At 38.7% G+C, this 144,179-nt stretch overlaps 1 protein-coding gene across 1 annotated transcript; it reads left to right on the forward strand.

Moving 5' to 3' along the window:
- The first annotated feature begins 2,817 nt into the window (after nucleotides 1-2,817).
- Nucleotides 2,818-120,811, forward strand: LOC113544129 (leucine-rich repeat transmembrane neuronal protein 4). Its single transcript, XM_026942779.3, has 3 exons — nucleotides 2,818-3,579; nucleotides 6,645-8,206; nucleotides 110,285-120,811. Exons 1-3 carry the CDS (start codon nucleotides 3,546-3,548, stop codon nucleotides 110,591-110,593), a joined length of 1,905 nt encoding a protein of 634 aa, XP_026798580.1. The 5' UTR covers nucleotides 2,818-3,545; the 3' UTR covers nucleotides 110,594-120,811.
- The last annotated feature ends 23,368 nt before the right edge of the window (nucleotides 120,812-144,179 follow it).

The following is a 144,179-nucleotide window of genomic DNA, read 5'->3' on the forward strand; positions in this document are numbered from 1 at the left end:
CCTGTAATATGATTTCTTTTTTTTTTTCTTTTTTTTTTTTTTTTAGACAAAGGCTGTCTGTGCCATTTGCAGTTTATGCCAGGTAAACAGGGTAGGTCAAGGTTCTGCTCAAATGACCAGAAGGGTTTTTTTTTTTTTTTTAAATAAACCCTATCAACTCACAGAAATGGCCCTTGAGCAAAACGCATGGCTGACAACGATAAAATATAAATAATGCTAGGTTTATATTGACCTACTGTATTTCTACCAGATATTACAGTCCCCAATAACACAGCAATCCAAGTCACTTCTCTTCTTCTTGAAATTCAGTATTTTTAAATTATTGAAAGTTTAATTATATTAAATGAGATGCATGATTATATTAAATGTGTGCAGCCAAAACAGTAGATTCATCAAGGTTTCTTTTAAAGATACACAAGTGACCTTGGGATCCTGTGATTAAATGTCTTTTAAATGAATTCACAGGTCAAAGTTCACCTGAACTTTGCTTTCTAGCAATAATCGAAAACAATATGCAAACGAATGCAAATCCATTCAGATCCGCTGCATGCATTTGAATGAAAGTGAATGGAACTCGGTAGCTAAATGATCACGCTTTAGCCACTTTGAATTAAATGTCTGCTGAATGGGACATTTGGTTTCTGTCTGTTTCTGTAATAAACCACTATCTTCAGTTAGTGTTGTTTCTATTCAAATATTAGGGCTGCGTGACATGGAATAAACACCACGTTATATTGCAATCACACCAAAGTAGCGCTGAATTCTCAATTCTGATTGTTAATGTGTTGATTAATTCCCTGTAACAGCAGTAATTCCGCTGCAAATAAGCTAGCACTTTAATATTAACAGCTCATTCACAGGAACTTGTTTGGTGGACACTCCATATAAACAGATCTGAAAATGTGTATTTGTTGATATGATCAAATTTTCTGTAAGGAGACATTTATTTAGCATTTATGGAAAGAGTCTCCAGTATCAGTAGAGACTCCTTCCTGGAACGTCTTCAAGACAGAGGAGTTTATGCTTTAAACTTAAAGCATAAACTTTCACTTAACGTTGATGTTAGCTACCTCATCAGTGTTTCAGCTAGCTAATGTTAGATAGCCAGCGTTAATTTTTAGCCATTAACAAACTTGTAGTTTAGAGTTCGCTCATTAACTTTATATAAGACAACATTTTGTAATTGCAGTCGACCTTTAATGGGAAATATGGAAATATCTAATCAACAAATAGTTATAAACATTAATGTTAATAGATACATTGTTTACATGGTTACATGGATACAGGGTTTAATAACCATCTAATATCAAAATGAATTTTGTGTTAAACATTTAGTCATATATTTTGTATTTGAAATACAGATTGGAAATCGGTGTGAAAATCAGACGTTGATATCACTAGCACTACTCCTCATTCATCATGTTTTTGACTTTCCACTCTTTGACATTCTGAAGGTACAGTATTACAGTCATGCCCCTGTATTTATGTATGAGTTGTGTTAAAACGTGTGTCACCGCATGGTCACTAAGTCGCTAAACTGAAGTGAGTTAGCAGGAGTTCGCTGCCTGCTGTCAGTCAGTTGTGAGCGAGATTTATCAGCAATTTCATGAGCATCCAGTCTTATCAAGATAACTTGGTGTTTTGTAATGATTATCAAAATGACGATACACTGAAAATACATCAATAAATGAGAAAACCCCACTCATGAACCACTCAGGGTTTATTTCACATATTTAGCGAAAAAGTGACAGACTAGGCAAGCTCACACACTGAATGTCTATGGGTTATACTTCTGTGAGATTTTTCTATAATATGTAGAATAAAGTTTCCAACTATGTGTGTTGGATATGTAGTATAATTTACTGTGTCGTATTTGTCTATTTGTTTTTTATAGAAGCTGATAGACTTATAGAAGGTGATGGTCATGAAAGTCATGGTCTCGTCATGTCTAGTGTGTGTGGGAGACTAAATACCTAAAGAAAAAAAAACTATTTGGTTGTAATTTTATATCTAAGCACTTACAATAGATTTACAATCAAAATTCATTAAATATGTAGCTGTTGAAGTAAAACCATACTACTGGTTCATTGTGCTTAAAGTGGCAACTCAATTCGGGAAAAAAAAAAATTATGAAATTCTGTCGAATGTGATCCAATAAGTAAGAAAGAACATTTAAAAAAAACTGCGCAAGTATTTCATTATGTGCTTGTTAAAGTGTCCCTAAGTGGACTTGGGATTGTGGCACAGCAGGTAGTGTTGCTGCCTCACAGCTCCAGAGTTCCTGGTTTGATCCTGAGCTCAGGCTAATGTCTGTATGGAGTTTTGCATGTTCTTCCTGTCTCCACACGGGTTTTTTTCTGGGTTCTCTGGTTTCCTCCTACTTCATAAAAACATCCCAGTAGGTAGATTGGCAGCTCTAAAGTTCTCCTAGTGTGTGAATGAGTGTGAATGAGTGTGCATGGTGCGCTGTCTTGGATTGGTGTCATATCCAGGGTGCATTCCTGCATCACATCCAGTGTTCCCAGGATAGACTCCGGATCCTCCATGACCCTGACCAGGATAAAGTAGTTACTGAAGATGAATGAATATCTGCAGGTATTTCTAGGTAAAAGATACACACTAAATGTACAAGAGATGTACTCTTGAACCCAAGACCCCAGCACCATGGAACAGTACCCTTGTTTTCTGAGAATGCACCATGGTAACTAGTTGATCTTAAAATGGTTTCTTAAAATCCACCCTCATGAATATAATTATTGTTTTATGGCTTACAGAATTGGCAGTTGCTTTCAGTGGAGCTTGCTGTATATCATGTCCTTAACGGTTGGCCAGAAGAGGGCATTCAGATTCTGTCTGACAAAGTTACCGGAGCCGCATCTGCATTTCTGCCCGTTCACCGCGCGCGGGAGAAGAGGACAAACAGTCGCGCGGAGGAGGAAATCCTTTTCCTTTAACACCCCAAAGTCGTTGTTTTGTTTCCGAGTGGATCGTGATCCCCTGTCAAAAATGTCCGTGAGAAAATCTGGGGGGGATTTCCTTTAAAAAAAAATTACTAACTGTAAAATCGGCGGTGTCGCTCGTGCTGCCGGTGGAGCCGTTGCTTTGCGTCGCTTGCGCAATGTGCCACGACGCTCGCACGCGGATTGATGCCGGAACGTCTTGGAATTTAGCGTAAAGTTTTTGTTGGTGAGAGAAAAACAATAAGACTGATAACTTGGATGTGGAGTCTTTTGCGTCTTCGGATAAATGGAGTGTGTTTTTTCTTTTCTTTTTTTTTTTTTTTTTTTTGTGTGTGCCTTCGCGCGGACCTTGACGGAGACTCGGTATATTTAATGTGACGTTTTGTCGGAGCCGTTCTACGACATGCTGCATGGTCACGACGGGGGAACCGACACACGCGGATACCGGATATCTTCGACGCGCTCGTGCTGCGGCGGAGCTCTGATTGCGTCGCGGAACCGGCGGTGGCTGCTGCGCGCGACGGCTCCGGTTTGCGGGCTCGGGAAGACGCGTGCCATGCGGATGATTCGGGACGCAAGACGCATATGAAAAACCCCTACCGACTGTCGACACCGATGAGTAAGTTTGCTCTTAAACGCAAAGCAGTCTGAGTTGCATGCGCTTTTTATTTCTTGTTTTATTTCAGTCAGCACGCGGGGCTGCTCGTGATGTCTGTCGGTTTTTTGTCAAACCGAATTTCGTGGATGCTCCGATATGTGGCCTCGTTCCTTGCAGATAGTTTAGGGTTTCACCTTGCAAAGCCAAAATCTGCGAAAACACACCAAGTCGGGTGTCAAGAGCATTTCTTGAGCTTTGCAGAGGGTTAGAGGGTGTCTCGCGCTCAGATCTTGGAATTATGGAAGCGGGACAACCTGACGGAGCGCGAGCGCTCATGATGGAACGACTGGGATGTTTGATTTTGCTAAAAAAGGTCAAGATGAGACGAGATCAACATGTACCGAGTGTGTAGCGCTTTCATTTTCCTGCGTCAGTCGCGCAGACTTGGGGCTTTTCTTAATTTGATACTCGGTGCGCCCGTGGGTGTAGGTGTACTGTGAGTCTCTTTGTGTGTGTGTGTGTGTGTGTGTGTGTTGTGCGTTAGAGACTGTGGTGTATGCATGCGCCTGTGCGCGCGAGAACGCGTGCGCGCTCGCGCGTGTGTCTGTGTGGGTGGATGAGTGTCTGAGAGTGTGTGATGAAGGCGTTAAGAGCTTTAAACGCAACATTTTTTTCCCATGAGGCAATTCGTTATGCACTCGTTTCTGTCTTAAATTCATGCGTTAATTCTTGTTCTTTTGTTTGTTTTGTTTTTTTCTTTGATCTCTGCATCTTGGGTATTTTTATTCGCATTTAAAAGCTCAGTGTATGCACATAACCTGATGTAGGAAGATGCAGAAACGTGTTGCGCGGAAATCAGTGTGTGAGGGTTTGGTGCTCGAGCGTGTGCGGGATGCCAAGTCAACACTGAGGAGCTTATTGTGCAACATGTGCAACAAAATTCAGCTAGTTAGTGGTGATGTTGAAGAGCTTGATTGTGCCCCTCTTCAGTCCCCTGTCATATCCATTCCAGTGCATTATTGGCGTGTGATGATAATCAGTCCTGTGATTTATCATGATACTCAAGATGACCAAGATTCTAGTCATCACAAATCCTGTAATCCTTTCAGAAAGCTGCATAAAGCTGTCTTAAGATGGCTTGTTTCAAGGCAGCTTCAAATGCATCCTTCATGCTGAAGCGTTCCTGTAATTCTGCTCATTAAACTTTCTAGAAAAGGAAAAAAACAGACACAGCAGACAAAAGTTTTATCTATCTATCTATCTATCTATCTATCCATCTTACCATTTAGATATTTATTATTATTTTTTTTAAAATTTATTTTACTATGGTTTCATTTATTTATTTTCAAATTATGGCATGCCAGTATAACAAGTTCAACATATTTCGTTATAAATATAATACTGGCACATGACTAATGTCTATTCATTAAATGTAAATGGAAGGCCTTTATCACCCCAATTAAAATTAGCATTATGATTACGAAGCCCATTTCAGTTATCTTATAACACTTTTATATAGAACGGATTTAACCAAAGGCAAATACATTATTCATGCCGAAATACTTCATAATGTGTGCTGAATGGATACAGATATAAATAGGAAATATATATATATATATATATATATATATATATATATATATATATTTTTTTTTTTTTCCTCAGGGCATCTAGTTGAGACCAATGGTGTGCTTTGCTGTTAGGATCCTTCGGAATGCAACAAAATAGTTGCACTATTGGGAGGTTTTTACTTTCATGTGGGTGCGAGTGAGCGGTCGGATATGAAGCTGGCACAACAAACAAACACTAAAAACTAAATAATCTAAATTCGTTAGAAAATATTGCAAGCAGGCAAAAAAAAAAAAAAAAAAAAAAAAAACACAGTCCCATGTACATCTTTAGCTGAGACCAATTATGAACTGGAGTGATGTACCTGAGGTTGAGGAACAGTCAGAGCCAGAATTCGCAAACCTTCCAGTTTAGGCCACACCAATTTCTGTTTTAAATCTGAACACAGATACAAGTACACAGATATTGGCATACTAATCAGATACAGATACAAATATAGATAGTGGCATTGTGTTATACCCCTGTTGTATATATACATTGTGTATGAGCTGGGTCAAGATTTGCCATTAAACTAATTTTGTTGATTACACTGAATACCATTACTGTGTCATAGGGGGCAGTATACCTATACTATGTGTGGAAATGTACAAGAGTACATTCTCATTCAAACAGTCACTCTAATTACTGATATGGCATAAATGACTGCAGACAATATGCCTGGGAATAATCTGATTTTTCACTAGACATACACCCAGTACAAGGCTAATTGCATAATGAAGCACAGTGTCACCAGGATGTGGTGATCCATCCATTCCATTCATTTTCACCTATCCACATTATAAATTAATTGATATAATAAACTGATAACAGCTGAGGCCATGGATTAATGTTTTAATTCAATTTACTGTGTCCGAGAGTAACTCTCAGACCCATTCATGATTCTAGAAATTGGATAGAGATCTACTATCTACTAATACAAGTGCAATACTATTATACTGAGGTGAGAACAAAATGTGTGTGCTGCTTATGGATTTGAGCTTGTAAACAAGTGTTGAATCAGTTTTATTACTCAATTTATGCCTTATCTTATGTGAGAACAGGATCTAAATGTCTCATCTGTGTATGATAGCAATTCAGTTGCACAAATTCTGAAAGCATGGTAACAGAAGGTCCAGGCAAATGTAACTGATTTGGTTGGCTGCCACTCATTTTAGTAGTAATTGTGGTCTAATAGAGTGGCTCTGGCATGTCTTAAAAACCCTCTCCCTTCATGCTGCTGTGAGTTAAAATCCAGTTGTATTGTATGACTGGTTGGTCCTCACACAGCATTTGCCATTATTACAGATGAAAAATGAACAAAATAAGTTTTGACAGGGCTAATTCAAGCAATCAGCATTGTTAATTAGATCCTGTGTGTCCAGCGAATGAATATTTTGGTTCTAAGATGGAAAATTAACAGCAGTCCAAGAGAAAGATGAAGGCTTAACTTCTTTTTCTTTAACTCTGCTTTCTTTCAGGCTCTGCCATGCGACGGCGATGGTTTGTGGTGCTGCTGGTGCAGGCATGGCTCTCTGCAAGTTTTTCTAATGGTGAGCGGCCATGCCCACGGAGCTGCCGCTGTGATGGCAAGATTGTTTATTGCGAGTCCAGTGCATTCCGCGACGTGCCAAAAAACCTGTCTGGTGGCTGTCAGGGCTTGTCTCTGCGCTACAACAGCTTGGCAAGCTTGCGTGCTGGCCAGTTTGTTGGCCTCAACCAGCTCATTTGGCTCTATCTTGACCACAACTACATTGCAACCGTGGACGCTCGTGCCTTTCAAGGAATAAGGAGGCTCAAAGAGCTAATCCTGAGCTCCAACAAAATCACGCTCTTGCATAATACCACATTCCACCTGGTACCAAATCTGAGGAACCTTGACCTGTCCTACAACAAACTGCAGGCTCTGCAGCCAGGTCAGTTCCAAGGACTGCGCAAACTCATCAGTTTGCACATGCGCTCCAACTCCTTGAAGAATCTACCATCTCGCCTCTTTCAGGATTGCCGCAATCTTGAATTCCTCGACCTTGGCTATAATCGTCTGCGCAGCATCACACGTAATGCAATGTCAGGTCTTGTGAAGCTGACGGAACTCCATCTCGAGCATAATCAGTTCTCCAAAATCAACTTTTCCAACTTCCCCCGGCTTTACAACCTCCGCGCTCTTTACCTGCAGTGGAATCGCATCCGGACCATGAGCGAGGGACTTACATGGACCTGGAGTTCTCTACAGAAGTTGGACCTTTCAGGGAATGACCTACAGGAGCTGGAGCCAGAGGTCTACAAATGCATGCCGAACTTGCAGACACTTAATGTGGATTCCAACAAGCTGGTTAACGTCTCTCAGGAAGTTGTTTCGGCTTGGATATCCCTGACCATGATCAGCCTAGCTGGAAACATGTGGGACTGTGGACCTGCAGTCTGCCCCCTGGTAGCTTGGCTGAAAAACTTTCAAGGGAACAAGGAGACCCCCATGATTTGTGCCTCACCCAAAGAGGCTCAAGGCGAGAAAGTCTTGGATGCTGTGGAGGCAAGTGGTGTGTGCAAGGTCAGTCATGTTACTCCCTCATTTGCTAGTTCTACAACTACCCTTTCTGGTGCCCCTGCTCTGAATGCAGCCCTTCCCTTTGCGCCCACACTTCATTCCGGAGGTAGCAGAAGGGGCCAGGGCACATCCTTGCAACATCCCACCCCTTCAAGACCACCACAATCTGATGTCTCTCAACCCGAGCAAGATTTTGAGCCAGTGTCCTTCCACAAGATAGTGGCAGGGAGCGTTGCACTATTTTTATCCGTTGCAATGATTCTCCTTGTGATTTATGTGTCATGGAAGCGCTATCCGAGCAGTGTCAAGCAGCTGCAGGAAAACACTTCAGCTGCCCGCAAACGTCGGAAAAAGTCTAGGGAGACTGAACGTACGCTCAGCACCCCCTTGCAGGAGTATTATGTGGACTACAAACCTTCAAGCTCCGAGGCCACGGATGTTCTGGTCAATGGAACAGGGCCATGCACATACTCCATATCCGGTTCCAGAGAATGTGAGGTATGACTCTACACTTCTTGCTACTTCTGTAACCAAAACCTTTCCACTGTTTGGCAATGAAAAAAAGAGCTCAGTGTAAATTGCTTTTAGAAAAATGGTGCTGTGATTTTGGTTTTGTCATTTTGTCGATTCCATGTTGGAGGCTAGAAATATTTATAAGAGTAGAATGTCAAATACTTTTAAGGCTACTTGGCTCGGACTGCTTTTCATTGATTTCTGGCAAATGTGTGCGTTTTGATTTCAGTATGCTAAAGAATGTGATTTGTTGTATTTGTTCAGAGTCATTTTGAAAAATACTGCTGTATTTGCAATAAATATATGCTGTCACATCAGCAAATATGATCACATACACTGTTCGCCTGTACAAATTTACTATGTAAACCATTTTTTTTAATGTTGTGAGCTATGACAGACTTTGTACTTGTGCTGAAAAACACAAAATGTAGTCAATACAATGTCTACAGTGAGTTAAATAGTGGAGTATCATTGATACTAGAAAACAACTAGTTAACTATAAAACAACAATTACTATGAAGGAAGCTAGCTTTCATTCATTGTTTGCCTCACTAGCAGTTTTGTGTGAAATATTATTCCAGGAAGATTGGGTTATCATACATTTAGCGAAAGAATGTGATAAATGAATTTGACAACATATATTTTATAGCCAGCGTTACACTGTACAATTTTTATTCAAATTTTGCTGTCCCAGAGAAAAGAAATTCATATTTGGTCCTGAATTGAGATGCGACCAGTTTAGTCCCATTGTGACCAAAGACAGTCGACGACAAAGTTCAGAAATATTTTATCAAAATCTCAGAGTGTGAACGCTGCTACGACTTTTGTCTGAATGCCACCAATAGGATGTTCAACAGCTGTCTAACAGGACAGCTACAAATGCAGTAGTGGTAATGACGAAACTTAAATGCAATGCGCTAATTGACAGAAAATGGCTGACTGATGTGAGCAGAACATAGTCATTAAAAAAAAAATCACAGATCTATCGTTAGAGAATCTTCATCGTATAATCTGACATGGAGAACAATCTGTTATTGCAGTCTGTTAAAGAATTTGGCCAGGTTTTTTTTGGGTTCTTTTGGGTTTTTTGGGTTCTCATACCGTGTGACTATCTTAAAAGACTGCTGAAAAAGCGCAGTCTAAAATGTGAACGTATGTCCATTTGCACCAGTGTTATTAATTACTGAAATAAATAATTCAGGTATCATCTAACCCTCTACGGCTAGTCATGGATATGGATTTCAAACACTGTTTCTGTATATGCTTCAGTGACTGCTGGGTCTTCCTGTCCGTTTGATCTGTTCTTAATAAGGGTTTTAGATTGCTAGTGTAGTGATTGCATTACCAGAAAGGACAGTGCTTTCCTGTCTTTTTTTTTTTACACTAACAAGCTTCCTCAAGCAACGTGAGCCTTCTGATGATGTCTATAACAAGATCATCCTGCCCTCTCGTTTTCAGCAGCTTTTTAGCTGTTGCTGTTTCATCCATGCGCCAGAAAGATGTTTCTGATCCAGACCTTTGAATTTTTGTTGGAATCCTTTTTTTAATAAGCAGTTTCTTTGTAAATATTCTGTAAAGAATATTTGTAAAAATCCACATTTTAAAGATCCTTACTGAATGCACAATGCTTAATACAACAGAACACTTTATGTATGAAAATGAGTGGGTTTTTTTTTGGTCTGTATGTGTTTCCGAGACACCCCTTCATGGTATTATTTACGGTGATGGCATATTTTTGTATTCAACTGCACTAGCAGTGACTCCTCCCTCCCTCTGGGTCTTGGAAACCTGTCAGCTCCTTGCAGGGATGTTAGCATTAGCCGTAGCCAATCCTTCTGGCAATGCCATGACAGAGACACTTGGACACAAGAGTTGGTCTTGAACCTGAATGGTGCAGGGGGATAAGATGATAGACCGATAGACACGATGAGAGATCGGTAAACAGGTGAGGGAAATGGACTGACAGAAAGGGGAAGATGGTCAAGGCCACACAGAGCTCACAGCCATACAGAATGGCTTCTGGACAAACTCCTGTCTTATTCACTAAAACAAAAAAACCGTTTTCTCTTCAGAGGGCTCAGCAGTGTGTGGTAGACTCCCACAGATTAGGCTCATTTGCTTTGAGACTGATTCATCGAGACATTCTTCATAGCAGGTTTCCACATCTTATTTGGGTTTCATCTTGGAGCATCCTCAGGGCATTCATCTAGCAAGTTAGCTACATAAATGAGCTACATGAGATGTGAGGTTCAATTAGGTTAGCTAGTTAATTTTAACCATAGAATAATACCGCAAGCACCCTCTAAATCGGACAAATAATACAATAAGCAAATCACTTACATTTATAAAACATACTCCTTGCTTTGAGCTGAAAGTTTGGGCCACCATTTTTTCAGAATGCAATTTTGTTATCGTAAATGCAGTTATGGAATTGTCTACCTCAAGAACGATACATGCAATGATATACATTTTGGCCAAATCTTATTAAAGGTATGTCAGAGTGCATCTGGTTACCTACAGTGCTCTCCAGAATTACTGGCACCCTTCTCACAAATGACCAGAAAAGTGCTGTAAACACTAGTCAGGCAGGGGTCAATTGATCAGCCAAACAAATAAACAGATAAAAAAAAATAGTTTGCAGGAACCTGCACGAATCAGGTAAAAGACATATGCAGATAAAAACAGGATTAAGTACAATTAAGTGCCTTAAGAAGAAAAGTTTCAATTTTGGACACCTGAGCACATTACAATTGGCATCATGTGTTGTGGTCAGATGAAACTTTTTGGTCATGCACACCGTCAGCATCAGTGAAAGGGGAAAGGGAAAAGAACCTGATAGCCACCGTAATATATGACAGTGGATCAGTAATACTTTGGAGTTGGTGGTTCAGGAGGTTTTATGAAGATTGATGTACCGGGACATTTCAGCCCAAAACTTGGTTGCATCTGCCAGCATGTTCAGACTTGGCCATAGACAGATCTTTCACCAAGATACTGAGCCAATCGATTCAAAAACAGTTAAAGAAAAACAAAATCCGAGTTTTGCAATGATTTGAACCTTACAGAAAAGCTGAAAATATGCTTGCATGACCAAGAGTGTCAGACATTACAGAAAAAAAGACTCAGTGCTGAGCAGGCATCACCGACATTTATTGTAAGGGTCATGTTAATTATTATTATTATTATTATTATTATTAAAAAATGTACTTTTTTGTACTCAGTTACTGAATGTGCTTTTTTTCTTTTTTTTGTATCTATTTAATAATTTTGGCTCATTGTCATGAAGGTGCCAATAATTCTGAAGGACGCTGTATCCTTTCAGATATAAATATGATTACATGGATAGATGCTCACTGCCGTTTATGCCATGTTATCGCAGCAGCATGAAATTAGTCTTGCTAGATGCTTAGATTAAACCTAATCAGCCAATTGCTTAATCATGAATAGGTCATAATATAATGAGGGACATTTTCTGTGGTTCCATTTCCATTTTGTCTGTAAGTGCGAATTGTTTACTGCATCCTCTCACCATCTCCTGCGGCGGACATGATGTGGTTCGGCTGCTCGGTGGTGCAGCAGAGTCGAAGTCACCCGGTGATTGATGAGTCCTGTTCTCTCTCCCGAGATTCGGTATTCTGCTCACACACCTGACTTGCGGGTCTCTTCACATCACACTAACGAGCTAGATTCAAACATACGTTTCGGCTTGCTTTCGGCTTTTGTCTTGGAAACACGCATTCTCTTGATGCCTTTCTACCCTCGGCGTCTTATCACGAGTGACAAGAAACGCCAGATAAAGAGTGTTTAGGGAGAGGGAAAGAGAGAGAGAGCTTCCTCTGCCCTAACCTTGAGAGAAGCTCGCTTGGTGAAACAGGTGCTCAGTAAAAATTGAACATCCTTGGTTGTTAAATGTAATTCCAGGATACAATGTGGAGTGATTTGAAAAGCAAAGCAATAAAGATGTCCTTATTGATGGAACTGACAATGTCCACGGTTAGGATTTATTGCCCTGTGAATCTTACAAAGCTGCTTTGGGACCAGTAATGAGGTGTTTGTCATTTGATAGCCCTTGCAACAGGGCGGTCTTCAGTTTGGTCTGATCAGCAACTCTACAACTCTACATGTGTTAAAAGCACAGTGGAAAAGGATAATGAGGCAAACTTGTCAGAGAGATGAAGGGGGCTGGGTTGTCGGTTCCTGTCATGCAGGTCTACATCTTCACTCCCTCCAGCTGCAGGATCCTGTGCCTGCTCAGAGACTTCACATTCAGACCTTGAATTGTTAAAAAACATGAATTATGCATGATGAATAGCTGATTAGCCTGCAACGTGATGTGTCAGTATTTTACCTGTTGCCTCGGTTTGTCAAAACAGTCGCCTGGGGGGAAATGGGAAATCTACATCTGCTGAAAATAGCTTATTTGGAGAATAATATAATTTAGAAAATAATATATTAAAAAAAATAAAGTTAAGGAACAAATAGAATTTAATTAATAAAAACTCTGTTTACATATTTAGTCAACTCCAGATTTACTGGCAACCTTCAAGTGAATGGGCAAAATAAAATAAAATTTTTAAGTAAATAAATAGAAACCATGAGTTGTTGTTTCGGCTGCTCCCGTTAGGGGTCGCCACAGCGGATCATTGGGCCGCGTATTTTATTCGGCACAGTTTTTACTCCGGATGCCCTTCCTGACCCAACCTTCTCCAGTTTTATCTGGGCTTGGAAGTGTGCAACCCCAGTGGCTGGGGTCATTCCCTGGCCGGGAATCGAACCCAGGCCGTGGCGGAGAGAGCGCCATGGCCCAACCACTAGTCCTTCAGCGACCAAATAGAAACCATGAGTAATTGTTTGTAATTTATTTTAACTATTTTTATTTTATTAGTTCAATATTTTTTATTATTTTACAAACAATTAGAGAAACTATCGACCTTGGCTCTAACAAAAATTACTCTTATAAGAAGACATAATAGTATCATCAAACGTATTTATTTTGATAGCCTTAAGCAATATTAAAAAAATGCAAGTCATAATTTTTTATGCAAAAAGCAAAAAGTTGCTTTCAGTCTCCAGTGTCCAGGAACTCTCCTTTTGCATATGACCCTGACCTGTGTTCCTGGGGTAGAGGGGTGAGGTTGCACACGTCTTAATGTAAAATCTTAGTGTCAGGCATCACTGTGAAGGGACACACAAGTGGCAGATGGATGTTGATCTGCACAAGTCAGGTAATGGACATGAAAAATGCACTGTTAAAAATTGTTAAAAATACAAGAATTTAGTACTTAATCAGGGCAATAATAATAATAATAATAATAATAATAATAATAATAATAATAAAAGTTTCTAATGCTTGGGCAGTTGAAAATTGCCCATATTTGCATGCATGCGATAAAGTCGGCTGCCTTTGAGCTGTTTATAAAGGATAAACTCTGGTTTGGCATGATATTTTATATCTCTGTGCATTTTGTCTTTATTTTTATTCATTCATCTTAAGTAAGTGCTTTATCCTGGGTGAAGGTCAAAGTGGATCGGATGCCCATCCCAGGAACACCTGACGAAAGGTGGGAATACACCCTGGATGGGATGCCAGTCTGTTGTGAGGTGCCATTCACACAATCATTCAGTTTAGCCTAGCCAATCCACCTACCAGCATGTTTTTGTAAGGTGGGAGGAAACTGAAGAACTTGGAGAAAACCCACATGGACACAAGGAGACCGTGCAAAAGTCCACACAGGCAGTAACCCGAGATCAGGGTCGAACCAGGAACCCTGGCGCTATGAGGCAGCAATGCAGCCTAGTGCACTACCACGCTGTGCAGTTTCCCTTCAGTACGAATGTGAATCAGTTTAATTCTAAACATGATATTAAAGTTTTAGATCCAATGATTTATTTATTACATACATCCACATACAGAAATGTGGGGGAACCCCTATCAGCATGGTAGTGTGTGTTTACTGACTCAAACCCTCAAAAGGTTTTGAAGGCATTCAATATTTATTCTTCTTGCTTGTGAGCAATTAGGCCAGTACCATGGCTCTTTGATTGTGCTGTCCATTGTAGTCATGTTACATTTGCATTAAAGGCTTAACTCTTGAGTCCTTAATACATGCAGATTTTAGACTGCTCCATTTGCTTTGGGGGAAAGAAAAAAGAAAAAAATAATAATGATAACTTTGCTCCATTTTGACAAAAAGCCACCTAAATGAGAGATTAATCACCATTAGACCAGACTCTACATTTTTTTTATCAAATTGATGATTTTTGTAGCTTTGAGCCCTGTAAATAATGAAAATGGAGTAATCCTCTCAACAGGAGAAAGTAATTGTTGAAGATTAATATGTGTGCCACCAATCTGGTTATCAGGTCAGCAAAAAAAAAAAAAAAAAAATGTAGAAAAAACAAAGAGAAGATTAAGGACAGTTTTCCATATGCTTACTGACCGCAAAAGAGACTTGTTTTGCACCTGAGGATAATTCTGTAAGCTCCTAAACTGTGTCAAGTGTTTGAGAACAAACTACGAATGCAGGGATGCCACCTGGGTCTTTGTGATCTGCTGTGAAAAATGGATTTCATATGCATGCCATGTCTTTGTAAAGTGAGCGAAGGAAGATTTCATTATAAAGGTACTCCTGTACAGCTTGTATTTTATTACTGAAATATTGGAGCTGAAATAGCTCTTCACCCCTTCCCCGCTGCTGTGTGTTATAATGGAAAAAACGGTATTGAAGAAGACACAAAGGTGAATGCACAACAGAAACAGGAAAATGCACCCAAAACGAGGGGCAGGTGTGTTTTCTGCAGAGATGAAGGGTCAGTTGAGGAGTATAAGCCCCCATAAGTGTGGAAAGATATTTTTTACACTCGTTTTCAAAACAATTCCCATTCGCATGAACAGCGTTAACAGAAATATGAGCGCGCCGGCCAAGTAGGTGGTGGTGGTAGTACGTCATAAACGTTTATGTCAAACACCTCAAGAATAATAATGCTAAGAGCTGTGTATTGAGCGACATGTGACAAAACACTGACATGGCCAAAAAAAAAAAAGGAAAATGACGCACATGAGGGTTCAGATATGTGGAAAGACGATGAGGTGAATCTACTACTTAAGGTTACATGTGAATGCAAAATGTTTGGTTATATCTTATCCTGATGTTTCATTTGTAGTGAAATTTGTACCATGGAATTTGTAGTGAAATTTGTACCATGGAAATTTGTACCATGGAAATTTGTACCATGGAATGGTACAAATTCAGGTGCAGAAGGTATAATAACTTTGAAAACAGACCTCATCCAAAGTGCCATTTTGTATGGACAGGATGCAAAAACATGGAAAACCTGCATTTTCAAAAATATTCATATACATGTGGTCAGAGCCTAAGTAAAGAAAGAAAGTGTAAGAGGGAGTGAAAAGATAATCTGGATCATAAACCATGAAATGACAACAATTATCTTATCCTTGTCTGTCTGCCGGATCACAGCCACAGCTCAGCTATGATGAGTCCATGTCTCAAGCATGACATGGACCAGAAATTACAGTACAAGTAGGATCAAGCCTCAGAAAAAGAAAAAAAAAACCCTACTCCTTTATAGACTTTCACAAAACATAAGTTTTCATTTGGTATGTAGCTATGTTTAAACAAAGCAAGCTTCACAGTGATGTGATGTACCTCGATTCTGTAGCTATAGCACAAGCTACTCGTTCTGAATCCGAGCACCTGCTGCACTACATACATCGGTGCGCTCTGACTGATGGTGGCACGATTTTTACTACTCGGATTAATTAGTGTGTACAGATGACGGACAATCTTTTTGGAATCTGGAACATGCAGGTATGTGGAAACACTGACTGGTCCAGCACAAAGCCATTATATAACTATATGTTAGCCAGCCTCGAATAATATCTATTACATGCAATGTGAGGACATCTCATAACTGAAACACTGGCCTATGACTTGCTGACTTTTGGTCAAGGGAGCAAGCGTCATTGTATTCTCGTTCTTTTAGTCTGTATTAGCGCACTGTCGTAAAGCTAACTATCCTGTCATGTTATTATATTATGTTAGCTACCAATTTTTAGCCATCAATTAGATTTCCCAGGTACCCAAAACAAGAGACTGGGCAACACATTAGTGCTCTCACTTTACCCAGTGAGCTAGCTAATACATTTATGAATTTTCCACCCCTGGGCCCACAATACACTAATCACATGCCTAGACCTAGCCATATTTGGCCAGCTATATGGAAAAAAAAGAAGTCTTAATGGCAGTTATAAAGTTATAAGAGTGATATACCAAGTGATAAGCATGCTACTCAGTTAGACATCACATCATGATATTCAGCATGGAATATGATTATCATGGACACTTTAAATTATCATTAATACTGTCCAAATTTACAAAGGCTAAGACAGTGAGAGAGATGGAGCTGTCCTACCCAAGAGGCACACTCTATGTGATTTAGTGGCAATTGCACAATTTAATGTCTGTGCACCACATAATTTATTAAGATTATCATAAACTTGTGGCTAGAGAACAACACAAGGGCAGTGCAGGCAGCCACCCTGGAATGAGTTACTGCAAACGAGGAGGCAAGACAGCACTGAAAAATGTGACATCACTTCCTTTTACTGTTTTGTTGTTCTGTCCACCCACAGGACACAGCTGGTCAAAGCCTGACCTTCAGATATTTATCCACTTCTACCCACACAGTAAGAGCTGAAACACACTAAAAGCTTCATTTTCTAGCTTTTTTGTTAGCAGGCTGGTATATCCTCTAAGACTAGCATGTGTACTTTTTAAATCGGTTAGCTCATGTTTTCTGATTTGAGGCATTTCATAACAACAGCAAGAAGGCTTTTAGAACCCCTTAAAAACCCTCGTGCTCTGCATCCATTTGGAAGGTCTGAAAAATCTGAACCTGTGTATTATAGGATGGTTGTGCCAGCTTTGCCCACGCAAAAACAGGCATGTACTTGAGCACACTTGGGCGGTTATGTAATCGTAGCATTCCCTGCAATTTGAGAGCCAATCAGATGGACTCAATTCAACAGAACACAAGGCATACCTCTGGTAAGAGCCTTCAGCTTCAAATTAATTTATCCCATTTGATCATACAGACCCGAGCTCCAGATTGCATGTACATGTGTGTTTTGGGACCTGGTGGCCGTTTCAAGTGCTGCTCTCTATGGTGGACTCTTCCAAATTGAATGAAAGGGTCCTTAATTAGATTCACATGGATGGGTTATTTGAAAGCCTTTGGCAAATTCATGGTTTAACCAGTGCCTTTGCTTTTCATCCGACCAAAAGCAAAAGAGAATCTTCTTCTAATTCATTTTTGACCTTTTGTTCCATTTAGTCCATGCCTTCAATAGTCTTTCAGGAAAATTCTCAGATTTTGAAAGATCAAGAAAAGTCTGAGAAAATCTATTACTCACTCATGAAAGACTCTTCACATTACAACAATCCTGCAAACAATGCAGTGAACATTTTCTCTGGTGGAGGAAGCATAATGATTCACCTTATAATGACTGAACTTGGAAATATTTTGGTTCTACTTGGTATTTCTGTATGCCCATTGAGGGACAACACTTCAGAGATTACACAGAGTAGAAGGCAGGGAAACATTTCCCAGTAATTATGTAGGAAAAATGGAGGGTAAATGGGAAGGGGAGTGAAAGGAAGGTTTTTGAGTAGGAATGTAGGGGCTGCACATTGGCATGCTAGACAGTATTGACAGCTCCAGGGTCCACACTTCAATCCTGGGATTGGGTTACTTTTGTGAGTTTTCCAAGTTCCTCCCCATGTCCATGTGGCTTTCCTTCAGATTGTCCAGCTTCCCCCTACCTCCCAAAAACGTGCTGGTAGGTGGATTGGCTATGGTAAACTGAGGTGTTGAATATGTGTGTGTGTGTGGTGCCTTGCAATGAACTGGTATCCCATCTAGGTGTAGTCGCCAAAGTTCTGGGGATAGGCTCTGGTGACATTGCGATCCTGACCCAGCAGTTTCAGCCACACAGTTCACACTTCACACAAATTAATCATTCATCATTCACTCATCTTCAACACAAATGTTACCATACTAATCACCGTTCAAATCAGGTTGAATGAATACTAAGAATAAATAAATAAATACCGTTCAGCATTAAACCAAAGTTCTGATATTTTTGCCAACATTGATATTGACTTGAGTTCAGATCATGCGCTGTTGGGACTTGGGGGATGAGGTGGAGGCATCCAGGGTGGTTGGTAGTCCACACAATTTCAGAAGCACTTAGATAAATCACAGAGTGCCAATTGTTGCTGTAGACCACAGGTTCGTAGCACTGGTCCTGGAGTACCTTGGAGTGTATTCCCTGCTCTACCACTTCAACTCACAAAGGGCTATTAATTAGCTGAGTCCTTGAATAAGGTGTGTTGGGGACAGGTACTGTAAAACACTGTGATGTGCATAACAGTGGGTTCTTCGGGACCTAGGGCTGGGAACCTGTGGCCTAGGCAATTGTCTGGGCAGCCATGGAGCTGATCAACTAGCAATTAGCATGCAGTATGGGAAGCTGAATCTCAAAAACCTGGTTTGATGCCTGATTCCCTTTCAGCAAACAAGTACATTTAAAAATGGTCTATTCTTAATCCAATATTGTATCATAAACCATGATTAAACACTGAGTAATTATAATGACTTGGGCACTTATGTTGATATTTGCCTAGTGGAGGGTGCATAGTGCTGCTGGTTGGAGTTCACTGGGCATATGAGAGACTTTGTAATGAATTCAGCCTCCCTTAATGAGCATCCTCTCTATTGTGTGCTTTTCACTCTATAATGTCTCCCTCACTGTCTCCCTACACATTGCCTTCTCTTTATCTCAGTGTTTATTTTTGGCTTCCTCACTTGCACTTCCTCTCTGTCTTCTTCTTTTGTTGTCTACCTTTACTTTCATCCATGCTCTAAATCTCTTGCCTGCCCTCTTCTTCCATTTTCAGTCTTGTTCTCTCTCTCAGAATTATTTTTTTTGTGTCTAGTTCCTTCTCACAAACAACATCTCAGCAGCACTTTCTTTCTGTTTCTTTTCTATTTCATACCCTTTCTTTCCCGGTGTCTCTCTTCTGATCCCAAGTGGATGGCTGCTATATGCCACAAGGTGATAAACATGCTTTCTGAGTAGCAGCTGAGTAGTGCCAGAATATCAGAGTGTCATTGGTGGCACTGTGCATTGCTGACAGAGAGGAAGAAAACATGACAAAAAGCCTAGCTGTGGCTCGAGCTTTTTTTTCTGACCTGCTGCAGTCAAGATGGTCAAAGGACAGATGGTAAACATGTCTCTATGCCCATGGAGACTAGAATCGCGTCACAGCTTTATTGGGCTGGTCGCCCAGCACAAAGGCCTCTTGGTTGTGAAGTTTTATTTATCCAAGCACAATCTCAGGGAACTAATGGATTTGGGATGCCTTGAACTGGTCCGGAAAATGATGTTATCACCATTTTGCCCTTATAATAGCACAGTAACGTGTCTTATACTCATGACATAAAAACAGGCCATGGTGTGAAGTCTTGACAGTGTTGGTTTGGAAGCAATGAGATAGATAGACTATAGATATTGACTTTCCAATCCTGGTTCAATAATGCCACCACTGATCTGTACTGGAGTGGCATGGTGGTGCAGCTGGTACTGCACTCACAGCTCGAGGGTCCCGGTTCAATTCTGAGCTCGGATTACAGTCTGTGTGGAGTTTCTCATTTTCTCACATTTTCTCAGTGTCCACTTGGGTTTCCTCCAAGTACGCCAAACATTCCGTTAGTTAGGTTAGCTACTATAAATTGCCCATAGGTGTGAACGTGTGTTGAAATGGTGTCCCATCCAGGGTACATTCCTATCTCACACCCAGTGCTCCCTGGGATAGGCTCTGGATCCACAGCGACTCTGATTAAGATAAAGCACTTACTGAAGATGATGGAATGAATGATGCTGTCTACCATAGCATGACTGCAGATTAATGACTCAATTCTAACATACTTTATGCTATCTGTCTGTTCTAAAATAATATAAGTGGGTTTGTTTATGTTTTCTTTTTTGAATTAGCAACTAGTTCTTAGTATCTTCAATTGTTCCTCCTCATAGATAATGATCATAAATCAACGAAACCATATCCAGCTGTATGATGCTGGTTTAGAAGGAGCGCAACCTCTTTTTTCTCTCTTAACCTTTGTAGAATGAGATATTTTCAAGTGTCAAGGTTGTTTTCTCTCCCTGGAGAAGGAGAACATGGCTCATGCTGTATTTCTCTAATTTTTTCACATTCCTAGCTAACCTTTTTTTAAAAATCTGGATCTGCAAAATATAAATGAGATAGCAGGGTTAAAACCTCCCTTTCTTTGAAGTCAAAAATACATTAAATAACACTAAGGGTTTTGGCATGCACACTGTCTTATTTGCTTAAAATGGATTATTTTTGACATTTGTAGAAACTAGCACAACAGCACCACCAATGGTTGTAACTAAAAATACACTGAATGGGATAAAGTAGAGGCTGTGGCTGATTTCTTTCTAGCATAGACTGTAGATTCATGCATCACCATTATCAATCATGTCAAGTGATTACACTTGCTGAAGCGCCCCCTAGAGTTGAGTTGGTGTGCACCGGGGCTAATTTATTAAGCCCATTTGGCTGACACATAACACGTCATCAGCAGTGGTTGAAACTGGAAGTAAACAGACTGAGCAAGTATCATCCAATCAAAGTACAAACTATGCAAAAGGAAAAAAAAATTACAGAACAGAAAAATTAAATTCATGGCATGTTTACACACCTGAAACACTTAAAATAGCAATCGTAAATGGTATTACCTATCTGTCTTTCTGTCTGAGTGTGGTTTTTGTGCATATGTGTAATTGTTATAGGCTTGACCATAATGGTTTCATTATAATTACACAGAGTTACCCTGACATTCAGTATCATGACCAGGAGTCACTGCAGACAAGTGATAGCAGACAAGACATTAGGCTGTGTTTCATTTCACCACTTGTTGCACACACATGCACATGTACAATATAGATCTGGTGAAGGAAAATTGCTTTGTTACCGCCAAAGTGTATTCCATAAACGGAAAAGTAGTACGCAAGCAACTTCAGAAAAAAAGGAAAAGACAGAAAAAGAAATAATGAATAAAACAATGAATTGTAAACTGAAATGTTAATGTTTTCCCAAAGAGTTTGGTGTTCAATGAGCTGAAAACAGACAGACATTGTACCCAAACAGAAGGAGTGGAATGGTATGTCGGGCTGGTCTCTGAAGGTGATCTTTGCTTGGTGGTCATAATAAAATCCTGTCACATTCCACTTCATCGTCTGTGGTGTCTTGTCTTTCACCTTGGCCTGTCGGGATTTAAAGAACACGGACCAGAATCCCAGCTGGTGTCAGGCTCGTGAAATCATTCTGCAAATAATGACTGCACCTCTCATTCCCCAGTGGCAGGACAGCTCCATGCATGAGCGAATGGAGTGGCAAATTAGTCCTGATTTCTATTGTCAGTGCAAATCTTGGGTGCCTGTGTGACTCCAAATTAGCATGGACGAGCTTGTTAAAAGAGATATAATGCCCTCAAAAGCTTAATTGTCTGCAGCTGCTTTAGGCAGCATCTGACATCTTTATTCTTCAGCACTCATATTTGGGGAGTCATTCTCAAATTTAATTAAACATGCTCAGACTTAGTAAATCAGATCAGTGGTAAAACTCAGAGCATCATGCAAGTGAACTATTTAATGTTCCCAACCTCCTGTAATTCATATCCCTTTGAAAACTAAAGAAAATAACTTTTTGATGTGAATTTTTAGCTCAAATTGCTGCCTTGAGCCTGTTGCGCTCTACAGATGGCCTATTTTTCAGAGCTGAGGCTGGTTAATGCTCCTGTGGAAAGGCTGTGAAGCAGTAAACAGCCCCTTTACTACCAGCCCCAGTGGCTTTCCTAAATCAAATGATCCACTTGCGGCCTCCCTGGTTTGTACCCTCTGCCTCCCCCCAGAGCCCTGCAGCTCTCTAATGTCATTCTCCCACTGTGTTTTTTTTTTCTTTCCTGCATGACACTTCGAGCTCATTACTGGGTCTTCATATACAAGATGATCTGTTTCATTTTCCTTTTTCACAATACTTTCAGTCAGTGAGTGATGAGCATTGATATATATGATATTTACCATTTGGCAGTCCTTTGGGTACAAATGACTTAAGAATCTTTCATTCAAGTTCAGAGCTGAGCAGTGAAGTATAAATAAAGCTTTATAGGCCAGGCTAAAGGACTCTCTTTTAGATGTATGTTGTATGTCTATTCATTTTTCTTAGTCAGCCAATAGTTTACAAAAAAAGAAAAAAGAAGTAGACTACTCATCTTTTCCAAAGTTAAAACAAAAACGGATTCAGGGCATTGTTATTTTTATTTCATTAGTGCAGTTATATACTGATAAACAACAGCAACTAAGTGTCAATTAACCTTCAACTGACATACACAGGCTGCAAATTACATTTTGAACTTTATGCCACTTGCTTCATGGTTAACAATGAAAATAAATAAATTAGAGCAATACATTTGCAAAATAATAGTTCTGGGTCTTATATTACAATATTCAAGGACCAATTTTTAAAATGCATTTGTGTACATGAACCAGAGGCTTAGATTAAATCCTTGATTCTGGAACTGAGAGCGTGCAGCGTGGAAGCTCATGCCCATCAACGGAGCTCTGTTTATAGCTTAAAGAGTGACCACCCTTAATTAGAGAAAGCAGTGTGTTTTCCAGGCTGATAATGACCATGTCTTGAATTGCTATGTTCAACTCTGACCACGGTAGTGTCCAGAAATGAGTCTGGATCAGCCTCTGTCAACTGCCATAACTGGATTGGATGGTGATGTACAACCCACAGTTGTACAAGCACAGTTTCTCACGGCGCTAGTCATGACAGAATTCTGAATTCCTGAACAGACCTCTAAACTTCCTACAAAGTGATATCAAAGTAATAATGTTCCATTAAAGCAAAAGATTTAAAAAAAATTCCTAGCATAATCTTAAACAAAACCTTGTTGTTTTTTTCCACAGTCTGACTATTTAACTTCCCCACAATGGTGAATAGTGAATGTATTAGCTGATTAGTCTATGCAACCCTTAGTTTAAACTCACAACCTGGTCATTAGCACAGACTCTTAACCACTGCTTGCTCGCGGGTTGTGGGAAAGTTGTGTTGTTGATTCCGGCTGTAATTAATTCAGCAATTAAATCTCAGTGTGGCACAGATTTGCAGTACGCTTGAGCATCTTATAAATCCTGTTAAATCAGAGTTTATCACTGCTCCGGGATTGTATTATTCTCAAGGACCAGAAATCCATGTTTAGAATCATTTTCCTCAATCCCAAGAGAGGAGGCCAGATCTACAGATCGAGTTAGAGTAACATATCCAGAAAATAAGGGTAATTCCAGCTCTCTGCTGTATTCTCTCCGGTTCTCGACGATTTCTGGATCTCATTCTGGATCTGACTCTTTTGCTACCCTGTCAACCTTTTTCCTTCTTTTGTTCCCTCTCTTCTCAATCCACTTCACTCCGTCATACCTTCTTTCACTGCCTCACTCCCTTGTCCTTTATCTTGTATTTGAAAAGAAGATGAGAGGGCAACGCTAAAGTTCAGCAGCACTATCTTCAAAGTGTCAAATATCGGATCATCCAAGAAACACTCTCGAACTCGACATCAAAGCCATCCGTGATCTTTCCAGCACTTATCTTCCTGGCCTGCTGCTAACACGTACTTTTAGTTTCAGTCTTCTCTCCTCCATTCTTCATCTCTATCCCACCATATAAGACTGAACGGAGTACTAGATTCTATAATAATAAAACTCTTCAATGCCACTAAATTTGCACCTCTAAACATCATAACCATCATTTATACCACAGCGTTATGGAATTCTCAAATCTGATTGGTCCGAAGGTGATTAATTTTCTGTAACAGCAGCTCTGACAGTAGTTCCGGTTGTAATTTATATGATTATATAAATGTGCACATTTTAATATGCTATTGTTGTTGTTATATCTCATTTACAGGAATTTAACATTAAATGTAACAATAAACAAATAAAAAGTACATGTAGTTTATTCATTATTTAAAAATTGTAACTGTTGGCAAATTGCTGTGGTATAAGTGGAATAAAACACTTTGTGGCATGCTGTTATAGGAAAGTAATCAACTTCAGAGTGGTAATAGTAACTCCGCTTCATTACACCACCCTGCCATTGATTATTTTTCTATAACAACCCATCCCGGTATGTTTTATTCCTTACTCATTCAACACTACAATCAGAGATGTGAAGAGACATTAACGTGTAATAGTAGCAGCAGTATAACACAACACTAGAGCTATAAGCAATCAGTAAATAATCACATTTAAGCATTTAAATGCATTCGTAAATGGAGTGTGACTTGATCAAGAAAATATGGAAGCAGAATGTAACAGCAGACTCTGTAGGATGGAAGGCAAATGATAAAATTACACATTAGGGTCCATATTTAAGGCCTTGGTGCTAGCTGGCAATTCTCACATTATTCGTCTCATTAGTTTGGGCTTCATGCTCTGGTTGCCATGACTACACAGATTAATGCTGACAGCCTAAGTTTTGGGAGTTCTTATTCTATGGCTATCTCTGCCTTGCTTTATCTTTTTTTATTTGCTAAATTTGCTTCCATCCATCCATCCATCAATTTGTCCCTTTTTATTCCCTTCAAAATGCTCTCGCTGTATTTTTTTTTATATCTTCTGTAATCAAGGTCACTCTTGATTAGCTAGCAAGTAAATGAACATCAAAAATCACAGGGGGGAATCAAGTTGTAATCTGCATTCCTCCTCCTGGAGTGTGACCTTTGTTTCATTCTTTTCCAACATCTATTCAGACATGGGCTGCGCTAAAAGATGAGAGTTTGCAGGTGTTTCCATTGCATAGACTGTTATCCATTGCTCACTATGTTCCTGTGGGGGACTTAGATATAACTCCGGTTTGGGTTTTACAATCAGAATATTCTAGAAATTTTATACAATCAGTGGTGTGCAGATCCCTCAGCATGCTGTGCATTGTACCATGTTGACCGCTTAATTAAGGTCCATACTAGCTAATGTGCAAACATGGAGCCACATGCGACCTGTTTGGCTTTAATAGCTTTCAGAGCTCAATATTGCTGTGACTCTTAGACTAAACATGATAATGAGTACAGTTACTTGTAATGCCTGGTTTTGCTGGCTTGTAGTGCACTTGTCTAAATGGTTTATCGTCTACCTGTCTGTGTGCTATGAGTGAGCAATGAATCATGTCTGGCAGTTGATGGCCTCTTTTGCTCCCAGGCTGAAATCCCAGATCGGCCAATCTGTTGACTGCTCCAGCCTTTCGAACCCTCTGTGGATCCTGAGGTGTTCCATGCTGTAGTCTGTCTCCAACCATCTGTAAGATGAGCGCAAGACTGGCCTAGCTTGTGAATCACGCAGCACGTCATCGGCCATCGTTGAGCAGCCATTTGTCCAGTCTTTGCTAACACTGCAGCACAAGTTTGACCTGAACCTTTGCTCAGAGGTGACTCACTTCTTGCCATTTTTTGTGCTTAATGTTTAAGAACTGGCTCTATTTTGACTCAAGGTCATTGTGGAACGTTTCTACTACTCAGCTGTTTTCTGGATCCTGGCTTGCCAAGGAAGATTTGTTTTTATATTGAGTCATATCACAGCAAGCAGCTGTCTGCAATCTCTTTTCACTCCCCTACAGGGAGCAGTATTTTCTAAGTGATCACACCTGACAATGAAAGACGGCAGCAAGGAAGAAGTGGAAATGAGGTCCAGATCTCCAATTACGAGGCCACGATGTCCCAAATCATCTGCACCAGTCATGAAATGAGCTGATTCGATGAGCTCCTTGATCACGATGGAGCAGCAATGCATTTTATGAGTGCATTGATTCTCCCCCGTTACGGCTGGTGTTACAAAGTTCTCCCCAGTCTCCCTCAATTAGCTCTTTGCCTAGGAGCCCTGTCAATCCCCATCTGCTCCTGTGCCTGTCAGTGGCTCTCATCCACTGAGTGGGCAGAAAATCAAGAGAGAAAAAAGTGTGAGAGATCTCTGTTTGGAGCCACTGTGGCAGAAAACAAACATGGCTGAATTAGCAGTGTTTCCAAACTTGCACTGTGGGGATCGTTTTAGACTGATCCAGGAGGGCGTATTGTGTGGTTTATGAGGGGAAACCTTCTTACCCCTCACTCTTCTTCAGGCAATACATTTATCAATGCAAACACAAGGGCTTTTTTGAGCACTGAAGGCAATAGGGAGGCAGCTGCACTCATTGTGACAGGAGCTCCTACTTGAAGCCAGTGCCAATAGGCTGTTGTTTTTTTCCATTTCCTCGGGGTGAATTATTGTTGATAAGTTGCATTCAGAGAAGGAAATTGTTGCCGAATCCCTTGAGAGCTTGGCATATCCAGCTGGCACAACCATATGGACAGGGAAAGAAGGGACATGAGCTTCCTCCTAGGCCTCCATTTTGGTGCCTTTCTGCTCTTGACAGATTTAAGCGAGCCTCCATAGCAATCTGTCTGTCTTTCTGTGAAAGGCTCTTATTACACTGACTGGAGGATATCTTGGAAAGATGAAAAGAAAGATGGTATTCTCATTTCATAGGTATGGTCAAGTCTTCTTTTATCTACATTGAAAAAGTCTAAAAGGTTTTCAGAGCATGCATGGATGGACAAATTACTAGTCCGGGCACTAGTGTGCTGCTGATCTAACAGTCACCAGCAGTGTTTTTTTTTTCTTCACTCGTTTAACAACCTAAGAGAGACAAAAAAAAAAACTGATTTTTCCTACTGACTCACAAAAGAAAAATATTCATTGGATATGTTTGTAAAAATGTATACCCCATAATATATTATGTATTTCATATATTACTTGGTGACACAAAGCATCTCTAAAGATGTTGTGCATGCTACATTTTTTTCAAATCCCACCACCTGTTGAACTACACATGAGCACCGAGGCGTGGTCTGTATGTTGCTAGGAAATATTTTTATTATTAATTAGCATGAAAAGATGCTAAAAAATCTTTTCCGAATCAGGAATTTGAGGGAAACAGTGACTATACCGAGCATAATACAATCCAACACAGCACACAAACTGCTGTATAACTCTAATGCTAGCACAACATTCGGATTTAAACACTTCATGAAAATAAATACACTATTCAAACTCAAATAACGTCTTTACATACAACAAGAGAATGCCACAGCTCATATCCAAACTCCCCTTTTATCAAATGCTTCATTTCCAGAGGCATTGTCAGAAGAGAATAGAGAATATGACTTTATAGATTCACCCTCCCAGGGATTAAATTCCTTGCTTATTTTCTATACTCTCCATATTAATGCACATAATTAACTTGTCTTTTTAGCTTAGTTAAATGGGCCTCCGTGCAAGCATAACATGGGATTGGGCAAGCACATTGGAGCTTTCACTTGCCCAGTGGACAAGCTAATTTATTTATGATTCATCCATCCCTGTGGATGACTATTTTTAGGGTTGCTGATGTTGAATTTTGTAATTTCCACACTCTCTGTTTGCATTTCACAGCTAGGCCAAGCCTTTATTCCTGCTGTAATTACAAATTGCTGAATCAGCACTGAAACTCACTGGCTAAGACCCACTGGTGGTCAACTGGTGTACTAAATAAACTACTGTTACTTGTAGTTTAATTAACCCACTCGACTTTCACAATGTGATTCTGTTCAGTTCCATTGGTAAAAGTATTGAGTTCATTTTCTGGTCACAGCACAGCTTTCCAGAACCCCAAATCTAAACTTAAACTAGGGCAGTAGTGACACGGGAAAATACACACATCCTTAAAGTCATACGAAATCCTATCAGCCTGACAACTGGACTAAAGCAAAAACACAATTAATTCCCAGTACCCATGGTTTGACTTATTTCCCCACTACACACAACTGATTAGGCACCTACAGAAGCCGAACACAGAGCCATAGACCCATTAGATCATTTACTCAATGTGTATTAGGCATCGCTTGAATGATGTGATTGCTGGTGAAACCTCATTGCACCGATCTATTTGGAGGTCCTAATCTCCAGGGTTGGCCCAGAAAGACTTGGATCACTATTGGACTGAGCAGTGGCGTAGCCAGGAATAAATTTCCAGGGATGGAGAGGAGGAAATGTTCTAAATAAAAGTAAAAAAAAATGATATTGAATTTTGGTTGGATGCAAGGCAGTAGAAGTGATGGTGGGATTCAGAATTTTTCACTTAAAATTCAAGTGGTGAAATCAAGTGGTGTTTCAGAGTACTATTTTGTACCTGTCCTGTAGTGTTATGGACACCAACTGATAGTATATCTATAGAAATAGTTTTAGATATTCTCATTTTAATCATGTAATTTGTTGCTATTGGGAAAAGGAATGATATTTTTGATGACACATCGTGTACTCGAATTGTGTTCATCCAGGTAAATGCTTTCTACAATGTGTATGTCCTGTCCCAGGTGGCAGATTTTGCTCTAGAGTAGCAACCACAAATATGGTTTGTCAGTGATTTTGGCTTCCCACACACTATCCCATTTTCCAACCATCCTCTGGTTAAAAAAAAAAAATGGTTGGAGTGTATTCATTTAGATGAGGGTGGAATTTGTGCAAGTTATGTGACAGGCACTTTTCAAAGGAGTGTTTTCCCAACTTGAGACTGAAATGCTGAAATATCACTACCTCAGACTGATCACGAACGTGATTCTGTCTTTATATGCCATCATGGCTAACAACATTGCCATTTAAAATAACAATAACAGCATGGGTATCCCTGCCAGCCCCAGTCACGGGAGAAAACAAGCCAAGTTTATTCCGGTGAGTGTGAGTGACTCATTTGGTGGTCACAATGACCGTATGCTCACATTGACGGAGAAGCTGTGGGCGCTGATCTCTGTGGAGGTGTTCTCTTAGCCGTTTCTGACACTCTCAAATCTGATCCTCGTCACTCGAGCCTCTTGGTAAATCTCTTTGTTTGTGTCTCTACTCCCCCCAACAACCATCTCTACTTCATCCTTTCAGCCTTCCAGAGTTATAAATAAATCCCCACCACATTAACATTTGTGTCAGAGTAAAGCAGCAGCCTTCCCCGTGTGTTCAAACGACTGCCAGATCATTGTAGAAACCTGAAGATCCAGGATCCACTGAGGGAATGAATGCTTTTGCTCTTTACGGCACAGTTCACCAAAGCCATTATCCACAAGTCAGATGAAAACCCAGTTGAGAGGGAGAGTGTGTTTGTGCATGAGGAAAAGAAAGGTAGTCAGAATAAAAATGACGCCTGGCAATGGTTGTTTTTTCTTCTCCTTCTCCAGATGACATAAAATATGACAACACATTTTGGCAAAAGAATACTATTACTCTTCACATTCTTCTCTTTTTTATTTAATATGTAACTAAGACACGCTGTTTCTGAACACTAGACATGAATGTTCTAAGCAAAAACATTATTTGTTATAATGTGACACATTACAGTAATACATCCACTCAAAACACAGTGAATTCAACATACAAACTAGACAAAGCTCTAATTTCCTCCTTCAATAGGTTCCTTTTTGCTATTCATCTTTTGTTTCCTTCTCCATCTTTAATTACAATTTCCCTGACAGATATATGCTAACATTATTTTTATATGATCATAATTGCCTGTTCCTCATCTTAATTTTTGATATTACCATGATTCATTGCCATTTATAAGGACATCACACCATTCCCCAAATTCTTCATGTATATATCATAGTGAGATCTCACCTTACTCCACATCACCCCTACTCTACACCACTGCTTTCCCATTTTAAGACATTGACTGGTTTTCCTAGTTATCAGGTACTATTTAAGACAAATAGTAAGGATCAGTTTAAAATGCTTTGACAACAATACCACATATTTACTTGTTTCTGTTCTCAGTTTCCTTATCCCATTAGCTTTACCATACAATATAACTTGTATACTTGAAAATTTTATACTCGTAATCATCTTCTAGTTTTTCATCAGCATGTAGCACTTCCATTTAGGTGTGAGCTAGCAGGTCACATGTACCACTTGTTACTTTGCTTTACAATAGAATTTTTAATTCATAACAGCAAAATACTTATAGAGCAACATATTTATTGTAAATTGATCGTCAGATAATGACAGGTGCTTCATGTTGGCTTATTTGTATCACAATAAACTGTGGTTAGTGGTTAGTAACAGTGGTTCCGTTAACCTCTGAGTAATGTGAAAAACCTGAAGTTCTACTTGTGCGTGTGCTCACGCAAACCATGATCTACCACCGTCATTAAGACATCTTTCTCTAAAACCTTCAGGAACCCTGGCGGTTATTGGCACACCTCTTAATAAGGCCCATATAAAGGAGCTGCTCCTCATCAAGTGGCATATCACTGTAAGGGCAGGACACCTAGCCCATCTACAGGCCATGTTGATGATGTCCACCATCCAGTAGGCTAGCCTATATTTAGACAAAGGAGGCCCTTATGTCTTACCTCCATAGTAAATGAACAGTTGGTCTGAAGATTGGATGGCCTTCCGGTTGAAATAACACCATATTGTGCATACCGGGCACAGAAAGGAACATTCTGCAGGCTCACTGGCATTGAAGGATGCAAGGTCAAGGTCTGCTTCACAAAGTTGAGTGATATGAGAATCAAAATTGATATGAGAAACAGAATTAAAGGGGATCCAGCACAAGGAGAAGGTATCCTGCAGGGCCCAACAGGACATTAAAAAAGAAGTATTAAGCCTATGGGACCCTAGAGAGAAGCCATCGATGATGGATACCTAGAGATACCTACCACATACATCTTTGGTGTAGATAGGGACTTGCTTCATTTTAGCAGTCCCTGAGGGAAAGTCAGGCTCCTAGGTACTGGCCAATGGACCAGGACTATAAGTCCACTTAAGGGCATACAAGACCCAATGCATTTCCTGGGCTGCTATTGGAGTGTGAGGGGCCAGCCCCAGAGGCATAGGTGCCCTGGCTGTGGGTGCTAAATCTTACCATCCAAATGAGACAACAGATTTGCTCTGGGAGTAAGCATTGAGATTGTTTCCAACAAATATTTAAAGCAGCAGTGGTAAGGAAGGACTTGCCTGCAATTTAAATGTGGAAATCCAGTTGGTTTATAAGTTTTCAAGTCTGGAAGGACTGTAAATTGTCCTATTAGTTGTATCAGGTATGTTGAGAGCAGGGAAAATACTAAAATGTACAGGACATTTTAAAGGCTCTCCAGGATCAGGGTTGGAAATCTGGACTGTACAATGTGATAATCATGGGACAGGATAAAGGCATATAACCAGTGGTAGCAACCACCACTACCATATCAGGCAATGTGAAACCTTGGCGCTAGTGAAGTGGTCCACCTGCACCTCATCAGACACCACTCCCCTGGATCCTCCACAGTACTGTGCAGCCACGACAGATGAATTCCTATAAGTGAAGCCAATTATGGATGGGAGATTTTGTGCAAGGCAGGGAGAGCCACTCAACCTCGTTCCATCCTCATGGTTCAAATAGCTGACTCACAATTTGGAGCACATGGCAACATCTCAGAACCAGCAAGAAGATCTTCAAGGCCAGATAAGCTGATGTGTTCTGTCCCCAGTGACATCCCACAGCTACCTAGCCTGTAAGGAAGATATCCATGGTGATTATTAGAAGTTAATAACTAACACTTATTTAAAAAGCAAAAAGAAAATTAAAAAAATGTAACCGATGAGGCAGATTTCTATTACCCTGCATTTGTAAGTGTAGACGAGAGATATTATGCTGCCTTCTGAAAGATCAGCCTTTAACATGGGAGCTCTTTAACATGGAAGATTGCCCATATCGACGACGTTCTGCCTCCACTGAATCGACGACACTCTGCCTCCACTGTCTTCCATCTCAGTAAGCTCGTTTGGATTCACAGCCACAGTCCATTCTTCCTAAGCTGAACAAATCCTTCTTATTTCCCTGAAAATTGCCTGGAGTGAGTGAGTGGAGAAGTGCTGCTGCTGGATGGGAGATCTTATTTGTCTTTTCAATGTGGATATGAATAGTATTTTGTAAGAAGACTTACTAGAATAATTGTTTTTTTTTTAATTAAATTTATTTTTTTATTCCCTTTTAATAATTTTGCTCAGGTAGCTGTGTCATTACTGGGAATTGAAAAGGAGGCCATGACTCTGTATTTTCTCCATTCATATTCGGGGGCAGGTTTGGTTTTGTGTTCAGAAATGGAACTGCTTCCTTCTAAAATCAACATTTTCCTACGTTTTGTGTAAATTTCTATTCCCAAAGTATGTCTAGAAATAAACAGGCTCAAAACCCATCACAAACACAAGCGTTTGCACAGGACTGCATCCAAAACAGCATCTTTTTTTCTACCCAAAGCCTCTCAAAATGTCCTTGAGTGTGTATCACATGAGTTTGGAGCAACCTGGACCTGAGCAGTAGGAGGATGAAGTCCCTCTGTCTCAGCACGAGCTGGAATTGTAGTCGGGAATGTTTACACTGTATGTCTAAAAATGTACAAACAGAAATTCATAGCTGATTTTTTTGGGATAGAGAAGCTGTAGGGGTGCACTGTGTTTCAGCCAGGCTTCATGCCACCATGCTTCATGCTAGCTCTGAATCAGCTAGCTCTCATCAAGCCTGGTACTCACCAAGAAAAAAGCTTCTCTGGAGCTGAAGTTCATCGACTGGCCCACTGATTGACAGATATCAGCATTGATTGTTGCTGCATGTGGCCACTCTGGATTGCCAGGATATCTCCTGAAGCACAAGGCTAATTAAATGTGTGCTAACATGTCAATGACAGAAGCCACATGCCAGAGAACAAAGTATAGACCTGGGTGATGAACATGGTGTAGAACCGATAGCAAGTATCTGTAGATACAGAACAGAGGTAAATTGCTTTGTACTGTATACATAACCTATGAAGGAGCATAATTTATAGCTTATTATACATTCAGTATTTATACATTTATTATACATTCATAGTGTATTAAATTGATAACTCTGAGTGGTTAAAACTAAAAAGCTCCATAAGTATACAGAAAGAAACATGAACATTACATTCCTGGTCATGGACTTGGTGGAACCAATTACTGGATCATGGGAAAACTGGGTGTGAGGTGGAAATGGGATGCCAGTACAATGCAGTGCACCATGCACACACACATATACACTCAATATTGGCATTCTTTATTGTTCTAAATAACCATTATTACATAATTATACCACATTAGATTATTATTACTCTTACATGCCTATTAGTTTGTTTGTCGAGTCCAAATCGGAACAAATTAATAGTTTCAGTTCATTTGTTATTTCGAGTGATTTCACACTGCACATAAATAAATGAAAAAAAAAATAAATCACTCAGACGTTCTCTGACCAGAGTGTAATTGCTGTGTTCTCACCTGACTAAAGAATCGCACAGAGGAGGAGAACACACCAGGGTTCTGCTCAAATGGACTCAACACTGCATACCTGAAAGCAGCCTAAGATTTTCAAATAAGAGCTAATAAGAATCAGTAAATCTGAAAACCAAGAAAAACCAAATGGATTAAAAAAAATCAAAGATTTAATGTAAAAAAATGGGGGAAAAAAATCAAGATTAGAACCCACTATAAATTATTCATACAAAACTGATGATATTTTAATGCATTCATCATAATATTCTATGTTAAATATCGATTATGGGCACATCTTGAGTGGTAAAAATCTTCAAACCCACAGGCTTCAGCTAAATAAGACACTACAGCAGTGGTGCTTTGTGACCTCAGAGGAGACTGTAAAAAAAAAAACCTCACTTAGCTTGTATCAGTGTGTTTTATTTTCTTTTATTCAGTAATAATGTAGTTGAACATGCATGGTGAGTAATCTGAAGAGACTCTCAACTTAATAAATACATAAATGCTGGTAAAAAGATTAAAATAAAGAAAATCTACTAAAACATTAATGAAAGCAGTGGCATTTGTTTCCCAAAAAATATTACATTTACAAATATGTATGAAAAGTAAAAGACATTTTAAACACACATACAGTGTCCTTCACAACAACCTGAGAATAAACATGAATAACACCGCTACAGCCCTTTACAGCACTATAACTACACTTTACCTTGAAATATAATCATTAAAATACTTCAGAAATGATTTTTATCACATTAATGTTTGAGTTTATTTAACATCTCATAGTCGAAACATCCTTTTCCACAAGTCGTCCATTATAGTTTATGAAAAATGGACATGTTAGTTTCACTCAACACTGTGATCTGAACACACTCACCCCTATGGAAATCATCTGAATTTCCCAAAGATCATGGGAAGAAGAAAAGTTCTCTCATACTAGTTAACCACATTTTGTGTACTATGTCTGCTTAAAAAAAACAACCCTGGTACTCATTTAAAAGTCAAATGCAGCTTGTCAGCAAAGAAGTTCTTGTCATTACCCGAGATGTGTTCATGCATTTTTGAATGGTTAAATGCATGTTGTCTTAGATTAAATGTTAAAAATATATATTTTTTTAATAATTTAAATTTTAGAGTTGCAAGGGCTAAATGGCACTGCAATTATGGAATCACTGCTAACAACTAAGCGTTTAGAAACATGACACATATTAGTTTTGGTGACTTGTCATTCATTGCATGGGTCAAAACACAGGCAGGGAAGTACATAGAAGATTAATCCATGATTGGATAAACAGGCACAGAGTCAAGATCAGCACAAGTCAGATTGCTAAACAAGTTCCTGCCTTGCATGGAATAAACACAATAAAAACACAAAGAGACATGCAGGGTTTAAATACACAAACTAATGAACTGAAATGAGGTACAAAACAAAACTGACATGAGAAGATGAAGATATAGATGAGAGAGCATGACATTGAGCCAAAACTAGCATATGTTTTGGGGCTAACAGTTTGGCTAACTAGCACATAGAAGTCATATATAGACAATGTAAAGGCAGAATGTCTACGTAAACAAGACAGAACTATCAGAAATATCAACATTTCTCTCAGTTGTGTTGGTAAATTACTAAGAAAAGACTCAATTCCACTGCAGCCATGACTAAAAGACTAATTTCACTTAGCATGGGTTGCTAGCAAACTTCCACAGAATTTGTTATATTGAGGAATATTAACATTGCTTCACAACTAAGAGTTTTGAACTCCAAAGTGCTGATTAGGAGAACAGCGAACCCTTTACACAGAATATTCTTTTTAAAAAAATCATATTTGTAAGCAGCATTAAAAAAAAAGCAAAAAAAAAAAAAAAAGCTATTCAGCAGTCTATTCAAGACCGGTTATGGCAGGTTCTGACCGCTTTTGACTGGATCGAAGCATTCTAGATATTCTTACTTATAAAACACACATTTAAAACTATCCATATATAAAATAATGAAAAAACGTTATTTCAAAAGCTATTGTAATTAGAGGAAATAAATCTTTGGCGTTATGTAAAATCATTGGTTTTTCAGTCAGAGCTTTGTTCTGTGTGGCTAATGCCACTAATCTCTCATTAATGTCTAATCAGAGAATCGAGCTTGTGTTTCACACATTTACTGTGCCGGAGGTTGGGGTTGAATGATGATGGCCATGCTGAAAGCTAAGCATGCATTTTAAGTAAGACGAAATTAAATGGTTTATGTAAAAACTCTTTATGTTTACTCAGCACGCTAGCTGTGGTTTTCCCATCAGCTTCCCATAAACAGCAGATCAGCGTAGCTCTCAGTATGTGTCTGGGGTTTTATATCTGTTAAAGTATGGCTGGGTGATTTCAGCAACATATAGAAGTATAAGCTATTTTCATCATTATTTATGGATTAGATTTTACTAACGCACAATACAGAGAAGCTTGTTTAGTCATGAAGTTTCTTCACGAGTTCTAGGATATCCTATTTTCCAGAATACTATAATTCCTGGCAGGATGTAGATTTTGGACAGAGAAAAAATACCTTTGAAGGTATAAATCTGTGAAAACGACTGTTGTGGTCACGTAGAAGTCAGTCTTAATGTGACCCAAATACAAAAGTGTGGGGGGCTAAATTATACATGAACGTGTTCTGTTATCATCAGGGATTGAAAATCTTTTATTGAAAGAATTTTGGACTCATTTTTCTTTTATATTTCAAAGAACCCACCTGGCATGGACAGTTTTAATATAATTGAAAAGTAGGTTATTCACAAAAAGAAAAGAAGTGACGAAGAATAGAAGAATGGAAAGAAAACAAGGGGAAAAGAATTAACAGATGTCTCAACAAAATGCCTATATTTCAGTCAAAGGAAAGAAAAAAAAACATTTATCTGCTAGCATGATTACAGTCCAGCTTCCGTCCAGAACAATACAGAGAGTCGAACAGAGCCTCAGTAACTCTGAATGATTTAACAACAACACAGGAGGACAGACGGAACATAATTCTACACCATTCCACATAAAACACTCTGTTCTAGCACTATATACCTGTTAACGAAAGAAAGAAAGAAAGATAGAAAGAAAAGAAAGAAAGAAAGATGATTGGTTTCAAAATTATTGGCACCAAAGAAATATTTTTCAAACAGAAAACATTTTCTTAAATAAGTTAGACTGGTTTATTCGTACCCCCAAGTAAGAAAGAAAATGATAGAAGAGAAAGAAAGAAAGAATATAAACTGGTTTCAAAACTATTGGCACCCCAAAGAAAACAAACAAAAAGCAAAGCAAATTTAAAAAAAAAAAAAAAATTCAAATATAAAACATTTTTTAAATAGGTTAGACTGGTTTCACAATTATTGGCATGCCAAGAAAAGGAAGGTAGGAGGAAGGGTAGAAGGAAGGAAAGAAGAAAGAAAGAAAGAAAGAAAAAAGAGATGAAAGTAAATATACAAGAAGTGAAGAAGAAAGAAAGAACGAAAGAAAGAAAGAATTCTGAAAGATTTTCTGAAAGAACGTCATCCTTTGCGTGCGCACACACACAGACACAGACACACACACACACAGTGTTTGTTACCTTTGTAATAAAGAGTAAAGTTCATCAGGATTTAAATTAATTCTCACAACTCATTAAATAATGCTTCTGCTACAGATTGGAAAATGCTGTGTGTGTGTGTGTGTGTGTGTGTGTGTGTGAAATAGACCAGCACAGTGCATGACCTTCTGCTCTTTTTTAGTTATTGATCAGATGAAACAGCAGTGTTCATTACTGATATTAAGTAAAAATGACCCGATGTGCTGATAAACTGTAATCCATCATAATCATTAAGAAGCACAATATTGTTATCATAGACACGTTGATGTTTGTGGCCTGCTCAGTGATTCTGAGATAAAAGTCTGTCGTGTTTATAATGCACTCTAACACAGCTGTCCTCTGCATTATGTATTATAGACTGTTCTTTATTTAAAGCCAGCACTGTGTCCTTCTCGGCTGGTAAATAAAAGTCAAACACAGGATGTGCTGACGTAGCAAGAAGACATCAATACCATCATTTTTATAGACACCTGCAGAATTATTGGCACCTTTCATGAAATTAAAAAAAATAATAATACACACATATATTCTCTAGATAGATAGATTCAAGGATGGAAGACAGAAAGAACGAATATCTTTCCAGAACAAAAGTAAGTTTCTAAAAATTTTCTAAAACGATTTTTTTTAAAAAATAGGTTAAACTGGTTTCAAAACTATTTGCACCCCCAAGAAAGAAAGAAATAAAGAATAATTTTCCAACATGAAACTTTTCTTAATTGGTTTAAACCAGTTTTGAAATTATTGGCACCCCACAATTAACAGCACTGAGCCTCATCCAGAAATGTAGAAGTGCTACAGTTCATTTTTACTTTATAATCATATACTGTTCCTGTATTGACTCTGCACCAATAAACAAAGCCTGAACCCTGACTAAGATGTCATACATTGTCAGGACCATGATTTATGTTCTGTCTTTAAGAGTCTTGATCAAGGGCTCAATAGCAGTCCTGAGATTTGAACTCACAACCTTCCAGTTACTATGAGAACTCCAATAATTCCTGTCTAGACTTTAGAAATAAGGAAATAAACTGTTGTATTACCCCAAGGCCCCCAGGTTGTGACTCGTTGCTGCACCTCATTGGCCATGCTAGCACTTGTGGAACATCTTGTCTTTTTTGAGAGTTTAGGGCTTTAGCAAAGGGGCCAGCACAAGACAGGATGTAACTACATAAATAAGTGAATATATAAATAAATAAAGGGTGCTGAGATTTAGGGGGCAGCCTCTGACATGAGAGTCCTAATGAAACAAGCACAGCACGGCTCTGGAGCTCGAGCCCTGGACCCACAATTGACGAGCTGTCCACATTGGAGCGTAATTTAAAGACCTTCCCCGAGAGGGCCTGGCTGAGTTATAACTGCCTCCTCTCTCCCTGTCCTCATCACCATCTCTCCCTATTCTTCATTTCTACTCCTTAGACATCCTCAATCCCCTCAATCCCTGAGTCTCTTTCTCTCTGTCTGCTTCGGTCAAATCTGTCCCATCTGCTTTCCTCTCCCAGTTCACTCATCCATCTTAGATTGTTTTCCATCTGTATATTTTTCCACCCTCTACCTATCCTTCTTACATTCCTCTGCTGCTCTCTGTCACCTCCCTGTTCACCTTTCCTCTGCTCCATTTGTCTCTGACACTCCATCCCTCTATCTTTCCTCCTCGTCCTTCACCTGTCCATCTACTTTTCTCACTTTTACCACCCCATATGCACTCGCTGAAGAAAAACAGAAAAAAAGTCACTGTTATATGCAGGCTCTAGCATAAAAAAGAAAAAAGGAAAAAAAAGAAAAGAAAAGCAAGAAAGAAATGTTTGCAAGTGCACAGGTTACATAACAGTGTTACAGAACACAGCATTAGAGGAAACAGTTTTACAGGACACAGCGTTACAGGACAGAGTGTTACAGACTCACAGCGTTACAGGAAACAGTGTGACAGGACACAGCATTACAGGACCGAGTGTTACAGGCTCACAGCACTTCAGGATACAGTGTGACAGGTCACAGCGTTACAGGACAGAGTGTTACAGGCTCACAGCACTTCAGGATACAGTGTGACAGGTCACAGCGTTACAGGACAGAGTGTTACAGTGTTCAAGGACTCATCATTACAGGACAGTGTTACAAGACACAGCCTTATCTTCCTTGTTTGATTAATTCTCCCACTATGCTCACACCTAGGGCCTTAAATATCCTTTATTATCTTTTGTTTTTTATCTCTCAATTTCACCCTTTCATAAATAAGCAAGCAAATAAATAAATAAATAAATAAATGAATAAAGCAAGCAGCAAACAGCTTTAGGAGGGTCCTATGAGCTCTATAATAGCTCATAAATCTTTCAAAGCTTGTAATTAGTGACTGAACTCTCAGGCGCTGCCTTGTGGAGCTGGTTTTATGCGCTGGCACAAGCCACTTGTAAATGTTTTCCTGATCCGGCTCTATCCAGCAGCCTCTGATGGGCATTGTGGGAATATTGTTTGTTTATACATTTGTTTGGTGGGAATCTGATTAGGCAAAATGCTTCGGCCATAAATGGTTCACTTGCTGCATTTTTAGTTTGTTATGTGGAAGCTTTTGTGCCGTATTTTGGTTTTGTTCAGTTTTTTTTTCACATTTGGTACCATCTATGCATTTGTTCTGAGTGAAATGTGCTACTTTAGAGATGAGCTGGATTTAAAGACAGGCATGCAGAATGAGCAAGTGACAGAGGGGGAGAGAGAGAGAAAGAGAGAGAGAGATTGAGAAAGCACTTGAAGTGCACTATTCATGGAAACACTATAGTTTTCTTTCCACTCCAGGCAATAAAATTAAGCTCGACTTGTAGAAGGCCAGTAAATTATTAGCTGGATGAAATCCGTCACCAGGCAACGAGTAATGCAGATAGCTGGCCTTCTCTCTCTCTCTTCTATAATCTCGAGCTCCGTATTACAGAGATAAGAACCCTCGAGTGTCCCAACTCGTTTCTCAGTCGTGTTTTGTGCTTCTCCTTGAAGTGTGATGGAGAGCTTGTCACTGTGGAAAGTTCAGGATTGAGAGTGCAGGAGTCGGGGGGAGAGAGGGAGAGAGAGAGGGAGAGAGAGAGAGAGAGACTGTGTGAAGGAGGGTCAGAAATATGGAGGTGGACTTTAGAGTCACTCTGCTCTTCTCCTCTGAGAGATATAAATCACCTGGAAGAGGAATGGGTGTTACAGAGATTGTGTGTGTGTGTGTGTGTGTGTGAGTGTGTGTCTGTGTGTCTGTGTGTGTGTGTGTGTGTGTGCATGTTCACTAGAAATGTAACAATTCCCTGATTACAACAGCAACGGTACCAACGGTTATTATATGGCTGCACTGATTCAGAATGGCCAGTATCAGGTAAAAGTCAAGGGGCGTGGCCTCTGTGTCTGACAGGTCCAGTGAAGCAGGTGTGGTTTATGTACCTGCCAGATCCTGTACATCCTGAAGTGATGCCCCATGACATGTAATCCTAGTGCTGGAGGTGTGGCCTATGTGATTGTCAATCCTAGTGAAGGAGGTGTGGCCTTTATGAGTGTCACTAAAATTAATCCTAGTGAAGGAGGTGTGGCCTTTATGAGTGTCGCTAAAATTAATCCTAGTGATGGAGGTGTGGCCTCTGTGCTATTAGACCCAGTGAAGAAGGTGTGGTCTCTGCGCTGTCTTTACCTGTGAAGAAGGTGTGGTCTATTTGATTGTATGTCACAGTGAAGGAGGAGTGGCCATTGTGAGTGTCCGTCCCAGTCAAGGATGTGTGATCTCAGTGTTGTTAATCCATGTTTGGGAAGCATGTGCTCAAAGCTCAGATCATTTTAATCAGATTAAAATGTAACTATTTATAAAATCCTGAAGTATATTTCACCCCAATATGTCACAGAGAAGCAGCTCTGGGTCATATCTTTTTAAATAATGGGCTGATTTTAGTGTATTATGGATCTGGATGTGCAACATATTGTCTTAGAAGTAGGGAGTCGTGGTATTCACATGTGCCTTCAGACAGCTGTGTCATGTGTTCAGTCTTCTTTGTACTTAACTACAGCTCATTTGCATATCGCTCATAGCACGTTTTAGTATTGCAAATGAGACTGTAATAATGAATAGCTAATAATCACTGTACATCCTCAAAGCAGTGGAGGAGATTTATAGCTTAGGCTATGTGATCTCACATCTTTACAAATTAAATGGACAATTTGTGCTTGCACATATTTTTTAGCATTTGGATTAATTTATGCTTTAATGGAAAAGCTCACGGCTCATTCCAGAAATTAAAGAAACATTGAGATGCAATCGTGCTTTATGAGAACATCATACAAAATTGTGCTGTTACTGTGTGCAAATCCGAACACTTCATATCCATAGTAATGACGTTTAATGCCAACATGATATATAAGAAGCTTTAAGGGTCAGTATTTGATTATTCCTCTTGTATTCACTGACACTGGTGTTTAACCCCAAGTGAATCTCACAGCCTTATTTTCTGCTGAATAAAGGTTTTCTTAGAGGCTGTGGATTTGTCCTTTACAGGGAAAAGCTCTTATTCTATGTAACAGGACCAGAATCAGAGATTAAGGGCTGCTGTGTGTATTCTGCTTTGCCTACATATACCATGTGCAGTCGATTTCATTGGCGTATTGAGATGCAGAGGTGGAATTTAACTGAAATGAGGCCATGTGCTAAGCTAATCACCCTGTTTTATTTGGCAGGGATAGGACTTGATAGTAAACACAACACAGTGATTTCATTCAGATTTCATCATGTTCCTGTTCGGCAGATTGAGCGCTCTAATCAGGGAGTTTACAAAATCACTACGACATCTTTTTTTTAACGAATAGTTAATATTAAATACGTCTCTGATCTCGTTATATGAGGAATGATCTGAATCAGCTATATTCCCTTTATGCGGCATCAAACTAATCATAACTTAAAAGAATAAATATCCCAGAAGTTTGAAATCTGAAATCAACTGCACATGAAATATGTGGGCAAAGCAGAACAAGGGCTGTGCGGGAATTGTTTTATTTTTTGTAAAGAGATTGTGGGTTCAAAATGAAAAGTCCTACAGACTGACACCTTTCATCTGTAAATTAGTATTAGTGTTAGTTTTCGCAGGAAGTGCCATTAATTAGAGTGCCATTATACACACGGCATGTCCATGGTCTAGTATAAGAGTTAACTAATTTGACAATCAAAAGAAGATAGATATTTTATAGTTAAAGATTTTCTAGTTAAAGTGGACCCTAATTACAGAATACTTCACTTTCCCTAAAAGAAGTATACTGTTAAAAACCTAGAAGCTAGCACACACACACACACACACACACACACACATCTTTTTTGGAAAGCCGCCACCAACCCATCTTCAGAGGACAATTTGTACTTTGTATATAGATTGATGTATATAGTTAAGATACAATTCTAAGTACTATTAAGGAAAGAAAAGAAACAAAAGAAAAAAAAACAAAAAAAACAAGTAGAACTCGATGGCAACGGCATTGACAAAGGGATGCTTCTGCCTCCAACGAGTTTAGTCCTTCTTTTTACAAATTTGTCTGTCGGAAATGTCCTTAAAATATATTTCAAAAAGGAATGAAGCTATTGAAGAAAACATATTTCAGACTTTTGACCTTGCTCTGACCTTGACCCTCTTTGGATCGATTCCAAAATCTAATCTGTTCATCTGTTGGTTGCAAGCTTAATTCCATATAAATCCTACAAACATTCAACAACTCGTTCTTGAGATATCGTGTTAATGAGAATCCCGGACGTACAGACCGATGGCAGAAAATTGCAGATAGTCGGAAAACGGGCCACGAGTCCCTGAATGTGAAAGTGTAAGTAACATCTATGTATGACAAACAGGAAGGAAGGAAGCTATTGAGGAAAAAAACTCTTTTAGACCTGATCGTCTTTGAATCAATTAAAATCTAATCAGTTCATCTGCTGGATACAATGAAAATTCTATGTAAATCCTAGGGATCTTGAACATCTACACAGACACAGATGGTCAGACTGATGGACAACCAGAAAACATAATGCCTCCACCACCTAGCGGCAGAACGTAGAGAAAATATTCAAAACGAGAACCACAATACAACATAGAAGAAAATTCTAGGGATTGTTTGGTTTCTTTACTTTGCCCATTGCAGAAACCCTTATAGAAGTAGTATGTATTTAGATCCTGATATATAAATACAGCATACAGCCATATAAAGGCTTCTACAGACAGAACGTTTTTTGTGAAGCTATGAAAATAATTAGCAAAAGCCTTAGCAAAAATAAATAAAGTATTTAGATTATTCTGCATATTATTCATGATGACATTTTCGCCCACTTCTTATTATCAGGATTATCAGATTCCCTCAAAATCGGTTGCCTGATTTTGAATTACAATGTCCACACCAATCAGAGTCATACTGCTCACTCATAATGTCATGGAAGACAAAATATGCACGGCTATGTGTCCAAACAGGCACCACACAAATAAAACTGTGGGAAAAATAAAAGAGAATCCAAGGGGAAAAAAAGTTGACCCTGTTGCAGGCTACACACTCAGTAGGTTGAATGTTAATTAAGACCTGAGTGTGCTTCAGTGTTACTGGACCTCTAAGGAGCTCCTGTCCTGGTGACTTGGTTACATTTGGACACCGGTTTTACTTCATATTCCATTTAATTTAATTCTGAAACACCACCTGAGCTCAACTCGTGCACAAACGTCACACTTTTTATCTGAGAACTTGATGAGAAAGCTGTTTGCTCGGAATAGCCCGAAACTATCGGTTCCATTTGTTCTCATTGCTTTCCTAAATCATATTCTATTTCCTCCTCTGCAGCTGATCAATATCCGGGTTGATGAAATATTGGGATACGTGTCCCATGTTAGTGGATTACTCTGAAACAGAGTGTGCACTGCTGTACCTTTTAATTCTCTGCATTTCACACATGGAGGACTCTTTCATTACCATAATCTCCATCACGGCAAAGTTATGATTCCGGGGAAAATCCAAGCACCGGTGTGTGTTTTTCCTGCTTCTCCATTACTGTTGGAGTCGGAGAGCTAATTGCTTCTTGAAGTGTGCTCACAAAACCAGACAGCAATTTCGTAGTCTCCATTTTCAATTTTGACTCTTAATAAACCCTTCCAATAAGCTCATTCCAGTGTAATGGAACATTACAATTCTGTGGAAACTGCATGATAATTCAGCGTATACCACAGTGCTGTTGAATTCCGGATTCTGATTGGGTCAGAGGACGTTGATTCATTTTCTATAACAGCAGCTCTGACAGTACTGTCAGTTTATATTAATGCACTCATTGTAAGAGGTTATCGTTTCTGTACTAACAGCTCATTCACGGGGAATTCCACAGCCACATAAACGGATTAAAAAAACACGTGTAATCACTGATATGGTGAAATTTTCCATAAGGAGACATTCATTTAACATTTACGGAAGGAGTCTCCAATGCCAGCGCTTTGTAACAGGCAGAGGTAAAGCTGTAACTTTAGGTTTTCAGACATCTTTAGGACAGAGGAGTTTATGATTTGCATGATAAGCTGCATTTTTTTTTGTCATATTAACTTTAGAATGAAAAAAGAGAGGCCGGTGATGGAAAAATCTTTATAGCTGCTATAACGTAAGTGAGAATGGGAACAATATGCCTTTCTGTAAAGCTGCTTTGTGACAATATCCACTGTTAAAAGTGCTATAAAATAATATATAATATGTATATTTTTATGAACATATAATTAAATAAAATATAAAATAAAAATAAAATTGACTTATTTTGACTATAAATGGATAAAAAGTATGATGTGTCATTCATTAATAAATTTTTTAAAATTGTAATCGTTGGCAAATTGCTGTGCTATAAGAGGAGCAAATCACTTCAGGTTGTGCTGTTATTGAAAAATAATCAACTTCATGGTGGCAACAGTAACTACGCTCCACTCTGTTGCTAATTATTATTATTTTTTTTTATAATAGCATGCTCTGTCATGTTTGAATGCTTATAAATGGAATTTTTATCCAATTATCTATCTAGAAAACCACATGATTATGAATAAAATACAGTTAATTGCACAAGTGCTTACTGCAGCCATGTTTAGTTTCAGCTCTCTTTGTTCTTGCAGTTATTTCTGGTGGAAATTCAGTCTTGCAGCTCTTGTATCACTGTCAGCTCTAATAACAGCTCTGCGTTTGGATGGGATTCTGCCGCACTTGTGAGTCGCTTTGGATAAAAGTGTCTGCCAAATGGATAAATGTGAATAAATGGAATGCCTGATGGAGCAGGAGCGTTAAAATACACAACAAGCCGCTTTCGTTCAACACCTAAATGCAAAATCTGATCTGAATACCCTAGAAACAAATACACAGCTTTAGTGTGTTAGCCAGAATTGCACTAATATTTTCTTTTGTTTCGCTCTGACGGTAAGAGGGGAATATCCGTGAGCTCAGCATGTGGCAGCTCTAACCAGGAGCCGGGGTTTTAGTGCTGTCAGTATAACTTTCCAGAATTTTCAGCTCCTCTGTGAAACTGTAGTAGATACAGATGGGCTTTGCCGAACTCAAGATGTCTGAAATCAGACGTGCTAATGATTGCGCTGTTGTTCTTTTCCAGCGGCAACAATCTGAGATGTTTCGCCTGCTGTGCTCGCTGTGTAGGAGGCAGGAGAAACAGTCAATCTGCAAGGCTGTAATTTTCCAAACTTTCCCACTCCTGGCTCAGCAGAGATATGGTTAGATATAAAAAAATAATAAATAAATAAATAAATAAATAAATAAAACATGAACAAGAACAATGGAGGAGCCCTCTGGGAGGAGATGGTTGCAAGATTGAATGTTGTAAGTGGGAAAATGAAGGTGTGTGTTCACCGGCCGTAGGGAGCTAACGGGAGCATGTGGCAAAGATACCAACGGTTTGTGAGAAGATGTGAGAAACATTGATTAATGTTCAGAAGACAGCTAGTTGAAATTCATCTCACAGAGTGTGTACGAGACTCAGATGTGCTGAGCAGATGAGAGATATCAGACTGAAGCTTGGAGCCATGGTAGCCTTCAGGATAATGTTGCGGTTACTATGGATGCTCATTTTAATCAATTTAAAAAGTTGAGAATTGAGAGACGGTAGGATTCATGATACTTCATGTGTGCTGCGTTCAAGCGGACAGAGCATGTCCTCTCAGTTCCATGTTTATCCTATTGATCTTGTTCTTATTATCACAATGTGTCTGATATGGTTTAGTTCATTTGAAGGGAAACCTTCAGCAAGATGGCAGTGTGCGTAGATGCAGCTCTCCTAAAAAGTGTTATTTATGCTGCATTCAAGTTACCTCAGAAGCAGGAAGTCAGACCTTCAAACTGGGAAAACAAACATGGATGACTCTGTGTTCATCCTTTGCTAGCAACAAGCTAGCCAGCTAACTGTGATGAGTGATGCATATTTTAAACCTCAAAAGAGTGAAATGTATAGGCAATGTTATAGATTTAACAAGCGAATATGTCTGTATATTGGTTGACCTAAAGCAAATACTAGTATATACAGTGTAACTCATTTAAAGAGAAGATGCGCTGCTTTGTTTACTTCTGAGGCAGCATTGTTGATTTGATGTCACTTGCAGAACTCGGAGGAACTCGAGTAGGAATTCTGAGTTGAAGGGGCTGAGTTGTTTTTCCTGGTTGGAGGTCAGGAATTACAACCTATAGTCGAGTGTAGCAATAGTTTTGTGTTTTGTTTTTTTTCTAGTTCCTGTAATTTTGTTGTCCAAGACAATGACAATAAACTCTTGAATGGGACCCTGTCATGTTCTCTGTGCGGTTCTTTAGGCAGCAGGTGGTCTTGGTCAGCTTCCAAGTGAACTCTAGTGAGAAAGGAATTTGAATGACTTTGCTAAACTGAGCCAAAGTACAAAGCTGTAGCACTGCAGAAATACCATAATTTCCTGGATTTGAACCGATGAACAAAAAGAACGAAAACGAAAATAAACTCTGGATGATGATGTTCTTTCGGCTGCTCCCGTTCGGGGTCGCCACAGCAGATCATTGGTCCGCATGTTTGATTTGGCACAGGTTTTTAACGCCGGATGCCCTTTCTGATGCAACCCTCCCATTTTATCCGGGCTTGAGACCGGCACTGAGAGTACACTCCCAGTGGCTGGGTTAGAACATGGATGTGAGACGCAAAATGTTTTAAACTAGTTATTTATATAATTATCTAGTAACTTCTTCTGTGTTCTCTGTGCTTGGGTGGTTTTTGTGATACCATGTGATACCATTTTCGCTCTGATTCAGACTTGGTAAGCGGATCAATAGGTGTGAAAATGGCCTTAGAGAAATTATCTTAGAATGGCTTTGACCAAGTTACTGTTGTAACCCAGGAATTTCTTCCACCATTCAGTCTATATCATTTAAAAATATGCAGTTTTAGCAACTGAATTCAGCTTCAGGTCATCTCTCTCTGCGGCCATACCATTTTTATTTTCTCTTTACTTGCACAGGTGGGAGTTGTAAATGTATCATGATGGGATAAAAGCAGCCATTTTGCTAGTGTAGACTCTTGCATAATATGTAATTTACATCCCAATTATGCATTCCTAACGAGCTCTAAGGCACAGCACAGATAAAGCAGATGTAAGACAACATGGTATATGCTACTTCACACTTACTCACTTATTCATTCTACAGATGCTCTCATCCAAAGCAATTTACAAGTGATAAAATAATATTTTATATCAATAAATTAATATTTGAATGTAATATTAAAATGTAATATTTATATAAATTAAATATAATGTATATGATATTTCTGATGTCTTTTTTCCTACTTACAAATAAAAATATATGCTTTATATATATTTATATATTCATGCTTTAAACATTAATTTGCAGCACATACTTATTTTATTATGCAGTACATATGTATTTTATTTTAATTTACACAGTAACGCTATAGTAATATTCTCAAGCCTTCTAAGTAAGCTTTTTCTGTGTTTGTGCTCCTAACTTAAAGAAAGTTCTGGGAAAGAAATGAAGGCGTGACTAACAGACAAACAAAACACCCCCTTAAACATGGTATCCATGTTTTTTTTTCCTACTTTGAGCTTGAAAACAAACACCTCAAAAATGACGTAATTCAGACTTCCTACTTATACGTTAAGTCGAATGCAGCTGTCACGTCAGTTCCAGTTACGGCAATGAACTTGGCTTCCCAGAATAACTCACAGCCTCACAAAATGGCCTAACCGGACTCCCATTCCCAGCAGCCACCACCATTGCCTCTTTACACCATAGTATGCATACCTGTTTCCAGTTTCACCTTGATTAGTTTAGTTATGCACTGACGTTTCTGTGCTTCACTGCTAAGCTTCTGTTGTCCATTCTGTGCTTCTTGTCATTGTCTTGTTTTGCTCCCAGTTCTTGTTTTGTTTTATGAATCTCATTTTGACCAGGTTCGTCTTGTTTGTCTTTTATTTAAATGAAAGCACTTGCAGCTGCCTCTATTACTTTACAGCAGCATAGTCTCACATGCTGTATGAAGTGAATAACACTGATTATCTCATTACAATGGCACCTGTTAAGCATGGGATATATTAGACAGCAAGTGAACAGTCAGTTCTTGAAGTTGATGTGCTGGAAGCAGGAAAAATGAGCGAGTGTATGGATCGTAGCAACTTTGACAAGGGCCAAATCATCATGGCTAGATGACTAGATCAGAGCATCGACAAAACGGCAGGTCTTGTGTGATGTGCCCAGTATGAAGGTATACCTACCAAAAGTGGTCCAAGGAAGGACAACTGGTGAACTGGCAACAGGGTCATGGGCGCCCAAGGCTTCTTGATGCACGTGGGGAGCGAAGGCTAGCCCGTCTGGTCAGATCTGTAGTACAAATTGCTGAAAAAGTTAATGCTGGCTATGATAAAAAGGTGTCAGAACACACAGTGCATCGCAGCTTGCTGCGTATGGAGCTGCATAGCCACAGACCTGTCAGAGTGCCCATGCTGACCCCTGTCCACTACTGAAAGCACCTACAATGGGCACATGAGCATCAGAACTGGACCATGGAGCAATGGAAGAAGGTGGCCTGGTCTGCTAAATCATGTTTTCTTTTACATCATGTGCAGCAGCAGTGTGATGCTCTGGGCAATGTTCTACTGGAAACCATGGGTCCTAGCATTCATGTGGATGTTATTTTTACACACACCATCTATCTAAACATTGTTGCAGACCAAGTACACCCCTTCATGGCAACAGTATTACCTAATGGCAGTGGCCTCTTTCAGCAGGATAATGAGCCCTGCCACACTGCAAACAGTATCCAGGAATGGTTGAGGAACATGACAAAGAGTTCAAGGTGTTGACTTGGTCTCCAAATTCCCCAGATCTCAATCTGATTGAGCATCTATGGGATGTGCTGGACAAACAAGTCTGATCCATGGAGGCCCCACTTTGCAACTTACAGGACTTAAAGGATCTGCTGATAACTTCTTGGTGCCAAATACCACAGCACACCTTCAGAGGTCTTGTGGAGTCCATGCCTCGATGGGTCAGAGCTGTTTTGGCGGAACAAGGGGCCCCTACTCAATATTAGGCAAGTTGTTTTAATGTTATAACTGTAACTTAATGAACATTTCATATCTCATTCCCCGAGAACAAATACATCTGATGCTCCTTCAGATTTTTCCAACATAGGTAACCATGATATTCTGTCTTCTGGACATTGAAACATAATTATTTCCCCATGTGAAAGTGTCTGCAGTAGTAGGGTTGTGTTTGTTTAACACGATAGTACTGTAGCACACACAAATGACACATACTGAACCTGAAACTAGTGTTCCTCCGGGGATCACTGCTGTTTTATTATGTTTACTTTTCTGCACTTGGTTATGATAAATTTAGTGTCTTCCGGATCTCCAGCACCCACAGCACACCAGATTACAAAAGAAACAGCGTGTAAGAATAACGCTTCCAGCCAGTAATGATCTCTCACCATGCTACAAGTAACTTATTATCGCTCCTACAAAGAATGTGATGGGCGTAATAAACACCTGCAGTGATGAAGGGAAGCCTCTCGTGCTGCTCTGGTGCTGCTGGAACTGAAAATATGTGGGTGAAGATGTTTTATTGTGTTCTTCAGGTTTGTGCTTTAGGGTTGCTGATGGACCATCGTAACACAGCTGTTTGAGCGCCGAGAGACTTCGCCCACGTCGTGTAATCTCTTATTGTTCTTCTCCTTTTGATTTTGTTGCTAAGACACTGATCAGTCAATGAGCATTTGATGGAATCCCAGAGCAAGGAGATGAGCACAGCGCCATTCAGAGCGGGTTTTTAAAGCAGGAACATGGACGTGGAGTGAGGAGGCGTTTCATAATGCGTTTCAGCAAGTTCAGGGACATCACGAAGGAATTGTTTTTCAGGTGGAAAAAAATGCAGCTGATGGCTAGTGAACAAAAAACTGGGATCCGGAGTGGTACAACTGTCTATTGTTTTGCCATATTGCCTGGAGGTTGCAGATTTAAATCCAGGTGATTCTTCAGTCATCAGTGACCAGGTTCCTCTACACTTTCAGAAAAAAAGGATAGACAACTTTACCATTTCTTGTCGCTTGGAATGGTACATGCAGCAAAGATACATGCGGCAGCCATTTTGTGTATACGTATATGTAATTAATTAACGCAGGTATAATCCAGTGATTATGTGATTTATGTACCTTAAATCTTTTTTAAAGATACACATTTCCAAGGAAAAGATATATACTAATGGTACAAAAGATAACCGTACCTCCCCATTGACAAGGGAAGTTTCACTTAATAACCTTTTTTCTGAGAGTTTAGGGTTCTTCGAATGGTCAGTGGTATTACCGTTCTACAGATGGTCTATTTGAAACCTTTTTTGACATAGAAGCACTTTGTTGTAGGGTTCTGTGTATGTATTTCCTCATGGTACAAATCAAAAGAACCATTTTAGGCTTGACTTTTGCAGCTAATATGCAACTTTTCAATTCAGTGCATAGGAAGTGGCCATATTTTATGTACGATATTCTATTAATGTCCCTGTAAATGAGCCGTTACTATAGAAACAATAATGTTAGAACCAGAGCATTAATATAAACCTATTATTTATAGCTGTACTATTGTCAGAGCTACTGTTATACAAAATGAATCACCTTCTGACCAATCAGAATCCAGAATTCAATAACAATGTAGTATTGTATTACAGATTAAGAGCACATGGCTGACTCTATGACTTTTATTACATTGTTGAGTTAAGACCAGTTGAAATTGAAACCGATATTGCATCCATCTTGTCTCCAGTGAACTCTGCTGTTTTATTATGTTTACTTTTCTGTGCTTGGTTATGATGGATTTAGCATCCTCGAGATCACAGCACAGCCACGCAGAACTCATAGCACACCAGATTATGAAAGATACAGTGTGTAAGAATAATGCTTCCTTTCTAGTTATTTAGCCCGCTAGTTAAGAAGCTAATTTCAAGCTAACTTGTAATACGAATGAGCTGTCTTCAGTTGTGTCTTCATTTTGCCACATTGAGCGATCAGTTAGCTGATTTCACATCTTGTTATTTTCTAATGTCATTAATGCTAATTAATAGATTAGCTTGTTTATTGGGGAAACTAGCAAACTAAAATAAGGTGACCTCACTGATTTCCTGAGGTCTGCTGCATTATTTTTAGGGGAAATAAATGAATTGTCTTTTATGCTGCTGAATTAATTATTAGATACAAAATGATATTAAATTAAGCTTTACATTAAAATCAAACATTAGAAATCTAAAAAAAGGGTCCTCTGCATGAACGGATGAGAAACCCTGAAAAATCTCTGTGTTTAGAGACTCTGCACATTAAGATTCATTTAATAACTGAAAGGTGGACTGTATTTCACTTTTTGCTTGTTACTGACTCAGTGTGTAACATGTGTTATGTAAATCAGCTGAAATTAGTTTATTAGCATTGCTCTGTTTTGCTCTTATTAGAATCATTTTTCAGCTATAAGGGCAGTGATTATAATCAGGCTTATTACAGTGTCTCAGTAAGTACTGAATATGTAGTGTGTGTGTGTGTGTGTGTGTGTGTGTGTGTGTGTGTGTGTGTGCGTGTGCGTTCCACCAAGGTTAGTCGGGTTCATCAGGTCTGGTACAGCGGAGAGCAAAAGCTTTGCTCTCTCTGTCTCACTCTGTCTGTCTCTCTCTCTGTGTGTCTTTGAGTGTGTCTTGCCCACTCTTGAATGTGTCTGTCTGTCTCTATCTCTTTCTCTCCATATCTTTCTCTCTGTTTGGTCTCTCTCTCTCTCTCTCTATACTGTATATCTCTGTCCATCGGTCCCTCAATCTCTTTGTGTCTCCATATTTCTCTGTCTATATGTTTGTCTCTTTATCGGTCTCTCTCTTTATCTATCTTTCTCTGTCTCTCTGTCTGTCTGTCTGCCTGTCTTTCTCTTTGCTTCTCTTTCCATCTTTGTCCATCTCTTTCTATTTCTCTTTTCTCTCACTTTGTCTCTCTCTTTTTCTCTCTCTCCCTCTCACTCTCTTTCTCACCCTCTGTACATCTCTCCCTCTCTATCTCTCGCCCTCTCTCTCTCTTTCTTTTTTAAACACTTTCCACAGGGGTCAGGACTTGCATTTTAATGAGAGCCTCTGAATACCACTACTTTATCCCAAAGGACACACACACACACACACACACACACACACACACAGGGCAACAGACGTTTGTGCAATAAATATTTGAGCATGCAAATTATCACATGGTTCACATGTGTGAAGATACATATACATACACAAACACACACACACACACAGCAGCACTCTCTCTCTCTCACATACAAATTACTTCATGATTCACACGTAGACAAATGCATGCACACATCTACACTACTCTTCTCTCACACACACACACACACACGGTTTGGCAGGCCTATCTGTAGGTAAGAGATTAAATTAGTGTTGTGGTGAAACTATAAACAGAAAGTCAGAGGCAGTCAGGGGGAGAAAAGACCTGGGCAGAATCCTAATGACGTTCCTGTCCAGAGAAACGAGGAGGAAGAGGAGGAAAAGCAGGAGCCTTTGCTCCTTCTCATTCTCCTCAGCATGCCTGTGTATATGTTTGTGTGTGTGTGTGTGTGTGTGTGTGTGTGTGATGCAGCATGTTGGCTGATTTAAGTCTTTCCTTCAGAATGTGATTCCTAAAGCAGAGAGAAACCATGTGTGTCACCTCCACTGTCATCTCCACACATGATACACTCAGTGAGACTCACTCAGACACACTCAGACTATTCAATTCAATTCAGTTTAATTTGTAGAGCGCTTTTAACAATAGACAATAACACAAAGCAGCTTTACTGCAATCCGGATATACTGTACATTTCTGCTGCAATCTATTGTACTTGAAACTCGGAAAGTTCCATGGAGGTCCAGAACAAGGTCATATTTGTACGGCTAGTCTCTGAACTGGATCAACGTCTAAGAAGATCTGCATGAATTATTTCTGTGTGATTAAGGAAGAGAAATGGCGTATAATGTAGGTTAACTGGCTTATTCATCTTTGCTCATAAAACTGTTTATCATAATGGTCTTATCACGTTAGTAAAACTGGGCTGACATCAACAGAATTATATTACAACCCTAAACTTATAAAGCTGTTAACTATGTTTTCACAACACAAAAGTTATATATCAAGTAAAATCAAGTTTTATCAAGCAGAAATTAGGGGAAAAGGGGAATCTATTTACCATTTACCATATCTGAGCTCTGCTACATTGTTGTTGTGAAATCAGATGAGTTTATGTCAGAGAACTCGGGCTAGGTGGATAAGTTCCCATCTCCGGCTAAGTTCCAAACTTGGAATTCCGAGTTGAATGACTGTTCCAGTGCATTTTACCATGTCGGAGATCGTTTTTTTTCCAAGTCCCAAGCACAATGGATTGCAACATAAGATCCCTAATGAACAAGCCAGAGACAACAGCAGTGAGGAAAAACTGCCTGAGTCAACATAAGGATGAAACATGATTACATCAGCAGCTCTTGAGTACAAATCTACAGTATCCAGGTGAGTTTATCCACTGAAGCAAGGTAGTGTTGGGTATAAAGTGTTTTTAGGAAGTGCGAATCTTTAGGGTCTCTAACCACAGCAGTAGAACATGAGCTATAGAGATATTCTTGTTTAAGTATACAATAAATGTCTTTTGATAACATTGAATTGCCAAATTATAAATGCAAATCATCCCAGTGTGAGTGGCTCTGTTCAAGTACCCTAACTAAAGCAATCAGAAAGAAGAATGTCCTAATCAAAGTGCCTTAATGTACCCTAAAGTACCCTAAATTAACTTAAGTATCCAAATAGAACTAATTAAATGACACTAATATTCACTATATGGCCAAAAGTTTGTGGACACCAGACCATCACACCCATATGTGTTTGTTGATCATCTCATTCCAGATATATTCTCCCTTTGCTGTTATAATAAGCTCCACTCTTCTGGGAAGGGTTTCTACTAGATGTTGGAGCGTGGCTGTGGGGATTTGTGTCCATTCAGCCACAAGAGCATTAGTGAGGTCAGGCACTGATGTTGAATGTGGAGGTCTGGGGTGCAGTTGGTGTTCCAGTTCATTCCAAAGGTGTTACGTGGGGTTGAGGTCAGGGCCTCTGTTCAGGTCACTTGAATTCTTCCACTCCAACCTTCACACACCATGTCTTCATGGAGCTCACTTTGTGCATAGGGGCATTGTCATGCTGTAGTAGGTTTGGATCTCTTTTCAGTTTCAGTGGAGGGACATTGTGTGCTTCCAACTTTTTGACAACAATTTGGGGAAGAACCACATATGGGTGTGATGGTCAGGAAGCACCTTAATTCAATTAAAACCCCAATTTAATTACATTAGCTGTAGTGGTATAGTAAAAATGCCCTCTTTATTTGTGTGTTTGTTACTAAAGGGGGTCGCATGGGACTTCAAGTATCCTAGCTAAATTAACCCAAGTAAATTAAGTTGATGAAACTTATGCCAAGGACTTTAATTAAAGTTAAATCAGAGTGGCATAGTAGATGTAACCTACTTTATATTCTTAGGCCTTGTTTATACTTGGCACATGAGCAGCATTGTTCATACATTTGCCCATGTACTGTATGAACATCTGGAGGATTAAAAGTGACATCCACTAGATGGAACTTCAGAGCTAAAACATCCCTGTCTGCCAGGTTTCCAATTCAAATTGTAAAATGTTTAACGATTTCATACATAGAGATGTTCAACACACTGACGAGCTCTGTTTTTCTTTTCTTCAAATTGAAAACTCCAACCTTACATTATAGAATGTTTATTAATCTTGAAGAGCCAGAATACTGGTATGTAAGACAGACCTTTCAGTAGGTTTAAACACTAACTGTAATAGGAAAGCCAGTACTCAGTAACTGTCTAAAATAGTACATAATGCTGCATTTGAGGTGAAATTGCAGCTTGTAATTATCCACCTACAACTGGTAAAAACCAGCAAAAACACCTCCTGAACTTGAAATTTCAACTTGTCAACTTGGGGTAGTCTTCTCACGTTCCAGTTCCTTCCTCGTTTACAGACTAACGTGAAATCAACATGTCCGCTCACACTGTGAACAGTGTAAAGTCCTCGTTCTCTACTTTTAAATGAGTTTATAGCAGTATTGTCTTTAGATCAGTTCATATACAGACTCAGTACTTGGTTAAATCTATAACACTGACCATGCTAATTGGTGTTTTGAGGAGTTAATTGTTAACATTAGAGTTATCACTAACGTTAGCCACTAGCTTGTTGCTAAGCTACTCGCTATCGTCCACTGGCTAGCTTGTTGCCAAGCTACTCGTTATTGTCTGCCGTTGTTGCTGTGCTGCAATTTCAGTTTAAAATGTTGCATGAATGTTTGAAGGTCACTACAGTAGAACAGAACCATAGTTTTTTTTGTTTTTCCATTTTGCATATGGAATGTGCCATGTTTGGTTAATTATGTTATTATAACTTTCAAATTACTGATTACAAGGCATCATGAATGCAGCATAAGTGTGTGACTGGAGACACAGCACTAGTGTTTTTAGTCAGTACTGGACACAGAGTCACATGGTGCATTACTGCCCGCACTATTTACATTGGTATTGCACCATGTGGACATGTAGTGTTACTTTCTGAGGATGTGCTCAAGCATTGTTTTAAAAAAAATAAAAACAGGATATGTGCAGCAGCCATTTTGTGCACACATATGCATAGTTAAAAAGTAAGTTAAAGCCGGGTTTAACACCATTTGGAGCAGTATTTACATGCTACATACAGTATATATGGTTAATTATCGGCATGTCTATATTTAATTGAGCAGTGACATACACTCACGTAGTGGCTACAAACAACCGGTATTAATCAAATTATATATTTCTTATGTGTAGAGTGTGTGTGCAAGAAACAATTTAGAAACTTTCCTATGCATGTTGATGAATCATGTTGATGAATGATATTTGGGGTTTTGGAGCTGTGGAAGTATAAAAATGTGGACTATCTGTGAGAACAGGCTGAAAAACATGGCTCTAATCGAAGTGGCTTAGCAGAAATACCCTCGTTTAAGGACAAGTGTCTCTTTTGACAATGCTGCTTTGCCAAATTAATATAAATATAGAAATATACACAAAGATAAGGTGCAGCGGAATGAAGACAATAATGAAGAAATCAGAGTGATAAAAATGCATACTCTATAATCTCAAACCACTAAATCTCATTCTGAAAGCAATATCCATGTTCATTTCCTGTTTCTGCTGTTGAAGCCATTTAAAAAAATTTTGCTCTGAGCCTGAAAATTATTAGGAGGATGGAAGAGTTCAGCTGGAAACCTCACAGAAGTCTTGGCAAACAAAAAAAAGAGTGAAATATGTTTGAATAAATGACAAGATTATGATGGTAATGACTGCCTGGCACCCATCAGGAAGCCTTTCCACCTCCAACACTTTTAGCATTTGACTTTCTAAAGCAAATTTCAGACTTTTTAGCAAATGGTGAAGTCGAGAGAAATAGTATGGTGTCCAAATTACAGACGTGTCAGTCACAGAAAGAGTGAAACATTTTAATGTCAAAAGATGCAAAAAAAAAAAAAAAGAGGAGCAGAAGAAGGCTAGAGCTCATGGACACAGCGGAAATTGAAAAAGGAAATTCTAAAAAGTATTGCTATTGTATAAGAGGAATAAAAATCTGTTATAGGAAAATAAATCAACTTCAGGATGGTAACAGAGACACTGATTATTTTCCTATAACAGTGCAACACTGAGGGAAAAAAATCCTTGATAACTTATAATCATGTTGTGATGCAAATGTCATTATTCAATATAATATTGTGTGCTGTACTGCATAACATTTATAACTAATAATGACCTGCGAATAATTATAAAGCAACTTTATTAACAATATTTATTAACAACAAAATGGTTTTTAATCCATTTATTATTAGACATAGTTTATGTGGAGTGTCTGCCATACAAACCCCTGTGTACGTTGTTACCATAGAAATGATTACGCATTAGAACGAGCGCATTAATACTGTATAAACCTGTGATTTACAGCTCCATTATTATCAGAGTTATAGAAAATTAATCAACACCATCTGACCAATCAGGATCGAGATTTCAGCAGCGCTGTGGTATAAACCCATGTCATCTTAAGACTTATAAACGCAGATTTTGGATGATAGCTCCATTATTCTGTTTGTAGACACAGAAATGTGTTATGCTGTGGATGAATCTGAGAAATGGCACAAAGAGCTCAAAGCTTGTGGCGAGCTTCAGCCCTGTCAGATTAAACTAGGCTTTCATCGTAAACTTAGTTCATATCGCATCTTGGAGATTTAAAGGAGACTCACTGTCAGGCTCATGCTGCAGATTACATCCACAATATAGTGAAAGCAGTTATTTCTCAGGCCACAGCTTTGTCGCTGGCTCGTTGCAAATGAAGCACGTTTAAAGCCATGCAGCATTAATATGTGACCTTTTAATCTGTCCAGTGTAAGAATGGATTGTGTGTATAAACCGGGCAGACTTTTGTCACGATGTTGATTTTTCTCCCAGGCCCTTTGCTCATTTGGCTCAGCGTTGGTATTACGGCTCATGTCTGGGTTCTGATCTGTCTGAACACATGATTAGGATCAACGTGGCCAATTTACTCTGGGCGTTTATCTCTTTTTCCGACAGGACATGATACGCATCTCAATATGTGATCAATGCTCCGCGGTGTGGAAGATACATATAAAGCAGATACATTTAAAGCAGCTGGCGATTCAGAATGATATGATGTAGAGGTGTTTCAAAGGACGGCAACGCAATGCAGTATGATGAGATTCAGTACTGTGCAAACGATTCAATTAAAAAAAATTCACTTTGAAGTAGGCTATACTTCCTTTACAGGGATGGACAGATTCATAAAAAATAGCATAAAGGAAATAAAATGAGATGTGTATGTGGTATAGAACTTACATATAGGCAATACAGAAAACTTCACCATATCACCAACAATCCATTTTCTATTGAGATCTGTTGAGACTATTAAGAAAATCCACCATACATGTCCTTGTGAAAGCTGTTACTATAGAGACAATACCGTATTAGAACGAGCTCATTAATATAAACCTGTGATTTGCAGCGGCACTACTGTCAGAGCTGCTGTTCTAGAAAAGTAATCAACACCTTCTGACTTTCACCACATTTTGGCTTCATTTATAACATATTAAGATGTGATGTAATTCCCAGCAATTAAATATTTTAAATTATTAATTAAAAAAAAGAATTTATACCCTAATAGGCATGTGCCTTCAGCCTAATTTTAATATTTGAATATTCATAAGAGTTACAGAATGAATATTCGGTTAACCTCTAGCCCCCTATAGTGCTGCATCAAGATATTACCAAAGGTGGAAATAATGAATAATAATAACGGAATTATGATTTCAGTTCTCAAATACTGTCAACTCAAATGGTTAACTATGTATTTGAATACCTGTACACACCTCTGTACACTAATTTGCATAACAAATAGACATATTTTATGATGATACATTCTTTACATTTATGAGAACCTATGGTTCTCAAAGTGGGGCTCATGATGTGTCGCCAGGGGGTCCGTGATTTTCTAATTTTATTACAGGGATGAAACTGACAATCCACAATTATCAAAGTTATTATGCCTGTAAATAATTTAATCCAATGATAATTATGTGCCGACTGTGTAAGAAAGAAAACGTTGTAACAGAAATGAGCCTATAGGTATGAGTATGCTGTGTGAATATGGTGTGTGTGTGTGTGTGTGTGTGTGTGTGTGTGTGTGTGTGTGTGGAGGCTATATTGTGGTTCATCACATTAGTGGAATTGCCTAGAGGGCATTGACAAAGGAGTTTTAATGAATTAAAGTGGACAAAGCTGACTTGGAACGATTGATTGATTGTCCCCTGCAGAGCTCGGTTTGTCTCGGTGTGTGTGTGTGTGTGTGTGTGTAAGAGAGAGAGAGATAAAGGGGTCCATTGAGAAAAGAGAGGATATTACAGTGGGAATCTTTGACAAACTCATTTCTCTCCCTTCACCATGACAGGCACTTGGTCACACAGTAAGAGAGGATTTTATTTTACAGAAATATGAAATTTTGTCCTTATTAAAAAAGGATCACTTCTCTTAGGCGGCAGAGAGTCAGTCATGCAGCGCAGCTTGCTGTTGTCTTAAAGTGTCAGAAAGTTTATTTCAAGCAGTCAGATGCTCTTTGTGATGATAGAGATTCACACCGTGGCTGAAACTTTGGACTTTCTTCCCTCACACAGTGCTTCCAAGGAGGAGTTTGCTTGTTCAGTAGCAGACAAATGACTCCTGACTGGTTTAAAGAAATATTGGCAAATTTATAACAATTACAGTGCAAAAATAGCTCTCTAACACTTTCTGCAATTTCAGTGAAATGAGCTCTGAGCTGCATTTAGAGTGTCGCTGCTGCTCTGTTCTTCCTGTGAAACTAAAGACTAGAGCGCGTTCTTCCTGTGAAACTAGAGACAATAGTCTAACGAGCGAATGTCAGTTTGTCAGCGTAGACCATTTCTTTCTTGCAACATATTATGTAAATTAATCTTTTTTTTTTTTTAAAGCTTGGTCTGTCCTCTTACATGGTGCATTGCACACACTGGTGTGTTTGATATACAGATCAGTTTTTGTCAGCCATCTTTGTTAGCAATATACAGAATGGAGATTTACTATGGCTACATTTATGAATTTTTAGGTTATGGTAGGTCAAAGTGACATGAAGTGTTGACTAACAAGAGAAACACAATCTGTTTCCAAACCATATTTAGTGGGGAAAAGGGTTAAGCAACAAAGAAATCCACCACTGAGGGATCCCGCTGACATGGGCACTTAGCGGGCAGTGTTTAAGTAAAAAAAAAAATAAATGCCACAAATGACATTCACACTGGCATTAAGAGGATGGGGTCAAAAAAAAGCAATAAAAAAAAATCATACTAAAACTGCAAGCTAGTTATAGGGCATACATGTTAGCATGAGGTTTCAAAAAAAAAAAAAAAAGCATCACCCATCGGAGAAGGGTATTCATGTTAATAGTTATGACAGCAACCTTAAAAAAATATTGTGCCATTAGGGAAGGGTGTTGATTTTATAAAATTTTATATGCCATAAGGAGGCGGGGTCAGTTTTATAAAAAGCAGTTATGCAGTTATGGTATTAATCAACACCTTACCACTCAGAATTGAGAATTCAACAGTAATGTGGTATTATACAGAATAATATTGAAGTATAAATGGTGATATGCATAAAATATGAAAAATTTTGGCTATTAGTAATCCCTAACAAAACCACAGAAAGTGGGAGGTGCTTATCTTCATGCCCACATGACACATCAGGTGATAATTTGGGGATGAGATTAATGAACTGTTGTCCCAAAAATCCGTTCTTCTCTTGGTATAGTACATGAATTTATGTTCACACACACACTTCGATCTTCACACCTTAAATATCTCCTGTGTAACTACACCCTGGACACTGTTCTGCTTAATCTAACAACCACAGGCATAAAATTCTGTATGTAAATCCATTATGTGTATGTGTGTGTGTGTGTGTGAGAGAGAGAGAGCTCGCTCTTTAAATCTCAGCAGTGAGTGTTTAATACGCAGCTCTGCTCCACAAATTACATTACTGACGTAGTGTGTTCGCCGCTCCGTCAGTGAGAGCTGAATATCACATTGTCTTCATAAAGCTAAGCAGACGGCCTGCTCTGCAATGACACAGCGCTTAAAAAAGCTTGTGTGAATGTATGTACGCCTGTGAGAGGAGAACTCTGGGTAATGGAGGCGTGATTGACAGAGCCATTCTCTCTTCAGTGGCGAGTGACAGTGTCGGTCTGCATAGCGCAGGAAATGAGAGTGGAATTACAATCCGGGCCTGTCACCTTGTCACGAGCTAAAGAGAGACAGAGAGTAAACACGAGCAGGCACTTTAACTCCACACACATGCATACACACACACACGCAGATACATACATTTTCATATACACCATACACACACACTCATGCTCACACATGTCGTAAATGCACCCAGCTGACTTGTTGTTCCTGGAACTGCACCCCCGACTCGCCTCACATGTAATCTAACAAACACGCCATAAGACTCATAATTGAAATCAATGTGCTGCGAGTGCTCTTTAAAGCTCAGCACTGAGTGTTTAGCATGCAGCGCTGCTCTACAAACCAGGATATTATACATTTATATATCACATCCCATAAGAGGAAACTGACAATCACACTATCTTCATAAACTTTAATGTATGCAAATAAACCGGCTTTATACGTGACAGCGAGCATTTATATCCGAGTTTCCATCCAAAGAACCAAATGAAGTTAAGGGATGAATTAAATTGTTGCAAATACACAAAAACAAGCTGTGTTTCTCTCATCGCCGCTTAGCTGAATAAACATGTCGCGTCAGTAAAACCGGGCTCTGAGTTTTCTGTTTAAGATGTTATGGTGTTTAACAGTGCATGGGTGGCCAGGCTGGGGGGCACGGTGTCTTAGTGGTTAGCCCTATTGTCTCGCACCTCCAGGACTGGGGGTTTGATTCCCGCTTCCACCCCTCGTGTGCGGAGTTTGTATGTTCTCCCCGTGCTTCGGGGGTTTCCTCCGGGTACTCTGGTTTCCTCCCCAGTCCAAAGACATGCATTGTAGGGTGGTTGGCATTTCCAAATTGTCCATAGTGTCTGAATGTGTGTGCAATTGTGCCCTGTGATGGGTTGGCACCCCATCCAGGGTGTCTCCTGCCATGTGCCCCACGTTCCCTGGGATAGGATCCAGGCTTCCCTGCAACCCTGTGTAGGATAAGCGGTACAGAAAACAGATGGATGGGTGGCCAAGCTGAGTGTGTAGAGCAGTACCAGTGATTGTGGTCAATGCTGTAAAAATGCTGTGAATTGAACCTCATGTGAGAAGGAGAAAGGATGCATCTGTGTCTCAGTGCTTGCAGAACTGAATTGCTCTAGATAGAGTTTATGCAATCTCATTTCACTGCTTCATGCTTGCAAGTACCTTTGTGTGGACGCAATTCATGAGTATTAGTACAAGCAATTTATGAGCACGGTATTGTACAGATACCTGACAACAGTAGTGCAAAGGCCAACGTTCTGTTTTGTTTTAGCCAATAGCCATATTTCCCATTGATATTTCTTCATTTACAGACACTTATATCCAAAAATAATTATCCTGGCATAGAGCTGAGCATTTTAGGGGTTTGATCCAGCAACAGCTTTGGTCTTGAGACTTGAACTCACTATAACTATACATAATTCATTTTGCTGATAATGAACAAAAATGTGTCCACCTGATGTAAGCATCTGTTTGTTACTGTCTTGTTTTTGGTCTGTGTGTGTGTATGTGTGTGTATGTGTGTTTTTGCTCTCTTGATTAATCTGACCTACAAGCTCTTTTCCCACAGAAGTTCAACAGTAACAGCTGTGACTCTTTTCTATGCAAATTTTAACAAAGAGAAAAGGCGGTATGTGACACACCATTACACAAGACAGATGGAGTTTAAAGTTAATGCAACGTCTAAGAGGCACGTGCCGATATGCGGGGAATAAAACACTTCGGGGTGTGCTGTAATAGGAAAGTAATCAATGGCGGCATGGTGTGATGAAGTGGAGTTACTCTTACCACCCTGACGTTTATTATTTTCTAACAACAGCATGTCCTGAAGCCTAGCTGAGGAACACTGGGCATGATGTTTGTGTTGTAGGTTTGATGATAGCACTCAGGTTCTACACATCTGACAGCTTTGTGTTGTATCCATAAGCATTTGCTGCTTTTTTTATGAATGTTTTTATGAGCACAGATGAAAAATCAGCTGCATCACCTGCCACTTTAGAACATTCAGCTGAGCCTGCACCCCCGCACCAGTACACACAGGTGTTTAACGTAAAAAGAGCCCCACAGTTCCAGCCTTTTACACCCAGCAATAACTGCTAACTAGCGTTTCATTTGCTGTATCATTATAGAGGATGTGGTTGGATGCTGAGGCACTGGGGTTCACAAAGATTTAGCTAGTATCATTTTTGTTCTTTTCCAATGTATCTGCAGCTGGAAAGCACATTAAGCTTGCTGACCTAGTATCTATTTTGCAGTTGTACATCAAGCCGTCTGGCCTTGTGTGAGAATCTAGAAGTTTCTCCATTGGCGTGATGTCAAGAAATTTGTTAAGGATCATGTGACAGCCATTGGTGGTGAAACTGGCTGGGTGAAGATGGCGCAGTGGGATGAGACAGGAGATCCTCAAGATTATCTATCAAGTCTCTTTCTTCCAGATCTTCTTCTATAAAGTGAGCTGGAATTATATCATGATATGCCTTGCTAACATCTTCAGATGTTCTTTGTCCACAACACTGAAAGAACAGAAGAAACACCAGGTAACACAATGACAAACTCAGGACTACCTCTGAATCTTCTCAAAAGTTATAAGGACATTATTTTTGTACTACAAAAGACATCCTTTTTGATATCCTCAGAACATTTCAAGAACATTGCAAAATTATAGGAGTGTTTACAATGCATAAGGCTAGCACAGGACCAAATATGGATGTTGCTCAATGTTCTGTCAGTGTTGGAAACTGGAGAACTCGGAGGAAACCCACTCAGACAGTAAGCGGGTTCATGATCGAACCGAGACCTTGAAGCTGTGAGGCAGCAATGATCCTGAGCTTGGGTTATGTCTGTGCAGAATTTCTTGCATGTTCTCCAAAATCAAACAGGCAGTGGCCAACATTTTTGACATGCTGAAAAAAGTAAACCACTTGGATCAGACTGTAATATCTCATATGCTGTGACATCAGAGGTGTTAGCAGGTGTTTGGAGGTGTGTGGTGACAAAGGATGATTGGAGGACACCAGTGGTGTGTGTATCTGAGGTTAAACAGTGCCTCAGCTGTGGCTGCTGAAGTCTTGATGAGATGGTTTTGAAGCTTTCAATGAGCAGGTATCATGACAGATAGAAGTGGATGGATGGAGATCATGGTGTGTGAGGCTATGAGGTTATGAGTCTAGAGATTTCGAGCTATTTTTGCACTGACGATGGTCAAAAAAGCTGATATCAGAGTCTAAAGTTGTGACTGACTGTTAACCAATCGTATACAGTTTCAGAAACACTGAAATATTTGATGTTATTGTTGCATATAGGTGGTGAGCAAGCTAGCTTAGCTGCATTTTAATGCTTGATACACTATTAAATTGGTTTTATAGTATTGTGACTGATCTACTCATGTGCTAATTTTGCATTTATGTATATTCATTTAGAATGATCTAGAAATTCAGATGGAATATTAAAATGTTAGAAAATTGTTGATTTTTACAGAGTTTCATTGAAAGTTTGGTTTAGGTAATATAGTTAGTGATTGGACAGAAAACTTCAAACTATTAATACCTACAACAGGCTATACATTGGTATCTGTATGCCACTAAGTAAATATTGTATCATGAAGCAGAGCTATCATGCTGGTAATCTTCTCCACTATCTCCCAAAAAGACGTATTGACCCATTTCATGCAGAGCAATACACAACTCCAAAAGCACCAGCTGTGCACCCATGAAGTCGAGCAAGCTCACCCTCCACCTTCCAAAACAGCCTCCATCTGAGCAATCTGGCTAAAAACACGGATGCTGTGTATCACCTTCTTCCTCTGCACCCTTCCATTCCCAGCCCCCACGAGTCCCTGTTAGTGTTAGCACATGAGTGTCATGGCGGCCGTATTTCAAACTGCGCAGTTCCTCACCAAGTCATACACTTAGCATCAATGGCTAATTAAAACCGCGGGAACGTTTTGCCGAAACATCTGTTCCACTCTAAACAGCGCCTGGTTGTCGCAAAACGATTTCTCTAAGTGTCATTAACTGCTGATCAAAACGATGCCGCCCGGTCAATGGCTGTGAACGCAGCTAACTGTTTCTGCTAGAGGGCGTATGTGCAGAGAGAGATAAAAGTGAACAACAGAGATGAAAGATGAGCAAGGAGTGGGAATGAGCCAGAACAAGAGCAAGAAATTAACCGAGATGCTAATTTGTCATGAAAGAATGCACAGCACTGAGCAACAACCTTTTAGTCCTTCCATGAGCAGTTCAAGTAAATCTTTCTTTTTTGTTGCTGTTGTTGTTTTTTTTTTTTTGACTTCTTAACCCATACCACCACTTCAGAAGCAACAAATACCAACAAATCAGAAGCATAGCAGGAAGATAAGCTAGGCAACTAAGCATGAGACGCTGAGACTCTCATCTTGGGCAGTTAGAGTTGTGCATCTGGGGAAGCTTCCAGCGTTAATTGTTCTGCTATGCATTACTGATGTGTTTCACCAACAACTATAAAAAGACTTGGAAAAAGAAGTGCTTACCATTTTTGGTATATTAATGACATTTTTGAGATGCTAATTTATCCACAATTTAAAGCTTTATTGAGATGTAGTTAATGGAAAAAAATGTGTGTTTTACCTTCCAGTTCCAGATTGACAATGTCCACCACTGTGAGCTCAAAATTCACCTGCAAGTCCATCCCATGCCTATCTAGGCCAATCATTTACATATAAGCAAGAAGTAGAGGTGGGGGAAAAATGAACAAAAGACAAATGGCAGGGATTCTTTTATATAGGTGGAAATTGTGGAAGGGAAAAATCTCTAGAGGGGTAAATAGATAAAATAAGCACATGGTGTCAAGGTAGTTGGTTTGGGTGAAGGAGCCTGTAACTAGGTCGGAGAGAGTGCAAAGATCTGACCCACCTTTAAAGAGGCCATTTTAGAAAAGAATGCCTCCAAGTCTTCATGTTTGAGTCTCATGAGGTTGGCGTATAATATGTTGAATTTTCTGTATCGATCCACTTTTTATTTCAGAATGACCTTCAGTATGAAAACTCATGAAAACTCCTTTGCCATTGTTCTGGGTAGTTATCACCTTGACACTGACGCTGTAAGATGTAATAAGTCAAGAGGTGTGATAATTTATTTATAACAGTATACCATGGGCAGCGGTGGTCTTTCAGTGGTCTTTCAGTGGTTCCAAAGGGGTATGGGGAATCTGCTAAGCTGTGTATAGCAACAGATAGGCTATAGTCCAATATTTTATGCTACAAAGTGTCTAATAAAGTGGGGATTATAAGTAGATAAACTTTGAACCAGTGTCTGCATATGAAAATTAAGCATGCTAGGCAATTTCAGTTCTCAAAATGTCTTTTTATCATCCATTTTATCTGTCATAATACCAAGACTCTACCATGCTGTTGCATGATGTAGAAATATGTTAAATACTGTTTCACCCAATATTAATAAAAAAAAAAAAATACCAATATGATACAAGTATGGTTGTGTAAATTAACCACTAAAGTACTGGACTCTTTTCTCTTACCACTGCAGTTCTATTATGGAGCCTAAAATCTGTATGTTTTGGAAAGCCTGTTTTGAGTGTGACTTAATTTTAAACACGTCATACTAACACTAGAGAGCATAGATCTTCATTAACATATAGTGTATCAAATTATGATTGATACTAGGAGGCAAAAAGGAGTTAAAAAAGGTTCTTTCAGCTGAAATTGTTGTATAGGGAAGCAGCTGGTATATGTAAGAGGAAGAGAGAAATTAAAGAAAAGAAAAGAAATAAAAATATATTAAAGAAATAAACTAAAAGAACCCATAGCAATCCTGACTCCTGAGTCTTAAGATGACTGGGTCAGAAAGAAATCAGCCCCAGCCTCTACTTCATTCTGTGTATTTTTACTTATGACCGTTGATGGTGCTGTTGTTTTTGGCTCCACAAAAGTAAAAACTGCACATATGATGTGGATGGCAAAAAAAGTTACCTTTATTTTTTATTATTCCTTAGAAGAGGGGGAGGGCATAGTCAAAAATGGCAGAAAGAAAGAAAAAGCACACAGTGTACTTGCACAGAGTACACACACAGCATACTCTCAAATGGAAAAAAAAAACATTTTGATGTAACTACTGAAGGCTAAAAGCATTCCATTAAAAAATTCTAGCATTGCCCTGTACCAAATAATTTAACTCTTGCCACTACACTGTAAAGTCATGTAAGGTTGTCCTATGTGAAGAGATTCAGTGAGGAGTCAAAAATAACCATAATAATCATAACCATATGGTTATCATAGCAAAGTATTCTTTCACATAGTTCAGTTGATAAAAAGTGCCTTGAGGCTTGTGCGATTAAGTCCTAAAGGAGCCTGAGATGCCCTGAAAATGTCAGCGGCTGTGAACGGCAACCTGCCGACAGGTATCCAGAAACAAGACAGTCAGTACGTGTCGCTGTCACTCACAGCCATGACACAGCATCTGAGACAGTGTGCAACATGTTTGTGTTCGCCTCACGTTGAAACATTCCCCTGGGAGGTGAAATGTCTTCCACCTCGACTTGTCCTTTGCATAAGTCATCGTTTCTCTGAGATGCACCTTTTAATGCGGTCTGGCTCCATTTTCTTGAAGAAGAAAAAAAAAATGTCTCTGATGGTCTTCCTGCACTTTCACGCCTCCCTTTGTTTTTGAAGTTCATACAGGCAGACAAGCAGGAGATAAGCTGAAACTCTTCATGAGACCTCCTCTGGGTCGGACAGCCTCCCACTGCAGTCAAATGTTCTAGTTAATGGTGGTGATTTGGTTCATGCTTTGAATGTTAAATTAGAAATATATAGAAATGGCACTCTGAAAGAGAACTGGAAAATAATTTAGAGATTTAAATAGAGAGGCTTTCTGTTGCTGCATATATTGTAGGATTTCAGCATAACAAAATGACAGCCATGAATTTTTTTTTAACACTTACATTTTTTTTTTGCAGTTTAATGCCATGGATGTCGGAATAAATGGAATGAAGGTGTATAAATCATATATAAATCAAATCTCTCTGCTCCCTCTTTTAATGTCATACTGGTATTCCAATTAGAGTTGCTTTAAATTATCAACGATGATAAATGCATCCTGCCTTGGGTGTTATTTCAAAATGTATTAAAAGCTGAAGTGCAGCAGATTCATTCAGTATTTCACCAAGTAACCAAAAAAACATTCCACTCATAAACCCAACACAAGAAATACTCAGTGTGAATCACAATCTATCTGAGTTAAAATGTGTGCCAGGTTTATGTTTGAGAGTAAACATGAAGATTGACTTTGTGGGGGCATCGCTAATTACGAAAGGCATTGCTTAATAAGCACACAGTTGATGTGATTTCTTGGACTTGTTTTAAATATTGAAGTATTTCAGCATCAGGTTCATTTTTTCCTCTCAGATAATTATGACGATTAAGAGATAGACCATGCTGAATTACGGAGAGTGGGTTTTCTCCAGGTTCTCTGGTTTCCTCCCACATCCCAGAGACATCACAGTATGTGGATTTGCTAATGTAAATTAGCTACTGTGAATAGATCTATATAAGTGTGTAAATATGTGTGTATTCACTTCCTCACACCCAGTGTTACTGAGATAGGCTTCAGATTCTCCGCGACCCTGACCAAGATAAAGTTGTTACTGAAGCTAAATCAGTGAAAGATTATTTTGACAACTGAACCAAATTCTGCCATGTTCTTTGGTTTGGTTACATGAGTGAGTGCCATTATTTATTAAAAAGGGACAAGATTTCAGAGAGGCAAAGTTGTAACAGGGTCTACCTGCAGCTTCTCAGCTGACTTTTGTAGGCCAGAGTGAAACTGGATGAAACTGAGATTCCAGAGACAAAAAAAGGGACAAACTAGTATAATATCTGAGTCCCTTTGTTGAAGTAGTTCCACAAATACGTCATAAACTATTATAGAGGATAAATCCATGCTCATAACCTAGATAGCCCACTGGGCAGACGAAACCCAGTCCCATGTTTTGGTTTCCCAGAAACATAATTAACTATGCAAAAACATGGGAATGGGAATAATGTCATTAAACTTTTTTTGCTAGTTAATTATATTATGTAGATTAAGGAAATGCATATGGATTTACTGTACTTAACAGTAAATCAAAAAATCAGGTTCCTGGTGAAGGTGGTACAAATTCCCCTCTTGTATTGCATTGCAGTTCCTATGGCAACAAAGTGCCATATGCTTATGCTTTGTTTTGATTTATATTTTAGTCCTGTCCCTACCCTTGTTTTGTCATTGGTTCATTTTCCCTAATTTTATTTACATTAATTATTCTGCGCATATATTACCTATGTTTTGCTTCGTTCTTTGCAAATGTTGTCTTGTATGTTTTCTGCCAATTCCAAGCCGTGTACCTTGTTCTGTGTTCCCTGATTTGATCCCAGGCCTGTTTCTCAATTTATGGTTATGGATTTGACCCCTGCTATGGACTTGGATTATGATTCTTGTAGTTGCCCTCATAAAAATAACACTAAGCTCATACACTTGCATTACAAAAGGGGATGAATCTATGGAACCATAGTTCTTATCCTCTCCTCATAATGTCTCTGCTAGCATCATTGACTAAAATGGTCTCTGACTACAGTTTTGGCTTTGGGTTTTTCTCCTTGCATCACGTCATTCAAATACAGATAGTGTCTTCATTTTCAGTTGTTTAAATATGTTGTGATTATATGCTTTACTAGGAGTGTTGTAAATGACAGTTTTGTGCTGTGTTGTACTACATTTTGTGCTTTCACAACTTTGCATGTTTCTGATTCTTAAAAAAAACCTGGGCTGTCATTTATGTAAGCTATTTAATATGGTTGTTCCTATGAACATGGAACACAGCTGATGGTGGGATGCATAAGTGAATAGCAAGCATCATGCCACCAAGGTATGTATGAACCATCCTGGAGTTGTTACAAACATGCACGTTGGTATTGAACAGGGTCTCATTCTTGGTGAGTAGTCTATTTACAATCCAGCTAAATCTGCTTGTGTGCTGGTTACTTACGACTAAAAAAAAAACCATAATAGCCTGGACACAAAATCTGCTTGTGCTGTTGCCCAGGCTAATGATTTGTCAATGCCTGATACATACAGTGACTAACAAGACAAAACAAGATGAATCATGATGGACAGAAGCTGGTGCAGGTGAAAAACATGGTACGAGTATTGTGGAAAACCAGGAAGTCAGCTTCTGGCTTCTCCAGTCTTCATTTAATACAGAATAGTAGTTGTGTTCCAGTATTTTAATATGGCCATGGTAGGATTAAGTGTCTTCTAACACTGCATGTGGTGCACATAAGGCAGTTAGAATTGCTCCAGTCAATTCAACAGAGAAATTGTATCAGACTTCAGAGCTCATAATGGCCAGACTGGTCTTAACTCAAATCCTGTGTAAATCACCGACTGTGCTGAGTGAGAAGTGTCTTGTCTGTCACTTTTTGCTCTGGCCATCTGTTGCCTCAGATCTCTGTGTGTCTGTGTGTTTTCACCACCTTTGCTGCAATTAGTATTTGTTACACCAGTGTTTGGGCCCATGTGACATGGGGACATCGCAAGATTGCAGAGGAGGGCAGTGTATTGCTGAACCACAGTCTCCAAGGTCACTGTGTTTTGAAACCAGTGAGAGACTCTTGGTTATCTGACCTGTTTCTGTCTTGCCGTTCTGACCTTCTCTGGGTGGTATTCTTGACACATGCAGTGAAACTAGGGCAGGTGTGGAATGATAAGCTTCTCAGAGAAAATGTCTTCAAGCAAATTTCCCAGTGTGGAGTAACTCTACAGTGTTTCCACACTCTTATCGCACTTGTTTCAGCTCAAGACGTGCTTGTTAATTAGCTGATAATTTGAAGCGGATGTGCTAGAAGAGGGAAAACACTGGGGAAACTGAAGAAGTGGAACCTTTGAAGATGTGGATGGGGATGCACTATGTAAGGAATAAAACACTTGGTGGCATGCTGTTATAGAAAGATAATGTTGGAAAACTTAACGTTACAAAAGTGGTGACACTGGAGACTCCTTCCCTAAATGCAAATTAAACATCTCACAGAAAACTTCATCACATTCACAGCTACATATTTTTTTTATACAGAACCTGCACTAGTACAGCTGTACTACTGCCAGAGCTTCTGATATAGAACATTAATCAACACCTCAACATAAGATTTGACAATTCAACAGATGTCAGTTATAATATTAGATCACATTAATTCAATCCAACAATAGAACTGAACAGTCGAAACTCATGGCCTGACTCACCAGTGGCTTTTAGTCAGTCCTGGGATTTGAACTGTCAGATTTCTGGCCCTTCGTCTAGCAGGGAACTTGCTGTCCCTTCAATGACTCCTGGTTTTTTTTTCATTCTTTTGTAAAAACATTTCATTCTGGAGTCCAGACAGTTCTACAGTTAAAAAATACATACATAAATAAAAAAAACAATGATACCTGCTGTGCATTTCCAATTTCAGGACTTGTTTTGAAAGGTTCATTGTGAGATTTTTGTGAGTGTGAACACACTCTATTTCTCAAGCACATTTTTTTGCAGTGTATTCCACCATCGTTTTGTGCATTCACTTATTAAAAATGTATAAACTCCTTTCGTCGGAGAGCGTGGACATATTTCATAATGCCACTTTATGCCACATACATCATTTTGTTCCTCAAGGAATCTTTTAATCCATGAATAAATGGCTGAATTTGAATTTCATCAGCTCCTCCCATCCCTAGAGAGAGCTCGAGGTGCATTACTGACTGGATCAGCATGGCGGCACCTGAGTTGCAGGGAACTGCATCATCCTCCTGCACTGAGGGGATACTGCGAGGAAATTGGACGATGCGGAGTCAGAGAGATACCAAAAGCTACTGCCTTATCTGATTCAGATAGGTCTCTTTGAATAATACTTTGTCATGTGGCAAAGAAAACGACTATTCTTCAAGTGGGAAAGGTGACATCTCTGTAAGTGCCTCTGTCATAAATTGTTTGAAACTTGGACAGAGTAGACGGAGGAAATTGAGACTGCTGAGCTAGGACTTCTCGGCCAATCTGATATGTAAACCATTTCCCGCTCTCCAGTACAATTAGAGCTCAGCATTCCATCATGAAAAGGGTAAAAAGGCTAACTGAAGATGAATGAATAAATAATCACTACTGTAAATAATGTAAATAATTCATAATTTTCTCCCCTATTTGGTTTTGGCAGTTCCCATCCCCCCTAATATGACAGTTACCAACCAGAAAGGGTGAGGGCTAGCACATATTTCCTTCAAGACATGTGAACCCAGCTACAACATCTTTTCAAAATGCTGCTAGACACTCTAATCAAAGACTAACACAGAACAGGTTAACACAATAGGGCAACAAACCAATAGCAGAACAGACGGAGAAAAGACAAGGACTCTTCTAGGGCAGAGAAAGGACTTTCTAAGCTGTACTTACTCACCATTCAGGGATTGTCATATACTGCATATGGATACAGTTGTAGCATTGGCCAGGGTCAACCTCATGGTCTGTTAGCTTCATGGTTCTAATAATTTTAAACTGGATCTAATGCCAGAATGGACACTAGTTATCTATCTGCAGTTTTCAATCAAGATAAGGACTTCCATTACACAATAATTCTTTCAATTTCAAGTGTCATATACAAGGAAACAAACAGCTGATGGTAGGTGATGGTGACCATTACATTTAGGATTCATATTTCAGATGATGGCAGCATGGTGGTGAAACAGGTAGCCTTAGCACCTCACAGGTTCAGGGTTCCTGATTCGATCCTGGTCCATGTGGATTCCCTTCTACATCCCTATAGGTGGACTGGCTTTAGTGTGAATGCGTGTGCATGGTGCTCTGGGATGGGGTGGAGTCCTATCCAGGTTGTAGTCACACCTCGTTCCCAGTGGTATTGGGTTAGACTCCAGATCCACCATGACCCTGACCGGGATAAAGCGGTTAAATGAGTGAATTTCTGAGAATGCTGGCTTTCCATCAGACTTAGGTTGTTATGTTGACTAAATTTGTGCACCATGACAAAGTAGACACCATGGATCCAAGATCTGTGACTTACTTATGCAGCTGTGTCATACAAAGCGTAGCAGTAATTCCAGTGCTTTCAACTGTGGCCAATCTCATGAGATCTACAATCATATCTGTAAGACTACTTGGTGGTTATCATAGCCCAGTAGTCCTAGAGACCCCTATTTACCAAGAGTGCCTTTATCCCAATTTCGCATAAAAGTGCTTATGTTGTTCATGATGATGCACTACGAAGCAGAATTACATGGCAGTGTCTGTTCTTCAGGCTTGAATGACTTAGCCTGAGCTTTCAAGAAGCAAAATCTATGAAAAGGCCATGTGGGATTTGATTTATTTTTTTGAGACTGTGACATTTTATTGTACTACAAAAGAAAAACCTTTCAAATCAGGTACCTTTTCATTCTCCCATCTCTCTTATGTGCTTTGTTATTGGAGTACAGCATTGTCAAGAATTGCCGATGTTGATTCTGAAGATATTAGACACAAAATAATTTGTCTTTCTTTCATTTTGCTTTTATTGCCTTGTTTCCGTGTTGCACTGTACATCATGCTTGTTTTTCAGTCAACTATGTGATAATGAAGTTAATTTTACGGATTCACCTGCAGGCTTTGTAGCTCTCTTTTTCACTCCAGCGCATGGGCTGTATTTGTTTGTTTCGCCCCTGTTGTTACCAAAGTCGAGTAAAATATTTCCTGAAGCTGTCTCCCTTTGTATCTCTCTTTCTTTCTCTCTCTGGCCTTCTCTCTCCATCTCCCCTGATAGTGCTGCTGTAAATAGACTTACCTTTCATGGTCATGAAGTCCTTCTTTTTTGTCTTTACATCCACATTCTCTCCTTTCATCATCAGTACGTATAAAAAAAAAGACCCACAGGCTTTGAACCAGTCTTTTGTCTCTCCTTCTTTACTTCATGAATCAGCCATATGAATCAGATTTCAAACATGACAGCTTTATAATATGACACGAATTAGACTCGTTTATGCACTGTTCCCTAGCACTTTGATTTTGGGTCTCTTCCCTCAGTTTGTGTACTCTAGAGTGATGTGAAGTGGCTAAAAGAGACAGGCGGTGACTTTGATTTGAAGTTCTTTTGATTCCCATATCTCCCTTGATGATCGATGTAACTACAGCACTCCCTCCGCAGTGACAGGAAGCACCTCTTGTCATAACAGATGTCGTAAAAAATTCCGAAATGAGATGCTGTGCATATTTAATAATGTTTCCGCTGTTATGCTTTAACTGCAGTAGCACATCTGATGAGCTGAACTTTCACAATCATGGACAGGTTCATCGTGGGGGCTCATGGAACATCTGTGTGAAAAACATGTTGAAACACAAATAGTCCACGACTTTAAATTCAATAAAGGATGTCACATGATTTTTATGTATTCAATGTTGTAGAACATTCACGGAACAAGTTAGTTTGTTATCACTTATGTTATAGCAGCTATAAACACAGCCTCTCTTGTTAGTTAATAAAATGCAATGTATGATGTTACCACGAACCAGAAAACTGCAACAAACACCATCCTGAATACTTTCCCATGTCAGAAAACATATTTAAAGCTTTAGACTGCCATGCAAATCCTTGTTTAAGTCATTATTATAGAAACACTAATGTATTAGAACAAGCGTATTGATATAAACCTGTGATTTACTTTGCACCCATAACTGACCAATCAGATTTCAAGAACACTGCGGTATATTTGCTTTTATTATAAAGTTGAGGAAACAATATGGTCGAAATATTAGCCAAGAGTGCACGAACATGGTCATCTAATGACTAATACGCACATCCAACAGTTTTCACACTAATTCACTAAGGTACATTTCTGAAGCTCCATCATCTGCTGTACTTGCTTGATCATTTTTCCTCCTAGCTCACTTATCCTGCTGTCACATTTATGAACAGGACTGCTTCTGCTCCATGTTGGAGTTTAACAGAGCGTTTAACAGCCTTGCACTATTAAAATGTATCAGGTGTTCTCGTTTGCAGTGAGAATGTACCTGACTCACCTGACACCCTCTCCTCCAGTGAGTGTGAAAACCCTCATGGCTGAATGTGAGAGAAGGACAGAGAAAGGACAGAGAGATGAGAAAATGGAAAGAAAAGAGGAAAAAAAAAAGGACAGGCAGTCAGCAGGGAGGCGGCGAGACTGAAAGGGAAAGACACTGTAAGAGCAAGCCGTCTTCTGAACTCTAAACAAACACCGGGCCAAAAAAATCCCACAAGTGTAAAGAAACATGAAGAAGGACAATACAGGATGAGCAACTAGCAAAGGCAAGTGTGTCTCACTGGTAATCATTTCATGTGAGATTTAATTAGGCATTTCTTCAATCAAACCTTTTGTCTGATGTCAAGGATTTTTCTTGCTTTCATTAAATCCATGAGGAAACGATTGCAAGTGCAATAATATTGCGTTTATAAGAAAATATTTGGCATGTTACACATGAATAGGTTGTTAGGAAAAGCAAAAATAAAAATTAACACAATAAAATTCCTGGTGCACAGTAAAAAATAGCTAATTTTTTGCACTATTCCTCCAGTTCTCTTTGCAGAACAGACGACTCTCGCTGCTTGCATCTTCCCAATCAGACTTCCTCTATATTTTTCTCTTGTTTATCTTTTTCTCTTGTTTCCATAATAAAATAGTGCAGAAACAACCACCACAGCCTGTTACTTTGGCGCCATTTTGAAAAGGTACATGCCAACTCTCGTTTTTGCGAGAAGGCATAAAAGATTTGCAGATCTGACACACTTCACCTGGATCTATCCTAGTGGAAGGTTGTGTGGTGTGTGAGCGTCGTGTGCGATCGTTCGTGTAGTCTGCACACCTCTATGTCTACAAAACACCAGAAAAAAGTCATGTAGTGTGAGCAGTGAGGTGGTTCTGAAAGTCATGTAGGCATATTTTGACGAATTTGAAGGAGCATTTATCTCAGAGAAAGTACAAAATCTCATAATCTTCACCCAAATCCTTCATTCTTACATTAACAAATTCCAAATGTCTTAAATATCTCTGCTATTTGCTCACATGAGACTCATGTAAGAGTTAAAGTTTTGCAAGTCTACTTGGCCTGATGAGTCATTTCTTTATTATTTTTTTTAAATATGTACATTATTGTTGTAATATTGTCAAGTGTAATAAAGGCAATTATCGCAGTAGGGAAATTTAACATCAGTGCATGCCTAGTGGCAGTGTGTGTGTGTGTGTGTGGGAGTCTGCGTTACGCACTCGCTGAACAAACAGCAAGGGGGAAAAAGACGTCTGTTACTGTTGCTGTGTTTCCATGGTGTCACAGTGAGGAGTATTTGATTGCTGTATGGGTGTGTGTTTGTCCATGTGTGTGTGTGTGTGTGTGTGTATGTGCAATTGTCACAGTCTTACCTGAGAATACCATGCCACACCACCAGAGGTCCCCATGGCCTGAATACAAGTTCACTTCCTGGTTGTTTGAAGTAAGGTCATTACTTCCTCATTAGTTCGCTGTATATATCCTCGCTGGTTTTCACTATCTTATTTGCGAAGTCTTGCCTTATTATCAGTGGCATTATTGAGCCTTAGATATTCATGTTGCTTCTCTCTTTTTTTGTCTTTTAGATTTTCTGAGCATTTTTTTTTTATTTGAGTGGTGGTCTGTGAAAACCCCTCGGATGTCACTGTGGCTGAAATCTGTAAAACTGGTGAAAAATCAAGTTTCGACCAAAACTGAGTTGAGCACATAACATACTTTGAAATCTCTACATTAAGAAAGTGTAAACATATTTCATCAAAATGATTTTTTAATTTATAACCCTGCCTTAGTGTCTGCATGTAAAGTTCTCGTGGTGTAAAGAGCCAGTTTGAGAAACGCAGCAGTAAAAACAATCATTCTGCCTAAAGACATCTAAAACCTTACCAGCTAAGTGTGATTTAATCACCTAGAGAGCATTACACTTTAATCAAGTGCCATAGAGTAACAGACATACAGCAAACCCAATCAGTTGTTTGTAATCAGATCCCGGCTGTCAAAATGTCCACGATGCTCCTGTGCCGTCACATCATCATCAAAACAAGGAGCCCTTACACATTCTGTAAAGACGTCAGTGGACAAAGTTGTAAAATGTTTAATAAAATGGTTTAATAAAAACACATTTAGAATAACAAGAAATTTAGCCAACCGGGCCGAAGTGATTATTTTCTCACTAATATTGGTGTGAAGACAGATTAATCAAGTGAAGGGACGACAGTGAGGCTTGTGTTTAAATGCCATGAGTGACTTTTACCTCAGGTGAGGAAACAGAGTGACGATCCTTGGGAGATCGTAAGTTCAAATCCCAATAGCTGGGAGTCCAAGAGAGTGAGAAATTGGCCATGCTGTCTGGGCGGGAGGGACGGCATTACTCTGTCAATCAGAGCGACACTGGCCAATCGTAGGCATCTGTGAGGTCATGTATGCGGAAGAGGGCGGGTAGCATAGTGTGTTGCCCTACCCTGTGATGTAGCATGACAACAAATGTGTGATAGTTGAGAGTTAGCTAGTGGGTGGGAATTGGTAAAATACCTAATTGGGACAAAATGAGGTAAAATGGTTGGATTTGTGCATCTAATATTTAGCTAGCGAGTAGTTCAGCTTTAGCTTAGACGTCAGCCTCTGATTAATAAAATGGTCAGAAATGGCCAGTTGTCAGCAGAGTGATCTGCATAGACAATAAATTCCTGACCCTAATGGCACTCTACCCAAATGGACCACAATTCCTAACCAAAAATGCGACTGTGAGCAAAGATTACAGCTCTATTCTAAGAGGATTTACCTTCCAGCTCAATTTGAGTGGCAAGATTAAATTATGACCGATCATTAAGTAGTCTAGTACACACACACACACACACACACACACACAAAGACACACATATATGTTGCTTCGTCTCAAGCCATCATCATTTGTATCCATGTCAGTGCTTCATGGCAGGCAGTGATGATGACGGCTCACATTAATGACTGGAATAAAAATGAGATGGAGGTTTGTCCAAGTCCTTCCATTTCCCCTCCACATCCTGTACCACTGCTCTCCTTTGGCTTCAACTTCCTGTAAACAAAAGCCCAAAGGAGCCAGAGCAGAGTTGAGATCTTGACAGCGAGACTGCCTTTAGCTTCCCGAGCAGAACCTTATTTAGCTCGCAGTATAACTAGCAATGTTCTGAGTCACATAGCAAATACTGTATATCTTTAACAGTGGAATGACATGCTATGATTAAACACCCCAATTATTTTCTGCTTTTTTTTCAACTCAATAGATAGTTTCATGCATCCACAGAAAGTCATATATTATGAGTCAGTTCCATTTCAAGTCATTTATTTAATTCCACTTGAGCTCATGCCATTCATTCGATAAGCCGAAATCCATTCACTCATGCAGTAAAAGCTTATTAAGCACAGAATAGGATGGAATTGATCGTCTGAATGAATCCTAAACCTTTGAATTTGACTTCAGACTCAGTGGATCTGAGATTAGCTTTGAAGAAAAGTCCCATGAAAGTACTTTTTTTTCTACTTCTGATTTATTTATTTTTACGTGTTTTTTTTTCCACATGATTCATCTATTTTCTCATGAGATTTTTAAATATCATTCTTTTTTTTTCTTTTTTTTTCTCTTTTTTTTGCACATTATTCATTTATTTTCTCATGAGAATTTTTCTAAATGATTTTTGTGAAGATTTTTCTTTTTGTTTCACATGATTTATTTATTTCCATATGATTTTTCATGATTAATTTATTTTCTTACACATATTTTTATGTGATTGTGCATGTCATTTATTAATATTTAAACATTATTTTTCTTGACACATTTAATTTCACATGATTGTCTTAGGATTCATTGATTTTTTTTTTATTGATTTTTTTCCCCATATTATCTTTTCCAAATAATTTTGTGTTGTTTTTTTCACACATAATTCCTTTTTCGCATATGATTTTTTAAAAATGCTTCATGTGATTATTTTTTTTACATTTATTTTGTCATGTTTTTCCCTACATAATTCATTTTATGTTCACATTTAAATTTGTTTTATATATTTTATTTGGTATTTTATTTTTTATTTTTCAACATATTATTCACACAATATCATTCACATGTGCAATTTCAGGCCATAACCTGATGAAATACACCTGTACATGCTAATCAAATGTAATCTCATATTACTGGTATGATCACGTGTGAAAATCATATATCATATCACATGTGAAATGTGTGAGTTTTCTGCAAGACTAGGGCTGCAAATTACATGAAAGTTTTTTGTTTTTTTTTACCATTTTATTGTTTCCTGACAGCATTCTCACAAATCTCAGCACATATGATATTACAAGTCTTACAGTCTTACATACAGTTTATTAACTACGGTGAAAATACAGCAAGGGAAACGAATTATGAATTATGCAACATGTGGACTAAACAAGCACGCAGGTAAGTGAAAAATATTGCAGTGAGCCAATTGAATGAGGGCCAACCATTATTTGGAGAGCTTAAACACACTTGGAAATAGGCTGATTGCTAAGTGCTAAATTAGTACAGATTCTTTATACTGTAACTGGCAGATAAGCACAGTTGGACGGACTCACTGTGAACCTCGTGGAAGAAGCAGCAGCAATATTTACATGCTACCCACTGTGCTACTGAGGAGTAAAATAAATAAATAAATAAACTTAATCAACCAATTTACTCATTGATTAATTAATCAATCAATTAATATTAATAATAATAATAATGCAATTAAATTGTTGCAGTGCAGTTAAAATTAAAAGAAGAAGAAGAAGAAGAAGAAGAAGAAGAATTTCTTCAATGTTGTTTAGTAAAAAAATCAATTAATAATAATAATAATAATAATAATAATAATGCAATTAAATTGTTGCAGTGCAGTTAAAATTAAAAGAAGAAGAATTTCTTCAATGTTGTTTAGTAAAAAAAAAACTATTAATAATAATAATAATAATACAATTAAATTGTTGCAGTGCAGTTAAAAATAGAAGAAGAAGAAGAATTTCTTCAATTTTGTTTAGGAAACAAATCAATCAATAATAATAATGATGATAATAATAATAAGAAGAAGAATCCCTTCCATTTTTAGTGCACTGCACTGTACATGCACTGTACATCAAGGCCATGGGCCACGGTGGAGACGGATCCCATCCTGGACACCATGTCCCACTTCTGTAGCCGGAGTTTCGGTGACACCAGCAGGGAACTAAACATTTGGATGATTAAATGGGTTTAAAAAGTGCTGTGTCATGTTCCCTTCGTCTCTCAGACAGAGGATTAGGGCTCGGCCCTGTCCTCGTGTCGAGGCATCTCTGTATTGTTGTGCTGGTTTTCTGACCCTCTAATAGCGAGCAGGTTGAAGTTGTGTGTCCTGCGTATGCTGTCTGTGCCATCAGCTGCTCCGGGAGCTCACACACTCGGCTGCTGTTCTCGTTTTCAGAACTTCACATGGGTGGTGTGATGGATCTGCAGGGCTGCTTTTATTCCTTGCTTCGTGGCTTTTTCGTGGGTGGGATCGGGACAGATATAAGAATCAGATTTTTCATAATCGTGAGCGACGTTATTCGTATGTTGCATAACAAATACAAGATGAGATGATGTATGCTAGATTTACGAATTGTGATCATTCCAAACAGGTTAATTTGGTTCTCTGACCATGTGTAGAAACTTGATTGGAATATCTGGATTTAATCATGACAGGAAAGTGCGAATACATGAAGACTCAAAATAATTATCAGCAGGTCAACAACAGGCTAATGAGAATTGTACAAGAATGGAGCTGCTCAGGGCTTTCATTTGTTTGTTTGTTTGTACATAATGTGGCAATCAGACCAAATCCTAGTAACGTTTCGCCATGAATATTCAAATTAATAAAATTGTGCTCACTTTTGATAATTTGTGTTTGTCTCCAAAGAAAACGTGATCATGCTTTAATGGATAAAGTTTATCATGAGGTTACGTAGGTGTAGCTCAGTCACTGTTATGTATCAGCCAGTGGTGACTGGTGATTTTTAAAATATGGGAAGCACAGCTGTCTGGACAAATATGTAAGCATTTGTATTAATGTGCTCATTATCGCTAATACATTTTCACTTCTACAGTAACAGCTCATTCACAGGGACTTGCACGGCCACATAATCTAAGTCTGATAACAAACACATCCAATCAATTTTACTGTACCAACACAGCTAAAAAGACCTCTTTTGTTCCCTGGCATTTGAATTAATATCTTGGGCATTGTTCTGCCCTCTTGTTTAATTTTCAGTCTCTCCTCATAAGTACGAGCATCAAATGCTTTTTCTAAAATCAGGACAACATTAACAGTGTCTGCCATTTCATGCCAAAAAGCTGCTAGCTAAAGAAGGAAGTGACGGCTAGCTAGCTAGACTTATAAACAACGAATTTCAGAAATGAATGCAAATAATCACACAGAATTTTACAAATAAAAAGATAAAATTACATGATATACTAGTGTGTAAAACTGTTTTGGATTAGGCTACTCAGCTTACCACTACTGCAGGCTCCAAGCGATTCTGACTGCCGCCGATATGTTTGAGTTGTCAGTCATGTTTATTATTATATAATATTATTATATTATAGTGATTGGCAGTGGGTTATGAGGTTCCGCCCCTTTGAGAGATCTCCCAATCATTAAATGGAGAAGCAATGGGCGGGACAAGCAAAGAGCGCAATAAATATTAAGATTTTTTTTTTCTATATAAAACCCACCTGCGCACTCCCATTTCACCCCCAGAGACTGATGATGTGTTAAAAGCCTGTTGTCCAATGAGCATTAATCTTTCATCCCCTTAAAACACATTGTATTTGAATCTTCCATCAACACCCAGAGAAGCAAAGCGTTTTTTATCAGCACTGCATCAGTGGCTTCAAAGGAAAATTTCATGCAGGCTGCGCTGCACACCGAAAACAGTTTGAGTTAAATGAACGAACAGTGCGATATAGCAGTGAGATATTTGATAATTTGATTCGCCAAAATATTGAACTCCACCAAGATTGATGAATAATATAGACACATTGCTGCATTTTAATACAATTTTAGGGGAAGCCGGTTTTCCCCTATCATCTTCAAGCAATCTCATGTGCTATCGAGGCATATGATAGTGTCCTCTCACAGTAATTCCATGTAACGCGCCATCAATATGTCTCAATATGTCTCCAAAACACACCCCAGTGCAGGCACACTGTAATTAAAAATCTCTATCCAAAGAAGAGATGTGTAAAGCTTTCAGATGCTTCAGTGCGTTTGTTTGGTCTATCTGGTAAACTGTGGGCATGTGCTCATTAGGAGAGAGCGGAAATGAACCAAGAGACACATATACACACATATACCCAACACATATGCACACGTCTGTAAGTGTGTAATCTAATCTTGTTTACACTGAATAAGCTTTTTCCTACTCAGGTCTGAGCTTGTGGTCTTGTGAACAGACTTGTGGTCTTGTGAACAAGTTCAAAAAAAAAAAAAAAGAAAAAGAAAAATCCAGCTTCTTGACAAACAATCTCGTCAAACAATCCAATCCAGAAAACTCTGTGATTTATTTAATGAAATGTGATAAACAGTATAGTTATAGATATAAATAATCCATGATGGAGTGGTCATATGTCATACGTGTTGAACAGTTACTGTTACCACCCTGAAGTTGATTATTTTACTATAAGAACACATTCCGAAGTGCTTTATTCTTCTTATACTGAAGCTATTTGTCTGGTATTGGACTCCAGTCTGGTCTCAAGACATTCTCTGTACTGACTTGGTCTTGTCTTGTCTCTGACTTATTGGCATTTGTACTTTGACTTGTATCAAATACGGTAAGAGTGGAAAATTTGTAAAAATAATTTGAATGAATTTTCCGGAATGTTGTGAATCATCTGCAAAACTACGTAGTTCCTGTTATCACTTCCGTTATAGCAGCTATAAACAGTTATTCCCTCACTAGCATCTGTTTCATCTCTCTTAAAAATTATATATAATATACAGCTTAAAACACAGCTTGTCCTGAAGACTTTCCTGTGGCAGAAAACGTACAGTTCCAGCTTTACAGCGAGATTGCCTGGTTCAGGTGTTTTTGGAGCCGGAACTTAATAAAACTATGGATTAGATCAGCTTCTTAAAAGACAAGCTTGAAAACTTTTCATATAAATGTTGCAGCAGATGTTGCACAACGCCTTCCAGGAAATGGACTTTTATACCCTGGTGCTGTGTATCTCACCTGGTCCAGTCACTGTTTTATGTAAATGTACAAATCCTGCCAATATCACTGGAGAATTCCTGTTTCAGAAATATCTCTGCCATGCTACTAGCTTTCTCAGACTTTCTGACTCTTCTCTGTGTGATTTCACTGCTTCTACTATCAAGTGATTTGTTGAAATATTAATTAATGCCATTAATTATTGAGATTCTGTGTTTGATCCCTGTTAATACTCTGATGAAGACAGTCCTGCTGAGCAAGGGTAGGTATGTAAAGATTGTGAAATAGCTGTACTGCATATCATTTCTGAAGCAGATATTGGTGTAGCCCCTGTGGGAGACGGTTCATTCTTTCATTTTAATTGGCTAAGTGGATAGTATTATAAGAAAACAAAACCATCAGGTGGAATACACACCTGATTTTCTTTTTTTGATTCTGTCGCAATTTGGATCGCGTCTGCATAGCGGATTTCCCCAGACGCTCCAGAATTTATTTTGCAGATAGTGTGAGATAGTTTTAGGAGGGGTGAGGGGGGGATTGTGGGTAGCTGGAGCGCCTTCCAGGGAGCTGACGATGAAACGCGCTGATGAAGAGATCAGTACGGAGGCAGACATTCACGCAGCAAACGCAGAGGAATTCGCCTGATCCATAATCTGAGGCTCAGACACAATTTCATGAAGCGACCAGACAGCTGTGCTGCTTCAGATGGGTAATTATGACAAACGTTTTCCCTGTCCCTCAGCACACACTGACCCACTGAATCCCAAACCCCCCCCCCCCCCCCCCCCCGTAAATCCTCCAGCTGTTCCAGGATCAGCTGCGAGTAGTGCAGATGTGTAAGAGAGAGGAAGGAAGTGTAGAGGGTAGAAAAGTCAAACACCAAACCAAAACTCAGTGAAAATAACAGCAACAATTACAGCAGCTCTGATAGTGTTGCAGCTGCAAATCACAGGATTATATTAATGCACTCATTCTAATATGTTATTGTTTCCATAGTAACAACTTACATAGTAACACAGGGACTTCTATGGTGGACGCTATGTTTTTTCTAAGAAGAGGTTTATTTAACATTTATAGAAGGACTCTCCAGTATCAGTGGTTTGTAACAGTCAGAAGTATAGCCGTAACTTTAAGTTTTTCGACATCTTCATCTTCAGAGTTTACGCTTCGTGGCTTCTCGGTAACATGACAAGCTGCGTTGTGTGGTCTTATCAACTTCATGAGAGAGAAAAATAGAGAGACTGGAGAGAGAGAACAACTGTTCATTGCTGCTATAATGTAAGTGATAACAGGAACTAACCTGTTTCATGGATGTTCCACAACATTACATTTAACTCGAAATGGATAAAAAGTATGATTTGTTATTCTTTAATAAATAGAACATGTTAACGCTGAAAATAGTGTGGTATAGGAGGAATAAAACACTTCAGGATGTGCTGTTTTTGGAAAATAATGAATGTTTGATGATTACTAATGAATATGATGATTATTTTCCTATACTCGCATGCCTCTAAGTGTTTTATCCCATACTTAGTATACTTTGGCAATAAGATAATGGGCACTCCATGTATCTAACATTAAAGCATGGCCAACTTTGGGGAATTCTGTGATAGTGTTTTCTGGCCCGCCGTTTCCTGTCATTTCTCACGAAATAGAGCAAGGTCTGCTTATGCAGCGTGACACGTCAGTGCAGGATGTCAGCGGGAAGCAAATTCCCCCATCCAATTTGCAAGGTTGAACCTTACACCCTCTTTTGATGGTAACAGGATTGAAAATTACCACTGGGGCCAGTGCTGATTTTCTGTTTCGCTTTCTTTGTCACTTCTTCTTCCACCCTTTCCTTCTTTCCTTTCCTATTACGGCATCATCTTGACACGATATTTTTATTCACTTGCTCTGCTCTTGGTTCCTCCCTCATCATCCTGAAAACATCACACCCTTAGTCTAATCGAATGTCAGAGATTTTTTTTTCCCCCTTTCCTGATTCTGTCCCCATTTTCTGTTCTGCTGATGGCTGCCACGTCGCACGCCTTTGTTCCTGTGTCCCATTGATGCGTCCTGCTGAAAGATGAAAGCAGCCATACGTACCTTGCTGAGTAAACGAGGGCCATCTCACTGAGGCCCTCGTTTAGCCCGGGCTATGCCTGAACGAGCTGGCGAGTGGCACGACTGCAGCTCAGATTAAAACCCCGCCGCAGTGGAGTGATCATCACTGAGCGCATTTTTACAGCTTTAAATCACTGGCATGAGAACCACACTCGAGACAGCACTTTCAGCACACGGCCTGACACTTTAGACACTTAAGCCATGATGCATTGTAGAAAAAAAGGTAGATAATGATGCATTTGGAGAACCACAATATCTGCAAGATGGATAAGTGGAAATAAACATTTTCAAAAATACTTTTTTCCACGATGTGGCTATTTTTTCAGCAAACACTGTTTATTACCCAGACTGCATAGGCAGGCAACACGGACTATAACAATAATTCTCTTTGGGGTGACAGTCCACTGCATCCAAACTTTAAACTAATGCCCTTTCCCTTTCTCTAGGCAGTATGAATGAAGAATTTGCTTGTATTCAGATGCTGAACACAGTCAGCAGATAAAAGTAGTCAAAAAACTAAAACCGTGTTAAGAATTGGGCAAGACACACAGCAGTGGTGCCAACAAAGTCACAGCAAATGGGATACAGAAACTTTTATATCCATAACACAAACCTTAAAAGACTCTAGAGTTACTGTTACACTTATATTGTCTTATACCACAGCAATTTGCCAATGATTACAGTTTTTATTAATTAAAAAAAAATCTACTTTTTACCCATTTGTACATTTCGGTTTTGGAAGATCTGTGAAACAAGTATTCACAGTTTCCCTCTTTGAGTTATAGTTTCCTCTTTTGACAGCAGACATCAAGTTTTGGTTTCTGTTCCAGTCCTCTGTCTTGTGATTGTTTTGTTACCCTATTATATTCACCTGTTCTGTGTTAGTCCTTGAATCTTGTCTGTGTTTTGAACTTAACTATGGATCAACACTGTTTTGACCTCGGCTATGGAATCTGATTATTGGATGGAAAAACTTTACCTCTGACTATTCCAAAACACTGACACTGGAGACTTCTTCCATAAATGGTACATAAATATCTCCTCACAAAAAACTTTAGCATATCAACAATTAGCTATTTAGTTAGTTAGTTCACCATACAGTATAAACAAGGACATTAACACAACAACATAAAAAACAACAAAGCAAACATATATAAAAATACTGTATAAAAATCTAAAACTCAAATATACGTCATATTTCAACATACACACCCATATATACATTACCATATGTACATATATATGCATGCATATCCGCATTTATGACTCAGCATTTAATATTCTAATGACAGTTGGCACAAATGACATCTGATGCACAATTACACTATTTTTTTTTTTTTTGAAAAATCAGTTTATGTGGAGCATCTGCCATACAAGTCCCTGTGAATGAGTTGTTTTTTTTTTTTTCCTCAGATGAAAATTAGCAATGTGTCTAAATCTGACACATCATAAATTATGATGTTGATTCATTTGCATTGTTATTGTAAGGGATATGCAACCAAATATTGAGTGTTATTTGCTTGTATTTACTTTAAGACTATCTGTTCCAATACTTTTGCCTACCTAAAAATTGGGTGGTCTGCCAAGTTATTTACATATCAGGAAATTAAAGCTGAAATTCTAATCTATCATTTCATATTCATCTTTAGATTCAGATCAGATCAGATTAGCCTTTATTGTCACCCTTAGGAGAAGTTTGTCTTGGGCAAATTATGATCTCAAACCCAAATGTCTTCAGTGAATAGCAAAACCCAAAGAATTGGCCTTGCTGTTCCAATACTTTCAGAGGAGATTATATATCATGGATGCAAAAGTTGCTGTATTTCCTTCACTGAAGCGTCATTGCTGTGGATTTGGTCCATTTCTTCTTGTTTCTGATAGTTAGGTGCAGAACACAGGTCAAGTTTGTGGTCCGGTTTCAACGTGAGCAGACTGCCAAATGACATGCAGGACAGCACACTCATCTTCCAGTGTTATAAATGTGACAGTGTGACTTCAGCTTCGCTGTGGCCGAGTCATTATTTACACACCGCATTCCTCATTATTTACAGCTATGTGTCAAAGAGCCATGCAAAAACCACAACCACCCACTGCTCAGAATCTGTGTCACTTCAGTGTGGGTGTTTATTCAGAGTGTTGGAGAAAAATTCCTGATTTCAGGACTGCTTATAGATGGCCTCACTTCGTACCTGTGTAACAGGGTGATATAGAAGCTATTTATATATCTGAGATGTCTACGTTTGTGGGCTAGGTTATGGAAGGACAAAAGGTTTCGTCCCATACTCTTTGTGAAGCTAAATTTATCTGGCGCCAACTGGCTTAGACTTCATTATGCCACTGTAGACTGGCAATATAGAGGAAATGGTTCTAGACCGCAGGGCAGGAAGAAAGTGCCAAAGGTTTGACACCCAGGACAGGTGCCAGGACATGTATTCCCTAGGTCTTGTAAACGTTTCTGAACACTATGGACTGAAATGGGCTCGAAGGCTTTTTAATAAGGTACAAAAAGGACAACAGCCAGTTTTAGACTGGGCAATTTTAGCACTTTAGTAAGATTATTATTCGTCACACTGGCCAAATTCTATAACAGACAGTACAATAATGTGTGTTTTCCATCTCGGATTATGATAAAGATCCTCTAATGATAGACCTATGATTAAAGAAAATTACTCTGTTCTCCTTACGTCATCAATAGCATGATCTGGAAATCAGCTCATGCAGACAAGAGGTTTGCATAAACACAAACATTTTGCATTCTTATTGCATAAGAGGAATAAAAAACATCAAAGACAGGTTGGTGTGATGATGTGTAGTTACTGTTACCACCCTAAGGTGCTTTAATATAAACTTGTGGTTTGAAGCTGCATTACTGTCAAACCTTCTGTTATAGAACATTAATCAACACATTCTGACCAATCAGAATCCATAATTTATCAGCACCGTTGTATAATTTTTAATGGCATTTGTGTCAGCTTTCTTAGTTGATTAAACAACTGCAACTTTAGACACTAGTTTTTGATGATTGTGGTGTATTTTTGATGATTGTTGGCCTTTAACATATTTTATCTGCACTACCACTAAGACAAATGTAAATAGTGAAGTTAATGCAAAATAACATTAACATTTTTTATGGATTTTTATGAGTAGTTTATATTTAAAACAAGTTGTTTTCCCAAACTACCTGTTTAGGAAGGGGTAACCTCCTGGGTGAAGCTCCCTCATGAAGATGGTTAAGAGTGTGCAAAGCTTCATCAGGAATGCTGATGAATTTAAAGTATTAAATAATTTGGATTGTTACATAATGTCTTCATTATTATTCTTAAATAGGAGAAAATAATAAAAATGAAGACCTTCTATGAGTAAGTGTGTACAAACATTTGACTGGTAGTGTATTTTCTTAATAAATTATTGCAATGTGCCTTCTCTATGTCTTCTCCAGCTCACCGAATCCACCCACTCATTCATAAGGCAGAACCCCAACGTTCGATATTATTCATTAGATGACTCAAGATAAGCTCTGAAGCCCAAGTGGCTGGAATGATAAAATATTCAGCTGTAAGGTCATAAAGAGGTTTCAGAGCACTGAGTATATGCTGAGTTTTATTTCATTATAGTTTAGTATCTTGTGTCACAGATATAGTATGTGTGAGGGAGGCTGTTTTTTTTTTTTCTGATAAACTCATCTGCATCATTACTGCTGTTTTCACTCTCACTCTCATCCATGCCAGTGCTGTGATGTGATGATTCTTTCCTTCTTTCCACCCAGCTTCATGCAGCTTCCACACTTCAGCTGCCTCAGAGGTTCTGTGTCTCTAAAGATTCACTGACTCAATCCACTGTTCTGAATATTTATAATTCAACATGGCAGACATTACACTATGAGTTAGGAGGCAATTAGAACAGAATCAGTATGAGCTTTTCTGAATAGCCACTCACACAGCTCCCTTTATTACTAGTGTACCATTATTTTGAAATGTTGTGAAATTCATTTCCTCTCTCTCTCTCTCTCTCTCCACCTATTCTTCTCTCTACCTGACAGTTCCAGTAAAGGAGGCGTGGCCTCTGTGACAGAATTATTCAGTAAACCTTTGAACAACTCTCGAAGCTCCTCTTTTCTAAGAACGTACCTGTAACCACACCACAGGAGGTGTGGTCTCTCCTGCTCTGGGGAACCCTTAAAGGTTCCATGTAGAACCCTATAACAAATTTCCCTATCAGAAAAGGTTCCAGGTAGAGCCCCTTTTAGAAAACAAGAAAGCTTAATTATCTAATGAACCCTTAAAGAACCCTTAAATAACCCTTTTCTAGTGTTCTAGTGTTTTCAAGTGTGTTATCAGACTCATTGAAAGAGGCATGGCCTTTGCACATTATATTCTTAGAGAATTTAGAGATCTCTCTGAGAACCCTTAAAGTTTCTATGTAGATGCCTAAAAAACGAGTGTATCCCTGGGTCACAATCAGAGTCCTTTTTTGGAAGATCCTTTAATTGTGTAATGAATGCTTAAAGAACCATTGAGGAACCCTTTTGTGCTAAGAGTATGCCTGGCAGTGCCAGTAAAGGTGATATGACCTCTATTCGCTTAGAAAATGTAGAACTATTAATGGGGGAGAACCATTAAAGGTTTTATGTAGAATATTCTAACAGAATGTTTCACAGAGTGTTTCAGACAGGTTTCCATGTTGAACCTGTTTTGAAGATAAGAAGCTTTAATTATCTAACTAACCTTTAAAGAACCCTTGAAGAACCCTTTTCTAAGTGTGTCGTAGTGTGTCTTGAAGAACTCTTTTCTCTGTGTCTCAGTACCAGTGAAGAATGCATGCCCACTGTGTGTCAGGCCCAGTGAAGTAGGTGTGGCCTCTGTGCATCAGTACCAGTGAAGGAGGTGTGGCATGTATGTCTCAATGCCAGTGAAGCCAGTATGGCCTCTGTGTCTCAGTACCAATGAAGGGGGCATAGCTTTTGTGTCTCAGTTCCTGTTGAAGGAGACGTGGCCACTGTGCCCGTGAGTCCTAGTAAAGGAACCGTGGCCTCTGTGTCTCAATACCTGAGAAGGAGGTGTGGCTTCTGTGCCTGTCAATCCCAGTGAAGGAAGCTTGGCCTATGTGTCTCAGTCCCAGTGAAGAAGGCATGACTTTTCCTCAGTCCCAGTGAAAATGGCGTAGTATCTGTGCCTCAGTAGCGCTGAGAGGGTGTGACCTTTGTCCCTGTTTGATCCAGTGTAAAATCTTTCTCTCACTCCTCAAATCTAACACTTTTTCTCCAAACTGAGCCACAACCTATTGCATCTTGCTGCATCCAAATAGCTGTAAATCATACTTTATTGAATTCTTGGCTTTTGTAATGCATCTTTCATTGGTTTATTGATCACTTCTGAGATATGCAATGTATCATCTCAGATGATAACACACACACACACACACACACACATACACACTTGATCTGGTTCAGTAGCACTGTGACACTTCTCCTGGAGCTGCTCTAACTCATTTCATCCTGGGCTCTTTGCCTTTTGTTTATATCACTAAATACATCTTTCTCTTTTTGGCAATCTAAGCCCAAGACACACTAAGGGCGCGTTCACACCTATTAGCCTGTTTGCTGAGTCAGAGTGTAAATTGATGCATTTCATTTGTTTGCTTTTGTGGTTTGGTTTTGTTTCACACTGCACAAATTAAACAAGCAAAAAAAAAACCTTTGGCTGACAGATATGCAGGAAAAAAAAAGTCCTCATAAATAACAGGAATCACTCAGAACACTGAGTCAATTCTAAATAAATGATTAGATAATTGTATAAATAACTTTTTGAAAAAACAGTTTGTGTATTAATCCAGAGTTTAGTTTCTCTTTTTTGTTCCTCGGTCCAAATCTCCATAACACATTGCATTTCTGCAGCAATACACCTCTGCTCTTTGGCTCAGGTTCGCAGCAAAAAATCATCCTGCAACCCAAAACACATGGCATGTTTGATTCACTTCCTGCCATCGAGTTGATTCAGAGTCGAACCTCACTCAGACACTCTCTCACTGGTTATTTTGGTCTGCACTTGAGTGTGATTGCTCTGTTCTCACCTGCTTAAACAAAGTGTGCCAAGGGGAAAAACACAGCAGGGTTCCACACAAACAGACTAAATGCTACATATCTGAAAACTCCCTAAAAGAAAGAGGTTACTTTTTAAGACTGGATTCATCCTTTATAAAAGAGTCTCTGACATTTTGGAGGCTTAGAGACACTTTGACCTTGCATCAACATGACTGAGGAAATGACAGATAGAGAAAAAGAAAGATAGATTAAGAAACAGAAATAGGAATTGTGTGGAGGGATGAGGAAAGGAGAAAGGTGCAGATAGGATAAAAAAGGTAAAAGAGGCAGCCAGAGAAGATGGACTGAAAAACAGAAAGCTGGAGGTGGTAAAGAGGCTCGTTGAAAAACTCTGCAGTCGTATCTCACAGCTTCGGCTCTGGTTTGGAATGCTCAGTCGTCATGGGCACGGGCTGCCATTGCTATGGAAACCACAGAGCAGGAAGGATGTTGGCCATGGAAGAAGCAAAAGAAAAGATTGACGATGAAGTGGAGAAAATGGAGACGGCCTGACTAGGACAGAGACGCAAAGAAGGATATTATGATGGATATTTCAGTGGAATCTGTGAAGCTTCACTGTTTTGTCATTACTGCTGGCGTCAGAGAGTCCGACCCTGGCGCTGGCTGTAGGAGCCAAGTTTTCTGCCAGGACAGATCTATGGCATGGTGGTTTGCGCTTTTGGCTACAGGATGTCATCTAACAAAAAGACAATCAGGACTATAAATGGCAGGCTGCTTCCAAATGGCTTCTGTCTGGCTGCAGATCAAGCATGAAGGATGCCGCTGTTGTGACACATTTGTTAAAAAATCAGGAGTGCCAACATAACAATGCCAATATATCACGGTTACAAAAGAGCCCCAACATGTTCTAGAGATCTGCATAGAGACCTTCACTGCATGGCCAAAAGTATGTGGACACCTGACTGTAACACCCATATGTGTTTCTTGGCCAAACTGTTGCCACAAAGTTGAAAACAGGGGGGACACCCTGGACAGAGTGCCAACCCATCGCAAGATGCAATCGCACACACATTCACACACAATTTAGATATGCCAGTCAGCCTACAACGCCTGTCTTTGGACTGGGGGAGGAAACCAGAGTACCCAGAAGAAACCCCCAAAGCAGGGGGAGAACATGCAAACTCCACACAAACAGGGCAGAGGCGGGAATCGAGGTGGGAGGTGCAAGGCAAATGTGCCGACCACTAAGCCACTGTATTCCCCCACACACATTTGTCTAGAATGTTTTTGTATGCTGTAGCATTACAAATTCCCTTCACTGGAACTAAGAGGTCCAAACCTGTAACAACATGACAACGCCCCTGTACACAAAGACATCAATAAAGACATGGTTGGTGTGGAAGAACTTGACTAGCCTGCATTGAACACTGAGCTCAACCCCACTGAACATCTTTGAGATGACCTGAAACATCAACTTTTCTCCAGGTTTTCTTGCCTGACATTAGTGCCAAACTTTTTGTGCTTTTGTGGCCACAACTCAAAAATCTAGTGGAAAGCTTTCTCAGAAGAGTGGAGGCAGTTAAAGAAGCAATGTGGGGACCATGGTTTTGGAATGGGATGTTCAGTGGTCAGGTGTCCACACACTTGTGGCCATATAGTGTACTTCTAAAAACCTGGGAATTCCAAGAAAGTGAATGAATAGTAAATAATCAGGCACCTCAATGAGGACTTTCTTTTAAATGTCTATCCTGAACTTCAGAAGATCTAAAAGAGTGACGGCAATTCACACGTGGCCTTATTATCAACTTTCAAACCAAATCAATAGCACTAATGTAACCTTCTAAGACCTAGTGATTTAAGTTCAAAAGTTAGGTCAGTATTTAGGTGGTAAAAGTTCCTGATATTCAGAGTGGGGTTAAGTTGCTTAAGTTGATTTTCTGGGTATACCATTTATATTATTAAAATCACTTGTAAGTATTTTTTTTAGTTCAAGACATGGGTTTTCAATAGTGTCTAGACCACCACCTTTAAACACTTTAAGCACTTGCCTTTAAACTAAAAAAAATACAAATCATAGGTAGAAAATGAGGACTGGAGAAGCAGATTTCAGCAGGATTTATTTAACAATATGGCTTCCATCCTTGTTAGATGGCAGCTTATAAAATAGCACTTGGTCCAGCACACCCTATTATTTTGTATTATGATCTAGAAGTAAAGCAATAGAAAGTGTGATGCTTAGGGAGTGGTGAGTTAATGTGGTCACAGGAAACTAAACCAAGGTCCCTATTTTAAACAACATAAATTCCAGGTCAGAATAGTGTTGTCCAAGCACAGCCCACTTTTATGATATATCATATGATTCAACTTGTGTTTCTGATTGAGCTCACTACTGCTTCATTGATTTGGATAATGATGCTTAGGTAGGCCATATTTTGCACAATGTTTATGGTTCTCAGAAGGCAGAAAGAAAGCAGTTATCTAGGGTACTTTATTTTGCATGTATGCTTCTAAGCTTCAGCAATCCTGAAATTTTGTCACTGTACAAGTTAGAAATAAAATTACATGCCTCATTTTCTTTATTGTGTTACAACAGTCCAGGAGAGTCCCCTCCTTCCTGCCAGCAGAGGTCAATGTCTCCAGAATTCTAATTCACTTGCTCATTTCCTGTCTATTTCCTGGTTTGCTCACATGGTTTTATGTTGCTCATTGTGAACTCATGTCATTCTGTTGAGTTTTTCTGATGTCTGTTTTTGTGTCTTGAACATCTTGCCGTACTGTGTTTGACTGCTCTTTGGATTTGGACAATTGTCTGTTTCATGACTACGATTTTGGACTGTGATTTAGTAAACTCTGCACATGAATCCTAACACTCCTGCTAAGTGTCGTGCATTACATTCTGCTAATTACCTGCCCACAAAGACAGATACAATCTCAGAAGTAGAGATATTAAACTGTACCATTCAGAGTGCAAATAATTTCCACTCAAGTGGTACCCTTAAGGGTATGGATATTGTGTCTTTAGCAACTGGGAAGGGTTGTCCTCAAAATACTAGTTATATAAAAAGTTTCCAACAGCCTGTGAACATAAAGCCAGTGCTTAGCATTAATAGGTAGGTACATTGACCCAATAAAGGCTGGATTTGCATTGTGTAGTGGAATTGCAATCCTTATTGCTTGAGTTCAAACACAATTCTGCTTTATTAAACAGTGTATGGCCCTGCAAGCCCCAGCAAACAGTCGGGAAGCCATGGAGCTAGAGAGAGAGAGAGAGGGAGAGAGAGAGAGATTTTGATTGGGTCGTAAGCCCCAGAGTCGGAGCAGAAATTAAAGTGATCAGAGCTCAGGCCTTGGAGAAACATCCGGAAAAGACACTCAATTATGTACCAATCAGCTAGAGGCACCCGCTGCTCTTAGCTCCACTGATTTGTACCCTTCACCAGGCTTTGGACTAGCTGGCAGAGGATGGGGATGCAAGGCCAAACCCCTCACACACACATGCACACACACTCTCGGAGTGGTCTTTTCTGGCTTCCATTAATGGAATGATTTCTATTTCCTCTGGCATGTTTTTGAATGCCGGTCATTGGGATTCTGTGCAGGTGCAAGTCCTTTTAGCAGTTAGTGACTGGACCCCAGGAGAGAGGTCAGGACAGAGAGCAGAAAATGAAGAGTGCTTTAGAAAAAAAAAAGATAATTATAGCCCTGTTTGTGGTGGGAGAAATGTATTTGTGATGGGCAGTCTGATTACACTATTTCAAAATACAGTATCATCTGCTGGGCCGGCTATCACAATGATGCATCCATCAGCCCTAAACCATCTCCCTCAGAGAAATCTGCCATCGAAAGCAGGCTCTCTGCAAATCCCAAGCCCTAAACCTGCCATCTGTAATGTAATGCAATGTCTGGCTGGCCTAATCTGGCCTCTGGCTCTCTGTTTACTTATCCCGCCTCGCCAATGGCAGAGATCTGATGTGACAGGAGGGGGGCAAGTCATAAAAGATGAGTTAGTGAAAATCCTTGAGATGGAGCTTTTCTGTACTCTTATATGTGAATGGCAGGAAAGTCGGAATCAAAATGCAGATCTTCCATGGAACTGAATTAAGTCAGCAAAGGAACTAGAGACAAAATGGAGGCCAAAATGAAAACGCTCGCTGTCCGTGGTGCTGATTAGAGCTTGATTATAGAGTTGTGATGCTCTGAGTTAGAAGCTGGTCCTGCTCTCTGCTAGCCTTGAGCAAGAGGCTGATGGGGTTGGGGATCTTCAGCGTTTAGGATAATTGCTGCTCTGGGGGTTACTCCTTTCAGCCAGCACTGTAGCAGGAACCCAGCTGTGTGTAGACATCACTGCAGAAAATGAAAGAATAATAAAAAGGAGGCAGGCAGAAGCCTGGGAAGGGACAGTTTTCAGGAATCACTTCCTCTTTAGAACTTAAGAGTCTCAATGTTTGAGACATAGGCATCAGCATAGGATTGGTTATAATGGCATCAAGGAGTGAAGGTGGAAATTCTGGGGAAAAAATCCTTATCAGCAACTCCATAATAGATTGTATGGTGAGTTGTTTCATAGTCGGTCATCTGAAAAAATAATGGTTTTGAGTTTTGCTGTCGAGGATTCATCAGAGGCATTTGAGTTCTGAGGTCACAAGTATATCACCTTTTAAATTTCTAATCAATGGATGGCATAGAGAGCATGCAAAGCTCCTAAGTGGGACACATTTTAAAGTGTGCACTCTGCATCTTTCTTTGACAGTGCTCATCAGAGTGCCAAATTACAGAATTCACAGCAGAGCACATTTCCTACATTGCTTGTGTTGTGTGGAAAAAAAAACATGATCTTCTTAGCTTATGTTGTTTTCTTGCTTTTTCTCATGGTGGCTTGGTGGTAGTTGAGGCAGCTCTTACGGCGTGTCGTCGATCACCTGTGTCACTTCTCTGGAGCAATCAGGCCAAACAGAAACAAGAAAGAAAACAAATTTTTACTTGTCAAATGAAAAGCAAGCACCACTGCCTGATGTACATTCAATTTACTTTCTGTAGGTCTTTCAATCCTGTGGGGTTTTTACAAACAGCAGGATAGAGTGTAGAATTATCTCCTTGAATTGGTGCACTAGTTTCTACTGTTTGGCAGTTTGTTCATCATTCGTCTTCAGCAAGTGCTTTATCCTGGTCAGGGTCAGGGTGAATCCACAAATGGGACACCAGTCCACCACTCACACACTCATTCACACCAACCTAGTGGAGCCAATCCACCTACCGATATGTTTTTAGGAAACCAGAGAACCCGGAGAACCAACATGGATATGGAGAGAACATGCAGCTCTCCACACAGACAGCAAGCCAAGCTTAGGATCGAACCACGAACCCTGTTCTGTCATTGGTCTGAGTTCCTGATTGTGTCCAGGTGTTTTTGCTAGCATTATTTCTCATTTCCTGTGTTTCCTGGCCTTTATTTCTCATATGAATTTCTGGTTCTGAGCCACACCCATGTTTACATGTTACAGTATCTTAGTAACCTCTTCATTTATTGTGGTATGTACTATATACAGTTCACAAATGACCAGGGTGAACTTATTGACGTTTAAATGGATTCTTTAGCATTATACTTTTTCCAAATATCCTTGCTACACACATATACAGTATATACCAAGCACAACTCATATTTAGATCATCGTAAATCATAAAAGGCAGTACTGTTACTAATCCCAGGACTCTTCTTCACATTCTCCTCATATTAAACATCCTTTCAACAAACTGTTTATCTGGCCTGAAGAAGACAGGTTTCCTTTGAGTGTTGGAGTTTTCCCATGCCACTCTCATCACTGGCTTGTTTATTATGGATCTAAATCTATATCCAGATTTCTGTAAGGCTGCTTTTTGACAATGTTCTTTGTTAAAATAATCTATACTATTAAAATTGAATTAAATTGAATCCAATATGCTACCAGGCATCCTAATAACAATCATTGGCTGTTTAATGGTATGTATCATACATCTCTGTACTCTAGTTCTGCACAATTTAGTGTTTTCTCCACTCAGACCCAGATTATGAACCAGTAAATCTTTCCATAATGAGCTCGTTTCAGGTTTGTGAAGTTGCTGGAGATTAACATGGACAGAGCATGGATTCACCCTCCTAGGTATCCATTTTGTTGAACTGAGCAGACCAAGATCAGTTAGTTCCATACTGACAGGAAGTCAGAAGCAGTGGTTCTGTTGTATTTTTTACTCTACACTATAGCAGATCAAGGTGGTGGAGGCTTGCAGTTGATAAGGAGCTCGTGCAGAGCAGCTGAACGGGTCACTGCATGTGTCTAAGTGCTATTGATTCATCGATGCGTTCTCGCCACCTGCTGCTAACAACTCTGGGTGTCAATACTTTCGCAAAGTTTTGTTCCTTTTCTTTAAACAAGGCTGGCTTCTGAAGTAAAGCTAATTCACTGAAGGGGAAAGGACATGGGATGTGAAAGAAATGTGTTTGCTTTTAGTACTACTTACTTTTGCTTTACTCCGACTTTATCTAGGTGAATTTTGATTTGTGTTCTTATGAGCCTAGGTCTTGTTAGACATGGTAAAAAAAAAAAAAAAAAATGGAGGAGCTGCAACTTATTAAGTAGCGTTCACACTGTTGCTTGCCATACATCTACAAGAAAAAAAAAAGTAGTCTCTTAAATTCTATTTTTTCTCAGCAATGTTAGCAATATTGGCATATCGGAGAGCTTGTATTTCAGGGAAGGGCAGACCAGGACACTTTGGTAGTGACTTCCCATATTTTATTGAGTCAGTGCTAGCCATTTCTGCATATCTGTAGCACTATAGGGGTATGTACCAGGAAATAATATTGCAATTGTGTTAAGTGACCAGAAGGGTGTGAGATCAGGTCCAAGAACTGCCAGAGAGCCCTTAACATTAGGTCCCTTAACCTTTAACTGTTTGAACATATCCTGAGATTGTAAACCCTTAGAAAAAAGCTCAGTTTAGATCTTTTAACGCTTGTCCTTTTGTAGGAATCCTTAAACATTCTATGCAGAAAACAGATTTGCCCAATAAGAGAGGGTTCCATGGACAAAATCTAGGAAATGAAGAACTTATAACTAACCCCAAAATGATGTTTAGAAGAACCTTTATTTCTCCTGTTAAGATTGTAATTGTAAAAGTGACGAATCTTTGTAAATGTAGTAGCAGCTGTGTGAGGTTTTATTTATTTATTTATTTATTTATTTTTCTCTTTTCTCTTTACTGTTTTTTATTTTTGCCATTTGTGCTTAATTAGTTCTATAGAATTGAACCATACAAACATTTTTTTTTTGTTTCATACTGCACAATCTATCATAATTAACTCGCTCTGGTTTTAATTTAGTTTGCTTGCTGTGGCACTGCTCAAGAAAACAGCCAAGCATGCATGAACTCATAACAATACCTAAAAATAAATAAAGAATAAATAATAAACACACACTCCTACACATACATTGACACACCATGCCAGTGTTTCAGGCGCTGCGTGTCCTTTTTTAACAGTATCACACACCGCCTGCATGTTGAGTGGACGACATTACACAAAATGTAATTACACACTGCCGCTCAGCCACTTTTCTGCTTTCAGCGAGCCGTAATGCATAACTGAAAAGAGGCTGATGCAGAAAATTGTTAATGTGTTTGGGTGTGTGTGTGTGTGTGTGTGTGTGTTTTGAGTGGCGGCAACATGTTTGTTCAATGATATTCTGTGTTTTGCCATCAAAGCCTGTTACCTTGGCAGTCACACTTTGCAGCTTTTTTTTGATTGCTCGCACGGATGACATGAAATGGCGGACTTCCTGTAAAATGCTAAAACACTAAAATAACATTTAAAGACAAAGATTTTTTTTTCTTCCATCTGTGCTGTTTTTTTTTTCCTGAAAGTTTGTAGTAGTTGTAAAACCATCTCACTGAACTTGAGACTTTCAACTCAACTCACTGTTTTTAATCCACTTATGTGAAGGATCTCCACAATTCCCTGGGACTGAGCTGTCACTATAGAAACGATAACATATTAGAATGTATGGTGCAGTAATATAAACCTGCACTATTTTCCGAGCTGCTGTTATAGAAATTAATCAATTGCATACAGACAACAACGTTTGCACATTTTCAGATTTCGGATTAATTCGATTTAGTAAGTCAAATGTTTTCCGGTCTGTTTCACTCCACGGATCCAAAATTTTCAGGTGCACAGAGCGGTGAGTTGAAACTAGTGAGATGTGTGTTTCAGTCATCAATTCCTATTTGCCTATTGATTTCCTGTTTTGTACTTTTCCTTACCACAGAAGAGATTTTGCCAAGAAAACTATACTTTGAAAAATTAAGTACTGTCAAACTTTTTTTTGGGAACAAATAGAGCTTCTGTGATGAGCTTCAACTGCGAGGAAAACTGAGAAATGCTGCCACCCTTGTTGAAATCGATCAGGTCATTTCAAAGGAAAGTACAAATCTGATATTTAGGGAAATGTTTTCAAATGTACTTCTGAAGAAAATCTATCAGAAAGCCAAGAGTTTGCCTTCACTGCAGGTGGGAGGAAACGTCTGAAATCGATCACTTTTGGATTGAAGCATCTCCAGACAAGGCTGTTCTTTTTGTTCCCACTTAAATACATCTCGTTTTACATCTCCTGCCTCTCTGAAATCAAATTAAATTGGAAAATGGAAGAGGCGAAGGAAGAAGAGTGTCGTAAGGTGGCCTATACAAAAGCCTGGCTTCGGTCCAGCTCTCACGGCTCACACAGCTCTCACATCTGATTAGAGCTCGCCTTTAAAAGTCAGGTTCACACAAGGCTCCTAATATTCCTGATTAAAGCTAGACAGAGGGATCTGTCACTAAGCCAAAGGCCCTTTTTTAATAGTTTGGATATGTTCATTACTGAGAAATATAAGCATGTGCAGATTTGGGATCTTAAGCTCTGTTGTAATAACACAAAAAAAACATTAGCATGTGTTAGGCTAATCAGGAAATACACCAGATTCTTGACCAGCAGAGACTTGTGGATTGAGAAGAACTCAGGGGAAAAAAGTGAAGCGATTTTTTTCCAGCTCTTGCTTTAAGAACTTATTAGGTCTGAGGAGAAAAACAGCACCAACTTGTTGAGCCCTGAAGCAACATGGGCAGGACACAGAAATTAATTCTGCTAGAAAATCTGCATGAATCGTGTACTGGCTGGGATTCGAACCAAAACAGAGTAGTTTCCGAACCCTGAGGTGCTAATTTTGGGACGTGGAGGATTACTGCCTGGAAGGTTTCAAGCTCCTGGCTACCTGTTTTCAAATGTTTAAAAAAAAACTTACTTATACTGAAAATTAAATAAAAGATTACTGTTATTAAGTAAGAATTAATTTACTACAATTTACTTATCACTGAAAGTTACAAAATCTCCTATTTTCCACCTGATCTAAGTGTGTCGTCGTGTCAGATCACGCGATGATTGACAGCAGCATCTGTCAAAAGCAATGTAAACAACTCAGTAAGTGCTATTGCTAGAAAAGCATGTAGGACTGATAATGGAGCTTCCGCAGTGCTTTGTTTTTGCATGTGAGTCATGAACGTTGCGTTCTCACTTTGAGCTAGTCTAAAAAGCTACACTGATCAGCAGAAGCAGGGCGCAGACAGAATCTGGTTTGAACAAGTAGAACTCAGGGGATGCCTCCGCTGTCAAAAAATGAGCCTTGAGTTCCTCAGGAACGTGTAAGTAACGTCTCTGCATGATAAACAGGACTGAAGATGGACGTTTCAAACGTTTGACCTTGCTGTGACCTTGACCCGGTTTGCTGACGGAGGCAGAAAAATTGATGGAAATGAGCGTTACTGCCGTTTAAACTGCCTACTCATTTAACTGCCTACTATGAGAAAAGGCTTATTAAACATTTAGGATCATGAGATTTGTAGGTGAAACTCAGCAAGAACAAATTATATTATATGTCCATTTATAACTTTGTGAGATTTTGTGAGGATAAAACATTGTCTTGCCTTTTTTGGTAACAAGGATTATAAAAATATGTTCATTGAATTAAAAATATATCTTGCCTGCCCTAGGTATAGATTATGATTATCTCGATCATGAGGTGGCCATTTTGGTCATTTTGAACTAGATGCAGTTTCGCTCATTCTCAGGCACAAAGATACAGACTAATTCTGATTGGTGCTTTGTTACCATTAATGTCATTTGTAGCAAATATAATCCCGCCCACCTCAAATTATCCAGAACAGCATAGCAGAATAAAGAAATTCTGAATTGTTTTCCCTAAAATAATAACAATGTTCTTTCTTGTTGGTGGTAAATTCACCACAGAAGCTACAGATAACTGCAAGAAGCTAATTAAAAGTACAAATTAAACAGCTTTAATCCCAGGACTAGCAGAGAGCCTCGTTTTGAACCCTCGAGCAAAGCCCTTAACACTTAAGTGCTAAGCTTTACATTTGGATTCTATTCTGATGCACTTTAAAATCACTTTGGATTAATATATATATATATATATATATATATATATATATATATATATATATATATATATATATATATATATTTTAAATAAGTAAGGAATAACACATGGTGATATGGTCCTACAATAAGCCCTGAAGTGGATTATGTTCCTATAACAGCAATTCCTGAAGTGTGTTATTCCTCTTATACCATTTGTTACTACAGCGATTTGTCAATGATCACAATCTTTAATGTATTAATGAATTAAAGGTCATGCTTTTTGTCCATTTATAGTTGCATTTAATGTTGTGGAATGTCTGTGAGACGAGTTGGTTCCTGTTGTCACTTACATTATAGCAACTATAAATATAAAGTCAATTCTCTCTAGAACTTAATAAGACAAAAAGCAGCTTGTCATGTTACCAAGAAACTGAAAACTCCTCTGTAGATTTCAGAAAACGTAACTTACAGCTTTTTACAACATATTACAGCTTTACCTCTGACTGTTGCAAAGTGCTGAAACTGGAGACTCTTTCCATAAATGTTTGATAAACTTCTTACAGAAAACTTCACCATATCAACGGTTACACACGTTGTTTAATCCGTTGGAGCATCTTCCGTACAAGTTCCTGTGAATGAGCTGTTACTATAGCAACAATAACATTTTAGAACGAGCATGCTAATATGGATAAATCATTTATGTTACAGCTGGAACTACTGTCAGAGCTGCTGTTACAGAGAATGAATCCAGTCCTGATTGGAGAATTCAACCATGCTGTGGTATAAATAAAAAGAAACAACAATACTTTATTATTATTAATAATATTATTATTATTATTATTAAATCCCAGTCTCCAGTACCCCGTCTCTGTCATTTTCCTGCCTACCCCCTCTTTTTCTCGCCTCTCCGTTCTTTTTCTTATCTTCCTGCTGTTTTCACATTTGCTGCAGCTCATCTGAGCTTGCCCTCGGACATGTGTTTTACTCCAGTGGATGTGTGTCTGGTTGCTTCACTGTCACACAAACGCCTTGTGCAACATCTGTGTCATTTTCACTGCATGAGCCAGCACCACTTCACATTTCCCTCACAGTCCACTGCCCACACACACACACACACACACACAGAGTCTAATAAGCAGTCTCAGATAGTTATATAAGTACTCTTGGCACCGACTGAAATATCTCCTAATTTGTAAGAACATTTATGTTCGCCCTGAAACTCTCCTTTACAGATGATGGACGGGCAAAAAAAAAAAAAAAAACATTAAAAAGTTGCAGCTATGGCCACACATGTACCGTCTGACGTGTAATGAAACACAATGGGTGGAGAAAATAATCAACATCAGGGTGGCATGATGATGAAGCAGAGTTACTGCTATCACTCTAAAGTTGATTGTTTTCCTATAAGAGCACATCCTGAAGTGTATTATTCCTTTTATTCCACGGCAATTTGCCAGCAATTGCATTTATTTCTTCATCTATTCATTTATTAAAGATCAACATATTCCTTTTTATCCATTTATAATTATTTTTAATGGTATGGAAAATCCAAAAAAGAAATTCCTATTATTAAACAAGTTATAGCAGCTATAAATAGTCATTCCCTCATTTTTTTTTTTCTCGCAAAGTTAATAATAATTTCAAAAAATGCTTCTATAATGTTTCTATAGTAATGGTGTCGTTCACAGGGACGCTCCATGTAGTCTAAGTCTAATAATAGACAGATTAAAAATGTGTATAATCGTTATAATTGATATGGTGAAGATTTCTGTAAGATGTTTATTTTTCATTTATGGAAGGAGTCTCCAGTGTCAGTGCTTCGTAACAGTCAGAGGTAAAACTGTAACTTTTTTTTTTTTTTGTAATCCTCATTTCCTGATCCTCTTCCTGTTTCCGTCCAATGCGATGGACAAGCACGAGACATGTTGAACTGCAGTGTGGCAGTATGGCAGTCTGGGTAATGAAGCAGGAGACAGTGAGTGAAACCACAACACACACACACACACACACACACACACACACACACACACACTACTCTGAAACTGTCTGCCAGAGCAAAGTGTGCAATGACAAATAACATGATCGTGACAGTCTGTTCCTCTTTTACTGTCACATTCACGTGTGGAACAGTGACTGAGCCACACCACCTGTTCGCCAAAACACTTTATCTGCTTGTGGATACACACAATTATCCGCATGCCAACAAATGTACATGCCAACAAATGTACACACACACACACATATCATGATAAGTGTATTATCAGTCAACATGGCTGCTGTGTGAGAATGAAAAGAACAATGAAAGCTAATTAAGCTGCTTCGGTGTGTGCAGTGTGTCAGATTGAGACTAACCGCTAACTCCATTATGGCTGACTTCCTAGCACTGAAATACCGTAGTGCTGCGGCTCTAGCATGCTAACACAGGTGTGAGCAAATGAGCAACTGGAGCCAGATGTGAAAAGAAACACAACTCTCTCTCTCTCACATACACACATTCACACGCTCGCAGTATACTCGTTTTATTTCTGAAAATTGCTAATAGCTATAAATACTAGTAATATTTAAATAGCTCTATAGTTACAGCTTTATCTCGATTATTGTTATTCAGACACTTTGTTATTTAACATACTTCCAGTGAATATATCCACTTCACATGTACATACATCATGTCTTTTGACTTATAAATATGAACAAAAAAGGATGTGTTCATAAGCATAAACGAAGATATGTTAAAAAAAATAAATCAGTGTTTTCAGACAATATATTAAAATTATTTACAGCTTTGTAAAGGTTACAAATTTACACAAATTAATTTCTAGATATAAATGCTGCAACTTGTGGAAATTGCACCTGATTTCATGTCTTTCTTTATGCTTATGACTACATACTTTTTTGTTCATATTTATAAGAACAAAGTCAAAAGACATGATGTGTGTAAATTTCAAGAATTCATGCGCTGTAAGTATAATTAATAAGAAAAACAATAGTGTCCGAATACTTATTTCCCATCACTGTATGTATATTGTCCATCATGTGTGAGTTGTTACTATAAACACTCACAATCCAGTCATTTTATTTGTGAAAATTGCTAATAATTAATAATACTGTTATCTAAATAGCAGAAAACAGTAGCTGTGAAACAAGTTCGTTTCTTTTCTCACTTGTTATTGCAGCTATAAAGAGTCGTTCTCTCACCAGCCTCTCTTTATTCCCTCTCTTAAAGTTAATAAGACCAAAATATTGCAAAGAAAATGCAAAGCGTAAACTGATCTGTCCGGAAGATGTCAGAAAACTGAAAATTACAGCTTTAATAATGTTACAAAGCGCTGACACTGGAGACTCCATATTTGTTTGCTATAAAAATATAAAAAATAAAAACATCTACTTACAGAAAATTTTATTTTAATGATGTAAGTTTAAATAAAAGCACATTTCCTTAATTGACCTATTATTAGCCTTTAAGTAGATCATCCATCATCCATCACAAGTCCCTGTGAGTGAGCTGTTGCTATAGAAACGATAATGTATTAGAAGAAGTACATTAATATAAACCTGTAATTTGCACCAGATTTCAATCATCTTTATCCACTGTAGTCTACAAGACACAGTAGTTAGCCAACTGCGAATAAAATCCAAATCGAAGCCTTGCCACTTTGGGAGTTGGTGATTTACACGTCTGAGTGTTTATAGACTTGTGACATTTTGAGTCCACTCAGAAAAACATAAACGTATGTTGTTAGCTCACAGTAATCAGCTTGAAACTTTGTCTGCTCACCAGGAGATCTATTGACCTGCCAGATTAGCATTCCATTATTGACAATACACACACACACACACACACACACACACACACACACACACACACTCACTCACACACGCATACACACACAAACATGTGTGACATAATTATTAATGCAGATAATTAAAAGCTGAAGCTAACCGTAACCTTAACGTCAGGAGCTAAAAGGAAATATTTCAACTGTTTAAGGTCTTTCTTTCTTTCTTTCTTTCTTAAGTATCTCTTAAGTATATTTTCAAAGCATTTTTCCTCATGTGGAGCAGCCAAATGTCCCCACAAAGTCAAAACATATTCCTATGAATATGACATTCACACCAAGACATTAAAACATGTCCAAACACACACACACACACACACACACACACACGCTCATTCACTGCTCATTCTGCTGCTGTGTCTCACACCTACAAAACCCTGAGTCCTCTACCAAGGAACCATTTTAAAATTTCATCATGAATTTAAAATAAGCCACAGTTTCTTTCCTTGTTTTATTATTCAGTTTTTAACTTCAACAACTCACTTTTTTCCGAAACTAGTTTGGGAAATTCTCATATGCAATCTGGATATCCAAGTTTATTTTTTTTATTTGAAAATTAATGCAACACTCCACATTACATTCAAATGATAACACGTAAGGAGCTATTTCAGTGCAAGTGCAAGCATAAGCATCTGTGTGTGTGTGTGTGTGTGTGTGTGTGTGTGTGTGTGTGTGTGTGTGTGTGTGTGTGTGCAGAATAATCCTCAGAGTGCCCATAATATAATGAATGAGCCTAGCTTACCAGAGTGCATTTGAAGGTGTAGGGAGAGAGCGTGTGTGTGTGTGTGTGTGTGTGTGTGAATCTTTAGATCAAGAATACTTTTAATTCCACACTCCAAACGTTCAGAAAGAAAAGAAAGAAAAACTAAAAACATTTTGCCTTTGATTTGACATTTAATGAAGTTATATGTAAATATTTTTATAAGCCAAAGCGAAATAAAAATTCCTGCCAGATTTTTCAAAAGTTTCAGTTTTTCTTCGTACTCACGTGTGGATGTTGATCAACACCAACCAGCCGTAAAATACCAATGATGTTCACTGTACATGTAGCCACGCCCACAAAACTCCAAAAAAAAGGCCAAGCTCAAAATGGTGACTAATATGGAGTATTACATGGAGTAAATTTTCCAGTAATGCAGCTCAGCCACTGCATCACTTCCGCTAGCATACACACATGCTAACTCTTCCTCCATTTATAAGGTGCCATTACATTTGTTCTACTTCAATTGCTAGTCTTATTGGTTTGAATTTATGAATGTGTTTTGAGTCACTATCTTTCAAGACGTTATTAGTATGAAATGACAAAATGTTCACTGAATTGGTGTGTTTAACTGAAATAAGTACTTGACAGCGTAATCAGTATATAAAATCGCAGTAACTCCTCAACAATTATATGATTTAAATCCGATCAGTTGAAGTTCGCATTAGTTGGTCTCCTTGTATGTAAATTTACACTCACTCAGGAGCAAAATGTAGGATACGAATAAAGTAGATTTTCATAAACACCACATGTATTGTGATTTACTCCTGGAAATGATTCAGGTTTATATTTAAGCAATATCGCACTCGCAATCATGCCGAATGTGATACTTCTTTTATACAATGGTTCTACAAACAAGAAAGTAATATTGAGTAAGTGACATTTTGGACACAATATGGCCAAATGTTCTGTTTATTTTTTTGTCCGCTAGTGGAAATAGATACTGAAGAAGACACATTTACTTTATAGCACATCGGCAAGCTAGCTAGCTTACAATGATTTGTACGTTCAAGTTACATCGCAAGCAGTACCGTAGTAACTGTTCGGAATGTTGAGGAATTTCACGTGGTGATCACAGACGAGTGGAGTGACACACACAGTGAAACGTCCCAATGCGGCAATAGTAAATATAATCACTCTTGGAAAGCTGTTTGACCAATCAAATTAGTGGGCTGGAAATAACTGTTATATAAATGAAGCTAAATGACAATTATTGTGAAAATTACATCATTTGACTGACATTTGTATCCATAATGCTTTTCTTATCCTTATTCTCCATCTGCTGCCTTCTAAATAAGACTGACTTTATCTCTGGAACATCATCTCTACCCAAGAATCTGCCTTTTGGTTCAAATCAGTCCAACTGTGGAGCTCCTCACCATCATCTACCTCATCATTCATCTTGTTATCTCTCTAGACTCGCCTCTGTGTCCGTTGTTCTCATTTTTATCACTTGTTTCTCGTCCCTTTCTAAAAACCCTTTCATCCATCATGCCATGGAAGCTCTTTCCACACCAGCGTGGGTTTAATCTGCTCCGATTTCTGTCGTGTTCGCATTGTTTCGTGCTCGTTTTCCACCTCTGATAATTGGTCCTTTTTTAAAAGCAGTACTGCAGGGGACGAGTGTTCAATTAGTCCGTTAGTCAGGGTGTGTGTGTGTGTGTGTGTGTGTGAGAGAGTGAACGAGTGTGTGTGTGTGTGTGTGTGAGAGAGGACGAGTGTGTGTGTGTGTGTGTGTGTGTGTGTGAGAGGACGGGTATTGAGAGTGTATGGGTTTCTGAGTATATGACAGGAAAACCATAAGATGTGTTTGAGAGAAAGATGTGTGTATGTTTGTGTGTGTGTGTGTGTGTGTGTGTGTGTGTGTGTGTCTGAGGGGAAAAAGATGAGAGATGACAGAATAGCAGATGTGACAACTCTCCTCACAGTGAGATGGCTCAAATAGGAGACACACACACACTCAGCTGTGTTTTTGTATGAGTCTGTGTGTGTGTGTGTGTGTACAAGTGTGTGTACAAGTGTGTGTTTTTGTATGGGTCTGTGTGAATGAACATGTATGCCAGTCATGTGAATTTTTTCCATGTCCAGATTTACGTGTGATTGTGTGTATCCAAGATGCCCAAAATGATTCAGTGAGAGAAACACACACACATGCACACACACACACACACACATTCTACTGCAATGGCATGGGACTTTCTCAGAGTGTAGAAAGCTATTTGCTGTCAGACTCACCTCACCGCCTTACATCTGTCAGGAAGAGTAATAAATCATTACTGTCCACTTTTATGACTTTTATTGAGTTCTGGCTTGATTCCACAGGAGTTCTTTGTATAATAAAGAATGTGTTGTGCTGTTATAGGAAAATAATCAACCACAAGCAGAGCCACTTTTACTAACCCAAAGTGGATTATTTTCCAATAACACCATGTTCTGAAGTGTTTTGTTCCCCTTATCCCATCAATTATTATGCCATCGATTACAATATTTTATTAATTAAAGAATGTCATACTTTTGATCCCTTTATAGTTACTTTTATTGTTGTGGAACATCTGCAAAACAAGTGCGACTTACACTGTAGTAGCTATAAACAGTCGTTCTCTCACCAGCCTCTCTTTTTTCTCTCTCTTGAAGTGAATAAGACAAAAAGCACCGTTTGTTATGTTACCGTTGACATAAACTCCTCTGTCCTGAAGTTTTACCACTGCCTGTTACACATCGCTTCCACTGGAGACTCCTTCTATAAATGATAAACAGACAATCTCCTCACAGATAACTTCACCATATCAACAGTTAATCCGTTGATCTGGAGCGTCCCTGTACAGGTCCCTCTGAATGAGCTGGTACTATAGAAATGATAATGTATTAGAATGTGGGCATTAATACTGTATTAACCTGTAATTTACAGCTGCACTACTGTCAGAGCTGCTGTTATGCTGTTAAGGATGTGTAAGGATCTGGATTTTGAAATATTATTTAAAAATATAAAATCTATCAGAATTCCATTTGAACGGAACATGAGGGTTGAACAGAAGAAATGTTGTGTGGTTTAATTTTTTTTTTGTTTAATGAAAATTTTAGTTGAATCACATTTCCAGATGTGTAATAATAATGGCTTTCTTTTTTGTCTCTGTTCTCTTTCCCTCAATTCTCAGGTTCCTCACCAGATGAGTGCTCTGACCTTCTATCGTTATGAACAGCCCGTTCTGGATTACTGCCAAGCCCATCAGCCGATGCGCCTCAACGTGAACTATGATTGCCCGCCTCAGGGCCTTGATGATCTGGCACCGCGTGACAGGGGCACCATTCAGACCGTGGCTCTGCCAGCTGTTCCACCCTCCAGCTCACCTCCTACCCTGAGAACACCTGTACAAGGCCCCGGTGTCCCTTACCCGGGCACAGAGCGCTCCGTAAAGTACCCGTCCATCGAGCGGCCCACTAGCACCCTCACCTTTGGACGCTAGCACTCTGGGATGCTAAAGTGAATTCTTTTGGATGCTAATGACTGTTTCAGGAGTTAGCGCCTTTGGAGAAGCTAACATTTTCAGAAGGAATTTCACTCCACGAACGGATCTAACTTTATGTGGCTGGATTCTTCTTCTTGTGACCTTTTGTTTTCTGAAAAAAGAGAGAAGGATCTATAAAAGAGCCAACCAAGGACTCGCAACTCAGACGTTCAATACACGCTCCATGCCAGTGAGCTCTATGTACAGGGAGATGGGATTTCATTTGTGTTTTTCTGTTGTCCTTTTTTATTCTTCTTTTCAACACAAACGCTGCTCTTCTGAGTCCCGTTCAATGGAAAATTGAAACTCAATACAGCATGCATGGTGCGTTAAATGGCACTTTAGTTGCTGTTCTGTGTCCTTTTCGTGCCAAACACGACGGGACGTTGCCTTTGAAAAGCTGATAATGGTGATTCACTCACACTGTGTTGAGAATGAAAAAGAATGTGCAATAAACAAGTTTCGTAGTGGGAGAAAAAGGGGGAACAGGTGCGTAGACAAAATAGGGCCAACATGTAAGAGAATGAATGAAACAAATTAATGTTTACCAGCGCTCGAAGACATCTAGCTGTTATTTTCAGTTATATTTCCAGACAGTGGTTATACACGGTGTCAGGGATTGATCTTTGAAAAAGATCGGGAAGTCCCGTTTGGACAGAATCCTTTCAGAGAAGAAGAGGCTCTGCAGTCGGTGTTGATACTGTCATTAAGTTCCCAGTGCAGGTTTCAGTGCAGACCTCCTGAGACGTGCACGTGTACCAAAGATCAAGTGTTCGTTTTGATGTACAGTACACACAGCATCAGTGCCCCTTGTGGTACCAAACCACCAAATCTGTAAACTCGGACACAAATTAAAGGCCAGAAATCGGCACAGTCGTAACAGATTCACCCTCAGTTGTAGCTCAGATGTCAACCTTTGAAGTCCAAACATTAACACAGAGAGAAATGGCTTGTTTCAGTGCGCTGCATCTAGCTAGTCAGCTGTGTGTATGTGTGTTTCTCCCAACTCTGTTAGCAGGTAGGAGTTATCTTCTATTAAAACTGCCCTAATTGTCTGCTGACCTTCAGTACAATAAGACAAAACTCTCTACAGAGGTGAAAAAAGTCAAATAAGTTTAGGAAAAAGGCGGCAAATAAACTAGACTTGTGTGATATTGATTGTTTTTTCCTGCTCACGATTTACCGTTTTAAAAAAATGATAATGGCAGGAGAACGAGAATTCCACTATTTAAAGTTTAAGGAGAGTACAGAAGGATGTAATAATATTACCAGATGTGCAGTCAGGAACTGCTTGTTGGCAGTGGCAATCGCTGTACTGTGAAAACTCAGCTGAACAGTGGATTTTTAGGTGATTCTGCAGTAATGTACAGTTAAATAGTACGAAAAAAAAAAGACATTTTCATTGGCTGTGTTTGAGAGCAAAAAAAAAAAACAGCAGCATATTGAATCACTTTGTAATTATCATTATCACTAACATTACAAGTGGATTTTGGACTGCTTAATCTTTTTTTTTTTTTTTTAACATTTTAAAGTGCTTTTTTTTTTTTTTCTTTTTCATTTTTGGGCAGTTTTTTTGGTGGCATACCTAAAGTGATGCCAAGCAAACTGATGTTAGTTAACTAATGTTAGATAAATCAAATATATACATGGATAGATTTTATTAATGAATTTATTAACAATTCTCCATTTACCGTTACAGAAATGTGAAAATGAGGACATGTGAGATGGGGGAAAGTGGGCGGGGCTTACAGGCAGGGTGAGTTACTATTAGAGAGTGCGAAACACCTCTTTAACTGTCAGTCATTCCAGATTCATATATCGATTGGTACATTTGCCATTTTTATTGGAAAGAAAAAGAAGATGCGCTTTTGGTGTATTTTTAAGTGATAACTCGTGTAAAAATTACTGGACATCGGGGCAGTGTAGGAACAAATAAATCATTATATCGCACAAGTCTACTGAGCAATGTGGATTTTCTTTTAACAGAGATTAAAAAGCATGTCAGTCGGTTCAGCATCCACTGAGAAAAGAAAAAAAAATGCTTGGTTTCGGATTAGAACAAGGATTACACAGTGTGTGAGGATCCCATTAGGTCCCATTTGTTTATATGGAGGCCAAATAAATGGCTGCTTGCTGTGTGTTTAGCATTAATGGCAGAGATTGAGTAACATTCTGGACAATTTAAGATGTTTTAATAGATTTACATGTTCACTATTTCAATGCTTTGCTATCAGAGTGTCTCCTGAGTGCTGAGACATTGAATGTTTGCCACTAGAAGCCATGTCTCCATCTACAGGAAGTCAATTCCCCATTGGCGCAGTATGGACCACTGGTGATTTGCATTCATTTTTACTTGTAAATGGACTCCAGATCTAAGGAACATTGGGATTGTTGCCTGTAAACATGGATATTTTTATTTTTTGTCACCCCGTGTGCCTGTGTGTTTGGACTCAACACAATGAATGTGGATCTTGTACCTCACCATTGGTGTATTTTCTGGATTTTTTTTTTAATCCTACTCTCCTGCACCACGCCAACTTCATTCTCGCATGTCGAGTTCAGAGGTCAGTTCAAAACCTGTCAGACTTTTATTTGACCTCGACGTGCAAACTGAATGGGAAGACGATGATTCAGCCTCGCTGTGAGAGACATGGCACCCTCGAGGCGATCAGTGACTCTGCACAATGTTTGCAGACGCTAATTAATTAACACACAGGACGTGTTTATCTTGTACATAGAGAGGAAAAAGTATCACATCGTTTGCTTCTTGATACACACACACATGCACACACACACACGCACACACACACACGCACACACAGATGGTGAACAGTAGGTGTTGCTCTGCAGAGACTGATCTCAGAACAGCCGTGAGAGAAATCTTCAGTAATATATCCACATTTTAAAGGTCGATATTTTTCTATCTGCTCTCGTGACCTTTACATCTCATTGTGCTCATTAGTTTTCATAATCCGTCCTTTTGCTCGCCGAACGCGTGGAGCTCGACAGTGTAAAGATTTTACAGAACACTCCGGAAAAATAAGGTCTTGTCATTTTAACAATGTTCCACATGGTGTCCATGCTCCCTGGTTTCATTCTGCTGTGGTATTTTCCTCCGACTCTCCCAGTCAACGTCGGTTCAATCTCCTCTGCTGTGTTTTGCAATTTTGAAAAGTCCTGGCAATACACAAAAAAGAGATAAAAAAAAAAAAACAAAAAGAAAAAATATCTACATGTACAATAAGAGTAGCTTGTGTTGTGTTCCAAAGCTTCATGTATGAATAATGAGCTGTTGATTTGATATTATTGTTAATGCTGTGGAAGTTTTACCCACAATGCTCCAGTATCGCCCATCAGGAAGAAAAAAGAAAAGGAAAAAAAAAGAGAAGCGCCCTGAACACACCCTGAGAATATTCTCGAGACGTCTCAGCAATCACACACAGGCTGTACACACCAACCCAGAGTTTGGTACATTCCTTTGTTCCGATTAGTACTGTCCACCTGGATGTGCATTATGGGAAAGCAAAGGGAAAAAAAAAAAAAAAGGAAAACTGTATGGCTGTGTTCCAAAAACAACAAGGTAGAACTTATTGGCCTGACAAGTGCTGCTCAATAGCTGCTTCTCATATGGCATACTTTGTGTTAAGTTCACATAGAGAAACTCAGAGGGATGTAGTGCACTATTGTATGTAGTGGAAGGGGCGGAGCCACCAGATTTCAGGGCCAGAATACCACTAAACCAGGGATATTCACCTAAATATGACTGAATGATAACAATTACCTTTAAAGTGGTGATTTGTTTTGCACTGGAGCTTCACGTTCTCACCACTTTTGACTGATGAGACGTCTGTTTTGAACTTGACGTGGCAAATAAACGCATAGCCTTGTCTTTAAACATTTTGTTTTGCTTTGTGTTTTTTTGTCATTAGCTACGTTTACATGGACACTAATAATCCGATCGTAATTGGACTAGAAGCACAATCAGATCTAAAAAGTCACATGTAAACACGTCAATCGGAATGAATTGGCCAAAACCGATTAAAATTTCATTCGGATCGTAAGGGGTGGTTTAAACCTTTTCTAATCCGATGGAGAGGACATGTAAACACTTCACCGGGTTGAAAATGAAACCAGATAGTTCTGCGCATGTGCAATGATGTACAAACACGTAATGACGTATGACACACGGCTGTCAGCGGTATTGGGGCTCTGACCGTAGCCTCACCAGGTGCCATGTTCCCCTCCGCCATGGAGCATAGTGTCATAAATGACTGTCGTGTCATCCTACAATTCTCCTTCCACTCCTCGTCTGTGAAGTGGTGCAAGACGACGTTGTCCCATCGGTCCTTGCTTCGGACCCTGTGTGTCAGACGCCTTGTTCTGGGCTCGGGAAGGGGCATTTTAACTGCTTGATAAATACACGCAGTACCGCACAAAACATCACGCGCTCGTCGTCTTCTAATTAGCAGCTGAAATAGGCAAATGTTAAGTCCGCTTTTTAAAATGAAAAAAAGAAGCAATGGCAAGAGAGCGGCTGCTAGTATCTGCGTGTTGGAACAGCTGGAAACGTGTATTCGTGCACTGTGCGCACGTCAGAAGATTCTGTCATGTAAACGCGCATATCAACCCGATTACTTTATTCAGCGTTCTTGTAAACACTGCGATCGGATTAATCAATCTGATTGATTTCATTCCGATTGAGACAAAAAATGTCCATGTAAACGTGACTATTGTTTCTTTTGAACAATGCATGTCATCAGACCAGAAAGGGTTAATAAAATAATTAAAAAAACTATATTAAACTCTGTGAAAACTCTTTCCTTTCTCAATGAGATGCCTTCAGCTAAATAATTTACATAAATTCTACATAAATGTGAAGCCTCAGTGGTTCATGTTTTAAAGAGTCACTAAACTACAGTTAGGTTTTTTTTTTTTGCTTGAATACATTCAGAGAACCAATCCGGTCCATGGTCTGCCAGTTGCTGACCACTTTGTAAATTGGGCTAAAAACATTTTAAGGCCATTTTGATTTAAAATTGGCAGTTGTTCCAGCATTCTGGCTTTGGCGAGTCTTAGTGCCATGTCATTTTCTATTTCCATTAAGTGCTAAATTTTACCCTAGGAAATGAGGCTCTACATATTCAGGTATATATTATATAGTGCAAAGTATGCCATTAGAGACACAGCTAATGACTAGGGATCAGGATGAAGAATTTGTTGAATATTATTACATTTTGTGCCTCAGCATACTTGAGAAGGATAGGAGGATATGACATCTGCAGGGGTTGTGCAAAGACGAAACTACATTCATGAGATTACAAGGACACGGGATATCCATTTGTGTCTTCATATTGTCTGAGGAAGCTAGTTGAACGCCGTTTCTGCTTGAAGTATGCTGAGGCCTTTTGTCTTGATTATCTTTGTCACATTGTGTTGGCATGTTTTGTAAAATAAGGCTCTTATGGAGACATTATATGGAGACATTTCCCCACTCTTTCAGAAATCCAATCAAGCATGAAGTATATGACTGGCCACATCACATTAGCTGTGTGTGTGTGTGTGTGTGTGTGTGTGTGTGTGTGTGTGATTTGTTCTGCACCAGGGAATAGATGCTTTTCAACCCATTTGTCCTTTGATCAACTCATTAGTGAACCAACGATTGAACCTTTGAGCTGATAGAATGTGTCATGATGGGTATTGTTTTTCAATCAAGGACAAAGTGGATATGGAGGAGAGCTTCTTGCTTAAATAGATATCATGTCCATTTAACCTAGAATACGCAAACTGGACAATGTATTTCTTGTATTTCTGAACTCTGTCCATTGAAGCATTGACTATGAGGTTAAAATGCTAAGGTCAGATTTAAATTTAAGGTATTGACATCTACATTGGATGAGGATATAAGTGTGGGATTCTCAAAATTTATAATACATCTGCATCCAGTATTGGTCCAACACCAATCATTTTATTTCTTTCTTGCTCATTTGTAGGGAGACTCCAACATTTCGGACACTAAAAATAGCTCAAAATTGACCAAAATGACACTTTTGGTTTTTGAACAAAGGCACAAAAATTATTTTCCTTATTTACATGTTACCCTGCATCATCCAAGAACATTTTCTCTAAAAGGTGTCCTGCCTGAAAGCTTGACATCCTGGCTAATATCACTTTTTTTTTTTTTTTTTATTTATTATCAGTGCAGTTTTGCGGAGTATTGTCTCTATTTAAAGGACATGTTCTTTTATTAACTGATATGTTTTAATTAAGGATACATTAATGAATACTTAATACATTTACATTTTAAAAAATATTAAATTATTTATTATTAAAATGAAATAAAGTATTACAATTTATACTACAATAGAAAATAAGTTTTCTTTTTAATAATAAAAAATCCAGCACTGTTTTTTTTTTTTCTCTATTTTTATTTCCATTCTCAGCCATGAATTTTCATTTCAGCACATTATGGAAACATCACATACATTTCACATGTGATTATAAGTTTCATATGTGTTTATGATCATGTGTGAAATAAATAAATAAAATTGCAAAATGTTATGCCCTGCAATTCCACACGAGAACTTCATGGGTGAACAATGTGATCACATTAAATCCTAATTTCAGAAAACACATCTGAAAAATAAAATTGCTTGTGAAAATAAAAGCGCATGCAGTAGTAAGTAACTAGTCATGCTAGTCCAACAAAAGTAGGCGTGGTCTCAAACTTTTTTATTTTTTTTTAAATTTCTAACATTTATTTTTTCATTAATATCAAACTGTTTGGACAATACTGAATCACATAGCCAATGAATTAGCTGTGTGCCACATCATATTCAATTTCTTTCTGCTTTTTACTGTGAAAAAATTATACTTTCATTTTATATCATCATATCATCTTGGATGAAGAATTACAAAGCCCTAGTACTGGATGAAGCATGTAGGAATCACAGTTCTTCTATACACTCTCCTTATTTCACTCGATTCCTTTATGGTTCACTGAGCAAAGATGGAAATGCCTTTGAATTGAAACTGACAGCTAGCAATTTATCCTCAGAGTCATTGGTTCATTTCAAATCCAATGTGCTGGAATACAGGGCCAAAACAACAAAAATTGCATCAGCACCCACTTACTTACACGCTGCATCTCTGCGTGTGTGTACGATATTCAAACTTTATCCTAATTGATGCAAGCACACTTGTTTAATATACAGTATATGTGAAAACTGACAAGGAAAAGTAAATTTCAATCCATAGATGTCACTTTACATGCTGCTGTATTTGCGTTTATGTCATCTCAAGCAGGAGCTGTTGCCAGGGAGAGCTGGCTGGTGAATATTTATTTTACACTAATGATATATACGCCATTTTTCAGCTGAGGTACATGTTTTTTGGGACTCGTTGATACCATTACAGATATCAATATGTGACCTACTTAGTATTAATCAATCAAAGAGATCTAGTAACATTTTATTTAGCTCTGTTTATGTTGGTTGCTGCTAGCAGTGAATTCTTCATGCTGAGCTTTATGGTTAAAATGTTATGTTTAAACAGTATCTTTAATATGGAGTGTGATGACAACCGACCTGAGTGAGCAGAGCAGTATCAATGAGCATGCTGCAATTTGTCATTACATAAACTGCACCTCGATTTGCGAGTAACGTGTAGACCCTGGCAGGCGCACATGACTCAGTGCTCAGTGCTCGTGGAACTGAAGTGCTCTCACACGTGACACGTTGCTCTGCATGCTTGCTTCACTCTTCCACACTCGTTTTGGGTTTGTTCTATTTCCCTGCAGCTCCTTGTGGGATAGGCTTAATGGTGGACTAACGTGCATTAGCCATATACTGACATTCAATTTTCATATCTTCATATAATTGGCTAAGCAGTTATCATGGTTTACAGTAATATCACTATTCTGCGTTATAAAATATCGCATTGCTAGTTAATGCTTTACATTAAAGTTCCCTTAACTAACATCGTTTGTGAGGTAACCGGATTTTTAAAACTTTAATTGTGAAAGAGGTATGTGCAAAACTGGTAGTATTTTAGAAAGTAGAAAATGTCAGAATTTCACCATGTCAAGGGTTTTCCCAGGCCGTCACATACTCTCTGGTTTAATTAACATTTGTTAATGTTAAATTTAGCATTAAATAACCAGAAGAAATGTTAAAAAAAAAAAAAACAAATTGAGGTTTGTTTAAATGTTAACTAAATACACTGGCATTGGCTAATGTTTATTCAATCCATTGCTACAAATAAGTTGGGGTGAATGAAAAAAAAAAATTCAATTACCGCATGTCTAAATATCTAAATGTTGATAAATTACTGAATGCTGGTCTGAAGGTATAAATATTAAAATATGTATAAATATTAAATTTGTTTTAGTCCTGAATTTTGCAAATTTCAAACTGCAAACGTTCATTAAGCTGAAAAGTGTTGGCTTAATTTTACTCAGTGATGGTGTGAAAATTGGTTCATGCAGGTGTTGATTTTTGGCTTATTTGGTTTCTTGCTTAAAAAAAAAAAAAAAAAAAAAAAATCAGTGTACCATTTACAGTGTATTAGTGCTGAGGTTTATGGTTTGTTCATGTTAACTAAATGTCTTTTAAGGGAACCTTAATGTAGCAATGTGTTTTTTTTTTTTTGGTTGTTTTCCCCATCTTGTCCAATGAACACTATAATGGCATTGCAATTGAAAAGTAATACACATGAACATGTAATATTTCTCCAAGACAGGAACGCATTAGAAAACAGCTGCCTTCCAGTTGGAGTAGTGACACTATATAAACCTTGTATACTGTGCATGTGGTTTTGTGGGATATACGTATCATGTCTTACTCCTGATGTTGACGTTCTAAGTAGTGGCTAAGTACAGAGCTTCAGAAGGAATGGACAAAGCTAGAAAGGCCCATTTGTGTTTGCTGACCGTCAGAATACAGTGTTACGTGTCAGCAAACGCAGAAATGCCTACACATATGTATAAAAAAAGAAGGAAATTAGCACTTTCTTATCTGGGGCTTGCACATGGCGGAGTGGTATTAGAGGCATGATTATGGTTTGAGGGATGAAAAATTGGCACCAGCATGTTCAGCAGTATTAACCGTGGTTTCTTTTTTCATTTAAATACGCAGAATTTCCAGGCTTTTTGATAAAAAAAACCATTGGGCAAATCAATATTGGGCATTCCAGGGGGTGATAGTAATATTTGGCTCAAGTGGTTCAAGTGTTCTTCCCAATATTAAACGACTATAAGCTATAAATTAACTTTAGATTGCAGCAGAATGCAGTTACTTGCACAGCTTAATGGTCCACTACGGTAAATGTGCTGAATTATGTGCTTCATGCTGACTGTGAGTAATGGCTATCTGTCCACCATTTGCTGTATATAGCCAGGAGGCAAGAGTCACATCAAGCCATCCAAAACCTTTCAAGCCTTTTCTAATAAACTGGTATTTTTTTTCCCTTTTGCATTACCCAAAGTGCACATTTCACTGCTACATGAATACTGATGTATATGAAACAGACAGTACAACGTTACTGTTTGAAGCATTTCCCTGTGTGACGTCTATAGAAGAACAATATACTTCAGATTTTCTGTGTGAAATTATAAGCCCATCTATAAACAAAAGTCAGAGATGCTGTCATGTTGGTGAACATCTACATGATGTGATGAATTTAACTGGAGCTCCAACTAATGATTCATGCAAATTTCAGATCTCTGGTTCGAATTAATTTTTTCTCCACACAATCAAGTTAAGGTAAGGGCAAAACAGGATGAAAAGCAATATAGTTCCCCTTATAGATATTGTTCTCTGCTGCGCTCATTAATCTCTGTGAAAAATCGTTTTCCTGGTTTTGTCTGGTCTGAGGTTGAGGAGATATTTTTTTTCTGCAGGATGTAAATATGCACTACATCATTTTCAATTCTTCAACTTAGTTTGTTGTTGTTTTTGTCTTTTTTGTCTGTTAACAGATCGGACACTTTTTTTTTCCTCCAAATACAAAATTCTGTCTCTTCTTTGAGTATATTATTGTCAGAAAGAAAACGTTTTGTAAAAATTTTGATGATGAAATCGGAAATAAAGTAATTTAAAGATCTAATGTATGAAAAGCTGTGTCTAGGTTTCAGCTTATTTGGAACAAAACTTCACACATTCATGCATGGCTATGCATTTATTCATGGTCACAGTGGCAACAGGCTACGACCGTCATCCAGGATTTCTCTCTCACTAGTCACAGATTCCAACTCCTCCTGAGGGATCCCCATGAGCCATTAGTCTGCCCTGGGGTCTCCATCAACTCTGAGAACCCTGATACAGCTCTAACAGGATTCAACCAGCTGCACCAACCACCTCCATGGGCTCTTCTCAATTTGGAGGAACAGCAGCTCTACTCTGAGGCTCTTCTGGAATAAGCCCCAGAACATTTCCACCACCTGTATTCCAGACCTTATTCTTTCGGTCACTATCCACAGCCCATGACCGTCGCTGAGTTATAGGGATGTAGGTTGACCAGTAAACAGAGGGCTTCATCCCCAGACAGAGCTCCTGCTTCACCATCGGAGATGGGTACAGCGATTTTAACACTGATGATATAATCCATTTGTCAATCTCAAGCTCTATTTTTCCATAATTTGTGAATAAGATCCTTAGTTCCTTCTGGTCATACAAACTTTACACATTCTTTACATACTTCACAACATCTTAGTTCCTTCTGGTCATCCAAACTTTGCACATGAATATTGACAGAAATATTTTTAACTCTAGTTCTAAAACTCCAATGGAGTCCCTCAAGGGTCAGTTGTGAGCATTTTATTATTCAATCAAAATGAGGTTGTATAAGCTGGTATAATACAAGATCGTCATGCATATTGCACACTCTCAACTTCTTAGAAGCTGAAGAGCAGTGATAGAGGTAGTCCATGCTTTTTTTCCCCTCTCTTTCTTTCATTCACAAACTATCCCTATACTATATACTATACTATATTATCCCTCAGTCCTGTGTCCTGTTATAGAAGGACACGGCAGAGAGAGCTGATCTCGGGTTGATCCTTCCGGGTCAATCGTCTCCCTGCGTGGACAGGTGAGCACAAAGGCAACTGAAGAAAAACTTTGTGAAGATTATGGCACAACGGCAGGTCATACTGCCTTATTACTCTGTTTAGAGTGCAGGCACAGCTGGGAAAACTGCAGTGGGATAAATGGTATCATTTCACCCTTAAGGGTAATACACCTCAGTAAGCCACCTATTTGGATCTGTGCCACTCAGATGTGCTTAGCCACTGTACTTTAGCTTCCAATTTAGTCTGAGATAAGATAGTTCTGTATTTCCTGTACAGAAGGTGCAGTTTGAATCATTTCTCTGCAATCTGATTTTGACATTTGATTTGTAGGACAGAGCTCAAACTTCCCAACTCTTGAGTTTTAAATGACACGGTAGGCCACCTTGGTATTTTTACAGGAAAAAAAAAAAAGAAAAAGAAAAAGGCTAGAATAATGACTTTGACAGCACCAGGCTAACCTTCTGGGAACTTCTTTTTAATGTGCTCTGCTTGGCTGCAGATGCTCTGAGGCTTGAAACTCTCATAGGTCACCAGCCTCATACTTATTCTGAGGGTTTTCTCTTTGGCCTTTACAGCAGCTTTGTGACTCTTCTCTTTTACAAACACTCAAACTTTTGGTGTATATGTGGAGCTAGGGGTTTGCAACTGGCACTGCTATCTTCTCTGGAAGACCTTTTTCATCCTCTGGACAACTGGATGCTAGAAAGACAAATTCATTTTTAAGTCCACAGTGGCACAACGGGTAGCATTGCCCCCTTCAATCCTAAGTTTGGGTAACTGCCTTAACTGAGTTTTGTGTGTTCTTTCCATGTCTATACGAGTTTTCTCTGGGTTCGCTGGATTCTTCCTGCCAAAAACATGCTGGTATGTGGGTTGCCTATGCTAAATTGCCCCTGATGTGATTGAGTGTAAGAGTGTGTGTGCATGATGCCCTACATCGGAATGCCATTCCGTCCAGATTGCATTCGCACCACACACTCAGTGTTACCAGGATAAGCTCTGTAATCACTGTGATGCTGATCAGGATAAAGCGCTTACTGAAGATCACTTAATGGAAGCAAAACAGAAAGTACTCACACTATGTAGTTATCTATACAAAGCACTATGACACTTTTCATCTTTGTGACATGTATTTTCACTAGATCATGCTGTACATGGGATCACGAGCATGATACTCTAGTAGCAGGCCCTTTACTGCCATCCTCTCGCTATTCATCACACTGAATCTACCACACAGAAGCATGGTCTGCTCTTGTGAAATGGGAATTAGATCACAAGAAAAACTGCAATAATGAGCATAGACCTTTGTCATAAGTTCAATACTCTGAGTACTGGGGAATTGGAAGTGAAATATGCATTTGCAGCTTTAAAAAGGACCATGATGAAGCTGAACTCTGTAGTTGGTTTTATGCATTCAGTAGGAGTTTATAGCATGCAATCTATACAAACACCATTGTACTCAAATAATACCGAAGTGTAACATGATTATATAAATTAATGTGATATATTAAATACAACACAACAACGTTGCACAAGATCCCAGCAAAACTCTCAGGTCGAGAATCCCAGATTACCGCCAACAGATGTTTGACAGGTGTGAACAAGGTGCAAATTAGTAAACATCATCTACCTGCTGCCCCTGATGAATCACTTACTCTTTACAGTTTCCAGATTTCGTCTTAGCCATTACACAATTCCACAAACTAATCATGTATTCAATAGATGACCATGTTCACAATGGGGGATTTTGTGCTTTTGCACTTTCCTCTACGTGAATGTGTAGAATAAACAAATTACTTCATTATTAGTCAAAAGTAGAATTGGCTCTGGGTCAAGCAAATGAACACAGAAGTAAAAAAATATATATATTTCAAATCAGAACCTTTTCTCATGAACAGCCGCTGTTTGGCTTTGTTCAAAATCAAATACTATTGTGTTCATGACCAAGTGGAACTGGGAAACTTCAAGTAGAAAAACATGATTTCCATCTCATCATTTCAAAAAAACAGTATGTAGTTCACTGTTTTTGTGAATAAATTGAATATTTGCAGTACACCAACAATATGCAGATGACCTGCTACTATTGAAATTTTATGGAATGGGTGTGTATCATGCATGCATTATGAAAAGTTTACTTTTTTTATGACATACTACATACTATACTGCATATGCCTACCTTGAAGAATATGTACTATACAGTAGATGCTAGTGTCACATGGAGTATACAGTATACAAGAAGCATGCTATTTCACACACAGCCTTTGTTTTTTTGTTCTGTGACTGTCTACTTTGGGTTTCCTCAGTTTCGCCCTGCCCACATCCACTGATCACTGTTTACACCTGTTTCCTGTTAGTGGTCTTGTTTGGTCTCATTAGTCAGTGTATATATGGCCTTTTTGTTTAGCTGGGTTCTTTTATGGGAGTTGTAGATGTAAGCTTCAATTCTGAGCCTTTTTTTTTTTTTTTTTTTTTTTTTTTGCATTTCTAGCTCTAGTTTTGTTTCTTTTATTTCTTGGTTTCCTATTTTGTTGTTTTTCAAGTTTCTGATGTTTAGTCTGAAATGTTTCAGCTATTTCCCTGCATATTACTAATGGCTCTAAATCCCACTGAATTGTATTCTGTTTCTTATCTGGCCATTGTGAGGGCACCTTAGACACATACCGGACGTGCTGTAGTACAGCAAAACGTTTTTCCACCATAAGACTTGCTACGTCAAATATTAATCTAATCATGACTGATCTTCTGAGTAAAGTGCACATCTTATGACATCTTGCCCTGTGATTCACAGAGGAGCCAAATGATACTTAATAACTTAATAGTCTGCAATTTAAATATTTATGTCTCTTACTCTCATAAGAAAATGTTAGGGTAATATTCCAGTGTGGCAAAGAAGCTAGATGATGGGTTAAATATCAGATCATAGAGGTATCAGAATATATCACTCCCACCCCCCATTTTCTCCACAAATCGGTCTTCTGCTAATTCCCACTCATTGATCAGCTCTCCCTGATCATGAGACAGCTACCCACAGGGGAGGATGAAGGCTAACATGCTGCTCCAGAACATGTAAAGCCAAATGCATTGTTTTGAACTGCTGTTCATGCAGTGTCACAGGGCAGCTTAACAATCTCTGAGGAAAGCACTATCTGCCCTCTTCTGCATATATGAGCTAATAGATGTTCACAATTCACTAGTGTGACTATGATTGGTAGAGGAGAGAGGGTATGCCATCCCTCACATCCTAAAAGGAATGGCCATGGATGACTATGGCGTAGTTGGGATTCTTGCAATCTCCTAATGGGGTAAATGCTTTTGCAGATTTTGCTAAATTTTTCTCATTTTCCAAATCGATCTAGGTCAGAATCACACATTACTGATACAAGACTCTGTTTTTGGCAAACTCTGCCCCATGTGTGCAACTGCTCAAGAAATACATACAGTAGATCTACAGTTATCTGTAAGGTCTTAAAGGTATTAAATCCTCCCTACAGCTGCACAGAAAGGTACACACTCCATTTCACAGTTGTGCATGCTAGCTGATTTGTCAACACTTCAAATTGTGTCCACTTGAGCTGTTCTCAGTGTGTCAGCTGAGAACCTCCCTTGTGTTCTGGTTTTTGACAAAGACTGTTTGACTGAAAAAGTGACACAAGACATTTTGGGAAAAGCTTTGGAATGACTTTGTCAGGATGACACAGGCAAACACCACGCCCCCCCCCCCCCCCCCAAAAAAAAAAAAAAAAAAAAAAAAACAGCAGCAGTCTCATCCTCAATCGGGCTGACACAAGAGACCCTGGTTTTGAAATCGAACGTCAAAAGGACATTGCTGCTGACAGACCTGAGGCGGTGGTGGTGAACACTGATGAATAGTCAGAGATCACCACTACCATCCATGAGACTTAGACAGAGCAATCTCCACAGTAGTTACACACCCCAGTAGTTTTTACCCCAAAATAAACCTGAAAATAACAAATAAAGACATTTAAATATTAGAGTCATTCCATGGGGCGCACCATGTGTTTTGCCTCTCAGCAGAAACCCCACAGTGCTTCTGAATCTGTAGGAATTGAACCCAAGAAAAACATTACACTGGATATCCCTCTTTGCTTGTGTATCCTGGGTGTTTGCCAAGATGCAAATGGCTTTTTTGTGCATACCTTGGAGATTTTGCTGTGGTTAATAATACAGGATTACACACTGCTTACCAATATGAGCTCTTACTGTGGTACATAATGGATTATTCCATCACTGTCAAACCTGCACAATAGATGCTGAGGTGGAACCGGTCCCATTTCTGATAACCACATACTGGGCCATTTGCTTCTTGTACTCTGTTTATTTCAGGATAATCCTAGCTCCAGATTTGTAAACAGCGAAAATATGGAACTTTTCTTGGGTAAAATCCTTTTTTGGGTATACTGCGCTCGAAAACTGCAATTATTTATTATATTAGACAAAACATGACACCAGAGGACTTATTCTGACTCCACGATTGCCTGAATGAGTCATACCAAAACAGGGCTTGGAGATTATGAAATGTAGGTTTGTTCATAATTCAGATGTAGCTCAGAAGTTAAGATGACTGGAAAGTCGTGCCAAACTCTACTACTGAGAGACCACTGAGGAAGACATTTAACCCCCAACTGATTGGGTTGACACATAGATCCTCCTTTGCTTAAAATTTAAAGCTAAGTTATAGTTTGGTGTGTATTTAATGGAGTGGAACAAAAGAAAATACACTGGACACAAGGCGGGAATATACATACCGAATTCACCTCTTACTCTTAAAAGGGCATCATCAAACTTAAAAAGGATTTATTCAGTAATTTTTTAAAAATTATTGGTCTAGAACTCAACCACCATATCCATGACAGTGTTGGACATTTGGCATGTCCAGCAGTTGCAGTAGAAATTCAGTAGAAATGTGCATGAGATAAATGTAATCATTATGCAATTGAACTGAAAAGAAAAAAATAGCTTTTATTAGAAAAACACTGGGAAAAACATCTCTCTTGCTATGACTTATATCTTTGATATCTTTGCCAAATGCATTCCAACCTCCTCACAATGTCTTTATTAGAAGTTATCTGGGAATCATGGTCTAAATTCAGGATGGAGACATGTTCATCAGAGGTACAGTGTCTTCTAACAGGTTAAGTTCTAAACCCAGAAAACATCAGCAACATTCCTTCATTTTCCTTTTGCTTTAACTTGTGTGGGTTATGGTGGCAACAGACTGAAAAGGTCAGCCCAGACTTCAAGTTCCTCCTGGGGATCCTCAGACGTTCCCAAGCCAACTGTGAGAAACAATCTCTCCAGCAGGTCGTGGTTCTGCCCTGGGGTCTCATTCCGGTGGGACGTGCTTGAGACAGACTGAAATGGCAATATGGATCCGGCTTGTGGGCTCACCACCTGCAAGATGAAGGGTGGGGGTTAGGTTCAACATCTGTCAGGCAACAGACATGCCTTCTTAAAGTCTTACATAGCCTAGACGATTTGCAATTTTTAGAGACATGACAAAGAGCTTGAAAATTAGAATAGCTGGGAAGCTAGAACTAGGAAGGAGGATAGCTAGGAGAAGAGAATATGGCTTGGCAATACATAAAAATATCATAAAGGCCAATGCTTTAAAATCTGCACACACAAATACAGGGTTACCTAAATGTTGCAGTCATTAAAATTGTGAACTTCAGGTGTTATAGTGGCTGCCTTACAGCTCCAGCGTCTTCATGTGGGTTTTGTTCAGGTTTCTTCAGCTTCCTCCCACCTCCAAAACCAAGCCAGTAGGTGGATTGACTATGCTAAATGTGTGTGTGTGTGTGTGTGTGTGTGTGTGTGTGTGTGGTGCCCTGCAATGGACCGGCATTCAGGATATAATCCCACTTCACACTCAGTGTTCCCAGGATAGGCTCCCGGATCCACCATGACCCTGACCAGGATAAAGCGGTTACTGAAAATGATGACTGAATGAAAATAGACAAGCATAGTAAGTTGGCATCTGTTTGAATTCTTTGTGGTTATAAACAAAAGATCTTTTAGTTTTTAAAAACACCCAGGAGAGCTTTTTAAGAGTTTCAACATTAATAGCAATATATACAGACCTGTTCAGGAGACACTGTGAAACTAATGAGAAGTTACAGGTCATAACAATAATCAAGAGCCATGTGTATGGAAAAGCCATGTGTAAAGCAACATTAAAACAGGAAGTAGCAAGGTTTACAAGCTGAGGAATATCCTGAGACATTTATTAGGTTTAAATTGTACATGCAATGGGTTACCTCCTGGCACCTTTGTAATTTAACATCGCAATAACACATCCTATCATTAGTGCACTGGTAAATGATGCAATAAAAGTAATGCTGTTAAAATATCACAAATACATCATAAGGCATTAGAGTTATTTGTACCAGCTGACATTTTCATAACCCCATTGAAATGCTTGTAGTGAAACAGAATTCCCAATTTATTGTGCCTGAGATTCTTTCACTGATTTAGATATAAAGGTTATCACCTTAATCATGGCGTCTCAGAGAGATATCCCAGACATAAGAATTAAATTGTTACAGCACTGTTATTAGTTTCGTGCTATGAAAAGTAGACCTCTTGAAAATGTAAGTAATTAACTGCTATGTCCCAAACCTCACTGATTAAAAAGAAGTACAGCTCATATTAATAATAAAGTTCATTATAATAAATGGTACAGTTCGTGTTAGTCTATTTCTATTTAAATTCCATTTGTTTGAGGTGGCGTTAGGTAGCCAGCCCAAGTTCCTCGGACATAGACTGTTTTCTCTGCGACTTATTAAACTAATGAATAGTTTGATAATTGAGCTGATAAGATGATTAGGTGTGTTAGCAGAGAAGAAAAACGTTCCTCAGAACTGGGACTGGGAAACACTGTTGTTTTGGACTTGCCAAGATGCTAAAACCTTAGGATAAATGTGCACTATATTGGGCTTGGCTCAAACAATTTAGGCCAGCTGGAATAATCATTTATTCCAAATTGGGGTAATGAGGAGAGCTCCGAAAATGACCACACTGGATATTCAATACGCATCACTAGATTGTGGAGTGGAACGTCCAAGCTTTGTGCCTTGTGTTAGCCATTGCTCTTGGAGGATAATGTGCTGACATTTAAACAGCGTAATGATGAAACTGGTGCCCCAAGTGACCAGCCAGTGATGGGCTCCGGTTGTAGACTAATCTGTCAACGCAATAGCAAGGATTTATCAAGACATATTGGTCTTCAGCCGCAGGGGTCTAATGATTGTGGGGGCTAAATAATCACCATTGTAGCATGAGGATGGCCATGGGGACGCTGTTCCCGTGTGTTCCATTGGTCATAGTCATCAATGAGCAATATAGAGTGGAGTGTGGAGCAGCGTGGACTTGCACCTCTTCTCTGAGAAGAATCAATGTGGAGGGTGGAGGAAAAGGCTTTTAACACTCGGCTGCTGTTATGCAAGCTATTATATAACAACGAACTTAAGCACAGTTAATGACAATACTTACTCAAGTATTTGTAGCCAGTACTGATTCAATTTTGTGGAGTTTTGAACCACATAATAGAGAGTTCGTTCAAATTGGATTCAAATGAACATGGTAGCAAGTTCACAATACTCTCTGCTGATTTATCGTGTAATTATAAATGACCTAACTTTAATGTAAGTGCAACATACATTACATTTCCTTGCCACTTGCTGATCATCCACTAGCCTACATCAAGGTAGTTAATGACCACAGCACCTCTGTGAGCTGAATGTTTTGGGTGGTGGCAGGGATTTTGATTAATGCTACTGTTGTCACAAATTCCTCCAGTCAGTGTGCATGACTTTTTCCCAAGTGTGACGTTATTCTGTTTTGTTTTTGGTTCACGTCATGTGCTTTTGCTTATATTGTCATATGGTTTATTTCTGTTCCAGTCCTGTCTCTGTCCCTGTCCTGTCATTGGTGTTTTACCCGAATGTGTTTGTCTGTTCTGTGTCTCGCCCTTAATTAGTCTATTGATACCCTGTTGTTTCTTTGCCTTATTGCAAAATCTTATCATGCACCTGAATCACTAAGTCTAAACCTTGCTTTCTGCCTTCATGGTTCTTGGTTTTGACCTTTCAACCATTCTGCTAATACTGACTGATTTACCATGCTGGGTTTACACATTAGCATCCTGCCTTCAATCACCACACATGATAACTATACCTGATACACATTTAACAGAACCACACACACACACACACACTACCATATCTGTATCAACGCTGTACTGAGAATGAACCCGGCATTTTTGTTTATTCATTCATCTTTAGTTACTGTTTTATCCTGGACAGACTTGTAGTGGATCCAGAGCCTATCCTGTGGACACTGGGTGTGAGGTGGGAATACTCCTTGGATGGAATACCAGTCTATCCCAGGGCACCATATACACATTCACACACTCATTCACACTCACAGGCAATTTAGCATAGCCAAGCCACCTACTGGCATGATTTTGAGAGCTGGGAGGAAAGACCTGGAGAAGCCATAAAGGAGAAAAATCACTTCACAGACAGTAACCTGGCAGTTGGAGTTGTGAGGTGGCAATGCTACCCACTATAGGTGGACCCAAAATACTAAAGCTTGTACACTTGACTTCACAAATTCATACTGGGAAGTGGTAGATAAGCAATTAAAGTTACGAGCTGGTGACCAGATTTGTGAGTTTGAGTACCAGGGCTGCTAGACATTCAGCTTTTTTCAGCTGTTTTTGGCCTTTGAACAGAAAATGTCAGTCCCAAATACAGTATGGAAGAAGCATTACATTGTCATTTCTTTGTCTGATCCAGTCTTGAACTCCAACTCACACTATCCTCAGTGAGTCAAATCAAACAACCACAAACTCCATATCCCAGAATTCTTAGTCAGGCCATGTGCTCAAATCACATCACCTGACAAGTCACATGACCTATATCGCCATTCAGTCCCCTGATTACTAATCATGCACACCTGTCTCCCATTTGCAAACTCCTTGAAATTACCCAGACTTCCACACACAGAGTCTAACTCAACAGGCTTGCCTGTGTGATACCAAGTATTTATTCACTGGTCGTTATTTGTGTACTTTAACCCAAGTTTTCTGATTATTGCTTAGTCTAGTCTAGTGTAGTCTTGGCAGTTTGAAGATTACTGTCTGTTCTCCCTCCATTTGCATGGGTTTCCTCTTGGTTCTCTGGTTTCCTTCCACTGTCCAAATTGGACTGGCTATGCTAAATTGCTCCTAGGTGTGAACGAGTGTGCGAATGTGCGTATGTGTAGTGCCCTAAGAATAACTGGCATACCATCCAATTCTCCCATGTTGTTACTGAGATAAGCTCTATATTCTCCACAATTCTGACCAGGATAAAGCAGTTACTGAAAGTGAGTAAGTGAGAAAAATACAAGTGCATACATGAATATATGATGTAGACTCAAAAAGGTACCCACTTTCCCACATATAGTCTTAAATGTACCCTGCATCAAAAATGCTCTCATTTCCATACATGAACTTAGTGACACGCTTTTAGTGCTTTGCACTCTGCAGACAGACTCAATTACTTGAGCAATGCTCAGCATGGACTGGATTCTGTCTCAACTGTAAGTTGCTTAGCATAAAAGCATCAAAAAAAAAAAAAAAAACACTATTTCTGTAATGACAGAAAGCTTTTGAGAAAAAGAGGGGGAAAAAAATCATCCTGAAAAGGGGGATATACAATGGAAAGCATAAAAATGAGAGCCAACTTTTGTTTTACATCAAAGCTAAATGAAATAAAGATGAAAAAAAGGAGATTGGATGGTTGTCTAACAACAATAGTGCAATGTGGAAAATCTCTTAAAGAGATGAGGACAAGATGTATATACTGCCATAAATAAGTGTGTGTGTGTGTAGAGAAAACAAGAACAGAGTCTTAATAGTACGTGACTTAAAGCTGCTGGATTAAAAAAGGGAAAACTGCTTAAAAAAAAAAAGTTTTTTCAAGCTACAATACTTGATTAGCAAATCAATACACCTCCAGAAAGATTCAAGCCTGCGTCCCAAGCCACATAATGTGTATTAAGTATTAGTATGCCAAAACAACGGCACAAATAGTGTACTGAAATCTATTTAGTATAGGTGTATGCAGTTTGGGATGCGGCCCAAGTATTTGTGACCCTGAACGTCTGCTTGCATATATTTTGTCGATATTAAAGAAGCATTCTGAAAATAAAGAAAACCTCTCAGGAGCTCTGTGGTAATCTCAAAGATTGCTGTTATGTAGACTTGTGTCTCTGCACCCGAGATGTCTGCCTACTGACTCATCTTTGCTAACACATCTCTTACACTGTCTGACACAAGCTAGCCCATTAACTGTAGCCAGCGTTGTAAAATACAGCACAGAGAACAAAACTTTCTCCTCTATTCGCTTCTGGTGGGTGTATTTTTATTACATGATATGCATTCCCCATACATGTTTTATTATTTTTTAGTAGTCCACTGACTTCTCGCTATCTTCCACTGAGCTATAGCACAGACATGATAGCAACAGAAATTTCTCTCTCTGTACAAATAACTTGAATTGAAAAGATGAGCACTTTATTTTGTTAATCCTTGGTTTCGTGCCTAATATTGTTTTTAGGAGTTGGAGGAGTTGGTTTGACTGCAGTCCTGAAGTTTTGCAGTGTTTAGAATTTTAGCATTTAACACATCTGATTCAGCTCAAGAGATAATTACCAAATACATCAGGGGGTTAAATTTTTGTGCATTAGGAAGGGAAAGGTTTGTGTTCTGCACCACTGAGTTGGACTTGGTTGATTGTATTTTCTTTTCCTGATAGGTTCGCTAGATTGCGGTTTGTTTTCTACTTTGTTTTGGGTATTTTGCTCACACGCAAAAAGCCAATTTCCATTTTACCTCATTTTCCAAAGACATTTTCTGTTTTCATTGTTTTACCTCTCAAAGAAAGCTTTTGAAAGTTCACAGATGAAGGAATTAGAAGTTAATAAACACTTACTCACAGCATGTGGGCTTTATGTTTGGTCTGAAGGTTGACTGTTATTCACAAAATGCAAATAACACTACCACATTAAAACCTGTTCTGTTTTGTCCGGTGGTATGGCTTTGTTTTATGTTCGGTCTCTTGATTTTCACCTGGATCTTAAAAGTTGTGTGTCAGTTTTATGTAGGTGTTCATTAGGTTTTCATTCATTTGGGCTTGTTAGAGGAAACCGTTCAAATGTACAGGCCCGGTAGGTTGCTGGAGGTCTGTATTGAGCTCATTGTGTTGCTAATGCGTCTAATGTTCTTCAGCACTAATTCAGACTTGAGTCATCAACATCTGCCCTCTTAGAGAGACTTTTCATTCCCTTTCTTCTGTTCTGCTGTTAGACAGGATGCCGGGATGTAATTAGGGCACTGCGTTCTATACTAATGAATGCAGATTAGCTGGTGGTGGAAATGTCAGAGTCAAGAGCCACTCCCCTCAGATTAATCATCCTTATTACAGAGAAGAAGCAGGTAACTCACCATGCAGTCTGCTCCCTTCAATTGCATTTAGTTTGTGACTAAAGAAGAGGTATACAGATCTGTCTGTCAAGTTACACTACGAAAAAGGAGTCCTATATGGTTCTTAGTTTCCTCAAGCTCTGCCCAATAAACTCAGTTCTAGATTTAACTTTTTTTTTCTAAAACTGAATAAATCATGTTATGTAATCACTAAAACACTTGGGGGCAATCTGTTATAAGAAAAACGTTGGCAATGGGGTCATTTGATGAAGCAGAGTTACTGTTACCACCACAGATATTCCATGGTGTTTTATACCTTTTACACTACACTAATTTGGCAATGATTCTTTTTTTTATTTATTAAAGAAAATAACATAATATTTTTGTGCTTAAAATTACTTTTAATGTTGTTCAACATCCATAAAACAAGTTAGTTCCTGTTATTCCCATGTCCTTTTCTCTTCTTATCTTTCTCCTCCTCCTTCCTTTTCTTCCCTTCTACTCCCTTGTCTTCCTTTCCTCATCCTTTCTCTTTTTTTTCGTTTCATCTGCTTCCTCGTTTTTGCTATTATTATTGTGGTGGTTTGTGTCATGTTTTTTTTTATTGCTTTGATAAATGTTCCTTTTTATTTCTTCTTCTTCTTCTTGTCATTATAGATGCTTAAGTAGTACAATTGTTCTTCATGTCCACTCTCTTTCTACTTGTCCCCAGCTCTACCCTTTTTTTCTTTATACCCTCTCATGTCACACCACATTTTTCTCATTAATATTCCTCTTAAAAGCACAGTGCCTGTGCGGCTCTGAAGCTCTGCAATGGCTTTGAACCATGCCGGCATCAAAAGGCCTTGACCCCTCACTACCGGACCGTTGTGCACAAGATCAAATGGACTGAACGCTTTCATTTAGACCACCAGAAACATGTGATGTGCGTAGTATAGTGCAAAAAGCATGTCCTTCAAGCACAGAAGGTCAAGAGGCCAATTGGTTCTGAAGAGAGAACAGCCAAAACATTCTTCACAAGGTGCTTGTGACAATATAAGAAAACATGAAACATGGTCAGAGAGAGGTTATTGTAGGACTGTGGTGAGGCTGCATTATGCTGACATATAGGCTGATCTAAACATACAGTATATACGATGTATTACTGTATATTCATGCTGGAAATGCTTTTGGAGGCAGGATACAAATAACAATCACATCTGAGGGTATTGCTCAAGGTCCTAGCAGTGGCTTTCTGCCAGTCATGAGATTTGAACTTGCTAAAGTTCAGTCACTGGCGATAAACTGTTAAAATATGACTGTCCTAATAACAGAATGAAGTCAGTATTGGGAAAGACCGAAAGAACATACAGTGAAATCATTCATTCATTTTCAGTAAGCACTATATCAGGGTCAGGGTTGCAGGGGATCCTTGGAATGGGGTGTGAGGTGGGAAAACACACCAGACGGGATGCCAGGCCATCGCACTGCAACATGCACATGCACACAGTCATACACTCATTCACACCTAGGGGTAATGTAACATTTCTAAGCCACCTAGTAGCATATTTTTGGTAAGTGGGAGGAAACTGGAGAACCCAGAGGAAACCCACAGGAACATGAATTTTGAGAAATAAATAAATAAATAAATAAATAAATAGTCATTCCATGATACCAAGATATATATTGATAATGTGAGAATAAAAATTTAAATCAATCTTTTGTCATGCACCCACAACTATGCCCTATTATGTTCAGCTCTAATTGGGAAGAAAACAGCAGTAATGAGGAGTATACCAAGTGCATCTCACAAAAAGCACATAATTATTTACTATGTAAGAAAAATGTCATTCATACATCAAACAACAACATTTTTAATCAAATTTGAGGACAACAGCTTTAACAACACTTTGTTGACTGACTTAATTTAGAGCTATATGAACCTGTCAGATTTACTTTCTATTTGCAATCTTGATATCAACACCGGAATTTTTATTTCTTTTCCCCGATTTTCTCACCAATTCAGTCACTTGCCAGTTCCCACCCAGCCAACTCTCCCCTATCACACTAACTTGTGAGGGTGTGAGCTAGCAAGGCTGTTTTGTCTGAGACATGTGAAGCACTACATCTTTTTGAAGGCATGGCCAATTTTGTTCTTTTGGACTCCTGAGCACAGATGGCTGTGACATAGTAAGGATTTGAACTTGCGATCTTCCAACCGTAGTGTGAACAAACTCTGCTCAATTTGATACACTACACTGTATTATTTGATACACTATGTGGCCAAAACTGTTGCCACAAAGTTGGAAGCACACAATTGTACAGAATGTCTTTGTATGCTGTAGCATTACAAATTCCCTTCACTGGAACTAAGAGGCCCAAACCTGTTCCAGCATGACAATGCCCCTGTGCACAACGCGAACTCTGTGAAGGCATGGTGTGTGAAGGTTGGAGTGGAAGAAAGCTAGATAGCCTGAACCTCGATTAAAGACTCTTGGGCAGTGGTAGGGAGGAGATGGGAAGGTGGTGGGTGTGGAACTTTCATCACTAGTGGAGAAACAGAGAGCTGGGAATATATAGGAAGATAACCAGGTAGAAAGTTTCAGGTGTGGTCTACTCTGCTATCAATAATGTGTTTGTGGACTAAATTTGCTGATTAATAATTTTTTTAGTGCTTCTTACGTCAGTTTGAACAATGCTACATTATATTGCAGAGAAATCTATCCAGTGTGCAGGTGGATAATCATATCATGATGACTAACCTAACTTTTGAAAGTTTTGTTCCCTTTGAAGTGTAGGTGTAAAATGTCAAATGAAAGGTCAGGAAGTGTGGCAGACCTTAAGTGCTCACTGCATGAGATGTTCGACTGAGTCGCGTGTCAGGGAGCTACATTTTTTCACAAGAATGAGTCATCTCCTGCTACAGCTGTCTGCATTTATATTTACGTTCAGGGACCTCCTTCAAAATATTTTATGACACTTCTGAATCCTTATTGGTGGGTGGTTAACATAACAGACATACAGCACAGCTCATTATATCCCTGGCAAATAATACCGTTTTGTGCATTAATTGCTCTCTAATTATGTTCATAATTCCGCCATATTTAACCATCACAGACTTCAAACAAACATGTCTCTTGGTTTGGTTAATCGTTTTATTTTAGTGTATCCCAATCAGGATCAGGACTAAGCAATCACGATCATGCATTTTTCCTGTTTCTCTTTGAAAGCTAAATACTAAGATACTCAGGGCTATCAAGTGACAGCTGATGAAGTACTGGAGTTATAACTGCAGGAGGAGAACAAGAAGCCAGTTCTGGGTTTTCCCGGATTACTAGCATGTTAATTTTATTTTAATCTTTTCAGTGCAACTGTCATAAGGTTACTTTATTCCCTACACAAATAAACATTATTAATATAGTAATCATTGTTCATGGTAGCACTAGTAAACTATGCAACAAAACTATAAATTGTTCAACAGTAATACAGTAAACACTACACCACAAACTTTGTGCACAATAAACATTATTCTTGATGATCTCAACTAAGTTGTAGTAGTAGTAGTACATGTAAAGCTACTTGTGCAATGAATTTGGAATAAATAATGTCTCTCTTGTAAAGTGAGTGCAGTGGGTGGAGTAGGTAGTGTGTGTAGCATAAGTAGAGTGTGAAATGAAATGAAATGGCCATCGGGAAGATCTGTTAAAGGACTAATGGCCTTGGGGAAGTAACTGTTCATTAATCTGGTAGACTTGGATACATAAACAAGTGTGAGCATGCACTTAAGTATTAATTAGGCCAGATAGGCCTTCGATATATTTTGTGTCTGGAATTGAATACTGTTTATATATGTTTATATATATATATATATATATATATGTGTGTGTGTGTGTGTGTGTGTCTACTGTATTTTATATGCTTATTTTAATTATAGAGAAGCATAAGTTTGCAAAAGAATTCTACAAAATATTCTGCCGACTCTGACCACCCACAACATGAATTAATCCAGCATTTCTCAGTTACGTAAAAAGCTTTTTTTTTGTAATCTGTGATTAAAATTCCTCTTTTCACACACCCACTCCACTGGTAAGTCTGCACGTGTTTGCACCAGAGGAGAGGACAGCACCTTAGACAATGCATGCAATACCTGTGTATGTAATTGCAGTATCACAGTGCTAATTACTGTATATAATTAGAGACAGCAAGGACTATTCTTCCCACTCATTGTCTGAATTGTTGATGTCACAATAACACCAGAGAGAGCACAGAGTGTACCCTTCACCCAGAACATACACATACAATGCTGTTGGGAATTTTTTATGTCTTAACTGTCTCATAGCACAAAATGATAATTCACTGAAATAAATGAAAATAAGATGTGGGTACAGAATGGAAAGCTTCTAGCTCAGCAGGCTTTCTTGGGTCTCTTGGGTCGTCTGCGGCACAAAACAAATTTAGCGCACGATGAGTTTTGCTAAGATAGCACTGAGAGCTTGAATGTTTAATCTCCTCAGAACGATTTGCTTGTTTAATTAGCTATCACAAAGCAAGAAAGGCAAAGGTTGCTGTATGAAGTTGCCATGAGGTCTTCTAGTTATCTTATGATGTACTAAACAAAGACAGAATAGAAGGAATAACATAATCAGTGGCTTCATTCTGCAAGGAAAAATATGCATGGGTGATGAATAAACTGTAGAAGGACAGTTTTTTTCATGTGCAAATAACTCACAAGTGAAGTGATGCAATTCTTTGTGTTACTTATCCAATTATATATTTCATAATTATATAAGATGACCAGTTATTAGGCAATAAAGAGGGCTCTGTTTAAAGACGTCTTTAAGAATGATGCAAGACCAACTCATTACTGAAAAAAGCCACCATGTTCTGTAGTTTTCTAAAGAAAAGGTCCTTAAATGTATTAAAAAATACACTCACCAAAGTAGAATAGATGAGATGAGAAGAGATGAGAGCAGACTATCTTTAGGTTTGGAGGACCAGACTCTCACAAGCTGCTAAGCAGATAGCTTCATATAGTGTACTTGTGGCCCGACATGTGTTCGAGGTCAGATGAAGAAAGGGAAAGATGTCTGCATGACAGCAGTATTATTGCAAATACTGTGTCATATATCACAACATTGTTAAAAGGTCTTGGCATGCACACATTCGGGTGATGCAGTAATGATTCATAAACCCACTTCTAAATCCTCATCAGGAAGAGGATGGGTTCCCTTATGGTTTCTTTCTTGCCAGGGAGTTTTTCATTTCCACTGTCTCAGGCTTTCTTATTAACAATATAAATCTATATCTGGATTTCTGTAAAGCTGCTTTGACAGTGACAATCTACAGTACTTTGCAAAAGTCATGGGCACCTTATTTTTTTTTTTATTTTAGTATAAACTTTGTTATACATTTTTATTTTATGACTTCTACATTATGGAGTCAGTGCAAAAACATTTTAGACATTAGTTTTCCAGCACAAAATTAAATGTTACAGACAAGTGTTTGTATGTCAGTAAAGAAAGCAGCAGATTACATAAGAGACACAATTTTCAGACAACAAAACATAATGAAGGCTGCTGGGTTTCGCTGCAGAAATAAGAAGCGAGTCGACAGTCAAAAACTCCGGAGGAACTGTGGCTGCTTCTGCAAGATGCTCAGTAACACTTACAGCTCATTTCCTTATAAAACTGCACACACTGCACCTGAGACTATTTATTTTTTTAAGCAAAGGGTCATCACACCACATACTGACTTTGTTTCATTTATTACTGTTTACTGCTCTGTATAGTATTTTTTTTATTGTAGAAACATTTAATTTGATTATGTTTGAAGGCATCTTTGCTCTATAGCATTTCTTTGCATGTGCCTAAGACTTTTGCACTGTACTGTGTGTGTATATATATATATATATATATATATATATATATATATATATATAGTTAAAAGCTCAATACAAATAAATTTAATTGAACTTCTATAAATGTCAGAATGTCAGAAACCGGATTACAAACAGAAAGTACGATGAAGTACGCATGCCTGTCTTCAATCCAAACCCAAGTTCTGAGTTCCTTTGTGAATTCTTGCTCCAACAACATAGCTGCAACCTTAATGACCCGATCATTATTCATTTGCAGTGTTTTATTTTTGCCCCAAGCCTGTTTTTTTTCAGTTTGATGTAGCCTGGTTTAGTCTTTTCGCCAGCAACCTGACCTCTTTGCCTATCTATCATTATGAACATTGTCATGCCATTTGGATTTGTCAGCCTGTTTCCTTTTTTTAAAAAATAAATTCACAATCTGCCTTTGCAAGTGATGACTTATTTTATTATGCAAATGCAGACGTTTTACTCTTTTAGGTAGAATACCATAGAAACACCCCAAATTGCAAGTTAATTAAGACTAAACTGACCAGCGGTACTATTTTACTCACATAAAAGATGCAAGCCTCCATCAAATTTGCACAAACCTTTAGTGAATCAAAGCATTTTTAAGGATAAAGTAACTGCCCAATTCTGACCAGGACAGTGGTGTGAGCTCTGGATGGTTCTTGTATCTCTGTCTCTTTGGTTTTCTCTCTTCTTCTTATCACTCAGTATAGTGTGTTTCTGTTGGGTTGTACCCAACAATGCCTGGTGTAGATTTTTCAAAGGCCTGTCTGCTGCCATAGTGCCTTTCATGTGGATAAGAACGAATGTGTCCAGAAATCTCTCCTTTTTTACTGACACCTGAACCCAAATTGGCTAAAAAAACAGGCCTGGGTCTATTGTGCTCTTTTCTCTCTGTCTCACCTTTCAGCTTTATGTAATTATATTGAGGCAGCAGGTGGCTTTAGAGACTGCATGTGCCTTTTGTACTGAGCCACTCATTTGTGTCCATGCGATTATGTGCCAGAAGCATTCTCCACCATGTGCCATCTTCAGTATTAAAAAGAAGGTTCAAATAAATATCTCTTGATTCTCTATCAACGACAGATGGTAGATGTAGTCTTAATGAAGGAGGGCTACTGCACACCGAATGCCATGGGCTAGTCCATGCGTGAATTTACAGTATGTTCAAAAACTTTGAATGTTATAATAGCACCTTGTTTGCAAATAGGATGTCGTACGGGAAATTAAAGGCTATCGAAATAAACTAAGGTGTCTTAGAATCTAACTGTCCATTTATCAATCGATTTCAGTAACAGACAACCAAACAGTATTTGAAATGAAATTTTCTCAGTTCTGTGCAAATTAGATATGACGAGGCAATCCAAATGATTGGCTGGAATGATTCCTCTGACCAATCCTGTGGAACCATGTGTGGTCTGATGTTTCTTCAGTTCCCCACTCACAACTTCAATTACTACCTGCAATTAGTTCCCATTTACTGTTTGAGGAATATGTATAACAGTGGTTTCATCTTACCCTAACATGTATGACCTTTCATTAAATGTGTATAGAGGCATTACAAAGAAAGGAAGCTTGGAAGGAAAATAGAGCTTGGTGGTGCCTCTGGTGAGCAAACAAAAATAGTATAGCTGCTTTGCTAGTTTGCCAAGAAGGCTGGTAAAAAGCGTAGCATGTAAAATGTAAAATTTTTTTAGTGCGTTGTTTAAATTGTGTTTAAATAGTTAGCTTTAGAAGATATATGTACTGTATATAGCTACTATGTCTCATCAGGATTAAAAAAAAAAGCTGGATAGGCCACGCCCACAAACAGTATCAGTGGCTACATGGCCACAAGAGACAATCTACAAACAACACAAGCAAATTATCTCTTCCTAGCATGAACAAAGGTTAACATTGGCTTAAGAAAGTCCTATGGATAACACATCTCTTGTCCTGTTCTTTCAGCTTTATCTAATTGTACCGAGCAGGTGGTTTTAGACAGTGCCGGTGCCTCTGGTGCCAAAGCACTCATCTGTGTTCATGAGTGTAAAGAGCGTGCCAGAAGCATTCTTCACTGTGTGCTTTTTGCCGTGATGCCCAGAATTTCATTTTGAGGTTTCCCACCAGAGACATATAGACCTATTTAACTATATAGATCAGGGATTTGGTGAGTTGGAGCCTCAGTGGCAAAGTAATGAACTAAACAGGATGCTTTAAAACAATTATTTTCATCAAATTCACTAGTCAGATGTTCACACATTCAGATTATCCAAGTGTTGTTTTGAAGCAGGATGTTGAATAGCCAGGATGTTATTTGATTGGTGTAACTATACAGCTGTTGATTGCTACACAGTTGGTAGAGGCATTTCTCCACCATCTCAGACATATCAACATCCCTTATGGAAAAATCACATACATTTCACATATTCCTGCCATCCTACCAGCTGGCAGAGCGAGACCAGATGTAAGATGCACACTTTGTACTCTATCTCTCCCACAGCCAGCGTAGTACACTATCTTCCATAAAGCGATGCGTTGCTGATCTTTACTGAAAAGTTCCCCGGGAATCTCCACAGTGATTACATAGCTTGTGATCCATTTTCAGAGTACTCGAGAGCTTATCAGAGGGAAAGCCATTGCATGGATTGCATGCTGTCCTAATTGTAAGTCCTTTTGTCTGAAAGTATAGCTTTGCATGTACAAACCAGTTCGACAGTTCAATCTAGCTAGCCAATCTCTCTTCAATCCTGAATTAAATCAATTGATCCCAAATATAATGGGCTAGCGAGACTAAGTGTTTCAAAGATAAAAAGACGTCAATATACGGTTTTATTTTTTGCCATCCAGATCATATTTACTGTTAACAAATGTCTTAAAGCGGATTATGTTGAAATTTTGATAATGGAGTGCAACAGCACCACCAATGGTCAATAGGAAAAGAGACAGAATGGTATGAAGTAGAGAGAAGCCAGGCTGGGGCTGATTTCTTTCTAGCCCAGACTGTAGATTCATAGAGTAGATGCAGTCACAGTTGTGCACAAATATTAGTTTGCACTAATATTTTTCAGACATATTTGAAACGTCATGAAAAGACACACATGAAATACAGTCATGAACAAGACGGATATTATCCTTTCTTTTTTTTTCCCTCAAAATATCTTTGGAAGAGAAAGAACTTAAAAGTAGGCCAAATAAATACGCATTGTCCAATGAATGTACAAATTACACAAAAAGACATATGAACTGTAAGTGTGTTTTGATTAAAGGGTTACAATGTTTCTGTCGAGCATGTTTGTTATTTGGAAGATAATGCATTTGGTTCATTTTCAAGCTATTAATAGACAAATTTTTAGCCATCCCATTTAATTTCATGAGCAGCCATCACGCAGTTTCAGAAATCTGATTATTTTCCTGAATCATGCATTGTTTGAAAAAATCTTGGGAAAAAAATATCAATTCAGTCATTCCATCAGCAGAAAGTGAAGATCCACTAGGTTGAGTTTTATGTTCATGTTACTGCAGCTTTATGTGTCAGGCCTTATCAAGGCTTAAGGAAATAAATCGACCTGCAGCCTTAAAGATGGAAACATTCTCCTCCTGCGCTGATGGATCCTCTTATGTCCGTTTAAATCGTGAGCTCTTTAAGGTCAAATCGTGAAAGCTAGCGTTGACAGAGCAGAGCTCTGATGCTACTCGCAATTCCTTCACGCTTTTAAGAAGCGCATCGCTATGCCCCCACATCACCCTTCCTCCATCATGCCTATTTTTGTATCCACTGCGGCGAAACCCTGCGGTGCTCCAGTGCTGCTGAAGAATGCTGACCACTAAAAGCACATTCTAGGCATTATAATACGTCTTTGTGGAACTTTATGTAATTATATCAAAGCATCGGCTGATTAAGTAGCTCTGTGCGTGGTAGGAGGGTCACTCTGTTTTATCCAGTGAACTTTCTAACAGGCAGGGAGCAACTTAATCAGCTCCATTAAGCATACCATTCAGAGCTCTATTATAAAGGGTTATAATCATATACAATATTACAGAGAGTGGGTTTAAATACACGTCTGTTCCATCATCTTCCCGTGACAGATGGTCGATGTAGTCTTAATGATGATGGGCTACTGTATGCTGAACGCCATGTGCTACTCCATGTGTGAATCGACAGTATGTTCGCAAACTTTCATTTTACCAAGTGGGAAAAAGTTTCAAAATAGAGTAGGATGTCATATATTAAACTTATGAATGCAATCACATTGTGAGTCAAAATTTACGTGTCTTTTAGCGACTTCACACATTTTCAGATGTAGTGCATGTTTTGATTTTTCACGGCTTTTTTTTTTTAACACATGATTCACATGACTTTAACACATAATTCATTTTTCACAAGTTTTTTTTTTTTTTTAACAAATAATTCATTTACTTTCACATGTGACTTTCTGCACAATCCATTTAATTTGCTTTTTTTTTTTTTTACATATGATTAATTAATTCTTCACTTTTTACACAATATTCATTTATTGTTGCATGTTTTTTTTCTTTTTTTGCAAATGATAAGTTTTTGCATGATTAATTTATAATCCCCCGGTTTTTTTTTTTTTTTACAGATGATTCATTTAGTTTTGCATTTGATTTCTACAAGATTTATTTTCACCTAATTTTCTTTCTAGACAAGATTCATTTATTTTCATGTGTGATTTTTTTTCACAGATTTCTTTTTTTTACTTTCATAAGTGATTTGGATTTTTATACATGATTCATTTATTTTCATTGTTATTTTTTTATAACACATTTGGTTAATTTTTATGTGATTTTTTAATTATTGATTTAACTATGCATGATTTTTTTTCAAACAATTCACTTATCACATTTTTTTTTACACTTGATTCATGTCTTTTCATGAATCATCTTTTACACGATTCATCAATTTTCAAGTGATTAAAGATTCAAGAGTGTATTTTTACACATGATTTTTTACACAGTTTATTTTTCACATGTTTTTTTTGTATATGCTTAATTTATTTTCACATATGATCTTTTACATGATTAATTTATCTTCACATGATTTTTTAACACATGATTAATTTATTTTTGCTTGCATTTTTTACAACTTCATTTCTTTTCACATGGGATTTTTACATGATTCATTTTT

This window comes from Pangasianodon hypophthalmus, chromosome 17 (genome assembly GCF_027358585.1).
Source record: "Pangasianodon hypophthalmus isolate fPanHyp1 chromosome 17, fPanHyp1.pri, whole genome shotgun sequence".
Lineage (NCBI taxonomy): Eukaryota > Metazoa > Chordata > Actinopteri > Siluriformes > Pangasiidae > Pangasianodon > Pangasianodon hypophthalmus.

Coding starts and splice junctions, on each gene's coding strand:
- LOC113544129 (XM_026942779.3), top strand. CDS start 3,546: ATGAAAAACCCCTACCGACTGTCGACACCGATGA. Junction 3,580..6,644: donor CCGACTGTCGACACCGATGA/GTAAGTTTGCTC, acceptor GCTTTCTTTCAG/GCTCTGCCATGCGACGGCGA. Junction 8,207..110,284: donor CCGGTTCCAGAGAATGTGAG/GTATGACTCTAC, acceptor CTCAATTCTCAG/GTTCCTCACCAGATGAGTGC.